This window comes from Mus caroli, unplaced genomic scaffold, assembly GCF_978045245.1.
Source record: "Mus caroli unplaced genomic scaffold, Mus_caroli_1 scaffold_2, whole genome shotgun sequence".
Taxonomy (NCBI): domain Eukaryota; kingdom Metazoa; phylum Chordata; class Mammalia; order Rodentia; family Muridae; genus Mus; species Mus caroli.
The window spans coordinates 24723664-24867842 of NW_028227257.1; the positions used below are offsets into that span (position 1 = coordinate 24723664).

The 144179-nt window shown below is 42.2% G+C and overlaps 3 protein-coding genes and 1 pseudogene across 9 annotated transcripts; 3 read left to right on the forward strand and 1 right to left on the reverse strand.

Moving 5' to 3' along the window:
* Positions 1 to 1612: 1612 nt before the first annotated feature.
* LOC110310021 (large ribosomal subunit protein uL5 pseudogene) lies at positions 1613 to 2088 on the forward strand (annotated as a pseudogene).
* A 4022-nt stretch (positions 2089 to 6110) lies between these two features.
* On the forward strand, positions 6111 to 27320 carry Eif2s2 (eukaryotic translation initiation factor 2 subunit beta). Its single transcript, XM_021182705.3, has 9 exons — positions 6111 to 6284; positions 11124 to 11301; positions 11665 to 11768; positions 15021 to 15156; positions 20806 to 20906; positions 21600 to 21748; positions 22779 to 22835; positions 26047 to 26132; positions 26771 to 27320. Exons 1-9 carry the CDS (start codon positions 6270 to 6272, stop codon positions 26944 to 26946), a joined length of 1002 nt encoding a protein of 333 aa, XP_021038364.1. The 5' UTR covers positions 6111 to 6269; the 3' UTR covers positions 26947 to 27320.
* Positions 27321 to 28692: 1372 nt separating this feature from the next.
* On the reverse strand, positions 28693 to 115375 carry Raly (RALY heterogeneous nuclear ribonucleoprotein). Of its 7 annotated transcripts, XM_029470187.2 has the most exons (11): positions 108890 to 109102; positions 81963 to 82048; positions 78891 to 78973; positions 42333 to 42597; positions 40248 to 40320; positions 40040 to 40087; positions 37964 to 38130; positions 36311 to 36424; positions 35926 to 36161; positions 34084 to 34132; positions 28693 to 33165 (listed from the first exon to the last, which is right to left on the reverse strand). In XM_029470187.2, exons 4-10 carry the CDS (start codon positions 42586 to 42588, stop codon positions 34088 to 34090), a joined length of 939 nt encoding a protein of 312 aa, XP_029326047.1. In that variant the 5' UTR covers positions 42589 to 42597; positions 78891 to 78973; positions 81963 to 82048; positions 108890 to 109102; the 3' UTR covers positions 28693 to 33165; positions 34084 to 34087. The 7 variants fall into 7 exon arrangements, with proteins under 7 accessions (XP_029326047.1, XP_085689246.1, XP_029326048.1 ...); XM_085833120.1 differs by lacking the exons at positions 81963 to 82048; positions 108890 to 109102 and adding an exon at positions 115357 to 115375; XM_029470188.2 differs by lacking the exons at positions 81963 to 82048; positions 108890 to 109102 and adding an exon at positions 109207 to 109319.
* Positions 115376 to 131049: 15674 nt separating this feature from the next.
* Positions 131050 to 131830, forward strand: LOC110290403 (large ribosomal subunit protein eL8-like). The gene is made up of 2 exons (XM_085828992.1): positions 131050 to 131469; positions 131666 to 131830. Exons 1-2 carry the CDS (start codon positions 131050 to 131052, stop codon positions 131828 to 131830), a joined length of 585 nt encoding a protein of 194 aa, XP_085685118.1.
* The last annotated feature ends 12349 nt before the right edge of the window (positions 131831 to 144179 follow it).

The window sequence follows — 144179 nt, forward strand, 5'->3', positions numbered from 1 at the left end:
AAGGCTACACAGAGAAACTCTCTTGAAGAAACGAAACCCAAAAAGATAACCCCACCACCCATGACTTCTTGAAAGGATCCTCACTCTGATTTTATCTTCTGTTTAGATCAACTCAAAGATAAATTTCATCCTGGAGTTACAAGATGTATTCCATTAATATTTCAGTGGCTGTCCTCCCTTCCTCACCAACATTAACTTTTAAAGGCTCCATCAATAAAGTACACACAGAATGGGGTAAATAGGCCTACATGTCTACATGCAGTAAAATCGTTACTTTAGGTTATCCATGAGTTAAACATCACCCATAAGGTGTGTGGCCTTGCTTACTAAACAAAAAGACGGGGATCCATGAGATCTTATTTAATTTGTATCACATCATTTTTATTATTATTATTATTATTATTATTATTATCATTATCATTAATTGGGGCCCCAGTGTGGCAGTGTGCTTGCTCTCAGAGGACAACTCTTTGGAGTCAGTTCCAGGACTGACCTCAGGTGATCAGTTTGACCAGTGTCTTAGTCACTCACTGTTCTATTGCTGTGAAGAGACACCACGACCAAGGCAACCATTACAAGAGAAAGCATTTAACGGAGGCTTGCTTACAGTTTCAAAGGTTTAGTCCACTACCATCATGGCAGGGACCACGGCAGCATTTAGGCAGGTGCTGGAGCAGATGGTGAGAGGAGTGGGGATCGGGGTCGGGAGGGGGAAGAGAAAGAGAGAGAGAGAGAGAGAGAGAGAGAGAGAGAGAGAGAGAGAGAGAGAGAGAGAGAGGAAAGGAAGGAACTGTACCATCTAACATGGCCTTTTGAAACCCAGACCCACCCCAGGACACATTTCTTCCAACAAGGCCACAACTCCTAATTCTTGTAAAGAGTAGTTGGTTGGTTCCACGCTGAAAAAAATTTTTTTTCACAGATGTGATTATTTGTTAGGTTTACCAACATCTTCCAAATAAGGAGTAGAGGGACAAGAAGACCTTATGAGGACTACTACCACACTTAAGAGTTTCTGTTGCTAATGTGAAAAAACCATGACCAAAGTAAGCAACCTGAGGAGGAAAGGGCTTATTTGCCTGATATTTCCATGTCTTAGTCTGTCTGGAAGTCAGGACAGGAACTCAAACAGTGCAGGAACCTGGAGGCAGGAGCTGATGCAGTGGCCATAGAGGACTGCTACTTACTGGCTTGTTCCTTGTGGCTTGCTCAGCCTGCTTTCTTATAGAACCCAGGACCACCAGCCCAGAGATGACACCACCCACAGTGGGCTGGGCCCTCCCCCATCAATCACAAATTTAGAAAAATGCCCTACAGCCCAATCTTATGGAGGCATTTTCTCAATTGGGGTACCTTCCTCTCAGATGACTGTAGCCTGGGTCAAGTTGATATAAAATTACACAGATATAAAATTACAAACAAGTTGACCCCTTGTCAACTTGATACACAAAACTTTTTAAGACATAACCTTTCCCTTTTGGGGGAGGGTTTAGCTCCAAGATCTCAGATTAATAAACATCACAAATGTAAAACATATTTCCAACTTAGAAGTATCGCAGTCTTTACCAGTTCAAACACTTTAAAAGTTCAGTTCTGTTTCCTATTCTCTATCATGGCACAAGATCAAGGTGAAAGGAGAACCCCATGTGGGAATTTCACATCCACAAGCTCTGCCTCAATATGGGGGAGAGCAGAGATAGACTGACCTGGCAGCCAAGGTGTTGGAGCAGTTCACAGGCCAGACCCCTGTGTTTTCCAAAGCTAGATACATCAGGTCCTTTGGCATCTGGAGAAATGAAGAGATTGCCGTTCACTGCACAGTCCGTGGAGCCAAGGCAGAAGAAATTCTCAGATACTGGAAACTTTGGTTTTTGGATTCAAGAACACATTGACCTGAGTATCAAATATGACCCGAGCATTGACATATACGGACTGGACTTCTATGTGGTGCTGGGTAGGCCAGGTTTCAGCATCGCAGGTAAGAAGCGCAGAACAGGCTACACTGGGGCCAAACACAAAATCAGCAAAGAGGAGGCCATGTGCTGGCTCCAGCAGAGGTATGATGGGATCAACCTTCCTGGCAAATAAATTTTATCCAAAAGGCCAATAAAATTTTCTCAGAACAAACAAACAAAAAAGTCAGTTCTTGTGAAAATCCAAAGATATATATATATTTTTTTAAAGATGTATTTATTTATTTATTATGTATATAGTGTTCTGCCTACATGTATTCCCTGCACACCAGAAGACAGGGCACCAGATCTCATTATAGATGGTTGTGAGCCACCATGTGGTTGCTGGGAATTGAACTCAGGATCTCTGGAAGAGCAGCTAGTGCTCTTAACCTCTGAGCTATCTATCTCTCTCCCAAAGATATATTTTTAAATCCAAAAATCTCTTTTAAAACTTCAAAGTCTTGGAGCTGGCAAGATGGCTTAGCAGGTAAGAGTACTGACTGCTCTCCGAAGGTCCTGAGTTCAAAATCCCAGCAACCACATGGTGGCTCACAACCACCCGTAATGAGATCTGATGCCCTCTTCTGGTGTGTCTGAAGATAGCTACAGTGTACTTATGTATATAATAAATAAATCTTTGGTCTGGAGCGAGCAGCGACTGAGTGAGCAGAGTTGATCAAAGTGAGCAGAGGTCCTAAAATCCAATTCCCAACAACCACATGAAGGCTCACAACCATCTGCACAGCTACAGTGTAGATTTCTACATATTAGTCCATCATTGAAGGACGTCAGGACAGCTACTCAAACAGAGCAGGAACGTGGAGTCAAATGATGCAGAGATCATGAAGGAGTGCTGCTTCCTGGCTTGCTCCTTGTAGTTTGTTCAGCCTGCTTTCTTAGAGACCCAGGACCACCAGTCCAGGGATAGCACCAGCCACAGTGGGCTGGGCTGGGCCCTCCCTCATCAATCACTAATTAAGAAAATGCCATCCAGGCTTGCCTACACCCCGTTCTTATGGTGGAATTTCCTCAATTGGAGTTCCCTTCTCTCAGATGATTCTAGCCTGGGTTAAATTGACAAAGAACTAGAAAGCATGACTGACACCCTAGTGCGTTCACTAGAGTCAACTATCTTTGCTAGCATGAACTGGATTATGAAATGGTGATTTCCCGTGAATTCCCTTTCTCCATTTCTGTCACTTTCCCTTTTATTTCTACGTTATTTTCCCATTTGTTCAGTCTTCATCTTCTGAATGAACAGGCTTTGCTGAAACTCCATCCACAGCTTCATTCTCTCCTCTTCAAGACCTCTCCACTCAGCAAGTTGAGGACTAGCCAGGGATATTTGTTATATCTCAATAACCTAGGAAGAGAAAAGATGTGTCTATCATTGGTTCTCCACCAGGGGTGATGTTTATCCCAGCCCCCCTCCCGACCCCACCCCCTGAGACATCAGGTAATATCATGACTGGAGGGAGTGTGCTACTGGCATCTTTGAATATTGACCAGGTACTGAATAGCCTCCATGCAGGGAACATCAACCTATACCAGAGTTGTCTTGTCCAAATGCCAATAGTGTTGCTGGTAAGAGATCCTGCTATGCATAGATGCTAGTAGCTACAGAAGACTGTGGTTTGGTGGCAGCAATTCAGATTCTCAAGGTAAAAGAATAGCCACCAGTATCAAATTGTCAGGGGTTCACTTTTTCTGTTGTCTGTATTTAACTGTGGATACACTTTCAATGCTCTACAAGCAGTTTCTTCATCTGGACAATGGGGCTAATAAACTATCTCTCTCGCTCAATTGTAAGTTCTTTGGAGGCAAGGGTGTGCTCTGCCTAGATTAGGGACAGGTATGCAGCAGGAAGTATTTCTAAATATTTGTGGGTTAACTCAGTTGTCTTCAGGCCTAAAGCAGAGAACATACTAAGGATTACGGAGCATAAGGAGAAGAACAGCCTCGGGTAGTGGGCAGCTGTGCTGATGTTTTCATCTAGTGTGTGCCGAACTAAGTGATTTCATAGAACATTGTTTAAATTTAATTAATTTTTAGGGCGAGCCAAGATTCTAACACAAGTTTATACTTACTGTACAGCAAAAGGATCAGTAAGAAGGCACTAAAGCCATCTTTTGTTTTTGTTTTTGTTTCTGAGACAGCATTTCTTTATGTAGCCCTGGCTGTCTTGGAACTCACTATGTATACTGCGAGGGCCTCAAACTCAGAGAGCCACTACTGCCTGGTTTGTTTGTTTCTTTGTTTTGTTATTGTTGTTTAAGACAAGATCTCACCCCATCCTCTGGAATCCATATTCTGGCCCACAACTCTGGCTGCTTTCCTAGAGGTCACTCCAGCACCAGGGACCCCAGACAGAAACTTAGCATAACTGTCATCAGAGAGGCCTCATTCAGCAACTTATGGAAACAGATGCAGAGACCCACAGGCAAACCTTAGGCAGAGCCTGGGGAATCCTGTGGAAGAGGGGGAGGAAGGATTGTAGGAGCCAGAATAGTCAAGGACACCACAAGAAACCCTACAGAATCAATTAACTTGGGCCTCTAGGGACCACAGAGACTGAACTACTAACCAGGGAGCCTGCCACAGAACTGACCTAGTCCCTCTACACATATGTTATAGTTGTGTAGTTTGGTCTTCATGTGGGACTCCTAACAGCAGGAACAGGATTTTCTCTGACTCTGTTGCCTGCCTCTGGGATCCTTTCCCAGAGGCTAGGTGGGCTGCCTCACCTAGCCTTAATAGGATAAGATGCCTCTAGTCTTACTGCAACGAGTTATGCCAGGGCAGGTTGATATCAATGGGAGGCCTCCCCTTTCTGAAGAGAAAAAGAGGATGAGTGAATAGGGGATAGGGGTTGGGAGGAGAAGAAACTGTGGTCAAGACGTAAAGTATATTAATCAATTAATTGATTAATTTAAAAAGATAAAATCATATAGTCCAGGCTGGTTATGAAATTCTGATATTCATGCCTCTACTTCTCAAGAGCTAGGATGGTAAGTGCTACCACACCCAGCTCAGACAGACCATTTTGTAATTCCAGTAGATCAGAACAAATACAAACTCAGTAATCAGGTATGAATACAAAAATAAATCAAGAAGAACGTTTTGCCAACTACAAAAATCACTAAATACTTTCCCCATCTCTTCTAACATGAGGGTTTTTCCCACTAATCATAGATTAATCTTCACTTGATTCTTTTTTATGCAAGAAGCATTATAAACTCTCATCTCCTGATAGTATCTACTTACTTGAGCAGTCCCTTCAGTCACCTGAGTGGATCACCTGACACCCCAGCTGAGCATTCTTTCAAACAGTGGGGCTTTGCAGTTCCCTGTGGTTACAAACACAGGTGTTTTGTTGTTGTTGTTTTGTTTTTTAACTACAAGCGCATACTCCGAGGCCTTCCTAAGTGGCAGCTGTCTCTTCCCAGGGAAAATGGAGTCATGTACCATATAAGGAAGCTTTAGTCAAAAAAGGACACATAATTAATAGTCCCAGATGATTATATCGCCTAGGACGTTGTAGTGTCTTTCCTTATATGGTATGAAGTTCGTCAACAAGTTAATTACCTACTCTACACATTTCTCAACATAGCCTTTTTATTGAGCTAGTTATGACTATTTCGAAGCTTCCTGACAGACTGTAGCTTGCTGGGCTGTTTCTCCTCAGAGGACGACTTCGTTCCTCGGTCTAACTATGGAAAACCAGGGAAGAAACTTCTGAAGTAAAAAGCTAGAAGGTTAAACTTCTCACGAAGTGAAACGCCCTTACCGAGGTGCATTCCTCGAATACTAGACCGCTTCTAGGGGGAAAGCGTGAACTCAGCCCCACGGGTTCATAGTAGGGTTTCCACTAACTTAAACCTGAAAAATGGCCCCAAATTCACTTTACAAGCAACACAGCACTTTCCGAACCACTTAGGTAACCAGCAGCACAAGAACCCGAACATCCTGACAAGTTAAAAACAGTCGTGCACGCCCTCGAAACTCCCGAAGCACAAGCGCCGGTCTTTTCTAGCCAAACTACAAGTCCCAGTATGCCCGGCGCCGGGGAGTCGCCTAGTAACTCGCGCCACGAGAAGCACGTAAGGTTGGCTTTACTGTACGCCTGCGCTTTGGCGAGCTCTGCGCAGGCGCACTTCCAACGTTTGAGAGGAGGGCGGGGTGTCGCTCCCTTTCGCTGATGCAAGAGCCTAGCGCGGTGCTGTGAGAGGTATCGGTAGGAGCTACGCTGACTCCGGGCCGTGAAGCCGACTGGTCTGACTTTTCATCCCTGCCGAACCCGCTCGAACCACAGCCATGTCCGGGGACGAGGTGAGAGGCTGAGCTGGAGTTAGGGCTCAGGACTGAGGCAGGAAGCCGAACCCACACCCGTGTGAGAAGCCGGGCCTGCGGCCTAGCTGTAGCCGGCCGCCATGTGGAGCAGCCCGGCCTAGGCGTCCCAGAGCTGTGGAGCCGGCGAGGACTCTGGATCCTCAGACTTGGTCTCCCTCGGCTCTCCTCAGGGCGGCGGCGGCGGCGAGGCCTGTCTCCCACGGTGATCGGCGTTTCGGGATGGAGAGCGTGTTGAGCCGTCCTCTCGGAAAGGGGTTGAATGCCGAGTTAGTTTGCCCGGCCGCCCCGGCATTCCTTTCCCCACACACATCGCCGCCTCGGCTCTCACGGCTGAGGGGTCAGGGTGCCCTGCGAGGCCCCTCTCGGTTCCGGTGGAGCACCGAGGTTAAAACTTTGTAGGCTGCCTTTTCCGGGCGGATATCTCGCTGCCGTTTCCCGCTCGAGGCCTTATTTCTTAAGACAGGAATCCAAAGAGCCAGAGGAGAAGATATTTTAAGTCTCAGGAAGTGACCACCTTTCGAGAAAAGTTTTCGGGCCCGAGTCCCAAAGTTTCCTTTACAGGCGAGGTGAGCAGGAAGGTCCGGCTGCGAAACTGACTGGGTTTGGATCTCAGTAGAATTTTTCAAGCCCCGTCCCCCGTTTTATTGTGCCTTTTTTTTTTTTTTAATCTTTTTGGGTTTTGCCTTTTCCAGATTTATCCTAGTTCACATAGCATTAAATGACTTTAAAGAAAAAAGAGTGGTCTTGTCTGAGATATTGCTTAACATTGGGCCTAGAAGCCTAATCTTAACCCCAAGGATGTACTTTACGTAGAATTTGTGACTTACTTGACTTACTGGCCTAGGGGAGGGGTAAGAGGAATAGTTGAAGGCTCTGTGCAGAGTTGGCTTTTGAATGGGCTCTAGAAATGATCAGAATTTTCTTAACCAACGAGAAAACTGATCACAAGGCGTTTGTGGTCAAGAAGGGAAAAAGTGCATAGAAAGTAAAGTATTCACTAGTTTGGTTGAAGTAGATGCTGGTTGGTTTACGGAGGACTTAGGAAACTACATTAAGGAATTAGAGATTTGTTTCATGGGAACTACTTCTAGTTTAAGTTGGTTTCCAGGGTTCAGTAAAATAAGATCCTGTAAGTCCATTTTAGAGATGAGCAAATTGGAGCTTAGAGTTGTACAGTGCCTCTAATAAAATTCCAAGTGGCTGAGCTAGTAATAGAATCCCAGCTCTGTGCAGTATGCCTTCATCTAAATGACTCGGAGGCTCTTTCAAACTCACTAAACTCTGGAAGAGATAGATGTTTCTTGCTTGAAAGACACGTTAGACATTGCTCTTTGCTACTGCATTATGTGTTAGAAAAGTTCAGAAAGTGTTTAGCCCTTATTTCTACTCACGTTCCAGACTTAAAAATAACTACCTATATACTGTTGTGGTGTTCTGTGGTAAAGTGCTTATGGGTAGTAAGAGGTAATAGATAAACCTGTAGTAACCAAACTTCATAACTTAAAAATAACTACCTGTATATTGTTATATTGTTCTGTCTATTGCTTCTGTGGTAAAGTATGGTGTAGGAAGAAGTAATAGTGATGTGGGGGCATGGAAAGATTGTTTTTTGGTAATGACACCTTGATGTCTTTTGGTTAAAATTTATTTCTGGAGGATGAACAGGATTTTGTCAAGCAGAGATGGTGGACCCAGCATTCAGACCAGCAGAGTCTCTTGAAAGCCTAAAGTATGTAACTTGGCCCTTAGACCTGTCAGTGTAACTACATTTTATAAATGGAAAATGAGGACCCAAGTTGGTTAGGCCATGTTTAAGTTGAATGGGACTAGAACCTTTTCAGGTGGAATTTACTAGTAAAAGGAGATATGAAAATGGATTATGATTTTGATTAACCTAGTGCTGTTGACTAGGGAAGTGTTACCAGGTAAAGCCCTTATGATTGCTAGCTTAGATGGATTAACTAAAAACCTGTACTTGAAGTGACTTGTAAACTTCAAGGGACATTCCAGATTGGGTTATTTGACTGGTAGGCAGAATAGAATAAGGCTATTTTTAAAAATAGGTTTTTAAAATGGTTTATTGAACTAAAGTACATATTCCTTTTTAAACTTGGTAATTAAACTCCAGACTCGCTACAACCTTTTAACCTAATAAAACCATTACCTATAGAAACGTGGCTGCTCCTTGGTGGGGAAGAAAAGGTTCCCTAATGTGCAGGCATTCAGAAATGTTTAGACTAGTTTAAAGTTTTATTGTTTTGAGAAATGTTACTCCATAACCAGCGGATCCAAATTTGCCATCAAGTTAAGATTTTTCCCCTCAAAAGTATGCCAGTATCGAGTTTGAGGACAACATAGTAAAACATCCCTGCCCCCCCCCCCCCCCAACACACACAGTAAAGACAAGACTGAGGATGGCTTATTCTTAGTGTGCTAAGCATCACCAAAACTGAAGTTAAAAACAAATTAAATGTTTTGTTGTTGTTGGTTTTTGAGACAGGGTTTCTCTGTGTAGTCCTGGCTGTCCTGGAACTCTGTAGATGAGACTGGCCTTGAACTCAGATACACCTGCCTCTGCCTCCAAGTGCTGGGATTAAAGGTGTGTGCCCCCAAGTGAGGCTTGATATGAAACTTTTTTAAAAAATCATTTTATTTCATGTGAATTGTACATTTGCATTTTGCTACGATATATGTCTTTGTAAGGGTGTCAGATTTCCTGGAACAGTTGTGAGGTGCCTTGTGGGTGCCGGGGATTGAACCTGGATCCTCCGAAAGAGCAGCCAGTGCTCTTATTGTTGATCAATCTCTCCAGCCTCAATATGAAACTTTTTAAGCCAAGGTCTTAATGTATATCGCAAGCTGGCAAGTGTGGTCTTGTGATTTGGGGAGTTCTGCTTTGAATGCTGACTTAGGATTTCTGGTTTCCTTATGCAGCTATTTTACAGGGATGTGTGAACAAAAATAAGTATTAATATGTTAAACATGTGTTAAGTATTCTAGGAACATAATTACAATGTGGCATAAGATTTCTGAGTGATTACTACTAGCCTTTACTAGGCTGCAGTCTACTTACTATAGACCTAAGTTAGAATTTTCTTGAGGGGTAAAAGGTAACTGAAGCTATCATCTGATCATTTTAGGATTTCCCCCTTCTTTGATCTGTCTTGATAAGGTATGATGGTGAAAAAGTTAGTTGAGCCAGGTGTAATAGTGTGTCCCTATAATCCTAGCACTTGGCTTAGGAGATCAAGACCAGCCACAAAAGCAAACTCAGAAAAAGCCACTAGTAAATCAGGGAAACTTAGACTTGAAAAAAATGAGTGGATTGTAAGCTTTACCAGAATCAAAGTTTCAATGCCTGGAATTTCATTTGCCCTTATGCCAAGTCTTCTTCCTACAGTATAGCTGTGTTCTTGAACTCTTTATAACAGATTACAGCATTCCTTCCAGGTGGGATTACCTCAGGCCCTGTAGTAAGTCAGCACTGGACTTGCTTTTGGTATTGGTGCTATATGAAAATTTCCATAATGCCTTGAACAGACTTGTCTGCTATGACAATTTACTTTACTACAAACTATAGCTTGGTTTCAGTCTTTTGATAGACATAAAGGAATTACAGTTATTAGAATCAATTTGGGAATTTCTTAAAAAACAGTTTTGTTATGTCTGGAAAATCAAGTCACTCCTTAGTTGAGGAATTTTCAATGACAGGATCATTGTTAGTTATAACTACAATCAGATAGTTGATTCTCACAGTAACTCTGTCATGGTTGGTGTCAGTTATCTCCATTGTACAGATGAAGATGTACGGATGAAGCATAGGATAACCCACATGAGTTAGAGTCAGGATTGGACTCAAGGTAATTATGCTCCAATGTGCTTTCGATCACTACACAATGAACAAAATGATAGCTTAAACATGATAGGAAAAAAATACTTTGGACTTGAATCCAGTTCTGTTTGACTAAAGATTTTGCTTTCTTCACTAGCAGGAGTATGCCCTATATGTTCAAATTATTTCAAGGGATCAGTATAAACAGTCTACAGGTTAGAAATTAATTTTTTACTTGTTCTACAATAGATTTAGATGAAAGTGGCTTGTGAACACTTCACATTCCACAACAAAAAACATTGAAGGATTCCTTAGAAAAATTTCTTACAGTAAGGGTTGCTGATAGGTTTCCATAAAAGTTAAGGTTGATGTGAATTTCAGCATAAATTTTTAATTTTTTTTAGACTATTTTGTTTACTGTTTTGATAGTTCCATACATGTAGACAATATATCTTGATTTTGTATTTACCTCTAACTTCTCCAAACACTCAACAGATGAAAATTTTAAAAACCAATTCTTAGATTGTCTGGTGTTAGCATCTATCAATCTTAAATAAAATGTTTATCATCTGCCTAGACATTGTTGGTCCTCACCCATAAATGAGGGATGCAACATAGGTTGTTGCTAAAGTCCTTTTAATAAATTTCACAATTTGTTCAGGTCTAAATTTGTTCATGAAAATAAAAATGAAGTTATTGTAGCTTACAAATTAAAAGACGTTTGTGAGGTTCTCCCCGTGTTTAATAATGTAAAGGGAGTTAGGTGGGCTTTCTGTAAATTCTGTTCTGTTTTTTATTGTGTGTATTGCATGTGAAAGGGAGCCTGCAAAGTGTGGGACGTCTCCGCAGCCCCACTTTTTGGCATTTTAATGTATCCTGTTCTTTTAGGAATATGCTTTTTGAGAATAAAGGATATTTGGAATGGGCGCTTCATTAGGAATTATCACTTGGTAATAAATTGTTATCACTTGTTTTTAAATTAACAGATGATTTTTGATCCTACTATGAGCAAAAAGAAAAAGAAGAAGAAGAAGCCTTTTATGTTAGATGAAGAAGGTGATGCCCAGACAGAAGAAACCCAGCCCTCAGAGACAAAAGAAGTGGAGCCAGAACCAACTGAAGAAAAAGACGTGGACGCTGATGAAGAAGACAGTAGGAAAAAAGGTGAATAGTTGTGACTGTCACAGTTGTTGTGGAAGCCTTAGCTCCTCCACTGGGTTGGTAGACCTGGAGCCAGACATTGAGGGATAGAAGGCTGGGTGGGACAGGGAAGTAGACAAAGTGAAGATAGAGTTGAATAGTCTTAGAGATTGTGTCAGGGAATGCTCTCTGACATTACATGAGTTTCGTGTTCCTAACCAGATCCTTCTAAAAAGCTTGAGTTGGCTTGTCAGTTTCTTCAAAACTGTAACTGATGGTTGTGGTAGGACTACCATAGGAGCACTTGAGAAAGGAGCTGGCATAACTCAACTTGGTGCTTGCCTTTTGTTAATTGTTAATAACTGGAAACCTTTAATCTATTTTTAGATGCTTCTGATGACTTAGATGACTTGAACTTCTTTAATCAAAAGAAAAAGAAGAAAAAGACCAAAAAGATATTTGACATTGATGAAGCTGAAGAAGCTATAAAGGTAGTATTGTTTTCTTATTGAAGGTAAAATTGGGATTCTGGTAAGGTTGTCGATAGCTGTTTTCCTCCTCATCTCATCTTTTGGTAGTTTTGCTTTTGTTGTTTAGCACTTAGCTACTACTATTAAGGTAGTTTTCTTAGGAATGTATTTGACTACATGGTATAAAATATATAGTTGGAAGAATTTAGGTTTTATATATTGTATTATATCATTACAATGGAGTCAGATAATGTCCATTGTCTTTAACCATACCAAAATTGTTTGGCTAAAGGCATCTTAGTTAAGATGTCTCTATGACCGAGAAATCTTGAACAAATATTACAAATATTACTATAGCTTCTTGTTAAACTTTCAGTAGCAGCAAAGAACAGCTCTCAGTATGGTAGTTGGTAGCTGATGACAGTAACTCCATAGGAAAATTAGACTTCTCTGGCCAGTTCTGTGGAGAGTGCTCTGATTGGATTCGTTTCCAATACAGATATCTGAAAATTCCTTGAGTAAAATGTAGATAGGTGGTAGGAAGGTGAATAGGAGGGTGGATTGGTGAACAGAGAGGCTGAAAGACTATTCTTCCTTGACTGAGAGCTACCATTTTAAACATGGGGCCAGGGAGATCACTCAGTGGCTAAAGTGTCTGCTGGGCAATTAGGTCTTTAAGGATGATGTAAAAGCCTGCCTGGCAGTATGCACCCGTAACCCTGACACTAGGCAGGGGGAAACAGGTAGATTTCCTGACTCACTTACTGTTAATCCAAACAGGCAATAAAAATAACATGGAGAAGTAATTGAGGAAAATATCCAGAAGTCAACCTCAGGCCTCTACTCACAAACATAGGCAAATGTATATTAACTCACACATACACCACGCACAGGGAGACCCTATGCAGAAGTCAGTCTTAGCAAAGCCCACACACACATTTATAAAATGAGCATATAGTAGTTTTGTGTGTATGTGTGTCTTGTGTATAATCACAAATATATATTCATAGTGAAAAAAGCATAAACAACCACATACTGAGGAACCTATTTTTTTTACTATGTACTGAAGTTTTTCTTTGGTAGTTAATTTGCTCAAACCTAAGTGAAGTATATTTTAAATGTAGTTGGTAATTTACTCAGTAATCTATTTAACAAGGTATTATATTTAACATATACACCTGCATGTCAGAAAAGGGCATCAGATCCTGTTACAGATGGTTGTGAGCCACCATGTGGTTGCTGGGAATTGAACTCAGGACCTCTGGAAAAGCAGCCAACACTCCTAACCTCTAGCCAGCTCTCTAGTCCCTGATTGATTCCCCCCCCACCCACCCCCCCAGTAGCTTTTGTCCTGAGAAGTTACCATGAGTTCTACTTCTATTAAATGCTGTTTTACTTTTTTCTCTGCTTCTGGGATTCTAGCTAATACTGGATATTAATGTCTTTAATGTGGCACCAAAACTACATAGCTAGATTTAAGATCTTATGTTTTAGTTTCACTAATTCCATCTATTTAGATTTACCTGCTTAGATCTGTGAAACTACTATAGTCATTATCAGCAGTTGTTCAGGATGTAGGCACACAAATAATGTAATAATTGTGATCATGTTGGTACTTGGGTTACTGAGCAGGATAAGTTGATGAGAAACTAGAAGCCAAGGAACGTAGGCAGGGCCTTTGTTCTTTTATGGCGTTTATGGGTCCTCTTTAGGACTTAATGTGCCTTTTTCATATTCAAGCCTACAGCGAGTAACCTTGGAGTCAGGCTGTGCCTTGTTCACCCAGTCATCACATGACCCTGATTCCCCAGGAATTCTGTCTTTCTTTCCTTTCATGGTATCATTTATTGAACTGGTGCCCAGCAACTTCTTTACAGTTTGCTGTGAGCTGATGTAATAAGTATAATAAAAACAATTTGATTTTTACATCTGGTTCCCCATGTTCAACTCCTGAAAACCTCCTAAGTCTTCAAAGACTCATGTTTTGCTCTGGAGAAATCTGGTATCCAGATAGTTTCTTAGGATGAGTGGTTAGTCACTAGGAAAATCAAACCATAACTAAGATTTGGAACTTTAAATTGCCCCTGCTACCTCTGAAAATGGACAATGTGGAAACTGAGTTCTCCCACCCGTAAGTGATGAAGTTCCAAGAGCTTCCAGGTTGGTAGCCTCACAGAAGTGCTGATAGGGTAGCGTGTTTATATACTAGGCTTTTCTTGACTCTTCCTCAGCTCCTTACTCCCCATAGCTTGTCCTATGCATTGTTTCCATTTGGCTGTTTTTCAGTTAATCTTACAAAAAACTGATAATAATAAGTAACACTTTGCTGAGTTTTAGCAAATTACTGAATATGGGTGGAAGGTCTTTACATTTGTAGGTTAGCAAAAGTGTAGGTGACACTAGTGACCTACATTTAATGAGAGCCCTAAACTATGAAGTCAAAATTTTAATTTAAACATGGGATATCTGAGTAATTACTCCAGGAAGTTAGCATTCCATTACAAATGAATAAGATGGTATCTAATTTGTATTAGAGAGTTGGAGAATTGTGCAAAAAATAACCATGTATTTGGTGTCGGTAGGAAAATCCTTCCGTTGACCCTATTTAGAAACTTAAAGGGGATGGAGAGGAGTTGAGGGGTGGTATCAGCATAAACAAGTATACTGCAAATGCAATAATGAAGAAGGTTTATTAAGGTATAATTGACTTAGCATTTAACTCATCCATTGAAAGTAAATGGCTTTAGCATATTCAGAGTTCTATAACTCATCAATTCAGAACACTTACATCCTTATGAAAACAAAGCCCATGATCATTGTCACTCTCCAGTTCTTCCCACTACATGCCAGCCTCAGACCTCAGCTCTGCTAGATCTGCCTCTGTAGGTTTACCTGTTCAGAACATTTAAGTGGAGAAACTTAAAGTACTCTTGAATCCTGTTCCTGCTGAATATGGTAAGTTAAAAGGTTTAAGAATATTAGTTTCTCAAGTGACTCAGGTAGTACCTAGTTTAGGATACAGATAACAATATCTTAAAACTGTAATAAAAAGGAAGGCAGAAGAAAGGTAAACAGTCCTAAAATTTATCTTGAGGAATTCACAATTTACATATTTGACAGAGTCTGAGGAAATTTGGCTTACCCGAGAGAGACATTTCTCATCTACAATTTTAGATATGTGAATATGTGAAAAATATTCTAAAATGATACTTGTCTATGGCGTTAAAAATAGTTCTAGTACCACAGTATTGAGACTTCTTTTCAATTTCTTAGGATGTTAAGATTGAGAGTGATGCTCAAGAGCCAGCCGAGCCAGAGGATGACCTTGATATTATGCTTGGCAACAAGAAGAAGAAAAAGAAGAATGTGAAATTCCCAGAAGAAGATGAAATACTAGAAAAAGATGAAGGTAATGTTGGGAATTCAGCACTTTGATTTTAAGTTACATAATCCTTTAATTTGAGTCTCCTTGGCTAGGTTAAGGAGCTTTTTAAAAAATATTTGTCATGCCTTTTATTTCCACTTTGTAATAATGAAATATATTCTATTATCTATCCTATCTTGGTGAGTCCAAAGTCCTTTACCTAAATTATTTTTTATAATAACTTGCATTACCAACCTAAAAATATCTTTCTAGATTTTTAAAAACATTTTCTTAAGTCCTAAACAACTGAAGCTTAATTGTGAAACTATAACCATCTAGTCTCTAATCCCATCAGAGACCTTAGAAGGATAAACAGGAAGTGCAGAGCAAGCAGCTCCCAAAGCTGTAGAAATGACAGAGGTTGCTGGCTACCTGGAGAGTCATCCAAGGTTTCTCTGTGTCATTCAAATATTATCTTTGGCATTCTGGCCTCGAATGTCAGACAGACTTTTTTATGAAGCAGGAATTATGAAGGACTGCCTACCTTGTCTTGGCAAAGTTCAGCAGTCAGTTTGTGTCTAGTTTGGGCAGCATACTGTCAGCAGTTGAGGTAAGGGCAGTTTTTGCCCAGTGGCTAGCTTGCCACATTGGAAGCAAACCCCATAAAGAGATTCTTCGATGCTCGTCATCTTTGAAGTAGAATGCTGCCGGGAGCAGATGTCTCATTGTCACAAAAAGCCTTATGTTAATAAAAAAATCTTTAAATCCATATTCTGTAGATCTCTGAGGTTTTTGAAGACAATCTCTTTATAGTATATCTAAATAGGCAAACATTGCTTGTTTCTAGCTATTCCTAACTGTTTAACCTAGGAAACATTTCTGTATGTAATTAACTAGTATCTAACATGACCATAAGTTTAGTTGACTATTAACTTGGATTTCCTAGTTATCCTAAGCATTTTAATAGCAACTTTTTTTAATGATTTATTTGTTTTATGAGTACACTGTTGCTGTCTTCAGACACACCAGAAGAGGGCATCAGATCCCATTACAGATGGTGTGAGCCACCATGAGGTTGCTGGGAATTGAATTCAGGACCTCTGGAAGAGCAGTCAGTGCTCTTAACCACTGAGCCATCTCTCCAGGCCTGTTAGTAGCAGTCTTTAAGCACTGGAACTTTACATTGGATTTTAAAACCAGTTGTATAGATACAATACTCTATACAAGAATTGAAACATATAGACACAATTTTGTAGCAAAAATAATCTTAAAATTGTAACAGTATACAAAATCCTGACCAATGTAAAATATTTGACTCTTTTGTTTAAAAAGATTCAATAACCTACTGTTTTATCTTCTTTTATCCTTTTTTTTTTTATTCTTTCTCCCCCATTTTCCCCTAAATTAAATAGGAAAGAAAGAGGAGAAAAAGAGATCCCTGAATCTAACCTCTACTTTGTCTTCCTCTCTGATCAAGACCATTAACTACTTATAACTAACGCCCCCTTAAGTGGTGACAAACATCTGTCACCTATCAAATTACTAAAACCATACACTCAAGTTGTGGGGAGTGGGGTATCCTCTTAAAATTGCTTTCTGCTGTCTAGAGGCAACAGCATCTTTTGGGGGCCCATAGGAAAATTGGGATATTAGTTAAGTCCTAGGAAAGCTAGATGTAATATTTGTCATCTAGTATCTGTGTGGTGGGAAAATGCAGGGCTTAACTGGGCAGACTAGCTAGCCATATAGAAGTTTTTCTGGATGCAGATTTTTTGAGGAAACATCATGTGAGGTAGGATCATTTAGACTACTTGTCTTTGGTGTTTTGTCCTTTTGCACTGCAAACATAAATTTTTAAAAGTAGTATACATTGCTGCATTAACACATGTATGAAATGTGCTGTGTGTACAATTCAGCTAAAGATGATTCTTTGCTCTGTGTCTAGAACAGGAAAAAGGCATCAAACAGTGTTTGATCTGCATATTCAAAGTTTAATATAAGTTTTCATCCATGCTGTTTGAAGGGATGCCATGATAAGTCTTGAGGACACTGTAGCCAACAAGATTTATTGGTCATGTCTCAGCTGGTCTCAGAGCTGTTCCCATGTAGGGGGGGATCAACATTCATGTTACCTGGTTTCTTGGTTTCTTCCTTCAGGGCTCCAGCCTAGATTTTCAGGAGGTCTCCCTGGTCAAATCTAATTTTTATTAATTTTGATAGAATCCATAGCTTTTCTTTTCCTGTTGAAACAAACATTTCTTAAGGCAACGTATTTCCTACCTTCCATTCTGAATTAAGACATCCTTAAAACAAATGAACTGATTTATTTCAGCAGTTTTTTCTATAATCCAATGTCTTTCAGCAGCTGTTTTTTGCTTAGTAGCATTTAAAAAATTGAAAGTTAATAGAGTATTATGTAATCCATTTCTGGGTGTCTCTGTTTGCTCTTTCTTTTTATTAAGTGTCTCCTTTAGAGAGTTGGATTTTTTTTTTAGTTGTTTGTCCTGTGGGGTTGTGTGTGTACCTTTACTATGCCTTATATTGTAATAGGCAAAATATTGCTTCATTTTACTAGAGATGTTTGCTGGACCATTGTCAATCTTAATTTGTATAGGCATGCCCACAATACCCATAATTTCTAATGAGTATCTAATTACAGAATCAGCCTTTTCAGAGCTAAAAGCAGTTACTTACTGAAATCCTGAATATATGTTTATAGTATGCTGTATATACTTTAATTTTCCAACCTCTGTAAAATGAAACATATCCATTTGCCAGATTTCATTTCTTTGGGTCCCTTTGCTGTTAACGTGCTTTTTCTTAGGAAATTCTGAAGCTTCTAGCACATTGCCTACATTGCTGATGAGTTTCATCATTGCCTTGTGTCAGACAGCCTGGTAGACCCATATGGGATCTGATGTGTGTTACATAGAATGGATGATTTCTACTTCTACTTACTTGTAGTTGAATAATCAGTGGAGTTAATTTTGAATTATACTGAATAAGTAGTTCAGTGGTTTCTATATGAAAAAGAACTCTGACTATTGAGAGTCAGTAACTATATTGAGAGAGTCCGGAAAATCTAATAAAATAAGGATGGCATATAGCTTTGATTTTTGGAACTAAATCATATAGATTTTGAATTATTTATATTTCTTGATTTATAACCCGCCTTTCCTGATTTATTTGCATCAGGATAGAATGTAGGGGATCCAGAAATCGGTGTCCCTTTTATTATGCAAGGGAGAATCCAATTATTTCTTTTTAAAAATTGAAATTGCTGGCTTTGGGCTATTTGTTGTTAATCTCTCCCAAAAAATTACTGCAAGCTCTTTGTCGATATTCATTTTCACCCAGAATGAGGCATTTTCAGCATTAGTCTTCTCTCTGCCTAAATATCCCTGTGGGGGAATGAGTAGAAGGAATTTCTTTTCTACCAGAGACAATTCTCTTTCAGCCTCAGCTGATAATTTTCTTGGACTATTTAAGTCCTTGTTACCTTGTAAAGTTTGAAATAAATTACTTAGCTCTTGAATAGTTAATCCAATTGTGGGCCTTAACCAATTAATTTCTCCCAACAATTTTTAAAAATCATTAGGAGTTCTTAATTGATCTCTCCTGATTTGTACTTTCTGTGTTCAGATTTTTTTGTAGATCTGTCTTACATCTTAGATAATTAGTAGAATCTCCTTCTTGTATTCTTTTCAGGAATAGTTTGCAGTCTCCAGCAAGGCAAAATTTTCTTTACTTCATCAAACATTTTTTCTAGGGTATCTGCATTTTAGTTAGCCAGTCATCCATATAATGATAAATTGTATACTGAGGAAACTGTTTATGAGTTACTTTTAATGGCTGTTGTACAAAATACGGACATAAAGTTGGACTGTGTAACATTCCTTGTACTAAGACCCTCCAGTGTATCTTTAATAGCTCGAGAGTTATTATAAGTAGGTATTGAGAAAGTAAATCTTTATCTATCATGCTCATGCCAAGGGATTTTAGAAAAGCAATCTTTTAAGTCGGTCACTATAATAGGCTGTGCCTTAGGTAACAAGGAAAGCAATGGGATTCAGGGATGTAAAGAGCCCATTGGCTGAATGATTTTATTCATTGCTCTCAGATCTGTTACCATCCTCCATTTTCCAGATTTCTTTTTAATGACAAATTAGGAGAATTCCAAGGGCTGGCAGACTCTTCTGTATGTTGGCCCTCCAGTTGCTCTTGGACTAGCTGTTCTAGTGCCTGTAACTTTTCTTTTGTCATAACCATTGTTCTTCCCAGTTTGCCACATGGTAGGGCAGCTGGTGATGTACTAGCAATGGCACCCACATATAGAGTCAGCCTCTGCTGTGTCGTGCGTAATGGACAGCCTGGACAGTCTAAAGAACAGTTGTAAACTTTTTATAGGCCTTTTTTATTAGGATCTTCTCTTTTACAGCCTGTCTCTAAAGTTGCAGGGTGCTAATCTGTGCTTCCTACTGTTAAAATAGATCTCTTCCCATAGATTTATGGCTGTATTAGCCATTTTCTGTTTGGCCTTCTGGTCCTGTGCATTTAATCCATTTTAGACTTTGTTTTAACTGAGATAATGTCCCAATTCCTAGGAACTATGCTGATGCCCTTTGGTTCCAGGAGTCTTGTGATAATATAGTTACATCTGTTCCTGTCTCCACTAGCCCTTTGATTCAGTTCATCTACATGTAATTTTAACTTTGTTTTTTTAATTATTTATAGTAGTTTGCCAAAATATTTGTTTTTGGTATCTTTAGAATCTCTAGTTTGTCAATAGGAGTTCCTTTATCTTTCTTAAATATTTTAAGTTTTGAGCAGCCCTGTCATGTCAGGCTTTGATTTTTCTAGTTTTTTAGAATTGTCTTTCCTTGGTGGACAGGAAATTAATGGCTCTTGGTGGGGGTTGGGGTGTGTGTGTCAGGCTTAATTTTCTGACATTAAGGAATTGCCTCAAATATCTTTGGATGACCTACATTCATGAGACTCATGTCTGTACCCTCCACATCTGCATTTCACAGGAAACTTTCTTTCTGAATTATTATTATAGAGGGCTTTCTCCTTAGAATCTGTTTCTCTACAGTCCTTTAAGGAATGATTGTAGTGGCAAACACTTCACAGCCATTTTGAGTTTTTATATCTTCTGTAATTGCTTGTCCAACCACAACTGAATTGTGAGCATTAGATCCTATGTCTTCATAGGGGAAGATTTAACGTATGATAATATTATTTATAAAAATCATTCTGATCCAGACAGGAAAATGAGTTTTAAATGTTTACAATTTTTAGTATTTATAGTTTTATATATTATAGGGGTTTTTTAAAAATAATTTTTAGCATAAACAAATGGGTTTTTATAGATTCAAAAGTTTCTTGTGGGTTTGAAAAGTCGGACTCTTCTTTAAGTATTTGATGCTTTATTTTGTCTTCTTTTTGTCAAGAAACATTTCACATATTACCATGGCTGTCTCACTAAAGGTCTTTGTGTGAGGTTGTAATGTTCCTGTCTATAAAGGAACGAGGACTTCTCTGTGTCTCTTTGTACTCGATGCTACTGAGCTATCACTGTGAAAGAGAAGAGCAGTACCTGAAGCTATCGTCCTCTAGACCTGTCGTTGCCACCCCCCCCCCTTTTGTTAGATCAAAACCCACTGCTCATTCTTTCTTTCTTTTTTTAATCTGTAGCTTTAGAAGATGAAGACAGCAAAAAAGATGATGGCATTTCATTCAGTAACCAAACTGGGCCTGCTTGGGCAGGCTCAGAAAGAGACTACACATATGAGGAGGTGAGACAAGAAGAAAAAAATTTTTTTTTCTCTTATTCATTTAAGAACAGAGAAAAGCAGGGTATAAGTCTCCTGCATTGGAAGAGACACTGAAATACAGAATGGTGGAGTCCAGTAGGCCATGCAGCCAGTGCATGACAATTTGTGATACTCTCTCTTGGGGCAGTCTACTCAAAGTGTAGCTGTCATGATAGTATTCAGCAGAAGGTATGGAGCCCTCTGAATTAGTGGGGCTTTGGTGACAGTGACAAATTTGTGGTCAGGGTCAGATGTAGTACTTTCCCATAAAAATCAGTAGAATGGGCTGGGGCTGGGGCTTATTGAGCATCTGTAAAGACCCAGATCTTGGTTAATAGTTTCTGTCTTCAAGAAGTTCCTAGAAGCAGGGCGTGGTGGTGCATGCCTTTAACCCCAGCACTTGGGAGGCAGAGCCAGGCAGATTTCTGAGTTTGAGGCCAGCCTGGTCTACAAAGTGAGTTCCAGAACAGCCAGGACTACACAGAGAAACCCTGTCTCGAAAAAAAAAAAAAAAACAATTAAAAAAAAAAAAAAAAGAAGTTCCTAGAACATAACAGAAATTCATGTGTACATTTAATAAAAGTAAATCTGCTTCATTAAAGCAGAGTCTCTCAAATAGAAACTTTATTCTTGTTATTACTAAGAATGTGCTTAAATTCCACCCTTTCCTTAAAGTTGCTGAACCGAGTGTTCAACATCATGAGAGAAAAGAATCCAGATATGGTTGCTGGAGAGAAGAGGAAATTTGTTATGAAACCTCCACAGGTCGTCCGAGTAGGAACCAAGAAAACTTCTTTTGTCAATTTTACAGATATCTGTAAACTGTAAGTTCGCTAGTGGGAACACTTCATTCCAATAAATACCAGATAGACTTGTGGGGTATTAGGAATGTTAAATGTCTTTACTGTAGTATTTTTCTGTGCAAATGTAGGTCATAGATTGAGGAAAGTCAGTTTATGTTTGTCTGTTCTCAGCTCATTTTATCTCATCCAAAGATGAGGAAAGTAGGTTAGTGCTGCCTGATGAGTAGATCCTGGGGGCTGGAGAGATGACTCCGTGGCAGTATGATGCATAGGCAGGCAAGGTGCCCACACACATTCTGGGTTGAGGATGGGATGGGTCCTGAGCACAGAGTCAAGAGTGAGAAGACTACTTTTCATTACTTTCAGCATTATTCAAAATATTTTTCTTTGATGCTGATGACAGCAATAGTGTATGCTTACTACAAATTAGAAAAGAAGACACAGTAGAGAAAAGTAAAAGTTATATGTAAATCTGAGTAGGTAGAGAAAATCAAATCTTGTTATGCTTTTAGTGTTTTGTTTTGCTTTCATGCTTTTAGGTATGATGCACTTGCTAGGTGTATTTACAATACATCTTGGTAGGTGTATTTACAAATAGCATGTGAAATAGCATATACCGTTTGGTGGTGATTTTTAATTTTTTGAAATGTGTATGGGTGTTCTGTGTGCATGCTGTGTACCACAACGTATGCCTGGTAATGAGGAGGCCAGAAGAGAGAACCAGAATGACAGATAACTGAATTTCATGCCTTATAAGTGCTGGGATTCAAACCTGGTTCATCCACTGGAAGAGCAACCAGTGTTCTTAACTACTGAGCAGGCTATTCAGCCTCTTTGTTTTTGGAACATGCGCCCACTACTCTAGGCTGGCTTTAAAAATCATCCTGCCTCATGGGTACTGGGAGACTAGCCAGGGCTGCACAGATCCTTCTTTCTGTGTGTGAGTTGTGTACTGAGTGAGTAATCACGTGAAATGACAAACAGTGTGGGATGTTTGTTTGTTTTTTAGGATTTCCATGAAAGATTTTTAAGTATTTGACTTTCTCTTTAGATTACATCGTCAACCCAAGCATCTCCTTGCATTTTTATTGGCAGAATTGGGTACAAGGTAAGAAACTGTATGTAAAAGAGTACTTAGTATTCAACACTTCAAAAGAACAATTTGTGTAATTTGAACATGCTGGGTGGGGGGGGAGCATCATGAGTCCCTGGGGAACTTTCAGGTCAGATGGGAAAGGGGAGAGTTTGGTGCCTTAGGGATGGAGAAGGGAGCTGGCAGTGATCCGCCTGAGCAGGCCTTTGGCATTGGGAATGAGCACTGCAGGCACTGCTATGTTTAGTCACTATTTGAAATTCTTGGGTCCTTTTATAGGAAATAAATAACAGGAACTCAATTCTTGTCGGGTCAGCTTTTCCTCTATAACTGGTAGAGTCTATTGATGAAGCAGAGCTTAAAAGGTGATGAGTGCCATAGGAGAGACCATTTAAAACCAGGGTCTGAGCCAGGCAGTGGTGGTATAGCTTTAGTCCCAGTATAAATGTATAGTCAGATATCTGAGTTCAAGGCCAGTCTGGTCTTCAAAATAAGTTCCAGGATAGCAAAGGGTACAGAGAGACCCAGTCTTGAAAAACCAAAAATAAATAAAACTAGGGTCTGAGATTAACTAGCACTCTCCATCTGTGGAGCTCAGCTATTGGAGACACTGAGCTAGTTAATTATTGTCAGGGAGCCAAACAGATGTCTTTTTACCAGTGTCTCTTTAAATAATGTAGATTTGGGTTGCACCAATGGCATATAACATTGATTGCCTGATAGTGCAAGGCACATGCCAAGTTCTGTTTGATGTAGATGCTATTTCATACAGTTCTATGAAGCAGAAAATAATATTTCTTTGGTTGTTTGACAGCCAACTGGTTTGGTAAGACTTTGTAGGTCACATACTAGCAGTACAGACAGACTGCAAACTCAAGTCTGCCTGCGTCTTGACTGGACCTTTAGCTCAGAATGCCCTGTGTCTCAGCTGCAGTACATAGATAATCACAATGTTCTGTGGTCTGTGCTTTGCCTACTGTCCTGAAGCTCAAGTTGGATTTTGTTCTTGGCTGTGATATTAAGTAATCTGCTTGAACATGGATGATGGTGTTAACAGAGTTGTGGCTTTTATTTATTGCACTTATTGTTTATATTAAATATAAATAAGAAGGGAAGGAAAGGTAGCTATGTTTTTATGCTTCTCAGAATAAGCTGGACTTATACTCTATATATAGCTATTATATATTCTATTATATAGCTGGATATATTCTAACATGTGACAGTGAACTTTATGGTCAGTGGTTAAACTTTTCTGAGTTGTTGGGAAGATCCCTTTTTCTTTTTGTTTTGTTTTCTTCTTTTTGATAGTGAAAAATGCACTACATTGGTATTAGGGTATCAAGGGTTACAATTTTGGTATGTGATTTTTCTCCCTTGAAGAAAATCACTGTTCCTGAAGAAGTTTGATTTATGTTACGATAGGAACAAATAGTAAATTTAACTCTGCTAGACTTAATTATATTTTACTTTCTGATTTGTTTTTAACAAGCAGTAGTTTCTAACAAGGATCTTTCTCAAGTGTTTGTTAGCTGCTTCCAGTTAATTCAGTTTATCGTTGACAACTTGTAGTACTGGATTTCAGTTGTATATTTTTTCGTAACAGCTTTCTTACATACAACTCACAATTTTAGTATAATCATATGTTACTGAATCAAACTGTGTAGTACTTTGATTTTTTTTTAAATTTATTTATTTTTATTTATATGACTACACTGTAGCTGTCTTCAGACACACCAGAAGAGGGCATCAGATCCCAGATGGTTGTGAGCCACCAAGTGGTTGCTGGGAATCAGTACTCTTAACCACTGAGCCATCTCTCCAGCCCTAGTACTTTGATTTTTAATTTACTTTGTGATAGGGTCTATATAGAGTTGGACAGGCTGGTCCTGAACTCCTAGGCACTCATGCCTCAGGCATTCATATTGATAATCCTCTTGCCTAAGCTACCTGATAACTAGGATTAACTGGTTCACACCACTGTATGTGGCTTAGATTTTATATATATTGATGTTTTCAGACAGGGTCTCAATGTGTACCCTAGGCTTGACTTAAACCCATGGTGGTCCTTCCTGTTTCTGCTTCTTACATGCTGAGAGTACCACCATGCTTGGTTTCAGAATTTTAAAAATAACATACAGCCTTTTTATGTTTATACCTCCTGCAGATTTGCAGTTGTGCATTCAGTAGAAGTTTTTCTTTGTTGTTTGAACAAGCAATCAAACTCAATTAAGGAATCTGTTTTGGACATAAAGTCAGCTACAAATCAATCCAGTTGTTACTAGAGATAGCTGAAGTCGGATTAAATGTTAAGGAATATGTGTAAGTCATTAAATTAAAGAGATTATTGAGGATCCCAGCAATAGTGGTACACACCTTTAACCTGAACTCATGAGGCAGGGTAGGTGGGTCTCCTGGGTTTGAGGCCAGCCTGGTCTACAGAGAGTTGCAGGACAGCCAGACTACATAAAGAAACCCTATCTCAAAAAGAAAAAATTAATTTGAGGGGTTTGGAGAGTTGACTCCACAGTTAAGAACAGATAGGTTTCTGACTCTCATGTTGGGTGGCTTACAACCACCTACAATATAATTCCAGTTCCAGGACCTCTGGCTTGTACAGGAACCAGCACTCACATGCACATACCCCTACACAGTCATACACATATACACATAATTAAGAATAAAATGTTGGGCTGGTGAGATGGCTCAGTGGGTAAGAGCACCCGACTGCTCTTCCGAAGGTCCAGAGTTCAAATCCCAGCAACCACATGGTGGCTCACAACCATCCGCAACGAGATCCGGTGCCCTCTTCTGGAGTGTCTGAAGACAGCTACAGTGTACTTACATATAATAAATAAATAAATAAATAAATAAATAAATAAATAAATAAATAAATAAATAAATAAAATGTTTGCAGAAGATAAACTCTAAAAAAAATTTGGGGGTGGGGGACCAAGTACAGAGGTGTGTATACCTGTAATGTTAGCACCTGAAAGGCTGAGGCAGGAGGATTCGTTCAGGGCCAGCCTGGGACACATAAATTCCTGTCTAAAAAGAAAAAAGAAAAAGAAAAGACATAAAATTTGAGAAACCAGATAATATAAAACATCAACCCTAGAAATTATCCTATGCTAATGAGTGTATTTTAAGTTCTTAAGCATGAAGGTGCTGGAATTTGGCTTGGGAAAGCAAGCAAAAATAATGGGGATATTTTTGTTTTCTTTCATAGTGGTTCTATAGATGGTAATAACCAACTTGTAATCAAAGGAAGATTCCAACAGAAACAAATAGAAAATGTCTTGAGAAGATACATCAGTAAGTATATAATTTAATTTTATCATATTTTAAAATGTTCGCTGTAGGCTTTTGAGGGAAACCATTTGTAATGGATGTGGGGAAATAAGTCTTAAAAAGATGGGAAATGGGGCAGGGCATGGTGGCATATACCTTTTTAGTCCCAGCACTCAAGAACCAGAAGCAAGTGGATCTCTTGAGTCTACATAGTGAGGTCTAGCGCAGCCAGGGCTACAGAGACCCTGTTTTGTTGTTGTTTTGCTTTTTAAAAAAATAAGGTAGGAAATAATGAGCAGGAGGCAGAAAGCTGAGTTCATGCGACCTGTGCTGGCTGATTCCGGTACTAAAGACCAAGTCAGAGGAACATGCCTCTTATTAATATGGCTTGGCCTATCAGCCCCGTTTAAAAATTGGCATATCTTTCTTGCTCTCACATAAGGCAAAAGTGGATCATTCATAAATGGATCCAACAATAGGCATCTGGCAAACTTCCTTTTTACTTGGGCATCTGAAGTCCTATTAACCTGTTTTTACTGCCAATGGCATTATACAAGACAGCTTAGTTTTTATTTTCTTACCCCTAGAGTATTAGCTAGGGTTCCCTATCTGGATGGGATAAACTGTGTCTAGCAGATAATGCTGTGTTGCTTTTCTTGCAGAGGAATATGTCACTTGTCACACATGTCGGTCACCGGACACAATCCTACAGAAGGACACCCGACTCTATTTCTTACAATGTGAAACTTGTCATTCTCGATGCTCTGTTGCCAGTATCAAAACTGGCTTCCAGGCTGTCACAGGCAAGCGAGCACAGCTCCGTGCCAAAGCTAACTAATTTGCTAATCACCACTGATTTTTCCAAAATGTGTTGGAGATTTGGCTGGACAGGTTACCATCAGAGTGGATGTACCATTGAGTTAAAAACAAGATAGAAAAACTGCCAAGTTCTTTGGCAAGTGATTGTTCTGAAATCCTTTCAAGATACTGATATTCAAGCTGTTGACATACTCGTTGCCTACTTTAACAACTGTCAGAGAAACGTGATGGGGTAAGGAGGTACTTTTTAAAATCGTTCATAGACTTCTGTAAAATGCAAGATAAATTAAAGTTATTATAACAGTAATTCTTTCAAGTCGATCTGTCCTTCAGTTTTCTTTTCTACAATAAAGTGCTCGTTAAATTTGGTTAAAAACAAAACCTCAAACTTGATTCCTGGGCTGTGGCAAGTTTTCTTTGTCCTCAAAACTCAAAATTGGCAGATACTGGAGCTGGGCAGCCATTTTTCCTTTTAGTGTCTCTTGAAGCTACATGGCTAGATTTGTCTTCCCTTGAAAGAGTGGTTGGAACATAAGGAATGGGGCATGGGGCAGCGACCTGCTTTTAATGTCTAGAAAATGGTTTGGAGGGTTTAGTTTCCTTTTGTGAGGCTTACTGCTACTTCTTCCTAGCCAATGCCTCGTTCTCTCACGTGACGGCAGCTGAAAGTGCCGGGTGCTAGATTCCTCCTCTTTGGAATTTTGTTAGGCGAGTTAGTCCTCTTTTTGAGGAAGCATATAGTACAGACGTCTTCTTAGGGTCTCAACGGTAGCACTTAAGGAAGCTTCTCCAGCCTGTGTTCTAGGTCAGTAAAAGTCCCTCCTCTGAAATGCTTTTCTGTACTAAACTAACTTGAATGTGACCTAGAAACCAAGAGACATTGCTTCATGTGTGGTCTTGTTTCTCCAGCTCTGCAAGGTATTCTTTATTGGGCCCCAGGAGGGTCAATCTTGTGGGTCTGTGCTGTAATCTGCCTTACTTGCACCCACCAGGATAAGGACATAAACGGTGCTCAACTTTTCTGCCACCAGACTGTTAACTTTGCTAAATGGCTCAAGAACAGTCAGTTAGCCCTGCTGTCTTGACTATGTTGTTTTTAATCACTGTGACCTCTGAATTTTCAAGTATAGGCCAAATGAGCCAAGTAACTTGGCTGTGAAAGGCAGAAGGAACCATCTCTCAAGCAGGTAGGTCAAGAGATGGGCCATATATATACTGGTTGACCTGCCATCACCACTACTCACTGCCATGTGAATAGAACTGTTTATGACTGCAATTTCTTTTTTCCTTTTTTTTTTTTTTTTTTTTTTTGTACCTCTGCCCATGATCCCCAATGTTGGCTATAACTGCGTGAATAAAGCAAGGATCAGTGCCTCCTGTGTAACTAGTGCTCCATTGCTTGTGTGTGTTGTGTTCTGTACAATTATTTTCTTGGTGGGACCACTCGGGATGCCATGGTAGTTTCACTCTTTAGTATGTGCTGCTGACTTCAATCACAATTTTCAACTTCATAATGGTGACCTTTACGTGATTTCTAAAGAGCAAAGCTGGGTGTGGTAGGGCACAGTTGTAAACGCCCAGCACTTGGGAGGCATAGTCAGTAGCATTAAGACTTTGTAGCCAACCTGCATCAACAAAGTAAGTACGAAAGAGACTGATGTATTTGCAACATTCCCAATGCTCTCTTTTGTCTTTTAGGGATTGCATGTATATGGTATACATACATAAAGACAGACAGGTAAAACAAAACACTCGTACACATAAAAACATGAAAACCTTTTTAATCTAATGTGAAAGGGGGCCTAGGCATGCATAGCCTGTGACCAGCAACCCAGTCAAAGATGTAAATATGGTACAACAGAATTATAAGTTTATTTTAAAACATGACATTTTATATTTCATGCAACATGGGGTTCACAGCTACCCTTTTGTTGGAATGTCAGTGAGTGGAACATGCCTGAAACCTAAGGCAGCAGGATTAATGGTTGCCCATATTACCATGGAAAAATTAGGGAGGAGTGGAGAAGAATGTAGAGGGACAGGCATTAAAGGGAGTTAAGCAAAGAACACTGGGAATGCAGAGGAAGGCCCAAGAGACTAAAAAAAATCAGCAACAGAATTTTCAGTCATGAAGGCTTCAAGTAGAGTTACATTATAACTCTCAAGTGACATGATCTTAGGCAATTGTCAGTTCCCAGTATATATTAACAGGATGCGCATTTCCGATAAGCAAGTAAGCAGTACCTGTGAAGAATTTAGCAGACTACCCATGAAATCTCCATCCTCCCCTCTCTCAGTACACACATTCTATAGAACCCAGTGCAAAAGCTGAGTATAAACAAAAGTGAGGCATGTGTGGAGGCACATGTCTGTAATCTCAGCACTCAGGAGGCTGAGACAGGCCTTAACAAATCTGAAAACTCAGGTCTGTCCCACACCCAGAATCTATTTTCTATCATATCATACCTTGTAGTCAAAAACTAGGCAGAAGTAGTTCTGTATAGATGGTAGCTAGAACTGGAGATGTTCAATAAGATGTCCAGCAGAGCAGGTTTGCAAACATCAGTAAGAACCCAGGTCCACCTTTGATGAGCTGGAGTCCTAAACTGGGAAGGCCTTTCCCAGAAGGGAACATTCAGTTCCTAAAGAGCAGGCAACTAGTACAGAAACATTTACTGAAATGACCAGGACAGCAGCTAAATCAAGAGGCCATTTCCCAAAACAGTAAAGAAAGAAGGTCAGCAAAATGGAAGTACTGTCCTACAGTCCCATGCTGATGAGACTATTTCTGTTGCCACTCATTGGTACTTGTCAGCCATGAATGGCTGAAAAAGACCTCCTATGGCAGTCTTGAGAATTTAAGTTTGATTTGTTCAGATGGGAAATAATAGATAAAATTGGTAACATAGAAGATCTGTGTACAATCTCCCAAGCTTAAAGCTAGTGAGACAACTAGGCAAATGTTCAAGATAAGCAGACATCTCTTGAACCCCACAGACAAATCACCTTTTAAAGCCCCCGCCCCCAAAGACTTAAGCAAATTGTCTCAAGTAATAAATGGAACAAGCTATAAGAGTATTTGGATACTCTCAAGGTTGTCTAGTTACAAATTCTTCAGAAATGGGGATGGAATGATAATGACTTAGCATTGGCTGCTATTCCAGAGAACCCAGGATTGGTTCCCAGCACCCTTGTGGTAGCTCAAAACCATCTGTAGCTCCTCCATTTTCAGGGGATCCAGTACCCTCTGTAGGCACTAGGCACAGAAGTATTGTAGATATTAATGCAGGCAAAACACTCATACACATAAAATTTAAATCTTACTGGGTTTTGCAGTTAAAATATTATATTTTGTAAATTGTTCATATTTAAAGAAAAAATTTTAAGGTTTTTACAAATATGTAAGTGTTCTTATTTTTATGGAACTATAACAAAATTGTATAAATGCTTAGTAAAAATCTGTTCCTTTCTTAATAGTTAAAATTAGAAATAACAAGCCGGGCGTGGTGGCGCATGCCTTTAATCCCAGCACTCAGGAGGCAGAGGCAGGAGGATTTCTGAGTTCCAGGACAGCCAGGGTTATACAGAGAAAACCCTGTCTCAAAAAAACAACTCTGGGGTTTCCATGAAGGATATTCATAGAATGCCTGGCTTAAAGGGCTTTTGGCTGTAACAATGAATAAAAGCTCTTAATGCCCACTGGGGCTATGATCTTAAAATATCTCAGGTAAATTCTGATGTTTGCCTTGGTCTGGAGTGTTTGATGTCACATCTGTCATCAAAACCTGTATGAAACTTTAACATGGTAACTCACTTGTTCAAAATAGTACTGCTGGTCTCTTATAGGGTTAGCACTCTCTAATTTAACCCTGCCTTCCAGGTTGGGTGTAGATGATCAGACCTTGAGTTTTTATACTTGCTAGGTGGATGCTGTCCTACACCCTCAACCTAACCCATATTCCTGCGATCCTGGATGGCACATCTATCTAACTGAATAAGGAGAGCATGTAGATTAGTTAACACTTTCTGGGCTACTTGTGGCTTTTTGATCTGCTTAGTTCAGATGGTCTGGTCTATGGGGACCCTGGATAAGGAACATACTCTAAATTCTTGGTATACGTTCTCCTGGTAGTCAGCCTTCTGCACTGTACCCTCTCAAGTTAAATGTCTACAGTCATCTGCAGAACCTTGTCTTTCTTTAGCTCATGTGACAGACACATGATCGTAACGGGACTATAAACTTAAGATGTGTTAATTGCCAGTATGCCCAAAATGGCAGTGATGGAGTAGAACAAATGGCCCACGTTTACCAAAAGGGGAAAAGCCTTTTCGACTCTATAGGGATATTTGTATTTTATAGAAAAGGGGGTCTAGACAGAATGAAAAATAAAGCCTAGTAGGATAGCTAGCAACAACAAAAGACAAGCCTACCTTGTTAGGAAGTGACATAAAGTTCCAAGAAGCTGAAGAGAGGACAAATTCTAATAAACGAAAAGTCCATCATTCTAAGGCAGCAGAGAAAGTGGAGAATTCTTGAATCCTTTGAGCCAAAAACCAGACTAAGAAGCTGAACGAAGAGGAGGCTGTGGCCAACTGCTGGGTGACAGATGGGCTATGACTGCTTGGCGCCAGCTCAGCACCTGCACAGTTACCTTATTTTAACCTTATTTACTGTTTGTCTTTGTTTATTGAAACAGAGTCTCTTATAATTGTAGGCTAGCCTCAAACTTGTTATATAACCAAGGTGACCTTGAACTTTGGGTTCTCCTGCCTCTATCTAACCAGTTCTGGGATTACAGTTCCATGCTACTTGAGCAGCTTAAAAAAACAAACAAGCAAAACCCTGTTACATTACCATTTTGGAAGAAATAAAGCTATTTCTTGCTGCAAGCAATTTAGATTCTAGAGTTGCATCAAAGGTCTAAAAATGACAGGTACATTTATAGGTTGTTGTTGAAACAAGGTCTCATGTAGTCCTGACCAGTTATGAACTAACTGATCCTTCTCCTTCTCTCTCTCTTAGTGCTGGGATTATAGGCATTTGCTATCAAACTTAACTTTAATCATTTTAGCAAAGGAATACTGGTGCTAATGGATCAGTATTGGACAAGAAAGTGTTCCCTGGAGAAGAGAAGTTAGTGGAGAATAAGTGTTCAATATAGCAGCTTTCTGGTGGGCAGGAGCCAGGAGACCTGTACCAGATTGGCCTGTGCTGCATTTTCCTGACTGATGATTGATGTGGGAGGATCCATCCCAGTGTGGGCAACTATAAGAAAGCAGGCTGGGGCTGGTGAGATGGCTCAGTGGGTAAGAGCACCCGACTGCTCTTCCAAAGGTCCAGGGTTCAAATCCCAGCAACCACATGGTGGCTAACAACCATCCGTAACGAGATCTGGCGCCCTCTTCTGGAGTGTCTGAAGACAGCTACAGTGTACTTACATATAATAAATAAATAAATCTTAAAAAAAAAAAAAAAAAAAAAAAGGAAAGAAAGCAGGCTGAGCAAGCCATGAGGAGCAAACCTTTAAGCAGCACTCCTCCATGGCCTTCATCATCAGTTCTTGCCTCCAGGTTCCTACCCTGACTTTCCTTAGTAATAGACTGCTTCCTGGAAGTAGAAGATAAAATTATCCTGTTCTTCCCAAGTTGCTTTTGGTCATAGTGTTTTATCATAGAAATACAGTGAGAAGACTCAGTAGGTAAAGTTGTTTCCTGTGCAAGCCTGACAATCTCCAAAGCCCACCTAAGGGTGAAAAGAGCAAACTGTCTCCACAGAGCTGTCCTTTGACCTCTACAGATAGTGTGGCACACACATGTCTACCACCTATTACCATGTAACACATGTAAACAAAATAAACAAGCAAACCATTCCACCTCAGAGCATATTTGGATCCAATCTCTTTATTGTCAGGTTCCCCCCACCCTTCCCACCCTCCCCCCTTTACTTTCAAACCTATAGAAAAACCCCAAGCCTGGGAATGTCCTGGGGAAGAAGAGCAGAGTGTTTCTGCCCCTTGGCCCAGGCAGTGCAGACAGGAAGAATGCATGGGGTTAAGGGTAGGCCAGTAACTCCACTTGCAAAGGATGTAGCACTCACTGGCTAGGATGCATGGGGAGAGGAGTTACTGCTGCCAGCTTTCCTCTGGTACCCGCTATAGACTGGCATCCAGAGATGGGTGCCTGACTTGAGGCCTGAGACAGTGATGCCCTTCTGCTGGTGGCCAATGCTCCTGTTAAGCTGAAAAAGAAAGAAAGGAAACACTAAGGCTGAGCGGAAGAAACCCTTTGATCACAGGATAAGGAATAGGGTATTTTATATACTGTCTGCCCAACTTTCTGACCATATATTAATCAATCATGGGAAAGACAACTCCTGCCCTGCGCCTCTCTCTATCTCCCCCATCTAAGCCTCAATACATAACATGAACTAGCTCCACAATGTATAATAAACAGCTTTTTAGGTAAAAATAAATTCATTAAGTTCCAAGAGGAAAGACTTGCATGGAGAATTTCCTGAACTCATCTGTATGCTCTTACTGGTAGTGATCCTTATTACAAATGCATGATCACTGAGACACCTCTCCAGTTACTATCTTGGAATTTCATGGGATATACTGATATTTCATTGTACTTTTCAATGTCTGCATTTCTACTTCCGATACATACAATGCTAATCTTGCAGAGTAGAAGGCAATCAGATAAGCAACAGCTGTTATACAGGAATGCTACAGGATCAAGTTGAACCCCTTACTCTAGCCCAGAAGATATTAACTAGTCATCCCCTCTGAAGATGAGTGACACCTTCGCCTGCTCTTCAGGGCTAGTCTACAGAATTTGTCCTTACTGCATCCTGAAGACTGTCACAACGCTCTGCTCACATAATGGCTGTCTGCTCTCCCCCTGTGGAATGCTTCTCCCGTAGTAATACACAGATTAAGCTGCACAACGCTTCTTCCACCACCCCCAGCCTGCGGTTTCCTCTATAGTCACTCGGTTCACAAGGGAACCTTTTCTAGGTGGTCCTGATATGCATAGGCACAGGCTGCATGTGAGGACCTTCAATTGTGGCATAGTATGGCCCTCTAAACCCACGTCAGGGAAGTTGCAGCCTCTACTTTACTCTTTTCCTGTGTTTGCTAGCACCCCTGCCCCATACCTGCTTACTGCAAGGCTCCATCTTCTGCATCTGTGTCCTGGCTGTGCTCCTGAGAGGAACAAGACAAACACAAATCACTCACTGCAGGTTCCCAAGTTCTGTCCTGAGCCATCTGTTCAGGAAGGTTCTATGGCTCAGAGTGCTACCTGGAGGACAGAAAGGTGGTCCAGCTAAAGGAAATCAGCCAATAAAACTGGCTTAGAAACCCGAGAGGGTCATTTGAAGATCCTACAGGAAAAGGGGAGAGACCAGTCATGGGGTGGAATTTGCTGGTGTAAGAGGAACACATTAATAGGCACGGAAAGAGTGTGCATTACAGTAAAGTGAAAGTCATACTGGATCAGCAGGCTACCCAACATTGGGGTACTTTTAAAGACCTCTTTAGAGCTTTTACAGAGAATAAGATGAAATACTAGGCTAGGTGTTTCTTGTTTTTTATTTTGTTTTTAATTGGCTAGAAGTCTTTTTTTTTTAATTAGATATTTACATTTACATTTCAAATGCTATCCCGAAAGTCCCCTATACCCTCCCCGCGCCCTGCTCCCCAACCCACCCACTCCTGCTTCCTGGCCCTGGCATTGCCCTGTACTGGGGCATATGATCTTCGAAAGACCAAGGGCCTCTCCTTCCAATGATGGCCGACTAGGCCATCTTCTGCTACATATGCAGCTAGAGACACAAGCTCTGGGAGTACTGGTTAGTTCATATTGTTGTTCCTCCTATAGGGTTGCAGACTCCTTCAGCTCCTTGGGTTCTTTCTCTAGCTCCTGTTTTGTTTTTAAAATAGTGTGAAATAGAGTTTATTTGAGACAGGGAGTGAGAGACGGTGTGTGTGTGTGTGTGTGTGTGTGTGTGTGTCAAGGCTGACCAGGAACATGTGGAGGTGGGAAGGGGTGAGGGGAGAGAGGAAGAAAGGGGTCAGAGAGAAAAGAGAGTCAGGGAGAAGGGACAGAGGAGAGTGAGAGAAGTGACAGAGCTAGGCTAGGTTTTAAAAAATAAACGAGAAACAGCTGGCTATAAGTAGTATTTATGCCATCACAGCTAAAGCCAATCGTCATCCTGGACCCCAGCAGTGATTAAAAGGAAAAGCCCCAGTGAAGTTGTGGATCATTACAGGCATTGCTTTACTTGCTGTAAGGTCCTGAGCAAGAGACCTGGTAACTTCAGCTTCTTCACAGGGTAAATGTGGCCATTCTAATCTAATGAGTAGTTCAGGACTGTTATTATTAAGGTTAAATTACAAAGTATAGGCTGGCAAGATGGCTCAGCGGGTAAGAGCACTGACTGCTCTTCCGAAGGTCCTGAGTTCAAATTCCAGAAACCACATGGTGGCTCACAACCACCTGTAATGAGATCTGATGCCCTCTTCTGGTGAAGACAGCTACAGTGTACTTGGATATAAATAAATAAATAAATCTTTAAAAGCAAAAACAAAAACCCAAAGTGTAACAGTCAACTTAGGAGTTTGCTCCTTTAAACAAGATAGCTTGTTAGAAAAGCTTGAAAGGCAATAGCTTTTAGAAAACTAGGATGTAAAATTAAATCCCCATTTTCCCTCGGCTTCCCTGAGAAGCTATGCGCTGTGTACTTTCTAGGCCCAATTCTCCTCCTCTTCAACACACCCAGAGCTGACAAAAGATTTGGGCCCTAGCTTTGCCAAGCTCTGCCCCAGTCTTCAGTGGGGCTTCAGAGCAGCAACTCAAACAGTGAACTACACACTGCTCATTCTTCCCTACTCCTCATAGGACTGAGGCTCTAGAAAGCAGAAAGGAGGGAGCTCACACGGAGCAGCCATTTTGACAGCCCAGCCCTTCCAGGTCATACACGTAGCCAGACCCTTACCAGCTCCTCCTCGCTATGTGTTAGCAGTCCCTCCTCATCACCATCATCTCGAGTTTGGACTTCTCCTTGGGGTGTGCCTGCCTCAGAAGCCGTGTCTTCTTGGGGCGCTGGTGGCCGGCTGCTGCTGCAGCTCCCGCTGCCACCGCCGCTGCTGCCACCACCAACATTGCTACTGCCGCCTCCACCACTGCTGCTGCCTCCTCCACCACTGCTGCTGTCACCCTTCTTCTTGCCATCTTGAAGGATAAAAGAAGTGGGAAAGGGACAAACTTCAGCTGGGGCAGCCCGCTCAGCACACCTCGGTGAGAGCTGTCCACTCCACAGCAGGATCTCACAGCCCCTAACCCTTGGGCACTGTCTTCCCCAGGCTGCCCTCAAAGCTGACCTGGGTTGGCCTTCTGTTCCTCAGCAATCTGTTCCAAGCGACCCAACAGGGCATCGATGTTGGACTTGATCTGTGTCAGCTCTGTTTTGATGGTCTGTAGCTCACTGCTCTTTACTGAGAATAGAGAGGAGACAGGATTATCACTTAGGGACGTGATGCAGACAAACCCCAGCCTCATTCTGTCAACTAGAGTGGCTATTATTTTTCTGGTTCTTTTCTGCCCAGGAAAAGGTCTCTTCTTCAGAGAATTGAGAGGCCATCCATACAATGCCAAGCCCATACATATGAACCTGGCCACTTGAGACCTCTCAATCCTATGGGGACTACAGATGACTAGGAATGTAAGTGGTAGATGTTCCTATAAACACCTACGTAATGGCATGTGTCTTAGCTGTGTTATATAGGGTGGGGTCTGTTTTTAAAGGTACAGGAGGTCTTTTGCAATTAGATTTCCTGGATGTCTGAATGAAATATACAGAGACCAGAATAAAACTGCCCTTACTTTCTCCTTACTAGATAAAAAAAATATTGCTATTTCTTCAGTGGGTCTCACACCACAGCACTTGACTTTTTCAGAAGGACTCAGTTGTGTAAGAGCAGTAACTTCAACTGTGGATTTGTTCCTTTATTTTATTTTTAATTTATTTCTGTATTTTTTAAATGCCAGTGTGCCCTGTATGTGCACTTGTACTCAAAAATAGAGCATCTGATCCCTTTATAGTTGGTCATAATCCATCATGTGGTTGCTGGGAATTAAACTCAGAACCTCTGGAAGAGTAGCCAGTGTTCTTTTCTGCTAAGCCATCTCACCAGCCCTGAGCCTTTATTTTTTTCAATGTTAAGAAAGTATGCTTTACTGGGGGCTTGGGGGTGGAGGGAGTTTGCTGGTCTTTAATCCCAGTAATCAGGAGGCAGAGGCAGGCAGATCTCTGTGAGTTCAAGGCCAGCCTGATCTACAGAGTGAGTTCCAGGATAGCCAGGGATACAGAGAGAAACCAGGTTTCAAAAATAAAACAAATGAACAAATAAAACAACAACAATAAGCGTGATTCTAGGGCCTGGAGAGGTGATTCAGTGGCTAAGAGCACTGGCTGCCCTTATAGAGGACCTGAGTTTCCCAAGTTACCCGTAACTCCAGTCAGGGGGAGACTTGTCACCTGCTTCTTGCCTCCCAGGCACTGCATATAAATGGTGCAGAGACATATATGCAGGCAAAACATCCATATGCATAAAATAAAACATTAAAAAAAATAAATTGTTAAAAATGGAATTCTATCATTTTAGTGGTGGTAAAAGCCAAACCATCTAGCTCAGGGGTTCTCGACTCCTGATGCTGCAAGTGACCCCCAACCATAAAATTACTTTATTGCTACCTTATGCCTGTAATTTTGCTACTTTTATGAACTGTAATGTGAATATCTGCTATGCAGGATATGCAACCCTAAAAGGAGTCAACAATTCACAGGTTGAGAACCACTGATCTAGAAAGATTAAAACATGTCATCACAATGTAGTTGTGCACATCTTTAATCCCAGAACTCAGGAGACAAAGGCAAAAGAATCTTTATAAGTTTTAGGTAGTCTCGCTTACATCGTGAGTTCCAGGCCAGCTAGAGATACACAGATAAAAATAAAAAACTAGATGTTACCCACACTTGATTTTGGCTGAGCCAGTAGTGACAGCTGTGGAGCGGGCAAAGAGCTTGACAGGTATCGTAGTTTTGACACGGCGAACCAAAGGGACTGTAACACGGGGTCGCTTCACTGGAACTGCCCTGGGCACAGGCACTGGAGAAAGGCGGCCTCGATAATCAAACAGCCTGTGAAGGTAAATAGACCAGAGGCTGCAGCATGGCCTGTGACTACCAGTAGGCACTAGAACACTAGCTTTACCTGTGTAGCCTGTGAGGGCCAGGGAGGAATCGTCTTCCAAGAAGCCCTGGTGTGAGAAGGGCTTTCTTGAGCCTGAAGGCTGATGAAATCCTTACTATTTCCACCTGACTCCCAGCCAAGCCAAGAGAAGCAGTGTAGGAACAAACAGCTCAGTGTCAGAAAGGAGCCTGTCCTGAAGTCACTGAGGCCTGCCCTCTACTCACAATTGCCACCCATCAGTTTGTAAATCTCACAACAGCATGAGCTTCCATCCTTTGAACCTTGGTTTTCCCAACTACTTAGTGAGGATGGCTATTCACAGTCTACCTGTGTGTACAGTAAGGGTAGAACATGAGAACCTGGTTAAAAACACCTGAGAAGGTATAACAAGTGAAATCCAGGACACCGGGGAACTGATTACCCAACAGAGAAGCCCAGGACTCTAGACTCTAAGGCCTTTCTTTCCTGTGGACCACTTCAGCACACTTTTTCTTCAGATACAGGCCAAGAACTTAACAGCATTTCAAGGGTGGGCATATAAATTAGATCCAAAGCTTCCAGACTGTGTGTTCTCACGCTAGTATCATCAAAACCTGGCCCTCTCCAGAAGGGCTACTTTTTCTGAATACAAGACAGAAACTTAGAAGACTAAGCAGGGAGCTCTCCCACCACATCTGCTATTACCACGGTTCTGAAGGGAACCACAGCCTTGGTCAGGAACTATTTTCTGAATTAGTCATGGTAGCTGCCATCAGTATAAAACTCAGAAAGTCCCATTTTTTGGTGTTCTCTTCGAAGAGTCCTGCAACTGGTGGCAGATGGTGATCAGTCTCTGGGAATGAATGCAATACCTGATCCTGCATTTGACCTGACCCACAAGAGGAGGTGATGACTCTGGCCTTGGTCAGAAATCACAGAACCATAGAATCCCAGAGACACAGGAGCCCTGAGAGATCACTTGGTGTAAGCCTGTCTTACTGACTAGTAGAATGGGAATTTGCCAAACAGGATAATCCATTCACTGGCAGAGTTTAGATTAGCATGCAATCTCCTGCCTTCTGGGTTCTAGCACTTTCCACTGTAAAATAATTTACATTATTTACTGAAAACACTCACAGCAGAGAAAATGGTTCAGAAAGGTTCTTTTCCCTAGGCTGTCTGAGGGAGAAAGAAGGAAGAAGAGGTCTGACTCAATCTTTACTACAACTTCTAGTCAAGACCGGGTCAGGGGCTGGTGTTGTGATTAGTCTTGTCATCTCTGTACTCAACAGGCAGATGCAGGAGGATAATGAGTTTGAAAACTGTTCTCAACAAACAAACGTGTCTGGGGCTACATTAAGCCCATAGCTTCAAGGTAAGACTGGGGCTAGAAGACAGACGACAACCTATCAGGGACTAATTCAGGCCTCCAGTGATGATGGCCTCTCAGTAATAAGTAAGGGTCAGAATAAACTATCTGTAGGCTTTCTTTTTGGCTGGGCAATCAATTACAGAGGCTCAGACTAAATAAGGGGCTCAAGAACTACCTGTGAAGGCACTGTGCTAGGTTTTGTATTCCAATTGCCCTGTGTGTCCATCTCTTAGGTATACACTCCCCGACTCTACAGAACTAGGAGGTGGCAAGGCAGTCAAAGTGTGAGACTTTGGTGTGATGTAAGAGCTCTGGTTTGAGCACTTACAGAATGAGACCCTAGTCCTAGCTCTGTCACTGATCTGTGAAGCAACCTTGAAGCAAAGACCCATTCACACTTCTATGCTTCAGTTCCCAATTGGAGACTTTGTAAGCTATATCATCAGACTCTCAAGACCCTTCCAGTTTGGCTGTTTAATACCTGAACATGCCCCTTCCCTGCTCACCTGGCACAGAAGTAGTCTTGGTAGTAATCATAGTCAAAGCTGTGGCCACTGGGAAAACAAAGGGAGATGGCTACTCAGCCTACTTCTCCACAGGTCCTCATCTCCAAAAGTCGTCCTAAATTCTAAGCTCAGCACACTGTCACTATCAGCATTTACTCCCTCTGTGAAGAGGGACCACCCGTGCATGCAAACAGACATAGAGCCCCACCTGTAGATGGCAGTTGCTGCTCTCTTTAGCCCCTTGGGTCTGTTAGGCTTGGGCTCTCCAGCCATGTTGATGTCTGTGTGAGAGGAGAAACAGAGTCGGAATGCTGATGTGGCAGTGGTATGTCCACACATCATCATCATGCCTCCATGTGTTTACACAGTGCACACATGGAACTGAGGTAGCCAAAGATCTTCATACATTTAATATTCAAACATCAGAAGAACACCCAGACATCACATGTATATACCTGGCTGCATATTCATATACATTCTGACACATACGTAAGTCTTCACATACCATATATGCCATATAAATACAAGTTTTCAATTAGGTTAATATAAATTAGGTATATGTGAACACATACACACATTCATATATACATATCCAGGTAAGAAAGTCATATACATAGATAACATCTGTACTCAATATAGTCAGACTGCCTACAGACAATGAAGCCAATGAATATTCATGGGTATTACACTGAACATCTCTATACCTAGGATAGTACTTAGCCTATAAGATCAAGAAATATTCAGAAAAAAATATATACACACACACACACACACAAGCACATTTGCTTCCACACTCACAAATATTCTCACACATACTAAACTTCTTTGTGCAAAAGTGTATATGCTCACATATTCTCTATACATTCAATCACTTCACATATATCATGTTCACTAGTACATATAGATATCCCTTCTAAAACACAAGAAAATCTGTGAGTATGTGTGGGCACAGACACAGACACAGACACACACAGACACACAAAGACACACACACACACTGTACAGTAGATACCAACACAGTTATTTCATGGGTATGTGATGAATAATGGCAAGAGTAGGTATCTTCCCTTTAGTCTTTGTATTCATAGCTTTCAGAAAGGGTTCTAATCCACATCTTCTGTAGACTGGGTTAATAAGCCATACTAACTCATTTTGTTCCCTTTCTATGGAGAATCTAGATTTTAACTGGAACCATAGAGCTTGTTATTAAGAGACTACAAGACAAGATCAGTGAGTACACTGCTCAGCCCACATCTGAGAAGCTGCTTCTTGCAATACCCAGGAATTAACACGGAGACCCACAACTGGACAGTGTGAGACTTTGGAGCACTCAGTTCTAAATGGGATCAAATCACTCCCCTCAAGGCACAGGGATCTACGCAGAAGAGAAGGTCTAAAAGATTGTAAGAGTCAGAGGTGATAGATGACTCCAGACAAACAGGGTCTTCTAGACACAACAGGACTAACTGCACATATGAACCCACAGAGACTGGCAGCACACATGGACCTACATAGGTTCCAGCCCAACTGGGCTGTAGCACTAAGGGGTTAAGTGGAAAAGGTTCCTTACCCAACCCAAGAAGCTATGTGTAATTGGTATCTCTTGGCAAAAGGAAAAGTCAGTGACCTATCAACCACACACCAGGACAGGCCCCACGTCCTGGAGCAACTGGCCAACACAAAAATAAATCTGTTTGTTTGTGAGGAGGGAACTTTTGATTTTTATTTGGCATTTTTGTCTATTTGACTTTTTTGTTTTTATTCATTTCTTTCTTTTTTAAGAGAAAGGAAAAGAAAACCAAAGTTGGATGGATAGGTAGATCTAGGACGAGTTGGGGAAGGGAAAAATACTCAAAAGATATTGTATGAAAAAAAAAAATTTTAAGTTAAAATAAAGAGGGGGGGAGCCAGTGGGAAACGTTATCTGTCTAGTCAGCCTGATCCTTGAATCCACATAAAAGTGGAGAGAACCAACTCCATAAAGTTGTCCTCTGGCCTCCATACAGGATCACAGTTCACACACACATATGCACATGTGTACGCACACTCACTTGTTCTTTTGAGGCAGGGTCCCTTGTGTAGCCTTGGCTCATCCTGAACTCAGAGAGATATCCACTTGCCCTCCCTAGTGCTGGGATTAAAGGCGTGTGCTATCATGCCCAGAAGCACAACTAAAAAGGGGGCGGTGAGGCACTGAGAAAGCAAGTTTATATTTTAAAATATAATTTCTATCTGTTGAAAATTTAAAGTCTCGGTAGCAGCTACTCAGAGGACAGAAAGACATTGAGCTTACCCAGGGTCTGTCCAGCCAGCACCCGCCCATTCTCTCCCAGCACAGCTGCCCGGGCATGGCGCTCATTGGCATACTGGACAAAAGCATAGCCTTTGTGCACAGAGCAACCAGCCACACGGCCATACTTGGAAAAGATGGTCTCCACATCCGACTTCTTCACCACAGCTGTGTTTAGATTTCCGATGAAGACCCGAGAGTTGATGGACTTAGGGTCATTCTTGTTGGTTACATTGCTGGTCTGAATCTTCAAGGACATGGTGTCCACCTGAAAAGAGAATGAATGTCAATGTGAAACTGGGTTCCCAGGCTAGGCTCAGTTCCGTTCATGGCCCACATCTTTACTAACCTGGATTGCTCCTTGCCTTGCTACACAGTCTCATCCCTATGTGTACTGGCTATTTTTGTGTCAACTTGACACAGCTGGAGTTATCACAGAGAAAGGAGCTTCAGTTGAGGAAATGCCTCCATGAGATCCAACTGTAAGGCATTTTCTCAATTAGTGATCAAGGGGGAAAGGCCCCTTGTGGGTGGGACCATCCCTGGGCTGGTAGTCTTGGGTTCTATAAGAGAGTAGGCTGAGCAAGCCAGGGGAGGCAAGCCAGTAAAGAACATCCCTCCATGGCCTCTGCATCAGCTCCTGCTTTCTGACCTGCTTGAGTTCCAGTCCTGACTTCCTTTGGTGATGAACAGTAGTATGGAAGTGTAAGCCGAATAAACCCTTTCCTCCCCAACTTGCTTCTTGGTCATGTTTGTACAGGAATAGAAACCCTGACTAAAACACTATGGCACCCATCCCTCCCCGTTCATACATCTTGTTTTCTTGTTACTTTACCAAGAGTTGACAATGGCTGCTAATCTTATACTAGGTGCTTTATAACATTCCTTCATTTGGTACTCCCATAATACCACGTGGGAAAAACCAACATTGGAAGATTGTAAGGCTGAGACTCACCAGTCCACTTGATACCAATTTATTTTAACCACATACTTTAAAAATATTTATCTCAAATGTTACCCCACTGTAAAGTTAATTTTAATAACTTTCTACAGCTTTTTGTTTTGTTCCGTCAATGTAGAACTGTAGCAAAGAGGATACATGAAAATTTTAAGAGATGCTTGCTAGGAAACAATTCCCTATTATGAAAAATTGTACCTCATCTTACGAACCTAGCCAGAGAAGTCTTCACTGTGCCAGCTATTCTGCAAAAGGTGTGCTTACAGAGGCTTTACCAAGTACTCACTGCCGGCTAAGGGTAGCATATAATACTGAATAAGCCCAAGAACTCATGGGTGAATATAGTTTACTACAGACTCTAGTTTAAAAAAACAAAAACCAAAACCTGGTAGAATTATTAACTTGCTAATAAGAGGTACTTAGACATGTTTAAAACTCATTTCTGTCGACTTCATCACTCTGCTTCCTAGAAGTAAAGCCAATTTAAATACTTAGGATAGCGTGTTTATCTCAGGATGGTCTTTAATAATTTATTGGTTATCCACATTATACTGATTCGAAATCTGTTAGGTTTAGAGACGAGTTAGCAACTTGCTCTTTTGTGGGTATATAGATGTAGGTCATGTAGGTCAGCAGACAAACTTTGGTACCACTCCTCTGTCTACCTGTCTATTGCTTTGTCTTGTAGGACTGTTTTTCACTGTTCTAACGTCACTAAATAGGCCAACCTGCCTGGCCAGCAAGCCTAACTCTGCTTCCTCCAGCACTGGAATTACAATGCATGTCTTAATACCTGACTTTTTAAAATATATGCCCTTAGCCACAATGAAGCACGATTTTAATCCCAGCACTCAGAAGAGGTAGATGAGTTCAAGGACAACCTGGCCCACATATTGAATTCAGGTCAGCCTGGAAAATCCTGTCTTTAAAAAAAAAAAGAAGTCCGAGACTCCAGGCCCTTACTGACCCTCCCTACAAGTACTCTTCAGTCTCTACATTCTCAGAGTCAAGCTATTTAACTCACAAGGCCCCTCTGCAGTGTAGTTACACCTTGGCATAGCCCCAGGAGAAAGAGAAGAAGGAGATGTTAATTCCAGTTTGCAGTTTGGACTTGGCATTTGTACCTACTGGCTGTGTTCTGCCTACTGATGCAGGTTCGTACAATTCCAGTACCATCTAACCAAGCAAAATATGTTTAAATAAATAAATAAATAAATAAAACCTTTCATCAGCCTGCCTGTTTATTATACTTAATATATATAATATACATATATATTACATATATGTATATTATATATATATATATTTTTTAAGGGGGTGTCAGAATTAGGTAAGAATGCAAGCTGAAGAAAACTGTTATCTTTCCAATGTCTTCTCTGTATGCTACTTTGTAGACAACCTGCCTTCAAGTTGGCTGGTTCTCACCAGCTGGTGGCACTGTTTTCAAATAAATCACAGGCTGAACCATGGCATCTGATAAGGAAAAGAAACTGCTCCCAGATCTGAGTTCATGATAAACTCAATGGACTGACAGGAGTCAGATGTGTACTATCAAAGCAAGGGGCTCAGAGCTTATCTTGCCGCTACTAACGAAGAGCTGGTGTGATCTTTAGAACTTGGAAGAGACAGGCTCTTGTTAATAAGTTTACTGTTATACCACAATCACCACCATTTATAAAGCAGTGAGGGACACAAAGAAGATTCATTTGATTACCATGAGCACACACCACATTCTGCACAAGCAACAGGAAATGCTGAACAATCCCTATTTTTCAGTTACAACAGTCCTATCGGATACTGAGTCATTCAAAGGTTCCTTGTCCATCCACAAATATAAAGCAACTTTTATAAGGGACCTGTGTGACACTAGAAGACTGATCCTGCTCAAAACTATCAAGTTTTAGCCAGAGAGATGCCACTTTGGAAGGAGAGAGCCATCCAGGCCCAGGGTATGGACTGAGAAAGGAGAGGGAGAGATGATAGTTTAGATATAATGGCAGTAGCTTTGCAATTTATCTGATAGGGACAGGTTAGTTACGGGTCTCCTCAAACTGTTAGGAACCTCTAACACACTGAGGAAGCATTCACTGGTTTGCTGGAGAACAGTCCTTCAGGATTGGCTCTGTCAACCATCTCTTTCCTCATCTGAATTGGGACAATAAATATAAAAACTTTGCAAACTGTGGAGGCTTTTACAAGATCAAATATTAGTACAACTGTATGTCTGTCAATTCTACCAATACCACCACCAATGAGACCATTCTAGAGTTGTGATCAGAATAGAACACATTCTTAGGACACCAAGAAGAGTCAACCATGTCACCCTGTTCTCATCTCTAGAGATGACACAGGAAGTAGCATGTGACTGCAAAGTAGAACATGCTCTGGTATCCAAACCCCAAACTTCCAGTCTGTATCCTCCCAGTTGATTTTTAAGTCTTGTATGATGCTGTGGCATGCAGGCTGCATGTTACTCTGTAGATTTCCTACACCCAAGAGGTCAAATGTCTAGAGAGTTGAACAGTTCAATGGTACTACATATTACCTAGCTTCCAGGCCTAGTTTTCCAAATGTCCACCTCACAAACCAACCATCCCCAGCTTAAAAAACACCCCTATTTTATGCTTTCCCCCCACTTTATCTCCTTTCCGCTTTTTGGGGGGGGGGGGGGGGAGACAGGGTTTCTCTGTATAGCCCTGGCTGTCCTGGAACTCACTCTGTAGACCAGGCTGGCCTGGAACTCAGAAATCCACCTGCCTCTGCCTTCCAAGTGCTGGGATTAAAGGCGTGCGCCACCACTGCCCAGCTCCTTTCCGCTTTTTAAAAAGACAAAGTAGCATGCCTTCAACTTGCTATATAGCCCAGAATGACCTCATCACAAGTACTGGACTACCACATCTAGCCTCTTTCTGGGAATCCTAAAATATCAATATAGTTTTCGACAAACAACTACCTAACTTGATAGTCAAGGGGACTTGACATTCTACAATCAAGACTAATCTGCTGTAAACTGACTGCCTCTAGATTTAAAGCTGCCCACGACTGGACCTGTGCCTTGTTCATCTGCAAGGAGGAGTTGCTACTCTTGGTCTTGTTGCACCAATGCTGCTTAGTTTTAGCCAGTCCACGTGGGTTAGTTCTGGTTCTGTTCTCCTCCCTTTGCCCTTGCTGACCCTAGGACAGCAAGCAGTGAGTAGCTGTCAGTGATATGGGACTATCTCTGGTGAAAGCCAAGCATCAGACGGATCAGTATCTAAGGACTCCTTAGTCCAGAGGTCCTGGTTACCAGGCAGCCATGGATGACAGAACATCTATTAATCTCATTAAACTCATCAGGCCCCCACTCATTAACACTGCTCAAATGATCGTTACTGGCCAGACAGGCCTAATTTCCCAAGTAGTACTGACAATCTCCACTCCCAAGAGAAACCCCAGCTCTCAGTTACCCAAACACAGAAGCACAGGCTGAACTGGCTGCAGACACACGAGGCTCTACTTTGGCTTGTCTGTTCGTGTGACCCAAACAAATCATGCCATTTCCACAAACAATAACAGCCTTATTCTGAAAGCAGAAAGCATCTCCCTAATTATCTTTTCAGACCTGCATTGTGATCAAATAGGCTAATCGATGTGAAAGTGCTCCGCTGCATCTGTAACAAACTGTTCAAAAGATAAGCATTATACCATTTCTATTACTGCCCAATTTCTGTACCTCATATTCAACAACCATTTTTGAGTGTTCCCCATGCTGACCTTGCTGAGGAAAAAAAATAATACTCTTCTTTGTTTGTCAGGAAGCCCTCCTGCACCAAGTATGGTGGCTCATGCCTTTAATCTCAGCAGTAGCTGAGGCCAGAGTAGTTTACACAGTGAGTACCAGGCCAGCCAGGGCTACATAGTGAGATCCTGTCTCAAAAACTAAAAAAAAAAAAAGTCTTTTTTCTGGGAACCTAGTTTTTGATTGTTAGTTTTGTTTTTCCTCAAAACAAAGACAAAATAAAATGAAATAGCAAGACCAACATAAACTTTTGAGTTAGGTAGGATTGAGTTCCAAAACTAGTCCTGTCAACTTGTAAGCTTGGCCATGTCCCTCACACTTATTAGGCTTCAAAATCCTCAATGGTGAAGCTATTCTTCTATGGCCAGAGAGAGTACCCAGGAAGCCAGTGAGATGGCCCAGCTGGTAAAGACACATGCCACCAAGCCAGAAGACCTGTGCTTGTTATATCTGTAGGACATTTACAGGAGAGGAAGAGAACCATTTCTGACCTGCTGTTCTCTGACGTCCACATGTGCACCCACAGACTGACTGACTACATACATATATACATACATACATACATACATACATACATACATGGAATTTTTAAAGAAATTTAAGTCAGAGGTTGGAAAGATGGCTCAATAGTTAAGAACACTGGCTGCTCTTCCGGAGGACCAGGATTCACTTCCCAGCATGCACATGGCCACTCCCACCTGTCTATAACTAGTTCTAGGGTTTCTAGTGCCCTTCCACAGACATACATGCAGGTAAAATCACCAATGAACATAAAATAAAAATTATATATTTTTTAAAAGTTTAAGTATAAAATATTAAGTCAGGCCTGGTGATACACATCTTTAATTTTCAGCACTCTAGAAGCAGAAGCAGGCAGAACTATGTGAGTTAAAGGTAAGCCCAGTGTGACAGCCATTCCTGGTTGTCAACCTGACTGAATCTAGATAAAGCCCAAGCAGCTGGGCACTGAGGAATTTCTCTTCTGTTTTTGTTCTTTCTTCTCCTCCTTCCCCCCCCCCCTCCCAGGGGATGGGATAATGGTTCAAGACAGGGTATCTCTGTGTAGCCCTGGCTGTCCTGGACTTGCTTTGTAGACCAGGCTGGGCTCGAACTCAGAGATCAGTCTGTCTGCCTCTACCTCCCAAGTTTTAAGATTAAAGGCATGCAATACCACACCTGGCCTGGGGATTTTTCTTAATTAAATCATCTTAACTGGGAAGACCCACTTCTAATCTGAATCTCTGAGGTGGGAAAATACACCTTTCACCCAGATCTTCTGAGATTAGAAGATCCACCTTTAATCTGGGTCACACCTTCTGCTGGCAGCCTACATAAAGGACATGGAAGAAAGTCCACTCTCTTTGCCTGCTCTCACTTCTGCTAGCAAGTCCATTCCTTCACTGCATCAAATCCTACCTCTGGGATTCCAGTGTATACTGAGGACCAGCTGAGACATCCTGCCTCACAGACTGAACAACTACTAGATTCATGGGACCTTCTGTTCAAGACAGCCATTGTTGGATTAGCTGGACAACACCCTTTAAGTCATTCTTATAAATACCCTTTCTGTAAAATATAGAGAAATTCATTCTGTAAGTTCTATTCCTCTACAGAACCCAAATATACTTAGTCTATACAGCAAGTTCCAGGACAGTCAGGTCTAAGTTAAGAGACCCTGTCTCAAAATACTATCTAAGTAAATAATAAAAGAAATTTTAAAAAGGAAATAAAAATTAAGTAGTAAGCAGTCTAATGTCAAGTGCTGGTAGGTGTTAAGAAAAAGAATGCTGCCATGTGGTGGTGATGCCTTTAATCCCAGCACTCCAGAAAGCAGGCAGATCTCTTGAGTTCCAGTTCAGACAAGTCTACAGAGGACGTTACACAACAGCCAGGTTACACAGAGAAACCGTTTCAAGTAATAACAACAAAAAGAGGAAAGGAAAAGGAATGAAGGGGGTGGGAGGAATGTTATGGTTTGGATAAATAGTTCTAAAGGTCCGTGTGCTGAATGAAGTCTGATTCTCCAAATAGAAGCACTATTTTTAATGACTGGACTGAGGATGCTAGCCAGTTTATCAAGACTTAACTCCCATGATGAGCTCATGGCCATACAAGCTGTGTGTGTGTGTGTGTGTGTGTGTGTGTGTGTGTGTGTGTGTGTGTTGGGGTTGCCGGGGGAGGGAGGAGAGAAGGGCAGCACCTAGCTGGAAGATCGAAGTCACTGAAAGCATGTCTTCGAAGCATGTATCTCTTGTTCTTTTCTGTGTCTCTGCTTCTGGCTACCTTAGGAGGAAGAGTGTTGTTTTACCATGCCCTCTCTACCATGGCATTCTGCTTGACCACAGACCCAGAAACAAAGAACTAAACATTGATCGAAACCTCCGAAACTTGTGAACCAAACCAAATTCTCACTTCTTTAACTGAACAGAAAGTCTACACTGTTATCCCATCTTAGTATCTAGTATCTACAAACTTCAACAGTGTTTTATCAAACCATCATGGCAAAAGAAGGGATTCCAGGCTTTGCCTTGGCCACCCTCCACTGCCCCAGAAGTAGCCTAAGCACAGCAGTATGGGTAATCTGAAAAGGGAAGGAACATGGGAGAAAGGATCTACCAAAAGGGAGACTGTCTAAGATGAATTACCACTGGGTGGTAGCAAGAAACTGTAAGAAAAATATACAGAATTATGTCTTTCAAACGTATCCTTTCTCACCTGCTTCTCTTCATCTGCAGACTTAAAGAAGCTTCCCTAGTCGATTTCTGCTGGATGTTTTGAGAACCTGACATGATGTTTTGCCTGGTTATCTATCCTTTATCTTATCTATGTACCTAATATTTGCTATTTACTCTTTTATTTTGGATTGCTATATACTTAGTTCACTTGTTCAAAACCAAAAGTATGACTATCATAAGTCATTCTCTGAGACACAAAAACATTAGATTTTAGTGTCAATGTAACCAGACAAGTTAGTGCTACTCAAGCCAGAGATGGCACAAATACAAGTGAGACCAGAGTCAGTCCTTTCAATCTTGACCAAAACAGCCCCAATGGTGAGCTGAGCATAGAGTTGGTCAGTTTCTGATCCTTTAGGCAAATTCACCAGCTTCCTTAGAGCAAACTCACAAGCCCAAGAGCCAATCAGCACTTTGCTGTGAAACTGCAATTTAGCCCCCTCCCCCTTTCATGCCTCCCAAAGCTGGCTCCTCTCACCGTGATAATGTGGCAAGATTAGTCACTGCTTGCTGTTGCTTGATTATAGCTATTCTTTGCTGTAAATGAAGTTTAAAACTCATCAAAGGGTTTGTCAGCTATGACTTACGAGGCTTTCTCCTGCAGAGAAGTCAGGCAATGACAAATGCCCCTCTAGTTCTGTTATCCATTATAAGTTGGAAGGTGCCATGTTCCAATTACTGAAGCCCCCACTACAGCTCATGGAAAACCTTCCTCTAGGCTATAGCCATTACTCAGGCCTGGCAGGGCTAGCCTAAATCCAAGCCTCCTTGAGTAAGAGTGGACAAGAGTACTTTTCCTGACTTTTGGGCCAGTCCCTTCCACAATATAATACCTTATATTAACCCTCGTGGTTTAGATACATTTCATAGAACCATGTTTGTTATCTCAAAATAGTCAGGTTAGAGACTGCCTAAGACAAACACACATTGAGGAAATAAGATCATTTATATAGTCAGGTGAATGATATAAAATGTGATCCTTCAGGGGAAAGCCAGAAGATCAAGTATGTGGGATGTTCAGATAAAACAGGCTTAAAGATCCTATAGAGAGCCTCTATTATAAACAGTGGCCACAGTATTTAACATCCACTTTATGTCAACCCTTGTCATGCTAGAAGTTAAGGAATGTAAAATGATAAAATATGGCCCCTTTCTCATGAAAAAGAAACGAGAAAATTAAGATCCTGATAAAGGTACTTGTTTAAGGTCAATACTAAGTTAGGTCAGTAATACAATTAGAACTCTAGCTCTGGTGACACACATAAAAAGTAGAGGGACTAAGAGTTCCTGTGTACATTCTATGCAGAAAATGGCACAGCTCTCTCCAGATTCCTAATCACTGACTGCCCGCCCTATAACCTATCCTAAGTCTCAGAAAACCGAGGGTGATAGCAGGCCTTGCTTCAGAGTGGTAAGGAAGACTAAGTAATGTGCACACAAGGCATTAGTAGGCACATATTTTAAGTAACCAAAATATTTACCACCACATCATCTATAAAGCAACTCTGTCTGAGATAGGTATTGATAATTTAATAAACATGAGTGAAGAGCTTTTCTACTTTGTCATACGTATCAACTAAGTCTGTATTTCTCAAAAGTATTCATGAAGAATGTTTTTTTTTAATTCTAATAAGTACTGATACAAGGAAATGTCAAACAACCAAAGTTTGTAAGTATTTATTATCAATTTTCATACTTAAGAGTGACCTAGCAATAACAGATGAACTACAATTTAAAGAATGGCTTTAGGCTCTGCCCTATCAAATTCTATGAAAACAAAGTGGGGAAAGGGGGAGAAAAAAATTAATTTCATTTCTTTCAAGTCATTTAGCTTGATTTTTTAGACTTTGATGCCAAGAGTACTTTATAAAAACTGCCATTATCTTCCTTTTCTATCTAGGAGTGAGGAAAATAGGCAGGCTAAGGATATGTTCTATTAGAGGTAATATATCTTGGTTATCTACTGTGTAGGCCATGTATAAGGGAAGACAATTTAGGTTTAACAAGGACCAGAATGGTTGCTCTGGTGCCAGAGGCCTGAGGAGAGGACATATTCTAGAAGAATGATATTTATGGCTTGGCTCTCTGTGTACCAAAAGAATAAGGAAACCAGACAAGATTGAAAGGCCATGTCCTAGCTTTAATTTATGTACGTACGTAAATTGTGTATGTGTGTGTGTGTGTGTGTATGCATGCGTGCACACACCTGTGTATGATGTGTGCTCACTCAAGTGTGCACATGTGGAGGGCAGCAGTCAAGTTAGGATGTTTTTATTGCTTTCCACCTTATTTAAGACCGAACCTGGAGCTCATATTTGTTAGAATGCCTTCCGGATCTGCCTATCTCTGGAACCTGCCCACGCACCAGGGTTGAAAACATGTAATGTCACTGCCTGGCTTTTTAGGTGGACATTGGAGATCCAAACTCAAGACACTGTGTTTGCATAATATGGTGGTTTGAGTAGGAATGGCCCCATAAACTAATGTGTGTGAATGCATGGTTCACAAGAAGTGGCACTATTAGGAGGTACGGCTTTGTTGGAGTAGGTGTGACTTGCTGGGAGAAGTAGGTCACTGTGTGAGCAGGCTTTGAGGTTGGAGACAGGTCACTTCCTGCTGCCTATCAGGATATAGAACTCAGCTCCTACTCCAGCACCATGTCTACTCGCATGTTGTCATGTTTCATGCCATGACAATAGTGAATAAACCTCTGAGATTGTAAGCCAGCCCAATTAGATAGTTTCCTTTGTAAGAGCTGCAATGGTCATAGTGTCTTTCACAGCTCTAAAACAAGAGAAATAAAAATAAGTACTTTAATCACTCAAGTAGGTTTCTAACCCTTTTTATTGTGTTCTGCCTTGTATCATGGCTGTTTGTAAGACTATCAAAGTCATTTTCCAAAGCTACTATACACCTAAGACTGTGTAGAGAATATGGCTTGATATAAGTTAACTTTAAATACACGACCTGGGCTGGAGATGGCTTAGCAGTTAAGAGCACTGGCACTCTTCCAGAAGACCCAGGTTCAACTTCCAGCACCCACAAAGCAGATAACAACTGTGACTCCAGTTACGATTCAGTGCTCTCTTCTGGCCTCCATGAGCACTGTAAATATGTGATACAAAGACACACACATGCAAAACAGTCAAATACATAAAATAAAATTGTTTAAAATATATATTTTTTAAAGACAAATTAAGTCAGCCATAGTTGCTGATGTCTTTAACTCAAGCACTGTAGGAAGAATATCTCGCTAAGTTTGGGGCAAGCCTGGTCTACATAATGGGTTCCAGTACAACCATTTGTCCATAGTTTTAATAAACATCATTCTTTAGAATGACTGCTTTAATAACTAAATGGATTTATAACAGTCTAGGGCTGGTGGTCACTACAGCTTTCCCAACTTCTCATTATCATAAATAGTATCATCTGAGGGAAAGCTTATTCTATATACTGATATTTTCTTGGGATAGATTCCCAGGAGAAGAATTACTGGCTATATATATGAACATTTTTACAGCTCTTGAGATATACTGCCTAATTGCTTTCCCAAATGGCTGTACCAATTTATAGTGCTATCTTGAGTGATTGCCACTTTCATGGCCAATACAGGATCATGTATTACTGTGCTTGTATATGAAGTGTGAATTAGTAGAGGAAAACAAATCCATGTGAAAATGAATAGTCTTCTGATTTTGTTTACTATTTCTTATTTCATAGAGTTTTAAACACTACAAGGAAATAATTATAGCTCCTTAGGTAAAGGAACAACAAAAAGATTTCATTGCTGATTTATCAAGAAAGCATTTATTGGGGCAGAAGAGATGGCACAGGGGTTAAGAGAATTCTGCAGAGAATGCAGGTTTGATTCCCAGCACCCATATCAACAGCTCACAACCACTAACTCTCCAGTTCCAGTGTATCCTATACTGTGTGTGCCCCCTTAGTGGAAGCATCAGAAATTCTAATCTTATTAAGAGGGACAAAATAAAGTCAGTCCACATGCAGGGGAAGCAGAAACAACAAAAGCGATAGATACAGAAGCTTAACTTGTAACTTGAAAATAATAATATGTAGAAAGTTTGGGATATGTAAGGATTCATGCTGCAGAAGATGACACCAGAGAAACTAGATGACAGCTCATCAGGACAACTTTGTGGCCAGCAAAGAGTGAAAGCTAGTATTTATTCTATGTGATAAGCCACAGTGCTCTGTAAGAAGGCACACAGTAAGGGCTCTTGAGACTCAATCAACCCCTAGGCAGAGTATCCTGTCTCATGCTGGCTTTTCTTATTTTTATTACATGTTAATTTCTTTAGAATAGGGGAAGGACAAGCATACCCACAGAAGTACAACTTGCTGAAGTTGGTTCTCTCCTTCCACTATGTGAGATCTAAGAACTGAACCACAGGTTAGTTTTAGGCTTAGCAGCAAGTAACTTTACCCACTAAGCCATCTGGTCAGCCCAGATTTCTTACTTCTAAAACGTTAAGATTATAAGATCTTCCTCATATGTAGGTCACTGGGAAAATTTACTGAAAGTTAAGCATTTGGGGAATGTTCTAAAAAAGACATTTCTATTGCTCCCATTTACTAGGTGGCTCAAAATTGCACAGTATTAGCGTTAAATGAGGTATAAGAGCCTGCATGTGGGGCTGGAGAGATGGCTCAGTGGGTAAGAGCACCAACTGCTCTTCTGAAGGTCCTGAGTTCAAATCCCAGCAACCACATGGTGGCTCACAAGCACCCACAATGAGATCTGACACCCTCTTCTGGTGCACCTGAACTCAGCTACAGTGTGCTTATGTATAATAATAAATAAATTAAAAAAAAAAAAAGGAGGGGGGCTGAATGAACACGCACGCGCGCGCGCACACACGCACACGCACACACACACACAGACACACATGAATGAACAAACAAACAGGAATGGAACCAATTTCAGATGTGATGAAAGCTGAGGTCAAATGAATTTCCCAATTACAAATACTTTAATGTGACTGATATCTTCGATTAAAACTTTTCAGGTAAAAGTTTGTTTCCTATCACTTAGATCCTTGAGATTCTGAAATAAAATCTGCTGCATGTCTATATTTACACATCTGCCTCCCTGTACTAAAAAAAAAAAAAGATACGATTACATCAATGACTGCAACCCTGGCCTCCAACACTATTACCCTAAAACCAGTGGGTATCTGTTAAAATTAATGCAAACAAATAGGTGTAAGAATCCTACCAAGGGGCTGGAGAGATGGCTCAGTGGTTAAGACCCCTGACTACTCTTCCAAAGGTCCTGAGTTCAATTCCTAGCAACCTCATTATGGTTCACAGCTATCTTTAATGAGATTCAATACCCTTTTCTGGTGTGTCTGAAGACAAACCGCAAAGCAACAGTGTACTCACATACACAAAATAAATAAATCTTTAAAAAAAAAAAAAAAAAAGACTCCTACCAAAGCTGGGCATAGATAGTAGTATGTATCTTTAATCCTAGCAATCAAGGAATCCTACCCAAGTCCTGCTACAGTGAGTGATTCTTCACAGTTGCTGATAGAAATTTCTTAATGTTAATATATAGCTGCAGTTCTTGAGATTTGCACAAGTACTTTACCCCTCAGTAGGGAAAAAGGAGAGACGAGGCAGTGACAAGAGAAAATAGAGCAAGAGGCTACTGTGAACAAGGAGAGGCTGAGGATCCTGCCAGACTTCTAGATCTGGGCTTTCTGTGATAAGGACAATGCACAAGGTTTTCACCAAGCAGGGAATAGCAAAAGCCAGAAAACACTATCTCTGCGAGCAATCTACACAAAGAAGGAGACCCACTCTATATACTGCCTGGTGATCTTCAATATGGCCAACCGTACTTCATGGTGTCCCACTATGCTGAAACAAACACAAGGCAATGTTTAAAAGACATAAAGTTCACTCCTGAGACTATAGTGGTTTTTCAATTGGTAACTATTTTTTGAACATTAACCACACATCAAGCTCATACTAAGCAATTGTGAATTAACAGTACACCTATAAATGATGACTTCTCAGTTTCCCACCTTAATATCCTGTAACAAGGGAAAAAATAACTTCAATGTCATAGGACGTTTTAAAATATTAGATCGGCTTTGAAGCCATGCAATGGTGGCATTGCACACCTTTAATCCCAGCACTCGGTATGCAGAGACAGATGGATCTCTGTGAGTTTGAGGCCAGTCTGGTCTACAATTGAGTTCCACAGCCACAAAGAGACCCTGTCTTGAAAAACAAACCAAACTAACGTAACTAACTGATAATAGGCTTTGGAGCTTTAGACCTGACTCTGTGGTTAAGAGCATTGACTTCCCTTTCAAAGAACCCAGGTTAAATTCCCAGCAATCATATAGCAGCTCCCAACTGTCTGTAACTTCAATTCTAGAGAAGCCTACAACCTCACACAAACAATGTGCAGGAAAACCAATAAAAAACAAAATCGAAAGAAATAAAGAAAGAAAGGAAAAGAGAGAGCGGGGGAGGGGGACAGGCAGGCTTGCTTTTAAGCCCGTCTCTTCTTTGGAGAGTCAATATAAATATAAAGGAGGCATTTTTTTTAAAAACTAAATTCCATCTAGAAGGCTTAGAAAAAATATAAGGGCAGCTCCCACCAATTTCCAACACAACCTCTTCTTCCAGGGGCTGGATTTTAAAAAAAAAACAAAAAACAAAAACAAAATATAGAAGGCCACAGTAATATATGTCTTTAATACAGTACTTCATAGGCAGAGGCAGGTAGATCTCTATGAATTTGGGGCCAGCCTGGTTTACACAGTGAGTTTCAGGGCGGCCAGGGCTACACAGAGAAACCATTATGTGTTTGGTGGGACTCCCAAAGCACATCCATACCCTACGAATTTCATGATGGAGATGGTGACAACAGAGGAGAAAATTGGCAGATTCTCTTCAAATTAGTGGTGTTATGATTACTAATACCAGAGTGGTCCTCATTGAGAGCTACATGGTGGGAGCCCAAGATCCCTAGGATGCCACCTTAACTTATAGGAAGAACTAAATGTGCCCAAGTCCTTTACCCTCAGTAGGGCAGAGGGAGAGGCCAGACAGTGATGAGAAAAAACAGCCTTGTTGGTTAGCTGCACTCTGCAAACACTAAGCTAATTTACCTGACCAGGACTCTGGTCCTTCAACTGTTTGGAAACATTAGGTGGCCATTAAATCTGTTGTTTACTCATTTTCCTGCTCACTGAAACAAATGCAGCAAAACAAAAAGCTTGATGCTCTCTGGTTAGTGTTTGCAGAAATGTCTCTAATTTCAAGATCTGCTGGTTAGAAAAGGAAGAATGATGCAGCACAAATAATGCTGTGGTCCACAAGGGAGTTGCCCCTGACCCTGAGCTTTATATAAATAGTGGTTCTGATGGCTCTGTTGTAAATCTTTCTCACCTGATCATAAGACTAAAAGAACAAGACAACATCATTGTTGCAGTAATCCTTCAATGGAGAATAATGCCCCTTAACATACTAGCAAAAAGGATTAAATATCAAAAAATATTAATACTTTTCCTCATCCACTTCCTGTCGGTTTCTTCAACCATTCCCCTCTTTAACTTCCCTCCCACCACTAGTCACTATATCCCAGCTAACAACTCCAGGAGGCACTTCATGCTATACTATAGGCCGTACCTGCCAAAAAACCAGGTAGGCTGCCCGCAGACCTCCTCTTCTCTCTCTGTTGCCCAACACTGAACCCCCAGTCTCATCCCTAGCACTGCAATACAACACCAGCTGCAGCCTTTCTTCCAGCCTGCCCACATATGGATCTTCCACAGACCTTCCCTAACTTCCCTCCCCCAATCTGTTGCTTCCTCCCAGACCGCAACTCCAGCAGGCAACCCCTGCTAACCCAAAATGCCACTCCTCCCAGGGCAACAAGTAGGCTGAAGGCAGACCCACACCTCACCTAGGATCCAGTCTCATCCCCAGGAAACTGGCTGTGGTTTCCCCTTCCTCTAGGACCTCATCATCAACAGATCACAAGGACCTTTTTCTCTAACCTTCCTTCCCCCAATTTATCCCAGTATCCCAGCCTCCCAACACCAGCAGGCATTCCCTGTGAACACACCAACTAAATAGGCTAGGAAAACAGGCCATCACACTCTCCAAATTCCAAAGAAACAAAGAAAAAGAAAAAAAACAAAAACAAAAAACAAAAAACTAAGGAACAAAACACCCACCTAACAGTAATCATCCCAACCCCAGATGTTAAGATACCAACATAAAAACACACTAACAGCCAAGGCAGTATGTCTCCTCTGGAGCCCAGCTATCCTACAACAGCAGGCCCTGAATATTCCAACATAGTTGAAGCACAAGAAAAGGTCCTAAAAATAGCCTTTTTGAACATGATAGGGGTTCTTAAAGAAGAAGTGAATAAATCCTTTAAATAAATCCAGGCAAACACAAACAACGTAAGGAAGTAAATATAACTGTTCAAGGCCTGAAACTGGAAACAGTAAAGAAAACCCAAACTGAAGGAATTCTGAAATTGAAAAATTTAGAATTCAAACAGGAATGATGATGCAAGCTTCACCAACAGAACACAAGGACAGAAGAGAGACTCTTAGGCACTGAAGATACTTTAGAAGAAATGGTTACATCAGTCAAAGTAAATGTCAGATCTTAACTGGACAAAAAAAAATAAAAATAAAATCCAGAAAATTTGAGGCACTATAAAAAGACCAAACCTAAGAATAATAGGTATAAAGGAAGGAGAAGAAACCCAGCTCAAAGGTCCAGAGATTGTTTTCAACAAAACCATAAAAGGAGATGCCTATACAGGTACAAGAAGCATACAGAACATGAAATAGATTGGACTAAAACAGAATGTCTCCTCAGCACATAGTAATCAAAACACTAAATGTACAGAAAATAGAATATTAAAGGCTGTAAGAAAAACAAGGCCCAATAACATAAAGACAGACCTATTAGAATTACACCCCAGAAGGGCAGAAGTGCTGCAGATTCTGAGAAACCACAGATGCCAGCCCAACTACTTTACCTAGCAAAATTTTCCATCACCATGAGTTGAGAAAATAGGATATTCCATGATAAAGTCAAATTTAAATGGTATCTATCTACAAATCCAGCCCTACAGAGATTGCTAGAAGGAAAAACTCAAACCTAAGGTGGCTGCAGCTATACCAAAGAAAACACAGGAAACAATCTCACACCAGCAAAAATCAAAAGGAAAACACATACACATACACACACACACACACACACACTCATTCATATACCATCACCAACAATGGAAAATAACATCAACATTGGTCATTGATATCTCACAATTCCCCCAATAAAAAGATAAAAACAAAATGAATGTGAAAAACAGAATCCATCCTGTTGCTGTACCCAAGAAACACACCTCAACATCAAGGATAGACATTACCTCAGGGTAATGAGTTAGAAAAAGATAGTCCAAGCAAATGGACCTAAGAAGCAAGCTGCTGTAGCCATTTTAATAGCTAACAAAATAGACTCCAAGCCAAAACTAATCAAAAGAGAGAGGGGAGAACACTGTACACACAAAGGAAAAATCCACCAAGATGACATGTCAATTTTTACCATCTATGACTCAAACACAAGGACACCCAAGTTTGTAACATTACCACAGCTTAAATCACATACTGAACCTCACACACTTATAGTGAAGACTTCAATATTCCATTCTTACCAATGGACAGGTCATCAAGACAAAAACAGAAAATACTGGATCTAAAAGATGTTATAAAACAAACAGACCTAACAGATATTTACAGAACAATTCACACACACACACACACACACACACACACACTCACACACACTCACACACACACACACACACACACACTCACACACACACTCACACACACACACACTCACACACACACTCACACACACACACTCACACACACACACACACACTCACACACACACACACACACACACACTCACACACACACACACACACACTCACCTCTACCTTCTTCTCTGCACCTCATAGAACTTTCTCCAAAATTGGCCACCTACTTGGGACACAAATATATGAGAGCAGAAATAACTCCATGTATCCTATCAGATCACCATAAATTAAAGCTGGATATCAACAACTGAAATGAGAGAAAGCTTACAAACTCATGAAAACTAAACAACTCTCTGCTGAATGAAAAACAAGTTAATACAAAACTAAAGAAATTAAAGACTGTCTAAAATGTGATGAAAATGACTGCACGGCATACCCAAACTTATGGGACACGGGACACGATAAAATCAGTGCAAGAGGAACTTCATAGCGGTAGTGCGTACATAAAGAAATTGGAGTGACCTCACACTAGCAACTTAACAGCTCATTTGAAAGCTCTAAAACAAAAGAAGTAAGCACACCCCAGGAGTAGACAGCAAGAAATAAACTGAAAGCTGGAATCAACAAAATAAAAACAGAATACAAAGAGCCAATGAAACAACGGCTTTATAAGAAAAATCAACAAGGGGGAAGAGAGTAAATCCAAATGAATAAATTCAGAAACAAAATGGGAGAGATACCAACAGACACCAAGGAAACCCAGAGAATCATTAAGGACATACTTGTTAAAATCTGTACTCTACCAAATTAGGAAACCTAAAAGAATAACCTTCCTTATAGGTACTACCTACCAAAGTTAAATTTAACTATGAGATAAACAATTTAAATACGCTTATACCTCTAGTGAAATAGAAGCAGTCATTAACAAGTCTTTAAAAAAAAAAAAAAAAGGCGCCGAAAACCAGATAGTTTTAAGGCAGAATTTTATCAGACTTTAGAGTTAACACCATTGCTCTTCAAATTAATCCACAAAATAGAAACAGAAGGAACACTGCCTATTTGATTTTATGAGGCCACAATTACAATCCCATAAAGACTCAACAAACCCAAAGAGATTTACAGACCAATTTTCCTTATGAACACTGATTTAAAAAATTCAATAAAATACTTGCAAACCAAATCTAAGAACACATAGAAAAGATCATCTACATGTACCATGATCAGGTAGGCTTCATCCCAGAGATGGTTCAATGTGTGAAAATTAGTAAATGTAACCCATCATATAAACAAACAGAAAGAAAAGAACATGATTACGTGCAGAAAAGGCCTTTGACAAAAATCCAACATGCCTTTATAAGTGCTGACACTTATAAAGAAACTGCTGAAGAAACTGCTGACACAAGAGGCATAACTAAACATCACAAAGGCATTTTACAGCAAACCCACAGCCAACAACTTAAATGCAGAGAAACTCAAAGCAAGTCCAAGAAAATCAAGAAAAAGATGAAGTTGTCCACACTTCCCAAAGCTATTCAATATACTATTTCAAATCGTAGCTAGAGCAATAAGACAACTAAAGGAAGGAGATCCGGGGGATACAAACTGGAAAGGAAGAAGTTATCTGCAGATGGTATGATAGTATACATAAGTGTCCCTAAAACTTGCACCAGGGAACTCCTACAGCTGATAAACACTTCCAGCAAAGTGGCTGGATACAAGTCTTCCTGTATACAAATGACAGTTGGACTGACAAGGGAAATGCCACCTTTCACAATAGCTTCTAATATAAAACATCTTTGGGTAACTCTAACCAAGCAAGTCAAAGACTTATATGATAAAAACTTCAAGCCTTTTTCAATAAAAGAAACTTAAGAAGTTATATGAAAAGATCTCCCATGCTCATAGATTGCTATGATTAACACAGTAAAAATGGCCATCTTACCAACAGCAATCTACAGGTTTAATGTAATCCCCATCAAAAATCCAACACAATTCTTTTCAGATCTTGAAAGGACAATTCTTAGCTTCATATAGAAACAAAAAATTCAGGATAGCTAAAACAATCCTGAACATTCAAAGAACTGCTGGAGGTTCCACCATCCCCTGTTTTAAGCTGTACTACAGAGCTATAGTAATAAAAGACACCTGGTATTGGAAAAAAATTGACACAATGGAATCAAATTGAAGACCCAGACATAAATCTATATAAATATGGACAGTTAATTTTTGATAAAGAAGCCAGAAATACACACTGGGAAAAAAGGCAGTATTTTCATCTGTGTTGATCAAACTGCCTATCTTCATGTAGAAGAATGCAAAAAAAAAAATCCTTATTTATTATCAACTTGCACAAAACTCAAGTCCAAGTTGATCAAAGAGTTCAACATATAAGCAGATAAACTGACCCTGACAGATGAGAAAGTAGGGAACAGCTTTGAAGGAACTGGCACAGAAGACTATTTTCTGAACAGAACACTAATTAATACTGCAGGAACTATAGGATCAATTAAATGGGACTTCATGAAACTGAAAAGCTTCTATAAGGCAAAGATCACCACCAATCAAAGTGGTAGCCTACAAAATGAGAAAAGAATTTTACCAACTCCAGATCCAATGGAGGACTAACATACAATATATATAAAGAACTCAAGAAACTAGATATCAAAAAACAAATAATACTATTTAAAAATGGGGTATAGATCTAAACAGAAAACTCTCAATAGGGGAATCTCAAATGGCTAAGAAACTAAGAAATGTTCAATATCCTTACCAAATCAAAACTTCTTTGAGATTCTATCTTACACCTGTCAGAACAGCTAAGATCAACACAAGTGACAGCTCATGCTAGTGAGGATAGGGAACAAGGGAAACACTCCACCATTGTTGGTGGGAGTGCAAACTTGTATGATCACTTTGGAAAACAATATGGAAGTTTCTCAGAAAACTGGGAATCGATCTACCTCAAGACCCAGCTATACCACTCCTGGGTATATACCCAAAGCACACTACATCCTACTACAAGGACACTTGGCTCAACATGTTTACTGCAGCTTTAGTCATAATAGCCAGAAACTGGCAACAACCTAGACATCCCTCCACAGAATAGATAAAGAAAATGTGGTATATCTACATAAGAGTATTATTCAGCTGTTTTTAAAAAATTGACACAAATGGATATAGCTAGAAAAAAAATCTCCCTGAGTGAGGTAACCCAGACCCAGAAAGACAAATACAGTATATATTAATATAATATACATATACACACACATATATATATTCACTTATAAGTGGTTATTAGCAGTTAAGTAAATGATAACTGAGCTACAATTTGTAGACCTAGAGAGGTTAGGTAAAGAAGAGGGGTCTAGGGGCACACAAAGATCTCCCTGAGAAGAGAAAATAGATGTTACAGGTGGAGGGGAGATCAAGTGGAGTGGGGAGATGGAATGATGGGAGAGCGTGGAGAGAGATGGCTGGAATTGGGGAACATTTGGGGGTGAGGGGTAGTAGTGTGGAAACTCCCTGACTCTATAAAAGTGATCCTAATGAGGACTCCTAGTAATGGGAAATACAAGTCTCAACTGACTGACTATCTCTTATAGCCAGGCAAGGCTTCCAGTGACTGAACGGGGTTGAATTCAATTGAGTTGTTGGCCAAGGGGAAAATCCCCAAACAACTCAGGCTGTTAATGTTAAGACAATGGGTTACTCTCCAAAAATGCAGTGAGAGCCCATTGTTGAGGTTAACATCCACAGAACTCACTGAACATGGAAAAGTCAAGCCAGTGCCTACATGTAAACTTAACACCTAGTGTCTTCAGTGGGGGAAGGTACTCTAAGCTACTGAAAGGAAGTGTGAACCCCAACTCACCTACAAAATCTCTGGCCTACAATCTATCCCTGCCTGCAAACTATGCTAGGGCAATAGTGGCACAAAACTTGTGGTAGTTGCCAACCAATGTCTGATTTGACTTAAGACCTACTCCTCAAGAAGAAACCAATTCCTGACACTGCTTAGGTAACCAAGAACCAGAGACTGCATAGTCCAGAGACCTAGAGTAGAACAAAACACTGCGTGCCCCCACAAAGCAATAAAATGATGGATGCCTACTAATATTCTTCTATACTCAAAAGACCAGTGCCTTAGCCAGTCATCATCATAGAGACTTCCACCAAAGCAGATGGAAACAGATGCAGACCCATAGGAAGACATTCTTTAAAGAGAGTCTAAACTGGAAATCTCCATCAAATTTCTCCCCTCAGAGCTGAGGAAATCCCATAGAATAGGAAGCAGAAAGATTTTAAGAGTCAGAGGGATGGAGAATACTAAGAGAACAAGGGCCTCTGAATCAACTATGCAAGGCACAAATGAGCTCAGAGAGACTGAAGCAGCAAGCATGGGGCCTACACGGGCCTACAAGTCCTCTGCGTATATAACTATTAACTTATTTTTAAGGGAATGTTGACTGATTGCGTTGTTGCGTCTAACTCTGATATGAGTCTCGGCTTCACCTTACTATTTGGTTGTTATCTTAGAAGCCTGTGGGTAGAAAGGGTCTAATAGGGAAGAGTGGAGGGAGAAGCTATAGTCAGAATATATTGTGTAAGAAAAGTGGGGTTGTTTTGCTGTTGTTGTGTTTTTGGAAAAAAAGAATACAACATGTTTAAAACACCAAAATAGAAGCAGGAGGATGACCATGAATTCAAGGCCATCCTTGAATGAGACCATGTCTCTGAAACAAAAATAAAAGGAAACAAAAAACAAACTGTAAAGGGTTAATGGGAATGTACTGCTCTTCTTCCAAAAGACCCTCTTGTGGCTTTTAAGGCACTTACACACACACACACACACACACACACACACACACACACACACACACACACACACGTTACTGCACAGGTGTACATACAAAATTAAAAACAAATCAGATAAATCTTTGGAGAAAGGAAAAAAAGAAAACACTGAGCTAAAAACAATTATTGAGTTCCTATTATATCTACAGGGTGCCAGCATATGGCACCCATAAGTACACACTTTCCTCATGTGACACAGAAAGGAACAGGTTCAAGAGGCTCAGAGTCACAAGGCTGTAACCATTTATCTCCCAAATCTTATTTCTATTTGGGCTCTGCCATTAAGATCATTAAATGGTCACTAACCTTCCCTACACTCTCATAAATGTCAAGCTGAAACAGAAAATCTTTGCACTACTTGTCTCAGAGCCACTCTATAGCTCAAAGGCGGATAAAAAGTCAGAATATTAGAAAATTTCTGAAATGATAAATAAATATTGTTATCTTTACTTTCTTTTTTCTAAATTTGACATTCTTTTTTTTTTTTTTTTTGTTTTTTTTTTTGTTTTCCAAGACAGGGTTTCTCTGTGTAGCCCTGGCTGTCCTGGAGCTCACTTAGTAGACCAGGCTGGCCTCGAACTCATAAATTTGACATTCTTGCAGGGCTTCCCAGTCATGAGCCCATTAATACTTATTAAAATTTGACAGGATTTTAGATAATCAAGAAACATTAGTTTCTCTCGGTATTGATTACTCTTGAAGTTGTTTAGTAGTCACACTGAACAGCCAATCTCAGAAAGTCGGGAGTGAAAGCAGGTGAGTGAATGGAAGCCTGGCAAGAGGCTGATGCTGGCTGTGGGACCGATTCCTTAACCTCCTCCTGAGGATGTCTGGGAAGTAGGTTTAAAGTGTCGTTTGGGACAGCAGTTCAGGATCAGGGTCAGCTCAGGGTAACTATATGGCACTAGGAGAAGAGACAGGAGATGGAAGTGGGAGACTAGACAGGGGAAATAGACTGAAATACTTTTGCTTTGTTCTGAGATAGAGAATAGTTTAGAAGGGCATAGTTTAAAAAAAAAATTGAACACAACAGCAGCTGGTTATAGAGCTTTCAACATATCCTCTAGCTCTACCTGAGATCATACCCTCATGATCCAAAATGCTGAGATGGCCATCTGTTCTCCCATGCTTTTGGCAACTAAAGCCAAAACTATAGCAAAGCATGCTTGAATCCAGGCCCTGGCTGTGTTCTTAATGAAGAAACTATACCTAATCTCGGTTCTGCAATATAGAAGACAGTAGCACTGGTCGCGAGCCTTAACATTTCCCTATGTACTTCTCTAGAGAACAAATTCCTTATCATAGTAGTTATCCCTTTTTCTTTTGTCTTTCTCTCTGTGCATGTGTTCATGTGGGTATGAATGAATGTATGTATGTATACAAGTGGGTGTACACAGGTGAGCGTGGAAACCGGAAGTCGGTATCAGATGTCATTCTTCAGTAGCTGTCCACCTTGTTTCCTTTTTCAAACAGGGCATCTCATTGGCCTGGAGCTCACCAAGTTGGCCAATGAGTCAAAAGGATCTGCCTGTCTCTTACTTCCCTGGCACCGGGGTTTTAGGAGCATGACACCATATTCAGCTTTTATTTACTTATTTACTTACTTTTTTGAGATAGTCTCACTATGTGGCTTTGACTAACCTGGAGCTGTTATGTAGACCAGTCTGGCCTTGATTTCATAGAGATCTGCCACTCCCCACATTAAAAAAGGCATGATACCATATCCATCACGCTTCCCTCTCCCTCTCCCCCAACCCCACCTCCTCTCTTAGGTTGTGAATACAGGGTTTTCTGTGTAGCCCTGGCAATGCTAAAACTCACTCTACAGATCTGGCTGGCCTCAAATGGTGAGCTTTTCTTAACATTGGTTTTGGGAACTGAACTTGGGGTCCAAATGCTTACATGGCAAACACTTTACCAACTGAGTTATTTACTCAGACCACGTGTGGTCCTGCTAATCTCTAATACTGGGAAGCCTCTATGACTTCCCTCTTCTACCTGCCCCCCAGCCCCGTGCTTGCTTTATCACAGAATACTGGCACACAGAATGTGTGTTATTGTATTTTAGCAGCTGGAGAGATGGCTCAGTGGTTAAAAGACTAGTTGCTCTTCCAGAAGACCTGAGTTCAATTCTCAGCACCTATTCGGCAGCTCCCCCAACTGTCTAAAATTCCAATCCTAAGAAATCCAACTCTGTTGTTGGTCTCCTCAAGCACCATACAAGCAAAATGCCCACGTGCATAACAATAAGCAAAATAAATGTTATGTTTTATAACTGAATGACATTCTGAATCTAAATATTTAAAATGGGTTCTAGGTATATTCTTGATTCAAAGTCAGGCAATGTGCCTGGAATTTCACCACTAAGGTACTTGGTGATCTAAGAGCAAGTTCGAGTCATTCTTTGGACCCTCTGTAAATGAGCCATCACTTATGATCTAGAAGGTCCTTTTAATGTTGAAGGTGAGATTTAGACTCATAAAGTCCCAGGGATGATATTCTTCTCAAACCACCGGTATATTCCAAGGAATATAGGAGGTACAGCCAACACCACATAAAGCACATAGGACTCTGTCTGCTGTCAGCAGCATCGTAGTAGACTGTTGGTTTACTTAGTTCCTTCTGATAAACCGTCAAGAATAAACTGAAGGTAAGCAGCAGAGTATTTTAATGAGTCCAGGGCCTAATGAATCTTTTTCTTCCTATGTCAATTAGAATTTCAAAGCCAGGATCTCCAAGGACCAATTTATAGGGAACAGAGAGAAAGCCTTTCTTTCACCAGCAGCCGAGCCACCTGCCCTGCCCTTGTTATCTGTTAGATAATGTCCTGCTTACTCATGTAAGTCATTGCTGTGACAGAGCCTGACCTGGGGGGCTCTTCCCCCCCACCACCAAGATCTCTAGGGACTTAAATTGAGAAACAAAATGAGACCCAGAATTTCTTACGTAAGGGTGGTTAGAGAAGAGCTGACTTTACTGCCATCTCCTAGTCTTCCAAGAGGCAACACACAGAGATCAGCTTGCCTTAGCCTTTACTCAGTCAAGTTGTGTATAATGTTATAGTGTTTACCAAAAGTATTTAACCCCAATCTGTTACTTTATCTGTAACAAATGACAAACCAAGAAAGTCAAGTAAGGGAGGAAAAATGAATTTTGGTGTACGTTTTCAGTCCATGGCTAACTAGTTCCATTGCTACAAATGAGGCTGCTCCCCTTATGGCCCCCAGGAAGCATTAAGACAGACAAAAGGGGCAGACACACTGTTCAAAATCATGTCTTCAGTGACCGACAGCTTCCAACCAGACCTACTTCCTAAAAGCCCATTTAGTATAAACCTATCAGTGGATTTAACTCACAGAAGAAGTCATTACCTTCATGGTCTAAACACCGAATAGTGCTAACCAGCTAGGGAACCAAACCTTCAATTCACTGTGGAGGCAGGGAATGACCCACTATCACATCTTCATGTCTGAAAACTGTAACAATCTCAGAAGCCGTTACCAACAGTACTATTACCAGACATGAAAACTGATGTTCTTGAGAGGCAAAGAATTAACCTAGGAACAAAATTAGGAAGTTAACAGGTAGGGATCAGAACTTATATAATTCTGAATTTCTACCAAACTACACCAACCTTGTTTAAAACAAGACACCTGCAGATGATGTCCAAAGCATCAGAGATGGCCTCCAAGCAGCCTCAGCAACACTCGAACACTTGGCCAATTTGCTATCTCTTACGCAAGTACATGGAAAAGTGTGCATGTAACCCAAATCCTGCCCTAGACATCTCTTATTCAGTTGATTTGTGTGGTATTTCCAGTTGTGGATCTAACAGCTCAGCTTCCATGCACCTAGATAATCATTTCCTGTCCTGTTCTCTCCAAGTGGAACAATGCCAGCTGGGTTCCTACTGTTCAATCATCAGAAAATATATTGTGATGTACGAAGAAATAATCAAATCAAGTTTCCAAATGGCTGTGAGGTTGAATTTCAGGACACTGATGGGAAAAGCAGAAGTCAAGACATCTAATTTATATTGCAAAAGGAAGGAGAAGAATCAGAGCGACAACTGTACAATAGACAGATACAAGCAAAATCCTAACCTGGCTTCTATATGACTCATCTCTTGTGTGTTTATTATATTACAACACTGTTTGTAACTCCAACTTCAGGGGACCCAACACTCTCACACAAACATACCTGCAGGCAAAACACCAATGCACATAAAATAAAGATAATTTTTTTTTTAAAGTGGTAGCATTCTGGTGAGGAAGAATCTACCTGTGTTTAAAAAAACAAAAATTTGGGCAAGTAAGATAGCTGCAAGTGCCAAATTTGGGTTTCATCTCTAGAACCCATAAAAAGATTGAAGGAGAGAGCCCATTCCATGAAGCTGACCTCTGACCTCAACACACATCATGGCACAAACATACATACACTTTAGAACCTGACATACTCGTTGTATTATGAATTAAATTATGCACTGGCAGGAACATATATCCATAAGCCTACCCACCTCACAGGAACAAGATGCCAGAAGAGAAGAGAACCCTGATACCCAGCCCAGGTACAGATCAATCAAGTGTTACTGGTGCCACTTTGGCAACAACACAGTAACTAACATAAAGCCACACCTAGTTCAAAGAGCCTGGAGTAAGAGTTGTGGCTCCTGTCACCTATATACAGTGTTAATTTTAGGCAAAATCCTTTGCTGGGGCTCAGGTTTCACAACTGTAAAATGTGAATGCTGGTTAAGGTCTTTGTTGTTTTCCCAATAGTGTCCAGAACTCGGGCTTAAAGCAAATGCCTCAGGGACGGTCTTTTGGAAAGTTGGGGAGATAAACTACTGTGCTACTGCAAAGCTACAACAAAGAAAGCAGCTCTGCTGGGCTTTTTCTATAAATGGCTGTTTTGTAAATGTGTAATTGTATGATAAGGACCTTTGACTCTTAATATCCTAAAATTCCATGATCTTATGACAAATGGTAGTGAAAAATAAGAGACAAAAATATGCCCATCCTTTTTACTCCATTCCTGTAAGTATAGCATAACATGGGGTCCCATTAAGAAGTCTGTAGCAATTGGTACAACAAGAGTTCAAGGCCAGGCTCAGCTTTCTATGGAGTAGGAAGTCTAGACATGAAACTCCATCTTGTTTTTAGAAAGGAAAAAGGAGGGGAGGGAAGAGGACAGAAGGAAAGGGAGCAGGCAAGCAAACAAGCAAGCAACAGGAGCCCCTACCAGTAAAGTATGGATGAGTATGAAGTAGAACATGAAAACACAGGAGGTCTCAGAAAGCATAGAGACTAGGGGCTATTATAATAATAAGGTCCTGCCTCTTCTGAGACTAAACAGTGGATGGCCCAAACCTGGGGACAGAGCCCTCTCAGAGAAAGCTTAAACTCACTGGCTTCATGGTGACTAAGGATTGGGATGATGTCATTCAATAGCAGAGCCTTTCTTCACAGTACAGGCCTCTGGCGATTGACCACTCTGTAAACTCCAAGTGAAAACAGGTTTGAGGACCTGCCGAGATCCAAAACAATCTTATTCCAAAGTCCATTGCAGGTCTCAACCCCCCTCCCCCCCAAGGAGGCTCACTGAGCTTGATACTAAGCTTGATATACACAGACTCCCTTTTCCTTTCCCTGCTCTTCAGTGGTAGGCACACAAGGAGGACTTATATGCCTGGAATATTCCCCTCTCTCAACTTGGAAAATGACAGGTACATGTTTTACTAGACACTCTTTCATGTCAAAGATGGTCTTTTGATTCCTGGCTCTCTGAACCCGAATCTGGGTTCTGGATACAGCAGTTTGAGACAAGGTATAGCAGAGACCTGAGAAAATGACTAAGACATGAAGACAGTTCCAATTCTCAGCTACCCTATGCCCATCCTTTGTTGAGCACTTTTAAATACGCTACTCTTCCAGAAATGATGTGACCAGAGGACACTGAGGTAGCAAGGTTGTCGGGAAAGAGCTCAGTCTCTGAAGTCAGGAGGTCAGAGTTCAAAACGGAGCTGTTTTAGAAAGGATGTCTAAAACATTATTTTCTTCACTATAAAGCCTTAGCTTCCCCGGCTCTGGAAATATTGCTAATTTAATGAGTTACAAAGATTGGTTAGACAATCTATTTAAAATACCGACCACACACATACAGTAGACATATATTAAATACGACTCAAGAGGGAGAGGGAGTGGCACAGGAAAGCAGTAGGAAGTAAGAACAAAATAAAGTTACATATATATACATATATATATGTATATATATATGCTATGATGAAACCTGTTACTCATACTAAGCTAAAAAGTTAATAATAAAAGAAGACTAGAAAGATGGCTCAGTGGGTAAGTGTCTTAAGTTCAATCTCCAAGATCTGCATGATTAAAAAGAAAGAACCAACTCCCCAAAGTATTCTGACTTCCCTTTGTACTGTGACATGTAAGCAACTGTACTGGCTGGGTTTGTATGTCAACTTGACACAAGCTGGAGTCATCAGAGAGAAAGGAGCCTCCCTTGAGGAAATGCCTCCATGAGATCCAACTGTAAGGCATTTTCTCAATTAGTGAATAAGGAGGAGGGCCCATTGTGGGTGGTGCCATCTCTGGGCTGGTAGTCTTGGTTCTATAAGAAAGCAAGCTAAGCAAGCCAGGGGAAGCAAGCCAGTAAGTAACATCCCTCCATGGCCTCTGCATCAGCTCCTGCTTCCTGTTTGACTTCCAGTCCTAACTTCCTTTGGAGATGAACAGCAATGCGGAAATGTAAGCTACATAAACCCTTTCCTCCCCAACTGCTTCTTGGTCATGATGTTTGTGCAGGAATAGAAACCCTAAGACGGCAACTTTGAGTCTTTTCTATCAAATACTATAAAACTCGGGTTTATGACAAGGAATTCAAGTCTTTTTGTCTCTCCTACCTTGTGAGACTTCATGCGAATGTTTTAATCCCATTCCCCATTAAAAGCATTATTTACATAAAGGTCCTGCTATATTTTTGGACTAAAGTGGTTAATTCCTCCTCCCCCTTTATTTCCTTTATACTTTTAAAAGTAGCCAATCTTTTTTTCAAATTTATTATGTGAGTATACTGTAGCTGTACAGATGTTTGTGAGCCTTCATGTGGTTGTTGGGAATTGAATTTTTAGGTCCTCTGCTGCTCAACCCCACTCAATCTGGTCGGCCCCTCTGGCTCCAGTCAAGGCTGCCAGCCCAGGCCCGAAGACTTACTTATTATTATACATAAGTATACATAAGTATACTGTAGCTGACTCAGATGCAGAAGAGGGCGTCAGATCTCATTACGGGTAGTTGTGAGCCACCATGTGGTTGCTGGGATTTGAACTCAGGACCTTCAGAAGAGCAGTCAGTGCTCTTACCCGCTGAGCCATCTCGCCAGCCCAAAAGTAGCCAATCTTAAGACTATAGGAGGCTGAACCCTAGGCTATGGAGAAAAGACACAGACCCTACCAGTGTCAGAATAGAAATCAAGTACACTTCCCATCTCTGTGTGCTTGCTTCTCTGCTTCTGTGAACAGTACACCCTCATGACGAAGAATAAAGCTTTGCCTTGCTCAGACTTTTATTGGAGCAATGGTCTCTTTCTTTGCAAACTTATTTCTAATAGCATGCATGCATCTATGCACATGAATTAGTTTTAAAATTCTTAAGTGGGAAAGGGCAAATTAGCAAAAGAAAACAATTATTTGATTTCTTTTTAATTGAATCATTGAAAATAATGATTCTGATTCCCATGATGACAGGTGGAGAGGACTCTGGGACAAACCCCAGCCAGCAGGTCAGAGGGTGGCACCATGGGAATGGGCTAATTAGACAATCTGCTGTGCTAGTCTAAGATCATCTGGATCTTGTACCACCAGCCAAAATAAACCAAACAGGAGTGTCTTTAAAGCACTTTTTTTCTAAAACAAGTACAGCTTATGTTATTGACACACACCACAGGAGACTTAAGAAGGCTGTTGATGAAGATGTTAGGAGAGCTGACATTTCTGTTCCAATCTTTGCTACAACATATATATGAATGCAAATGACCTTGGCTCTAGAGAATGAGACAGAAGAGATTTAGAATTTGGTCTGAGCAAGTGACTTACTTCACTTCTTGATCCTTAGTTTTTTCTTTCTTTATCTCAGTATTATTCCTCTACACGTCTACTCTATTATCAATATCCCCTCTTTCAGATAACAATATGGTTCTGAAAGATTAAGCTAATACTGACAGGAACTAGAATTCCGGTGAGTCTTTCTAGCCTATTCTACTGCATTATCTGTTATATGAAAATGGGCTGGATTAGAGAAAACAAGGCATTTCTATAGCTGGGAGAGGAAAAAAAAACCCAAAACAACATGTAAAGTGAATAAGTAAAAACAGACAGACAGACAAAAATAACAAAAGTTGGTTTCAAGAAGATTCTAAATATTCTAGAGCAAGACAAAGCCATTTTTTTTAATGTATACAGTTATTTTGCCCGAATGTAATGTCTATGCACCACTTATGCATCTAGTACCAGTGGAGGAGACCAAAGAGGGCCCGACACCTCTAAAAAGCATCCAGTGTCATCTCTTCAGCCCCTAAAGCACAGCTCTTGAAAACCCCTTCATGAGGCTGGGAAGATGATTCCATGGTCAGCAGCATTTGGTCACATCAGGCAGCTCACAACCAACTATAGCTCCAGCTCCAGGGAATCTCTTCTGGCCTCCAAGGGTTCCCACGAGGCATACACACACATACACATAAATTAAAAAAACAAAACCTTCTCACAAACAAAATCTCAACCAAGGGCAAAGGCCAGAATAGAAATACAACTTAGAACAAGGGAGGGGACCCTCAAGCTTCCCACCTTTGTTCCTTTTATAGTTGAGGAAACTGGGTTAGGAGTGAACTGCTTTTCTAAAGGTGGGCAGACTTAAGTTCAGAGCCTGAGTCACCGCTTTTTAAATCTAAGTATTTAAAACACAATTTGAGGATTTGTTTCGGTTACTGGCAGGTGGACACCACCTAACAGATACTAGGTCTCTTCCCTTCTTACTCTCTCTGCTCCCTTTTTCTTTTCTCTACCTATCGAGGAGCAACAACTTTTTTGGTTTCACACTGCACCAGTGTCAAGGAACAGAGAGAGCAGTTTACCTCAGGGCACACAGGAAGCAGAGAAAGGGGAATACAGCCCCAGGAATATACAGTCCAAAGATGAACCTCAGTAACCTGCTTCCTCCAGTAATCCATTAGCATCACAATAACCACAAGAAGATCTAACTTTGCAGATTAGGAAAACTGAAGTTAATCATACAGGAAATAAAGGTCAGAGCAAAGACTCAAATCTCAGTATAAATCTGGTTACTTTCTTTAAGCTCATGTTTCAAGTTTTGAAGAATATACTCAAAAACGAGAAACACTAACTCCAACAATTATGTCTTTAGCCTTTTGACTCTCCCTATGCATGCACTTTGTAAGGTAGCCCTTGAGAGGTTCAGCTAACGGTAGAAATGGAAGGGAATGGTGATAAAGGTAGAAGAATGGAAACTCAGAGAAGACAAAAATGCCAGGCCAAAAAGAAAAAAGGAAAAGGAAAGAAAGCAAGCTCAGAGGCTTTGCTTGCTCTCCCAGCCTCCTCTGAGGCAGCCAGAATCATGGCCCTGCACCACCAGGCCCAGCTCTTCCATCTCCGCTTTTGTGTTAATAGGGTCTTTTGTAATAGGTTTGCCCATTACCTTCACCTAAACCCCATTAGATAGATAAGTTCCCCATACTGTCTCTTGACAAATGATCTAAAATCAAAAACGAAACAAACAAACAAACAAAAACAAAACCTGTCTATCACAGTACTGAGTCTTGAACCTAAGATGGAGTGGCCTTGTGCCTTCTATCATTCACTCATTTTCTTTTTAAGAAACAATCTCTGGAAGTGTTCAGGCTGAGCTTTCATTTCTATTGCTAGAGCAGGTGCTGAACTTTTGGTCCTCGAGCTTCAGCCTCCAAAGTAACTGGGACTGTAGACCTGTGCCACCACACCTCGCTTTATCTCATAATCCTAGCACCACAGCTAACAACAGACTTTGGTTTCCTTAACTGTAGTTTCCAATTTCCTAACTTAGATCCTGATTTCTTGGCGGTATTCTTACGCTCAGAACTCCCTGTCACCACCAATGTTCCTAGCAGTGTCTCTTAATTGATCTGACCTACTGGGCCTCCTTACTTAACTATCTTCTCTGCCCACTGTTTCAGTGGGGGGAAAAAAATCTTTAACTTTAATGGAACTAAAGGGGGGGGGGACGCAGAAATCCACCACACATATACACATAGTAATAAAGAAATACAATTTAAAAACAATCTAAGCCTTAAGATAATCAATGATCTAGTCATAATAAAACCTCTCAATAAACCTGGGTAGGGGCAGTGTTTACAAAGGAATTTTCTTAGCTTAGTAAGTCACCCACAAACAGATGTTAATGGGTTTAGACTGTGTGCTACATCATAAATAAATGAGATCTAGAACGAGGTAAAGCTCTCATCAGTTCTCTGCACACCACACTACTAGAAAGAAGCACTAGCTGGTATGGCGGTCAGAGGGATTTAAAAAAAAACCAAAAACCAGACATTCTTCTGCCTATTTTATTCAAAACATTCTCATGTCCTCTTCTTTAAGACAAGTTCTCCACAGTCTAATGTACCCCTGCTTATTTCCTCTCTAGACACTAAAGACTGCCTTTGGTTTCTTCAAACACAGCCCACTCCTGTTTCAGGACTTCTGACTTGCTGAACTGAACTTTTTTCCCTTAAGATTTATTTATTTATTTAATGTATATGAGTACACTGTCACAATCTTCAGATACATCAAAAGAAGGCATCGGATCCCATTACAGATGGTTGTGAGCCATCATGTGGTTGCTGGGAATTGAGCTCAGGACCTCTGGAAGAGCAGTCAGTGCTCTTAACCACTGAGCCATCATCTCTCCAGCCCTGAACTGAACTCTTGTGCCTAGAATGTTATTTCAAAATATACAGATCTCGGGCTGGTGAGATGGCTCACCAGGTAAGAGCACCCGACTGCTCTTCCAAAGGTCCTTAGTTCAAATCCCAGCAACCACATGGTGGCTCACAACCATCCTTAACAAGATCTGACTCCCTCTTCTGGTGTGTCTGAAGACAGCTACAGTGTACTTACATGTAATAAATTAAAAATATATATATATATATACAGACCTCAATGCTTCAGCTTCTGCACCAACCTTATTGTTTTATACAGACCTTCTTTAATCATCGTCCCCCATATCCTACGTTATTTTTCTTCATATTTATTCATTTTTCTGCTTTCTTCTTCTAGAATGTAAACCACAGGATCAAACTATTTTATTCACTGCTAAAACACAAAACCAGAAACCATGCACCATACATAGAAAACACCAAAAAATACTAGGTAAATGAATAAAAAGTGTCTTTCAAAAAAAATCATATAGTAAAATGAATAAAAGGGAGCGCTATGGTCCAAAAAGCTGAAAAGAACAACAGTTTAGAAGCCCAAACCCAAGCAGAACAGAAAAGGTTTGGGTCTCTGCAGCCAGATCCCATTGTATTCCGAGCTTAGCTCTTCCAAGGAATGCCTTCATGCCCTCTCTAAGTCTGAGGAATTTATAAAACAAGAATATCAACAGAAACCTCTCAAATTGCTATGAAAATGAAACAAATTTATATAGATTTAGAATGTGCCTAGTAATATATCCCATAAACAACTAACGAGTTTTCTGATAAACTAAAACCACAGAACTTACCTAATTTCTCTAAGTTCCACCCCATCTTAGTGAAGCACACGGATGTTTGTAGGGCTGTTAGCCACCTTTGTATTCAATGCCTTCCAGTCTATTATTTTAAATTTATTATCATTTTTTTAAATTCTTTTTACTACTGTCAGCTTCCAGCTCTACCTCTAGCTGTTAATTAGTGTAGCATAGCTCCTCTTGCTGCTTTTAATTTTATCTGAAGGAATTTAAAAGCAAGATTGCTAAACTTTAATAACATGTTAAAAACAAGAATAAATTTTTAAGCACTGTGCAAGGACTTGGGGATGATGTTCTGCTTCAGTTTTTCAGCTGACGCTGGGAAGCTGTTAAATAAGCTAGTATACATATGCTTATATACTACACTTATTTACATGGAATCATTCACTTTCACACAAGGTTTCTCTGTGTAGCCCTGGCTGTCCCGGAACTCACTCTGTAGACCAGGCTGGCCTCAAACTCAGAGATCAGCCTGCCTCTGTCTTTTGACTGCTAGCTCAAAGGCATGAGCCACCACCAACTGGCTCAACAATTCATATTTTTAAGTGAAGTGAAATGTTTTCACAGGACAATAAGTTCTAAGATTGGCACACAAGCCATGGAAAGATCAAAATTGGTAGAACTTTAGATCACCAAGACAAAAGGTGTTAGTAAAAACCTGAAGATTCAGAGTGGGAAGAAAAACTAGAACTTGCCAACACTAAATTCAAGAGTACCATGTGGGCATTATATTCCTCTGTGCCCTCTCAAGTAGACAGAGGTAAAATACAAAATTACCTAAATCAATGGGGGGCCGGGGGGGGGGGGGATACTGTCTAATGGAAAAACTGGAATGACCAGTAAGGTATACAACTTCAACACAAGTATGCTTTTTCACTAACAGCTGGGGTGAGAGTAGGTGGCTCTCCTACTTTAAGATCTACACTACAGCAGAGGCCTCACAGCCTGGGCACCTGAGTGCATTTAAACCTAATCCTACAGAACACATGATGCAAACTATAGCTGCCAGTGTTGCAGTTCTGTCATCTGAGCCCTGAAATCCATTTTCCCTATGATAAAATATTGTTCTGGGTAGGTCCTACAGAAGAAGGGGGACAGAAAGATAGGAGGAAGCTGGAAAGTTGGCTCAGCAGTTAAGAGCACTGACTGCTCTTCTGGAGATCCTGAGTTCAAATCCCAGCAGCCACATGGTGGCTCACAACCATCTGTAATGGGATCTGATGCCCTTTTCTGGTGTGTCTGAAAACAGCTACAGTGTACTTACATATAGTAGATAGATAGATAGATAGATAGATAGATAGATAGATAGATAGATAGACAGAGAGACAGACAGACAGGGGGAAGGTTTACAACAGAAATTCCCTAAGGAAAAGGATTTGGGGAATAGAGTGGCAAGCAGGTCTCATTTTGTCTCATTCCTGCTACTTACTGCTTCACAAAACTTAGATTTTTCCATTTGATTCTCTACATTATCACTGAATGGTTGCACACACAAAAGACAGATGGCAGGGGTTTGGGGATTTAACTTGGTAGCAGAGTGCTTGCTAAGTAAGCACAAAGCCTTGGGTTCAGTCCTCAGCACCAAACAAAAACAAAAACAACAAAAAAATAGTGGCCTGGGGGAACAGGGAGATACAACATTTTACTAACTGGACACAAGTTAAGAGATAATATTAAAAACTCAGGTCTAGCAATGTCAACTCAGCTGTCTAGGTCCCTAACTCCTGTCAGTCCAACTTCTAACATCCCTTCGGTTCCAGTCATAGATGGGTCACTTCCTGCATGAGTTGTTCCTATCTTGTACTTTTTGATCCCGTATTATAAATTCTACTGCTCACAACAGACCCCAATTCCTCTCCATACAGTATACTGGGCTCCTCAAATAACTTGAATTTCTGAGGAGGGCTGTCTTCTTAAATTTATAAACAAACAAGTAAGCAGCAGAATTCCATGGAAACTGGCAAGCAGCTCACGGAAAAATCTGACCCATCACAATGGTATTCACGGTGACTGATTCTAAGGTCAGCTTTATAGGTTCCTAGATTATTTGCACTGTCTGAATCTCAATTTCTTCATCTATAAAATGGAGTTGAGACCTAGCATAGTCTCAATGTGGTGACTTCCCTTCCTCTCTGATTACCCAATGCCCACTTCACACAGCTCTACTCAATCACTTTATCCTTACCACCTCTCAATGTCACATTCTACAGGACAGAGAAGACTTAAAGATTTCCTGATGCTAACATGGGGGTCACAGAAGAAACTGAAGTCAAGAAGATCCCCAACGGCTCTGAGAACACGTCAACAGAATTCATGAGAGGATACACATAGCTTCTAGATCCTGATACATACTCTTTCTCACAGCACTGGCAAGAGCAACAAGGAAAGAAGCCTTATTTCTGACAAAAGATCCCACACATTCTTAATGGCAACTGCAAGAAAGTGACCTCAATCCTCCTCCTAGGCCAGCAGGCCACCTAGGCTCATATCCAAACCTCTAAAATAATCCAACACCTAAAAATAATAGCCACCATAAGATATCAGTACAAAGGCTGAAAGGAACTTCTAAACTAATCATAGCCCAATGTTGCCCAGACTGCCCGGTTACCCTCACTCACCAGTACCAAGAATGAGTTTAGCCAGCTAGTTTGTCCTTTGAGTTACAGGGTCAGCAGCAGCTGTCTCTAGAAACAGGGCTCACCTGTAACAGGAAAAATAAAATAAAAATAAAAAAAGAGGTCTATCAAGGGTCTTACCCTCATACACTTTGAACCCTGGTTCAATACTGAATATATGATTTTCAGACCATGTTAAGTGTGAAGAAGAAAATTTAAACACAGTCATGAAATAAAAAACAAGGAGTAAGAGTAGAACCTATTTCAGATAAAATGGCCAGGGAAAGCCTTTCAAAGGATACCATGAGATCAGTGTGGTGAGAAACCATGGACTTTCTTTTTAAAAGAACAGCAGTAAGGACTCATTATATAAATCTTATTTGTTTTTTGAGACAAGGACCTCATGTAGCTCAGGCTGGCCTTCAACTCACCAGGTAACCAAGAATGGCCCTCAACTCTTGAGCCTCCTCCTTCCATTTCCCAAACTGAGGTTACAAACATGCACCACACCCAACCCTCGGTTTTTTTTTTTTTTTTTTTTGCTTGTTTGCAAAACCAGAGCTGGTGCTGTGAGTCTACTGTTACAGAAAAAGTTCACAAAGATATTAATGACTTTTCTGTAGCCATTTTCTATGACAAAAGCCACCTCAGGAGGCTGGAGAGATGGTTCAGCACTTGCTGCTTTCGCACAGGTTCAGCATTTAGTTCCCATAAAGCAGCTCACAGCCATCAGTAGTAACTCCAGTTCCAGGTGACCCCAATGCCCTCTTCTGACCTCTGCAATCACAAAGCACACACCTGACATGCAGACAGACAGACAGAGATACACATAAAATAAAAATATCTCTTTTTAAAAAGAAACATGCCGAGTGGTGGTACAGCACACAACTTTAATCACAGCAAGTAGACCTCTGTGAGTTCAAGGCCAGCTTGATCTACAGAACTAGTTCCAGGACAGCCAAGGCTGTTAAACAGTGAAACTCTGTTTCAAATCTACCACCACAACCAAAAAATAAAATAAAAATAAAAAAAGGAGGGGGTGGGGGGGAATACAGGGGACTGGAGAGATGGCTCAGAGGTTAAGAGCACTGGTTCTTGCAGAGGATCAAGGTTCAATTCCTAATACCCACATGGTGACAGACAATAATCCTTAACTCCAGTCTATAAAGCCCTCTTCTGACCTAAGCACACACACACACAGTGCACGACATGCATGCAAGCAAAACATTCTCACACATAAAATAAGTAAATCTTGGGGAGGGGGAGCGAGTTGAGGGGGAGAAGGTAAATGGATGGACGGACAGACAGGGGATACAGAACTGGCAGAATGGTTCAATGGATAAAGGCACTTTATGAGTTCAATCCACAGGACCCCAAAAACAGGACTCACCAATTGAGCAACACCAAGAGGGTTGTCCTCTGACCAACACACACACTTGTACACACACAATTAAATTAATAAGAAAATATTAGAAATAAGGAGAGACAGAGTCCGCCATGGAGAGGGACGAGAGAGAGCATAACAGCACATTGGTCAGGAAGCAGAGGACAGACAGGAAACAGGCACAAGGTCTTCCCATAGTAACCTACTTCCTCTAGGGAGGCTCCATCTCCAAAAGTATACACACCCTTCCAAAATAGCACAACCAGCTACGGAACAAAGAATTCATACACATGAACTTACAGGTGACATTTTACTTTCAAACCACAATATGAGGCTTTTACCATACTGGACCACAATCTTTTTTCCCCACTACTTATTTATGTGGGTGTGGAGGTATCCTACACATGAGCATGCTATGGTACATATGTGGAGGTCAGAGGACAATTTGCAGGTGTCAGTTCTTTCCTCCCACTATGTGGGCACCAGGTATTAAACTCAGGTTATCACACTTGGCAGTTAAGTTCCTTTACCCAATGAATCATCTTACTGCTCCCCCCACCTTTAATTAAAGATTGATTTTATTTGAGAGACAGAGAGATGGTTCAGTGGTTAAGAGTACTTGCTATTCTTCTAGAGGACCCATTTGGTTCCTAACACCCACATCAGACATTTCATAAACAGTTGTCAAGTGTGGCTCCGGCTCTCTTCTGGCCTCTGTGGGAACCTGCCACACATAGGGTATTCACTTACACAAACTGCCAGACACACATGATCAAAAATAAGAAAAATCTTAACACGGACACACAAAAATAAGAATCATGAAGGATTATGATGTATTTTTATTTATGTGTTTCTGTGTGGGTTTATATGAATGAATGTCAAATATGTTCAGGCACCATGGAGGCCAGAGAGTATCCGATCCCCTGGAGCAGCTGCTAGAAGCAGTTGTGAGCCACTGGATATGGATGTTAGGGACCTCACTGTGTTACTCTGACTAGAAGAGCAGCAAGTGCTCTCAGTCACTTAATCACTAAGCCAATTCTCCAGTCCCAAAATTACATTCTAGAGGTTGAGGCTATTAACAAGTAGGCTTGCCCTGAAATGAAATATCTGACTTATACACTGATATGGAGACCTTTCTGAGAACCAGCATTTACTGGGACCTGGGTATATATCCTGTCTTAATTTCTGGGAAGCACATTACTATGGCCCAATTAACTGCAAGTTAGACTGAAGAGAATTGCCCTTCCCTTAGACTATGTTATTATTTTAGAATATTCCATCTAAAAACAGGAAACAGATTTACAAAAGTATAAGGAAACCAGGAATCTATACTTAGAAGCAAAAGAAAATAAATCAGGAATATAAAATAATGGGAACAACAGAAGCTGAACAGTAAAGATGAGGTAATCAAACAAAAGGCTCAGTGAGTTAAAAAGGGAATACTTTAAGGGGTAGAAGACTATAAATTTAAGAATCAATCATTTTCTGTATTAGTAAACAAATGCTTAAATAGTATATCTTTATAGAACTCTTAGTTGTTTACAGTAAATGACTCCCAAAAGCTACCTCAACGGTGGTACTCAAGTGGTATCTTCCTCAGGGAAGGGAAAGAAAAAAAAAAGACTGGGTTTCCTTGGCCTTTGGAGTAGCAACTAAGACAGGAGAGAGCAGCCACAGAAGATACTCACTAGCTCCAAACTCCCTCCAGCAATGCTCGCCAGCAGAGGGCCTCCTCCAACCCACATTGCTACAATCAGTGCTTCTGGGCTTCCAACTGCTCACACACAGAGAATCAAAGATTAGCACTCAGCAAACAGCCAATGTCCATAGCCAAACTTGCATATGTATTTACTAGTTCTGTTCCAGCTGTCTCTAACCTCCCACTTTCAAAGCTGTCTCAACCTTTCTATGAATCTTGCTTTTCTTTTTTTTTTTTTTTTTTTTTTTTTTTTGGTTTTTCGAGACAGGGTTTCTCTGTGTAGCCCTGGCTGTCCTGGCACTCACTTTGTAGACCAGGCTGGCCTCGAACTCAGAAATCCGCCTGCCTCTGCCTCCCGAGTGCTGGGATTAAAGGCGTGTGCCACCACGCCCGGCTGAATCTTGCTTTTCTTATTAGCCTTGAAACAACTACAGTCTTGTAGTTCTTACAAGACTCCTCCCACTCACAAAGATATCTTACCTTGACTAAAAAAAAATTAATCAAAATGTTGTGTTGCTTCAAGACCTCATAACATAAATATGTAGCCAGATCACAAAGTGTTCCAGCAAAATTCTACCCTATTCCCTAATAAGGCAGGTGTCAGAGAGCCTGGCACATTACAGAAACCCTGGTGGGTAGCAGGCAATTTAAGGACAGACAATAAGAACATAATATATACCACAAAAATTGAAATTCAATCCAGGCAGTCTCCAGCCTGCCTGGAGGAATGTCCGAAGAATACAACAGATGTGCAAATTCTTGTCTTTGCATATTCTGGGAACTGAAAGCATTTCTCCTTTCTCAGCCGAAGCTGTCTCCAGTTTTCCCCTCCTCCTTCCCTAAGAACCAACCCGCAGAAATTATCAAGGGAGGCACAAGTAATTACTGTTTTCTTTTCTCCATGCTAATGAGACAGTTGGATAGTTCCCCTTCCCCCTCTAGAGCTAGGAGAATCTAAGGCTTTATAATCAGAAATCAACACACCAAAGCACATGCCAAACAGTGGTCTGTACAGTTGAGACTATACAGAAGATGGCTTTCCTATCCCTGATGAGAGCTGCACTGAAAGACTGTCCCACCTGATGGAGGTCAGACCAGAGCTAGTAGGGCATCCGTCTAAAACCAGAGCAAAGTCAATGGCAACACCACACTGAGCCTCCGTATTGCCAACCAGTGTGCTTTTCACATTATCCAGACTTCCCGCAATATACAATCAGTATGGAGTTCCCTCAGTGCTGAAGCTGGGACTGTTGGTTTCAAGTTCATGTCAGTTTTGAGCCAGCAAGAACAACTACCCACTCTGGAAGCAGTTTTGCTGAACTCTAGGAACTGCTGGATCTAACTCCCGGGATTGGTTCCACTCCAGTAACTGAGTTCTGCCTATTCCTAGACTCTAGCTATGAAGAATAGCTACAGATTGCTGCAATCTTCACAGTCAAAGGTGGTGGTGAATTTCAAGCACAGGAAGGTGCTGGCATAAACTAATAGTCTACATTGAAAGGGGGAGGGAAACTGAGGAAAAGGTTAAAAGGAAAAAGGATGTGATTTGTCACTGGCCCCTTGAAAAGAAATCCCAAGTCTCCCAAAGTGCCCATCTGTATACTTTTATAAGAACCAAAGATATAAAATGAATTGGGTGATGTCAAACTGAAGGCAGGAGGGAGTCTGGAATCCACCAGATCTTCCCCACCATGATGGACTGTAACCTAAAACCATGAGCCAAAATATACCCATACTTCCTTAAGTTACTTTCTGTCAGCTATTTGGTGACAGCAACAAAAAAAAAAGCACGGGGAGGGGTGGGAGCCGCTGGTGATAGCTGGAGAGATGTCTCAGCAGTTAAGATATTTTCCAGAGGACCAGAGTTTCAGTTCCCAATACCCAAAATGAGCAGCTCATAGCCACCCATTACCACGACTCCAAGAGATCCAACACCCTCTTCTAGCCTCTGTAGGTACTCACATGCATATGTACGTGCAGATACATAGACATACACACATAAATAATAAAAAAAAATCTTTAAAAAAAAACCAGCACCCCAAAATAGGACCACTGCTGCATTAAACCTGACTCATGTGGTTTGCAGGAGTTTGGGAAAGATTTGCAGTAGGCATATGGAAAAAGAACTGAAGACTAAAAAAGAACTAGAATGGTATAAATGGAGTTTACTGGGTCATTGTGGAGAGCCATCCTAAAGAGAGTGCCAAAGACTGGAAAGACAAAAAAAAATGCAAATAGGAAAGACTGGAAGCCTAGCAGAACGGTCAGTAGACATAGCATTTGCTTGTTATACAAGCCTGATAACTCAAGTTCAAGTCCCCAGAACCCACACAAAAGTTGAAATAGGAACCAACTGCACAAAGCTGACTTTCACCTCCACACTTGCACCATGAACATTGTGTGTCCCCCCTACCATTGTTCATTCAATTAATAAATATATGTGCTTTACTATTTTAAATTTTTTATTTTGATTTACAAATTCAGGGTAGATACAACTGCAGGAACAGGAGGCAATAGTCACACTACATAATCAGGTGGCAAGGTTGAGATGGATACTTGCTTTTTCCTTATTTAGTCTGGGTCCCTACCCTATGAAACAATGCTATCTACCCACATCCTTCCTTGCTGATGTCCTTCTGAAAACACCTTCATAAACACCCAGAGCCTCTAAATCCCAAACTGACAATGAAGATTTTAACTATCAGTATCAGGAATGAACTAGAAACCATTAATGCTTCGTTCTAGTAAAGCACCTGACTGCACTCTGTCAAGTCCTAGAAACATGAGCATGTGAATTCAAAGGGACTAGACTGATTTGGTAGAAGATATTTCATGACACTGATACACTCAGGCTATAGTATGGTTACTGCTTGTTACATTTACCTAGGTTTACAGTGAGAGAAATCAAGTAAAGCAGAAAGATAGAAAAGGAGAAAAGGAGCTTGAATCTGGTCAAAGTGGGGGAAGGGTAGATGTGGGCAACGTGACTGTAAATTGTTGAAAATATTAGCACTGCTAAAGAGAAACCTTATGCTCTGCACTGGAACAATAAACAAGGACACAGCCTATTGAAAAGTCCAGACAATCCTGCTCCACAGTGTCTGTCACTTAGGAAGATGGTTTCTGCCCGTCAAGAACAGAAGCAGCAGTCGTAATCCAAGAGGACCAAGTTACATCTCAAGCTGGAAGAACGTGCTGCCACCTACTGGTGCTGGTTTACAAATACGCAAACTGCAAACTCAAGTCAAGCAGAACACAAATCATTACCCAACATTAAACATAGAGTTGCAAGGTTTGGTGTTTGTCCTACGAAGTTTTAGTCTTACTTTGGGCCTAATCGTTGCTTGCATATCCTTGAAATCTATACCTTTAATATGGAAATACTTTGTTCCCTTTGTGACACTGTATACTGGAAGTATATAACTTTGCTTTTACAACTACAAATATGTGTTTCTCATGGCTCAGGTGAGACTTTGGACTTACAAGGTTTTTTGAAGTTATACAGAATACATTTTTTCATTTTTAAATGTAAAAAAAAAAATCCTCACCTTGATCCTCCTCAACTTATGTAACTGTTTTGGCAGCTGAAACCGTCAGCAGGTGAAGACTAACTCAAAAGAGGGTCACTAATGTGGGCCTTAAGATTTGGTTATTTACTCTCTTACTCTTACAGTCATGCCTTTCTATGATGGGAGTATACCTTGAAATGTTAGCAAAATAGACTTTTCCTACCTAGAACTGCTCCTTTTTCAGGTGAGCTTTTGTACTATGATAAAACATTCTGATTAAAAGCAACCCAGGAGAGGGAAGGACTTAATGTGGTTATACTTTCAGGTCACAATTCATTGAGGTATTCAGGGCCAGAACCATAGAGAAACATTGTTTGCTGCGTCATATTTAACTAACATTCTTATTCAGGACCAGGTCACCTAATGATGGTGTGCTCGTCGTGGGCTGATCCTTACTGTATCAATTAGTAATGCAATGCAATCTACCACAAACATGCCTACACGCCAAAGTGACAGGCAGTTCTCCAACTGAGGCTCTCCTGTCAGATGCCTACTTTGACAACTGATGCTAACGTTACAAATGTCAATTAGTGCCTATATTAGTTTCTGATTAGGAATAAATCCAGCCTTTGGTTTTTGGCAATTAAAGGGTACAAACAACTTCAATCTGGCTACAACAAATGTCAGAAGTAATGAAGAAAAAGGGTATGGGGCATTTTGGAATTATTATGAACCCTTCCCCTATACGTCCAGACATTTTCAGTCACCAAACCCTCTCTCTACCTAACTTCTTTTAAGACAGGGTTTCACTCTGTAGCCCTGACTGGCCTGGAACAACTCAAAAAGATCCACCTTCCTCTGCCTCCCAAGTGCTGGATTAAATGTTGGACTAACACCACATCCCAACATCCCTAACTCAAACCATTTTCTAGGACATATGTCTTTCCAACTGAAGGATCTTCAAACTTAAAAATTCCGTAAGATGGGCTGGAGAGATGACTCAGTGGTTAAAAGAGCACTAACTGCTCTTCCAGAGGTCCTGAGTTCAATTCCCAGCAACCACATGGTGGCTCACAGCCATCTATAATGGGATTGCATGACCTCTTCTGGTGTGTCTGAAAGAGTGACAGTGTGTACTCATATAAAATCAATAAATAAACCTTTAATAAAAACAAATTTCGATAAGAAAGAATCAGCCTGATGATAAGGCTTACTACATTATATCCGCAGTCATCTGAGCCTTTAGGCAGTTAGATGGCTGGCCCAAGGTTACCAGCTAGCTAAAGCACATCAGCATCTTCCCATTTATCAAATGTCTTTCTAACTATGATGCTGATATTCCAACAAACTTAAGAGACATATAGGACAAGTTTTATCTGTTAAATCATGTTAACTTCTTTTAATATTGCCAATCTATTTCAGGCTAAAGTTCTAACATTTTCTTCTTACAAAATCTATATAAATAACTAACTCAAATATCAGCCAACCTTATCTCTTACCTTTCCTTTTTTTTTTTTTTTTTTTTTTGACACAGTTTGTGTAGCTCTGGCTGTGCTGAAACTCATTCAGTAGAGTAGGCTAGCCTCAAATTCAGAGATCCATCTGCCTCTCTGCCTCTCTCACAAGTCACCAGTGCCTGGCTCAGCCAGCCTTTTCTGTGTAGTGCTGGATAGCTAAAATTTTAGGTTTTGTGGGGTATAGCAGAAATCCCTGTAATATTCAGCATATCACTGTAATGCAAAAGCAATCACAGATAAACAAGTTCTTTGGGTATATAACTGTTTAACAGCCCATGATCATAGCTTACTGACATTTATTCTAATAATAGTCTACTGCCTCCAATTACTTCTACCAGAGAACACATCATATAGACTGCTATTTGAGCTCTGTATCTTTTCAATGGATTCAATTCTTCTTGCCTACTGAGTAAAGTTTAAGCTCTACCCTCATCATCTACCACATTCTTTCCCTGTACACTACTCCAATCACAAATGACAGTCATCACATAATAGCTCCTAACTTTGGCCAAACTATTTCCTAATACCTAGAGTGCCTTTCTCCATTCCCCTGCTATTCCCTATTCAAGAATAAATGAAAAGAGCTGTGGTAAACCTTTGTGGATGATCAGTGGAAAGTTAATTTTCACACTTTTCTTGACCAGCCTCTTCTCCAGATAAATCTGTCCCGCATATCATCCACATGTTGAGTATTACAATCAACTTTTCATAAGCCTACCTGTCTTAAGTTACTAGGTGCTCTTGAAAGTAGAACCTGTATCTGAAATATCTATGTACCTCATTTCAGTACCTCGTATATTACAGCACTCAAACTTTCTAACACTGAGTAAGGTTTATTCTGCCCTGCATAATTTTTTCATATACAAACAGCTCAGCTCTTCTTTACCTGTCATTGCCTCACCACAATTTTACTGTTCTCAGGAACAGGGACTATATCTTATTCAACTATATCTCTAACTATTAGCATAAAAAGTAGCAGCCAGTGTCTATTTAACAGGCTTCTCTGATTCTAGACTTCCTGACTCAGTAGTATCAATTGTTTCTTTAGTTGGCTTAATAGGTTTTGTCCTCGTCCTCACCCTAAAATGAGCCTCACCTTTTCTGAGGCTAGACAGGTTAACTAATTAAGACGACACACCCATTGATATTTTACAAAGTTAGAGAAATTGGAACTATGTGAAGAGACTTGTTTTCAGATTCTTGTTACTAACCTCAAATTATGACTGTTCTTTGTTTGTTCTGAAGTAGGACTTGATTAGCTTTGAATTCCTGATGATCTTCTTGCCATCAGCCTCCAGAGGGTAAGATTCACAGGCTCACCACCACAGGTGCTAAACCACCACAGGTCTACACCAGCCATAAACTTAGCCTAGAGCAAGATCTAACCCTAGATCAACAGTCTTCTAACTAGTGCCATTTCTTTGGTCTTCAAAGCAGAGAATTTCACTCAAAACCTTAAGCCCAATTTCAACTTAAGAAAAAACAAAAACAGATATATATGTATGGTAACAATCATCTTGATCACCATCTCAGGGCACACAACCAGAGGTTATGTCCACGGTAAGCCTGGAGCCCACCACTGCAGCTACCCTAGCTTGGTAAATCTGTGGAACCAAAGACTAAGCTGCTGATGAGAAAAAGCAAAAGAATTTTGTCTAAGCTCAGAACAGAACATTTCATCTGGGTAACTGAGCCTGCCACAGGCCTGGGGTTCCTACTATATCTGCCATTTCAGGATTACAGCTGTCAAGTTTTAATTAGGGTAATTAGAGTTAAAAATGTAATTTCATTTCAGAGGTATTTTGAACAGATTCCATTAATTTCTTTTATAAAAAGCACAGAGAGGAGGGGCTGACTATATGGAATGAACGGAATTCTGCCAGAAAAAACAATCAATTTGCCCAGGCCTAAATTTTCAAATCACTGCCAAGAACTCAGCACCTCTGGCAGGCTTGGCCCAAAAGACTGCTGGGTTTTCAGCTTTCCTTCCTCCTTCCCACTACAGAATTCTAGAAACTTCAATTGGTACCTGCTAATAAATCTAACTGTTCCTCTACCTGGAGATGCCTTACATCACTGTCACCCAATAGCTAACAACTGAAATGTGGCAAAGGGCAAGGGCTCATCTGATCTGCTCTATGTTAAGAACTGCTCCAAGGTCCACTCCACCCTGGGTTCTTGAACACATCTTTATGCTTTTGTCTGTGCTGGCCCCTTGGTCTGGGGTGCCTTTCCCTACTTTAACTCTTACTTTCCCTTCAAATCACAGGTAAAGCCTGTAGTGCACACCTTTAATACCAGCATCCAGGAGGCAGAGGCAAGCAGATCTCTGTGATCAGAGTTCAAAGCCAGCCTGGTATACAAAGAGTTCAAAAAAGAAAACAAACAAACAAACAAACATACAGGGAAGAGCCAAGTATGGTAGGTAGCATACCCTTGTAATTCCAGGACTCAGGAATTACAGCAAAAGGATTAAGAGTTTGAGGTCAGCCTGGACTACATGAGACAACCTCCAAAAAATAAAAAAGTACATACAATCTACTATGGTTAGGATCCTTCCCTGAATGATGCTAGATTATGAAGTTATCTAGGATTTTTAGTACTACCAAAAGTTCTAATATATAGGCAACAATCTTCAAATATTTATTAAATGACCAACAATAGGAAGAATTGGGTCTGACACAACACAGGCAGCTAAACAAGTTAAGCCTTCAGGTTCTCAACATTTAGAAATATCCAGGAAGAGTCCTTTTCTCCTCCTTCAACAGGCCATCACTCTGAAGGCCCTACCAACGATCCCAAAAGACTTCACTTCTATTAGAGCCTGCTCATTCCTTAGAGACCTTAAAAAGGAAACAAGAGGGGCTGGTGAGATGGCTCAGTGGGTAAGAGCACCCGACTGCTCTTCCGAAGGTCCAGAGTTCAAATCCCAGCAACCACATGGTGGCTCACAACCATCCGTAACGGAGATCTGGCGCCCTCTTCTGGAGTGTCTGAAGACAGCTACAGTGTACTTACATATAATAAATAAATAAATCTTAAAAAAAAAAAAAAAAAGGAAACAAGAAAATAAAAACAAGCAGGGCAGTGGTAACACACACCTTTAATCCCAGCACTTGGGAAGCAGAGGCAAGTGGATTTCTGAGTTCAAAGCCAGCCTGGTCTACAGAGTGAGTTCCAGGACAGCCAGGGTTACACAGAGAAACCCTGTCTCGGGGGAAAAAAAAAAAAAAGAACTCACCCACTATTTAACATTTAGTAAGTATTAAATGTGACTTTGCCATCTGAAGTAGTCTATAACTAGCAAGGAAAACATAACCAAGGAAGATACAAGTTCACCAACCTTTTTACAATGTATTCAGAGCAGCACTGCCTGCTACTGGTCCCAGAAGAGGACTACACTTTCAGAACTACTGTGCTAACAAGTATTAACTAGATACATTTCCTTGTAATCAGAGTCTCCCCAGCTCTGGCTACAAGCCCATATAGATCAATTTCTAATTAGGAGCCACTGCAACATTTCTGACAGGTCAGGCTTTTAGACAGCCTCTTTTGGCCTTTGGCCAAATGTCCTGAAATGCCCTGTCCATAGGACATTCTTGTGAGGTAAAAGATTCCACACTATTTCAGTGAAACAGAAAAAAATCCAAACTAAACTCCTTATAAAGCAGTCAGATTTGGTGCCACATGCATTTAATCCCAGCACTTGGGAAGCAGAGGCATGTGAGTTTAAAGCTGGTCTGATCTACACAGTGCAGTAGTTCTCAACATTCCTAATACTGTGACCTAATACAGTTCCTATGGTTGTAGTGATTTCCAGCCATAAAACCTTTATTGCTTCATAACTTTAATTTTGCTACTGTTATGAATTGTGATGTAAATAACTGAAATGCAGAATCTCTGATAGGTGACCCCTGAACCACTCACTGCTCTAATCTAACCTTCTCTTCTACTCTATTTCCAAAAGATCTGCCATAAATGGGTCAAACAATCAACAATCCACTTACTAATCTGTCAGCAGGCATTTCTTTTCAAAAATAGTTTTTAAAATTAAAACGTCTACTAGATCCAGGCCAGCCATGACTGCAAATAAGACACCGTCTCAAGGGGAATTTTTTTTAAATGTTAAAAAGTCTGCTTGGAAGACAGACAAGCTCAAGGAAGAGAACACCTTGGGCTAAGGAGCATATGGTAGATGCTACTGCATTAAGTGTGGGATTTTGGGGCAGACATGTCAGTGACTGTGCAGAGGGGAGTATAGCCTTCAAAAAGAGAATGATCTGTCCTACACTATCAAGTCTCTTAGCTTCATTCTTTCTGTAATAGAACTCAAAATTTTAAAAATCTTAACTGGATTTTTCAGCCTCAGCTCCATATAGAAACAGCATGCTGACAGTATAGACATTCTGCTCAGAAGCCCTGACTAGGTTAAACAAAAACTAAATAGAATTAAAACTCAGACTGACACCTGTCCCAGTTCAACCCAATGAGAACCACATGAATCTACATAAGCCTATTTCATGGTTTTTGTTTATCTTTTCTATAAATTTTAACACTTCAATGGAGAAAACAGAGACATATTGAGTATGGCTTTGTCTCTTGTTTTGGGCCAAAACCATAAGTAAGTTTTTCTTGTACATATTTTATATCATTTTTCTCTTTATGGAGGCAAGTGCCAAACCCAGAGCCAGGCCTCTGGCTAAGGGCTCCAATAACAGCCTACCATTTCTGACCCCATTACCTATTTAGCCATGTCATTTCCAGACAATAGTGTACTTCATAGGTCACTCACATGTATCTCCAATCCACAAACCTGGCTAACAAAATCCCAGGTTAGCTGCCAACATTCAAAATTAAGTCATACTTTTTAACACTTTAGATTTCTAGGCAGTGTGGTATAAAACACCTTTAATCTCAGCACTCAGGAAGCAGGGGCTGGTGGTAGATCTCTATGAGTTCAAAGCTAGAGCTGTCCTTTAAATTTTAAATTTAAGAGACAACTCATAGAACATCACTTTTAAAAAAAATTTTCCTACTATTCTAATAGTTGTCAAGATCTAGTAACATTAGATACACTGGAAGGTCAAAGGCTTTTTATGATCTATTCTTTCAATCCATTGGAAGGTCAAAAAGCTTTCTATGATCTTTTCATTCTTTGACATTTTCTCATTTAACTTTAAACAAACAAACAAACAAAAAACACATCCGTCTCTTTGGGCAGGTGACAGCTTAGTAACCAGGTGTCTGTTGCCAAGCCTCTCTGTACACAGTAGAAGACACTGTTTCCACTGCCCCATTGCATGCTTGCACCCCCCAAATATACAAGTGTACACACACACACACTTTAAAAATGCATGCCAATTTATTAACCATTCCATACAACTTAGAAACATGGTAGTGTTTGGTTTAGTGGTAAAGTACTTGCCTAGCACAATCAGGCCTTAAGTTAGATCTTCAGCAACATACACACAAATCCCTTTCTATGTAATTTAATATTAAGAGCAAACTGTGGCTGAGCATAGTGGGGCATACCTTTAATCCCAACACCCAACAAATGGATTTCTGTGAGTTCAAGGCCAGCCTGATCAACACAGTAAGTTCTAGGACAGCCAGGGATATGTAGAAAGCCTGTTTCAAAAACCAGAACAAAACAAAACAAACCCCAACACCCCCTCAAGAAAGAATTTTAAGACTGCCAGTTTTTAATTGCAAAAGAAATCAAGTGCACTGACACTCGAGTGTATTGAGATTTTGCATATTTGCCACATGCAAGCATGTGCCTCCATCTGAGAAACTAGCATCACAAGAGCTTAGTTTGAATACCTTTTGAGTTACACACTTACTGGCATCCTCTCAGGCACTCTACATCCTACAATGGCCATGTTACAATAACTTCCAGAAGTGTCTTGCTCAGAAGAGGCCTATTTTTCACACAGAGGAGTGGCTGCTAATTGCAGCCACAAGAAAAAGAATCAAGTAACTCCTAAGTAAAACAGGTTTTATTTTAGTGAGAAGTCATGGCATCAGACCCACCTCCCTTACTATGCATAGCCAGTTTACAAATATTAGGAATAGCAAATCATGGTCAACTTAAACAAAAACAAAGTCTACTAAGTTTGTCCGTTTTAAGTCCTACATTAGGTCAGGACACAGGACCAGGACATAGTGGCATGGAAGGTTCCAAGTAAAATAAAGAGACCTCACTTACACTCAGGAAATTTAACAGCACTATAACTAGCTGAAGTCTCTTTAATGTTACAAGTTCAGTCAGATATACCTAAAATCCCGGCACTTAGTAGGTAGAACAGGTAAGATCAAAAGTTCAGGGTTCAACAGGTGGCCGCAAAATCAAGTTTCCAAGATAAAGGTGGAAGGAAAAAACAAAACAAAAAAGCAACTGGTTCCCACCTTGGCACCAATGAAAAAGCTGGTTAGTGTGGCGTTCACAAACCTGAGGACGAGCGTGCTGCTGTCTAAAGGAGCTCACCCACAGGACGAGCGTGCTGCTGTCTAAAGGAGCTCACCCATATGGAAGCAGTAAGAGGAAACATGAAGGTAAGCGAAGACTGTAAACTCAAGGTTTCTTCCTTCCATGCTGCAGATTTCCCACAGAACACAGGGTCCCAAAAAGCCAAGTGAAAATATACACAGGCAAGGCAATAAAGGCAAATAAAATAAGACAAAGAGGGATCCCTGGTAGAGAGCACTCAAGGTATGAAAAACCCTTCTGAAGAATAGCCCAAGCCTAGTCCCACTCCTGTAACTGGTTTAGGGCCAGGGAGCCATGAAGGGGTGGGAGGCCTGGAGCAAGAGTGGGGTCAAGGCATGTCCAAGCCCTGAAAATCTTGTCCTGAGTGTCCTGCTCCCCCTTTCCTCTTATAAGGTCATGTCCAGCAGCACCCGGAATTCCTGCCTTCAAATGAGGCATCCCCAGCACCCTGGCCTAGGATGTACACTCACCCCCACACCCAGTAAACTGATTAGACAGTTCTCAAATACAAATGACCCGTGAATATCTGGAAAAAGTAGTGACTATTCTTAGCCATCAGAGAAACAAAGTACAAGCTTGAAGGAGGATCTGGGGAGAAACTCCTGCTGGTGAGAATGTAGTCTGGTGCAGCCACTTATACTACAGTGTGGCAGTTCCAAGAAAGAAAAAAGGGGTGGGGGTGGGTGCCTAAAATAGAACTATCATGTGGCCTATATACTGGATGTACACTCAAAGGACTCTAAGTCACATACTACAAAGGTACTTGAACATCCATGTTTATTGCTGCACTACTAAAAATAGCCAGGAAATGGAACCAGCCTAGCCACTGATAGATGGATGTATAAAGAAAATGTACTCCTTATACACAATGAAATTTTATTCAACTACAAAGAAAAGTAAAATCATGGCATTTGCAATAAAATGGCTACAACTGAAAACCATTATGTTTGGAGAAATAAACAAGACTCAAATAACCACATTTTACCTTGTATGTATATTGTAGGGTGTGTGTGGCAGGGGAGAGAGAGAGAGAGGTCTTTCTGTAAGAGACTGGAGAAGAAAGGAACAGGGGAGAAAGCAGAAATGGGAGACTTTAGTGGAAGGATGGGACCAGTAAAAAAAGGGCAGGGAGCATAAAGAAGGGCAGTAGGGAAGTGGGATAAGAACAAACTGCAATATATGTATGAAAGTGAATTAATGAAACCTGTTACTTTGTACACTAACCAAAAATAAATCTCTGTTCACATCTGTCACTCTTATAATGCACACCAGGGTTATCTCAGGGTCTAACTCAAAAAAAAAAAAAAAAAAGAAAGAAAAGCAAAGACAACATGTATTCAGAGCCTAACAAGTAGGATGCCAGTTTTTATCTCTGATCTAGAGAATAAAATACTCTGAAGAGATCTAGAATAGAAAGCAACTGGTTGTCTCCAATGTTAAAAGAACTGTTTTCTCTTAAAAGGGCTGCATCTCCAAAGTTCACAACTAAAATTTTCTTTTATTTGCAAAAGAGCAAAACTGCCTTCATTAGATAACACTGGAGTGAATCGTCCCACATAAATGTTTGCTGCCCATGAAACAAGATGGTACTCCATTATTCTACTGCCTCTGGAGTTTTAAAATATTTCCACAAAAGCAAAAACACCTCTATCCAACAAGAGAAAAAAATCAGTTACCCATGAAATAGTAAGTGAATCCCAGAAAGATTTATTGCTAGAAAAACATTTGGTTTTTATTTAAGAAGTCTCCCAACTATATTTATGATCACAGAACATACCACTACCACCACCACCTCACCACCACTTGCTTACAGGACTCAACAGAAAATACCTTCACAGGGCTGAGGTAGAACTAGAAGAGATTTTGAAGGGGTCAGCACATAACTTATCACCTCTGTGAGCACAAATACATGGTATTAAGAAGTATGGCATCATTACAAAATGGGCACACAATTCACTGCAGCTATTAAAATGAAGACAGATTCAGTACCCAGGTCAGATTTTTTTTTTTTTAACAAATATTCAAACTGACCAGGAGCCTAATATCCCTCTGGTTAATGTCTCTAGTGGAAACTCCAAAACCCCTTGATGCTTAAGAAATGCCCTACAGACACAGAATCAAGAGCTGGGTACTATTTAACATTAGGGAGCAGCCAGGGACATCTTTTTTCCGCAGCCAGGTAATTTAAGGTACATTTTCTAATATTTGCTCATAGAACAAAGAAAAAAGGTTCTAAGACATGATCTACGTTCACGGCAGCCTTCAAAGCGCTTTGGTAAAAAACGCCCAGCAAGGTTCCACTGGCAGAATAAAAGCTAACAAAGAAATGGTCGCTTTCCCCTGAGAAAATAGGGTGAAGTGAGATGGGATCTCGGTGTTTTCCCGTCTCTTCTGCTTTAAGAAAAAACAAACAAGCTCTCTACGTACATGGGAAGAAAATCTCAATTAAAAGCTCCATAGACTGACCTACAGGCAATGATTGATGTAGGAGGGCCCAGCTCACTAGGAGTGATATCACCCCTGTGCAGGTGGTCCTGGATAGATAAGAAAACAGGCTTGAAGGGGTTGAAGAGATGGCTCAGCAGTTAAAAGTACTAGCTGCTCTTCCACAGGTCTTGAGTTCAATTCCCAGCAACCACATGGTGGCTCACAACCACCTGTAATGGGATCCAATACCATCGTCTGAGTGTGTCAGAAGACAGCTATGGTGTATTCATATAGATAAAATAAATAAATAACTCTTTAAAAAAAGAAATAAGGGGGAAAGAAAACAGGTTTGACACTGGAGATAAAGCTCAGTGGTTAAAGGCTGCTCTTCCAAAGTTCAATTCCCAGCAACTACATGGTGGCTTATAACCATCTGCAATGGAATCTGATACCTTTTTCTGGTGTGTCTGAAGACAGGAACAGGGACAGTGTACTCATACATAAAATAAATAAATCTTTAAAAAAGAAACAAAAATGCACTTGTTACTCTTGCAGACATCTGGGCTTAGTTCCCAGCACCCACTTGGTGGCCCACAAACATCTGTAACTCCAGATCCAAGAAACTCTTCACTCTCTTCTGACCTACATGCACACACACAGTGCACATACGTACATACATGCAGACGAAACATTCATACACATCAAATAAGATAATTCTAAAGTTATTTTTTTTTTTTTTTTTTTTTTTTTTGGTTTTTCGAGGCAGGGTTTCTCTTTATAGCTCTGGCTGTCCTGGAGCTCACTTTGTAGACCAGGCTGGCCTCGAACTCAGAAATCCGCCTGCCTCTGCCTCCCGAGTGCTGGGATTAAAGGCGTGCGCCACCACGCCCAGCAAGTTATTTATTTTATAAGAAAAAAAGAGAAAAGAAAGAAGGCCAAGTGAGCCCTGGGTACAAGCCAGGAAATTCCTCTGTGGCCTCTGACTTCCCTGGATGATGGACCAGAAACTGTAAAATGAAATAAACCCTTTCCTCCCCAAGCTGCTTTTGGTCATGATGGTTTATCACAGCATCAGAAACCTAACTAAGATCCCTCCTGCTAGTCATTACCAGGAACATGGATGCTACTCTGGCCATTCATCCGTCTCTCTACTCAAGGTTCACATCATACAAACCATCATCGATCTCTCTTCTAAGGAAAGTAGAAGGGGAAGGATTAATTTACTTTAACTGAAAAAGAAAATATATGAGTGTTGCTTCTAGATAACTCTGGGTAATATAGTCCCGAAACAGAAATACTGGCATTTAATCACTTCTAATCATAGACAGAATATTAGAAATGAGGACAAAGACAAACATTCACTATCCTTATACAAGACAAGACCAACCCAACTCAGATATTTAAGTGATTTCTCCTGATTTTAGACCAGTTCAGACTACTCTTGCTGTCTCAGATAACTACAGCCCAAAGAGATCCCTCCCTATAGAAGCCCTGCCACTTACCTATTCCTTCTGACAATGCCTCATCGATTTACCATTTTACTTTATGTTGTACTTTAATTTTAATACATTACCTCTTTTTCTTTCTTCTTCTTCCTTTTTTTTTTTTTTTTTTTTTTTTTGGTGTGTTTTGGTTTTTTGAGACAGGGGCATTTTTTTTTCTCTGTGTAGCCCTGGCTGTCCTGGAACTCACTCTGTAGACAGTCTGTCTGGTCTCCAACTCAGAAATTCACCTGCCTCTGCCTCCCAAGTGCTGGGATTAAAGGCGTGCACCACCACTACCTAACTGTGTTCTTTTTTTAAAGATTGATTGATTGATTGATTAATTTATTTTATGTATATGTGTACACCATTGCTCTCTTCAGACACTCCAGAAGAGGGCATCAGGCCCCATTGCAGATGGTTGTAAGCCACCATGTGGTTGCTGGGAATTGAACTCAGGACCTCTGGAAGAGAAGTCAGTGAGTGCTCTTAACCTCTAAGCCATCTCTCCAACACCCCCTCATTTTCTGTACACAGTAAGGAAAACAGATATAGAATATTAACCCCCACCTTATGAGAAAATGGAATTTCAGTGAGAAAAATTATTTCTCCAGTTTATTAGTGCCATATAAAAAGAGTAAACCTTCGTGTCCCAAGTTTAGTTGTCAAAGATAGGAAACTACCTCATTCTCAGCATTTTTATCTCCTCCAAAGACATTTATAGGTCACTTAGAACCAGAAAATGCCTTGGTGATCTCCAATTCACTGCCTTCAACATTATCTCTAACCTTCAAGACATGCTTCAACCTTCTTAATATTTTTTAAAAAGTATTTTTAAAGATTTATTTTCTAATTATTTTATTATCGTATTTTATGTGTATTTTACCTGCATGTTTGTTTCTATACCACTTTTGTGCCTGGTGCCCACAGAGCATTGAATTCCCTGAAACTAGAGTTACAGACAGCTGTGACCCACATGTAGATGGTGAGAATCAAACTGGAGTCCTCTGGAAGAACAGCAAATGTTCTTAACCACTGAGCCATCTCTCCAGCCCCATTAATTATGAGAGAGGTGGGGAGGGAGAGGGAGTAAGGTCTAGGAGCTGGTTCTCTCCTTAAACCTTTGCATGATGGTGATGAATTCAGGATGCCAGGTCTATATAGTTACCCACAGAGCCATCTCAAGAACCAACTTATTCTTTTAGACCCCTCAGGCAATGCTAAATTGCTGGAAGAAACCATTGCCATAATCCACCATCCTAAGCAACTTTTCTCCCTTAAGAGATAGGGGTTATGGCCGGGCGTGGTGGCGCACGTCTTTAATCCCATCTCTCGGGAGGCAGAGGCAGGCGGATTTCTGAGTTCAAGGCCAGTCTGGTCTACAAAGTGAGTTCCAGGACAGCTAGTGCTATACAGAGAAACCCTGTCTCGAAAAACCAAAGGCGGGGGGTGGGGGTGGGGGTGTTTAATGGGATCAGGTGTAGAGAGCAAACAGAAAGAAAATTGGGGCTGGAGGGATGGCTCAGCGGTTAAGAGCACTGACTGCTCTTCTGAAGGTCCTGAGTTCAATTCCCAGCAACCACATGGTGGCTCACAACCATCCCTAACAAGAACTGACACCCTCTTCTGGAGTGTCTGAAGACAGCTACAGTGTACTTACATATAATAAATAAATAAATCTTTAAAAAAAAAAAAAAAAGAAAGAAAGAAAGAAAATTGGGGGGAAGGGCAATCTCTAGGACTTGCCAGAGACCTAGGACTGGGGGAGGCCCCAGAGACTCTAGCTGAGAATCCTAGCAGTGAGGGATACGGAGTCTGAAGTGGCCACCTCCTGTAGCCAGGTAGGACTCCCACACAGGACACCAACCCACCCACAAAATCTTTAACCCAAATGTGTCCTGCCCACAAGACGTGCAGGAACAAAGATGGAGCAGAGACAGAGGGAATGGCTAGCCAATGACTGGCCCAAGTTGAGACCCATCCCATGGGTAAGAACCAATCCCTGACAATATTAATGATACTCTGAATGAGAGCTTCACCCATAGCCAATGGAAACAGATACAGAGATCCAAGGCCAAACATTAAATGGAGCTCAGGGAGTCTTGTGGAAGAGCTGGGGAAAAGGACTGATGGACCCAAAGAGGACAGGGACTCCATAACAAGACCAAAGGAGTCAACTAACCTGGACCCTTGGGGGCTCCCAGAGACTGAACCTCCAACCAAAGAGTAAGCATGGGACTTAGGCCCTCTGTACATATGTAGCAGATGCACACAGCTTGGTCTTCATGTGGGTCCCCCTGTCTCTGAAGCTGTGAATCTCATTCCCCTAAAAGAGCTGCCTTGTCTAGCCTCAGTGGGAGAGGATGGGCCTGCTCCTGGAGTGATTTGATGTGCCAAGGTGGAGTGATACCCAGGAGGGGGATACCCAAGAGGGGGCCAGGAGGGGGATACCCAAGAGGGCCCCCCCTTCTCAGAGGAGTAGGGAAGGGGAGCAGCTCTGTGGGGTGGACCAAAAGGAGGGAGGGCTGTGATCAGGATGTAATAATTAATGAAAAAAAGAGTTCTTCACCATTAGAACCTTCTTGTTTCCTCTAATTCTACTTCCATTTTCTAAGACTCCATGCAGCAAAGCAGTCAAAGAAGGCAGTCACAATGACGACCTTTGAGAATCACAATTTAATCACAATTAATAAATTACAAAAACATAACTCAAATAACTGTATTGCAAATAAAAGTCCTATTTTATACCAAAATAATGTAATAATTTAATATGATATTTATTTTTCCTTATTCTTAAATCAAAACTAGACAACACCAAATCTTTCTGGAAGCCAGGCTAAGAACTGATACTAGAACTACAGAAGATGCTAGGCAGATATCTGGACCCTCAACAAGGTCAGTGTTCTCCCCTATCTTAATGTTCTTGACTTTACAGGCTAGGGACTAGGCTCATAAGATATGGACACATTGGATATGAAAGATAAGCAACCTGGCTAGATAATAGGAAGAAAAAAAGGAAAAGGGAAAATACCAAAAACAAATCAATACACTAGAAATCAGAGAATCAAAGCTTCATTATCTAGTGACATTATCCATCAATTATGCTATTTCCCATCTGAATTTACACCTCAGGTATCTGAGCCAGAGAAGAAAAAGGAAGAATGGGATACAAATTGTCACTGTTGTTTTAGTTTTATTTTGAGTATTCACCTAATGTTCTCATCATAATGGCCATGTAGTAGTCAAAGGACAACTTGTAGGAGTTGGCTGTTCTACATGTGGTTCCCAGGAATCAAACTCCAGGTAGTCAGGCTTAGCAGCAAATAAATTTCTTTACCCCATGTGCCATCCATCTAACCATCCCTGATTTGTTTTACTTACCCCCTCAGAATTGAAAAATAACTGTAGATGGGATCACGTCTTGCTTTTTTTTTTTTTTTTTTTTTCCTTTTTTCTTTTTAGTTTTTCGAGACAGGGTTTCTCTGTGAAACCCTGGCTGTCCTGGAACTTACTCTGTAGACCAGGCTGGCCTCGAACTCAGAAATCTGCCTGCCTCTGCCTCCCGAGTGCTGGGATTAAAGGCGTGCGCGACCACACCAGGCTATGTCTTGCTTAATTTTTATGTTCTCTACTAGAAGAACACATAGTAGGTACACAAAATTGCTGCAATAACTAGATGAGCTTAGGAATAGAAAATAAGCTGTTGGAATTTCCAAACATAATCATATTACGTCACCAAGATAGCACAGTACCCCTATTCACGACCCTAACTATAGAAAGGGCTATTTCAATTGGTGTGAAGAGCCAATTTAAGGTGAGACTTTAGGGTTTTAAGAAAAATTAATCTTATGTTCCACTGATTCATGCACAGCCCTCATTATTATACTGGCAGCACCATTTCTTAGGGGTAGCTTACTGCTATTTAGAAGAACAAAGTCCAAAAGCCTGAAAATGATCTGTGGGAACAGCAACATATTCAGTATAGCATGATCAAACCTAACTAACACAAAGAAAATCTAGACTTACAAAAATGAGTTACAGAAATTCTACCGCTAGGATTGCTTTCACTGGCACAAAGAATTTCAAATCAAACTAGACAAACAGATCAAGAGAAACCATGCAAACATTGCCTTTAACTAGGCTTACCAAAATCTTTAATAAACAGAAGATAGCTAAATACCAGATAAACGCCTCCAGAATGAAGAAAACCTGGCCAAAAACATTAAGCTGCTAAACTTGGCTTTTTAAAAGAGAATATTTATTTGGAGTAAAGCAACCATTTTGGCTTGACAAACTGAACTATTCATTTAGATGTCATTTCAAGGGCCCGGTGTCCACAGTAGGGGTACCTATCCCATAAGACTAAAACTGCAAAAATGCCTCCTTGGGAGCCAGGCACACACTGCTAATCCTATCATGGAGAAGGCAGAGAGGCAGGTTGATCTCAAGGCCAGTTCTAGGAGTCTAGGACAATCAGAGCTACAGGGACCCTGACTCAAAAAAAACCACACAAACAAACATGTTTTGGGGTTATTTTTCACACCTATTGTTGTGCTATATTTAAGTGTTTATACTTTTCTTTTATTATGGAATTCTCAGACAGTTTTTCACATATTTAAATGTAATGTTCTATACAGTCTTAGGCTCCCAAGTCTGCCCCAAAGGACTTCAGCTCTAAGATTATAATGGAACTCAGCAGACAATTTGGTAAATTAATCTTAAATTTTTCAGCTATCTCTCTCCACTCTAAAAAGCAATATCCATGTGTTTATATAGTAAAAGATACATTTGATGATCCCAGAATTTAACCCTGAGATATCTGTAATATTTTAAGTAAAACCCCTTTCTTCTCCAGAGACAAATTCCTAAGCCACTTCCATAAAACTGTAGTAGAAATATCACAATTACTCCAGGGCCAGCTAGATGGCTCACGAGTCAGAGTGGTTGCAACGAAGAGTCTGATGCCATGACCAGAACCCAGGATGAAAGGAGAGAAGTGACTTCCAAAAGACCTCCACACTTGAGAGGTAGCCCAGACATTCCCATTAATACAAATGCATCATGCGTACAATAGTGAGTAATAAAATTAAAAGATTATCTAGTCCTATCACCTTGTTTCACAGTCTTAGGTAACTGTAACTTAGATGAGTTCAGCAGCATCAAAAGCCACCAAATGTTATTTTAACCCTAATGCTTGCTCTCTCTCACTAGACAGGGTAAGAGGACTGTGAGATTTGCACTTTCATCAACTCTCGGCATTCCCAGTACATATGCCCTCTAGGAAACCCATGTATTCAGTCACAACCCATCCAGAGCAGGACACAGCAGACAGCTCAAAGCGCTCTCCTAGAGATGGAGAACTAGAAAAAGGGACCACAACTCACTTTCCTCTTTTTCCTCCCAAGAGGTATAGCACATGTATTACTATAAAAGCAATTATGAAATGACAGTTAACTTAACATGGGAGAAAAAGTGCCATGGAAACAATGAGAAAGATACCTCTAATCTTGTTCTGTCACCACTTCCTATCTCTAATCTTTAGGCCTTTATAGAATTTTAGAAACCTCCTAGATTACTTTATGAGGAAAACAGATCAGTGAATGAAAGAGGTCCATTCAAGGCAACACACTTAGAAGCAACAGATAATCCTCCAGCTACTCAGTAACTTCCAACTCAGGACTCCCTGTCCTGGCCATCTGTGTGCTTCACCCTGAATACACATCTCAAATTTTCCTTTTCTACGTAAGAAAAGCAAATTGGCATTTCTGCTATTGTTTTCTCCCCCTAACATAATGCTAAAAATTGAGCACCTGTTTTTACAGGCACTCACATGAAAGCCCTCATTATCTCCTCCCTATCCAACCCCTAATACGTCACAAGCTGTCTAGAAGACATCTTAGGAGACAGTGTCCAGGCAGTGGTGGCGCATGCCTTTAATCCCAGCACTTGAGAGGCAGAGGTAGGAGGATTTCTGAGTCAAGGCCAGCCTGGTCTACAGAGTGAGTTCCAGGACAGCCAGGGCTACACAGGGAAACCCTGTCTCGGAAAACAAAAACAAAAACAAAACAAAAAAAGGGTGTCTTAATTATCTAGTCACAAAATATGACTGCTAGAAGAGAACTTAAGTTATCCAGATGAACAAACCTAAACATTTGCAACCTGATAAATAAAAAGTCTGGAAAACTGGTCTCCAGACCCCTATATCCCTAATTTTAGAAGTCCTCGATACAATCCCATCCTGTCCCCATGCCACTGCTATGCCAAAGCCACTAAGATCTGGGGCTCTTCTAGAAAGGGAGTTCTTTGTACTGTTTCACTTGCTTTGTTTTTCTGTTGCCTAGCTTAGGTGACACTACTTACAGAGCAGCTCAGAGTGTTACAAGATGCTGTCTAGAGAAAATATAAGATTATCCTAGCTTAACAAAAGCAGTCTTTGCAGCTGTACAGGATCTAGATGCCTAGGAACTAGTATTTCCCTTTTCTAAAACTAGTGTTTGCATCACTCACTTCAGCCCAGGGGTTCTCAACCTTCCTAACACTGGGACCCTTTACCACAGTTCTTCATGTTGTGGTGACCCCCCCACACACACCATAAAATTATTTTTGTTGCTACCTCATAGCTGTATTTTGCTACTAAGCACTATATCAGTCTCTAAGACTGTCAGAAATGTTTTCTGATGGTCACTATCTACAGGTTGAAAACCATTGGTTTAGCCAAAGTATTAGCTTCTGAAATCACTAACCCCCACCTCCCTTCACCACCAGCCCCAGCTCTGATTGAAAACTCTTATCTATAAGAGATTTGTAAAAGCAGATATAAGATAATCAACACTGAATGATAAATCCTCACCCTTCCCTGCTTTCCCTTCTGTATTTCCTCTTTGTCCCCAAAGCCCTATCTGTATGACAGGTTAAAATGTGCTTTCCTCCTTATCCTTTTTTCCAACAACCATTGTCTTTATTACTTATCTCACTTTTTCATTCTCACATACTCTATGCTTACTGTCATCTTAAACACCAGAACCTTGAGCCAGTCATACTGAATCTGGCAAACTTGTCTCTACCCTAAGTCGACTCCTCTAGTAGGCTACCAGACATAGCCTTTAAGAAGATGCAGAAAGTCACAGCCCCCTCACCTCAGGATAAGGTCCAATGTTGAGGCAGAGGCTCTGTGAGCTGACTTCTACTCTGCCTACCTCACCAGTCTATCACCACATCCACTCGTTGGAGACTCTACACTTGACCTGGGAACCTTGAGAAATTCATTTAATCCCTCTGAGATTGTTTCTTCGCCTACTTTCCTCTCAGGGAAGAGGTTAACAAATGTTAACTGCCTACAATCATACTTGATACAGTAAATAAGCAGAAGTCTCACCTAACATCATGACCATCTCTAGAATTACAGTTCTTCCCGCCTCTTTCCTGGCTCCTCCAAATTTCATTTCCCAGGCTTTATGTTTAAGCAAAGCCAGATTCTCCAAGAATGCCCTCCTGACCCACCAATGCTGGGTTAAATGCCATCCTTCTATGTTTTCAGGGTCCTGTCCTTGTCACAACACTTCTCATGTGCTTATTTCTTTTGCCTGACTATGTGTGCCCAAATCCTCGAGCCTAGTACCATGCCTAGTAAATGACTCGAAACTGGACTATGAAAGCAGGCATCAACTGTGAAAACTCTTTTAACTCCACATTGAGGCAGATACATCCCAAGTTCCAAGCTAGTCTTAGCTACATAGTAAAACCCTGTCTCAAAAAAAATTTTAATTCAGTAAATGAAAAAGACTTTCCAATAATGATGTGCCCATTGACACAAGTAGTCATCTGGAATGTTACAAGTCTGGTCTAAATAGCCATCCAGCCCTATCAACTATAAACCTCTATCCAAGGGCTGGAGATTGCTCAATGGTTAAGAGCACTGGCTGTTCCTCAGAAATGGGTTCAATTCCCACCACCCATTGGCAGCTCATAACTACCTGCAACTCCAGTTCTAAAAAATATGACATCATCTTCTTGGGCACTGCACACACAGTGCACAGACATATATGCTGACAAAACACCCATACACATAAAATAGAATAAAAATGTAAGCTTCTATTCTAAACTGGAGACCTAGCTCAGTGCTTGACATCTCCTATGTATGAACTCCAGGTTCATTCTCAAGCACCACAAAAAAAAAAAAAAAAGAAAAGGCACTTTATCAAGCATACTATTCAATGAACTCTGACCTTAGAATGCAGGCCAAGTCAGCTATCAGACTTTATGTTTGCTGTCCTACTCCTCGAATCTGGAATTCTACCTACTCCAAAGCCACATTACCATCAGAACAAAATTCCAGCTACTTTCGTAAATATAAAAGTCTCACAAAACACAGAAACAGATGAACCAAAGTGAATTTTGAAAGACTAAATGTGACACCTAACCCCACCCTAACCACAGCAGTGAGGATCCATAAGAATTTCTAAGACTCCAAACAGTCCCTTTTGTGTGCCTTTATGGAGAGAGAGGAACACAAAGGGGGAGCTTGTCACTAAGCTAATCCACTTACTCAGCTGACAAGTTTTGATCCAAGCTGCTGTCACAGCTCTGCTAGTCCTGATCACGACAGCTCCAGCTGCCCAAACCCTAATGGCAAATAAACATGGACAAACAATCAAAGAATATGTCTGGGTTCAAGTTCAAGAACAGAAGGCCTCATCTGAAAATACAGGGGCTAATATAATCCATAACTGGCTTCAGCAATAAAGCTTGAACTACAGAGGGGAGAAGGGGGTTTTGCCAGAGGCACACCAGGCCAGCATTCCTGCTCTGGGGATGTCACTCTACTGCAGATGAGAACTAGTAAATCATCCTGCATTTACCGAACACTAGGAAGTGAAGGAAATGCTAGCTGTGGCAATCACAAAAGGACAAAGATTGAATTATTTCACTTCACTGTGAAAGTCCTAGGGTAATCAAATTTACACCAGAATACAAAATGGTGTTTGCCAGAAGTCTTCAACAAGTAGTGTATGACCAGGAGAATTTCAGTTGGGAAAAGGTAAGATAATTTGGCGATGTCAGCTGTAGAACAATATGACTATACTTAATCCCACAGAATTGCACACTGTAAAACTATTATTACTTAAAACCACAGAATTGCACACTGTAAAACTATTACAATGCCAACTGTTTAAAATCTGATACCACAATTTTTTAAAGCATCTGACTTTCAATGTTACTGTCTGCAGAGTGAATCCAGCTTGGCTCTTTCTCTAAGCCTGTTTCATCTGTAAAGTAGGGACAATAAATACCTGGTTCATAGACTGCTCCAAGGATTAAATGACACGTCCCACTAAAACTCTCCGACCTATAACTAATAAAGGTTAGCTACTATTAGTGCTAAAGCATTCTCACAATTATCTCCTTGTAGTCTCCATAGTACCCTGAGACTTTACACATAAGGAAACAGACTCAAAGGACCCCAACAAGTGGCTCAGCTCTTTTAACAACACCAGCTAAATCCTGTGATCCTAAAGGCAAATGCCCCAATCTTGTCTCCGCCACCTGACACTACAAAGGCATAAATAAAGCCCTGCAAACGACTTCACACTAGATTAGAAACCAGATAATGGTTACAGCAGAGTACCTAAACCATTAGGAAACTAAAACAAAATTGGTAACAAGAAAATACAGACATTGCCTTTTAAACATTGAGGCAGAAACAGCAGCTGAGTTTACACAGGATCTTTTGAGATGTCCAATTTCCTGAGACTCATGATCTTAAGGCCTGAAAAGGTAGCTGATATTCAAGAAATGGCAATGTACAGGAGCTGTAACAACAAAACAGACTAAAAGAAAGGCTACTAGGAATCTAGCAGTCACCAAGGTAGTCCATTAAGATGACAACATTCCCCTTTCCAAGGGTCAGAAAAAAAAGCAAAGAAGCAAAGAAGGGGTGGTTTATGGAGCCATCAACCTCCTATGTTCCACCATTGCTGTATCCTAGACTCTAAAGGGATGGAGGAAACACAGTAGACCTACAGGTCCAAGGAACAAATGCAAACCTGTGAACCTTCTCAAGAACCAGATCCCAGCAGCCAGTATCAAACACACTGCAAAAGGAAAACAGGTGCCAAAGTTAACTTTAGCTCGCTTTAATCCCTCTAGGCCATGTTGGAAGACAAAGAAAAATAACACTATTTGAAGGCAGGGAGTTAAAGATGACTGGAGCTGCCTACATTTCTGACTGACTGATCGCTAGGACTGAGGTTGGGGGGGGATGATGGAGACATGCAATAAACAAAGTAAAGGGTGGACTTCGGTGAGGTCCTTAAGCTAAACACTTCAGAACTATGTTTGAGACTTCAAACATAGACGGATCTCTGGACCCGTCTAAGCACAACACCAGCAAAAACATTTTCTCCTAACCACTTTCCCTCAGAGTTCAGATAGCAACAAAAGGAGATTTTATCTATGGCAGATCAGTCACTGTCTCTCAGTCAATGTCTGAGAGGAGCCTACCTTTCTTACCTATACGGTGTTAAGACTAATTAATGGTAAATCAAAATGCCCTCTGCACAAAGAGATGACACATGCTCCTATCAGGAAATAAGTAGCGGTTACTAACAGCTTTGTACTTCTACAGCGGTTTCATGTCTCTGAACCTTGATTTCTGCTCCTGTGAGTAGGGACAGCTCTGGAAGACCGGTGTGGACATGAGGCGATACATTCACGAAGTTCCTGGGTCAGTCTCCTCAAACGTTACCTGTTGGCATTTAACGCTTCTGCCCTGTACTAACTCCCTCCCTGAATTCACAAACACCCGGAGAGGCTGCGTTCCTTCTTGACCCCATTTCACGCAGGTGAAAACTGAGGCTCGAACTGGAGCAAAGTGGGGGACGCGGCCCCCCAGTTCGAGGGCTGGCCGTTCCCTTCCGCGCTCCACAAGACACCGAGCAAAGGCTAGGCAAGGGTAGCGAGAAAGGCGCTCAGACAGACCCGTGAGGGAAAAGAAAGGACCAGTTTTGCGCGCCTAAGGGAACCCCAAAGAGCTGGACCGACTGGAAAGCCGGAAGAAACCCGGGGCCCCAATCCAGGCCAGAGCCAGGCCCCAGCCCGCCCGAGGCCTCCCCGGCGCAACCTCCGCTCCCTCCCCTCCTCCCCTCGCCGGTCGGGGCGGGGCGCAACACAAAAGACTCCAACTTCCGAGCGGGCACCGGCCCACCCCCAACTCCGGGCCCGGGCCCGGCCGGCCGACCGGAGGCGAGCTGCGAATACCAGGCGCCCAGGGGCGGGCGCGGGTGGCCCCGGGGCAGGCGACCCGGGGCGGCGGGCCGGGGAGGGAGCACAGAGGGAGGGGGCCGAGAGTTACTCCGGCTCCCAGGACTCCCGGGACCGCGGAGAGAAAGAGTTTCTAAAAATAGGCAGCGGCCCGCCCGAGGAGGTGAGGGACGAAAAGGCACACGGAACAGCCCGCCCGCACTCCTCAGGAGCGGCCCGCGGCCCCCACTCACCCGCGCCGAGGTCTGGAGGAAGCCGCGCGGCACCGAAGGGCGACGGCGCGTCTGCTCTCGGAGGGCGGGAGGGAAGAGGCGGCCCTGGCCGCCGCGTGAGGAGCCCGAGCACACGCGCGAGAGTCGCGACCGCTTCCGCCCCCTCGGCTTCCCTCGGCTCCGCGCCCCGCGCCGCTCGCGCGCCCCGCCGCACTGACAGAGGCGCGAGCCCCGCAGCCGCGAGTCCTTCGCTCGGCCGCCACCAATGGGGCGAGCGCGGGGAGGGGGAGTGCTGGACAGGCGTCTGCACTCGGCCTGCCCGCCGCCCCGGCTCCTACCCGGTTCTCCTCTTGGTGCTCCGAGTCGGATCCTGCCACCCGAGCACTCAGTCCCCAGCGCCGCCCTGCACGGGCCGGGCTCTCCAAACGCGTGGGCTCCCTGCACACCCCTCGCGCCGGGCTTTGGAAAGGTCCAGAGCTTCGGCGCGCAGAGGAAGAGGGCGGGGCAGGGGCGGGGTCTAGCGGGGGGGGGAGGGACGGAGGAGGCAGGCGGGGCTGAGGGAAAGGAGTTGGCTTCCACCAGCCGGGTGGTGAAGGCGGAGCGGAGGGGTCCCGAGGGCTTGACGGGCGGGAGGACACGAGGGAGGAGCAGCAGGCTGAGGGCGGAGCCGAGGGGGGGAGAAGAGCGTGCCCAGGGGAGGAGTCTGAGGGGCGGAGCTCGGGCCTACGGAAGCGGAGGCGGTGCTAAGAGGTTGCCGCTGGTCTGCAGGAGGTGGGCCTTGGTAGCACCGCGGGCTGGACAGTCGGAGGTAGACCCTGGGCGGGAGCCGGAAGGAGGAAGATCCTAAGGGAGGAGCGCGGCGCGGGGGTGGCGCTTGATTGGGCGAGGCCTGGAGATGGAGCCCTCTCTGTTAGCTGGAGGCGGTGCGGCAGGGGCCAGAAGCAATTGGAGCGCGGTTATTTCACTTTCTAGGAATTAGAGTGCTACCATTCGCTGCGAAGGCTTGGGGTTGGGCGGAGACGCTTCGATGTCTGGGGTCTCTCTCGTCAAAGGTGGGAAGAAAAAAAAAAAAAAAAAAAAGCCTGATCAAGTAGTTTTGCCCTTATGGGATGAAATGTTTTCTTAATCTGGGTGTTGGTTCTTCCTCCTAAATATTTCTCATGTCAGGATCTCCCATTAGAATCAGTTTTTCAGTCGCCAGTCTCTCCCACTCACATCCCCAATTTGCCTCTCCAGACCATCAGGGGGTCTTCTGAGAGCAAAGAGGACCATCGTCAGCTATAGTCAGAAATCTCCCAGAAAGCTGGAGACGTACTTATTTGTATTCCCCATTCCCTTCAGACCTGTGATTTCATAACCTGTTGGGAATTAGGACAGAGTTTGCTTGCGGCAGGGTCTCTGTAGCCCGGGCCAGCCTTGTACTTGCTCTGTAGCGGAGAATAATCTTGAACTCCTAATCCTCCCTGCTTCTGCCTTCCAACTGCTGGCATCACAGCGAGGCCAGGCCTCTTGAGTCCGGGAATGGGCGATTCAAACAGGTTCTCAGCCTTGGAGAGCAGTCATTCTTACTCACTAAACCATCTCCCCAGCGCCAAGACCAGGAATTCTTTACAGTGTTTCCAGACCTACTCTGGTGATCAATAAACACTTCCATCAATCAGTCCAGCCCCTACCAACCTCCTCTGCTTTTTCTGGTTTTATCCAGCTCCTCACTTCCCTCTCTGTGCAACAGTCTTCCCATATTTGCTCAAATATACCATCTATTATTTGTTGGGTTTTCTTGTCCGTTTGTTTTTTTCAAGACAGGGTTTCTCGGGGTAGCCTTGGCTTTCCTGGAATTCACTCTGTAAACCAGGCTGGCCTCCACCTCATGTGCCACCACCGCTAGACTTTGGATATAGCAATCTATTAACTAACACCTTCTCAGGCAGCCTTTTCACTCATCCCATACTCAGGAGGAGCCTCCTCCTCTGAGAAGCATTCTCTGAACTTGCAGCCCCACTGTCAGGCAAGCCGCCACTGGTGCCCTGCTCCGGTCGTGGCTTCCATTAGAAAAGATTGCAGATGATACTCTGCTGCCACTGGGAATTCTGTGCACATTCTACAAGGTCCTGAATACCTTATCACCCGCTGCCACCCTCTGACACGGTGTAAGCTTTAGTCTGCTATTTTGCTAGTTACTTCTTGACTTTTTTCCTGGTCTTCTAAAATGCCAGCTATACTGCTTCTTGTGGGCCTTTGCTTTTGCCCTCATGTTATTCTAGATATTGCTATGGCTCGCTCCTTGCCATCTAAACAGTTTCTTTTGTGCTTTTTTTCTTTAGCTTTTTTTTTTTTTTTCTTTTAAGTTTTAGGTTTTTGGTTTTGGGTTTGTTGGTTTGTTTAATGTTTTTGTTTGTTTGAGACAGAGTCTCACTCTAGCTATCCTAGAACTCACTATGTAGACCAGGCTGTCCTCAAACTACCAGAGATTTGCCTGCATCAGTCTCCTAAATGTTGGGATTAAAGGTGTATACCTGAGGCTGGAGAGATGGCTCAGCGGTTAAAAGCACCAACTAACTGCCCTTCAGGAGCTCCTGAGTTCAAATCCCAGCAAACACATGGTAGCTTACAACCATCTGTAATGAGATCTGATGCCCTATTCTGGAGTGTCTGAAAACAGCTACAGCGTACTTACATATAATAAACAAATAAATCTATGAGAAAAAAATAAAGGTGTATATCACTATGACCAGCCATCTTCAGGCTTTCTAAAAAGAATTCTTACATGGTCAGGAGTAATGGTCCAGCACATGGGAAACAGAGACAGGGAGATCTTTGGGAGTTTGAGGTTAGCCTAGTCTACATACCAACTTTCAGGCCAGCCAAGATTATACAGTGAAACCCTGTCTTAACTAATTAATCAGTTGTCTTACCTGTCCACATTTTAGATAGCCACCTTTCACTACTGTATTCTTTCTTGTTAGATTCTTCTCCAGAGCAATGTCCCATCTGAAATGTATATATTAGCTGATTGTCTCTCTGCCAAACACACTTTCACTACAGTGTGATGAGTGCAAGGACAGGCTATTGTCTGTTTTGTTCAGTCTTCAATGCATAAAAATAGTAGATCCCTCATTTAATGTCTGTTTTATGGTTGACCATAACAAATCCAACAAAGAAATGTCAAGAAGACTCTCAGTATCGCCTCAGAAGAGTCTCACAAGATGAGAATTTGAAGGGCGATGTTTCTAAGGAAATATGCTGGCAACACTAGCTAACAGTTATGCAGCACTAACGAGTTAGTTACCAGGCAGTGCACTGACTGCTCTTCAAGCTTAATCCCTGTAACAGTCTTATGAAATAAGTACTATTAAAATCCCCATAAGTGAGGAGACAGTCACAAAAGAGGTTAAATTCCCCAAAACCACACAGCTAGAAAATGATTGGAAAAATCCAATTTTAGAGTCTACATGCTAAATGATTGTGCTATGTTTTCTCTAATTTTTTTTTTTTTTGAGACAGTTTTTCTCTGTGTAGCCCTGGCTGTCCTGGAACTCACTCTGTAGACCAGGCTGGCCTCGAACTCAGAAATCTGCCTGCCTCTCTGCCTCCCAAGTGCTGGGATTAAAGGCGTGCGCCACCACTCCCGGTCCCTAATTATTTTTTAAGACTTATGTGTATGGGTGTTTTGCAATCCTGGTGCCTGATTGCCTGATGGGGTCAGAAGAGGGCATCAGATCACCTAGAACTGGAGTCACCGATGGTTGTGAGCCACCTTGTGTGGGACTGGAAAACCAACTCAGGTCCTCTGCAAGAGCAACAAGTGCTTAACGACTGAGCCAGATCTCCAGTCTTCCTAATTATTAAAATCCCAGGGTAAGCCAGGTGTCTTGGTACACACCTTTAATGGGGAACCAGAGGCAGGTGGATCTCTGTGAGTTTGGGGCCAACCTGATCTACAGGTCAAGTTTCAGGACAGTCAGGGACCACAGAGAAACTCTGTCTTGAAAAACAAATAAGGGCTGGAGAGATGGCTCAGTGGTTAAGAGCACTGACTGCTCTTCTGAAGGTCCTGAGTTCAAATCCCAGCAACCACATGGTGGCTCACAACCACCCATGAGATCTGATGCCCCCTTCTGGTGTGTCTGAAGACAGCTACAGTGTACTTACATGTAATAATAAATAAATCTTTAAAAAAAAAAAAAGAAAAAAGAAAAACAAATAAAACCCTAAATAAATAAACATATTTTTTAAACCCCAGGGCAGTTAATCAATAAAAGGGAAAGATAAAGAAGAGAGATTCTGTTTCCTGAAGAGCATAATCTCATATGAGGCCTACAACACTGCAGATGGTTTTTTTTTTTTTGTCTTTGTTTTTGGGTTTTTTTTTTTCCTCAGTTACCATGAGGGACAACAGGAAAAGACAAGATGTTGTAGAAGTTTTGGAGGAAAATGAAACTTAGAAAATATTTCTTGGAGCTGGAGAGATGGTTCAGTGATTAAGAGCACTTACTGCTCTTCTGTAGGTCCTGAGTTCAATTCCCAGCAACCACATGGTGGCTTACAACCATCTGTAATGGAATCTGATGCCCTCTTCTGGTGTGTCTGAAGACAGCTACAGTGTACTCATATACATAAAATAAATAAATCTTTAAAAAATAATTTAAATCTGAAAAACTGTGTCTGAAACCTGATGATACTGTTCAGAAAATTCACTCACTTCTGGATTTTTTTTACTTGGGGTTAGTGATATTGGGGGAAAGGGGGGTGTACAGAAGTTTACATGAGTATCTTCCACAATCTTTCCCCACCTTTAAAAAAAAAAAAAAAAGCACTTTTATTCTGTTTATTTTATTCCCATACTGTAAGGTTTTTGTTTCATCTAGAATGTCTTTTTCTTCCGTGCTTAGGAACACTTTGTGCCAATATGGGCTAATCTGACCCTGAGCTCTGTAAATTCATTGCTGTGTCATCGGGGCTTTGTTCACCAGGACATGCTCAAAGACCAAAGACTCTACATCCAAATGCTCACGTTCAGCATCACTCCGAATCATTAAGCTTGTGCATCAAGAACGCAGCCCCTTTTCAGGCCGTCCCGTCCTGGTAAGCCAGGCGTCTTGGTACGAGCCACAGTGTCTGGCCCTGGCACTCCTCCCAGTATCCCCGTTACACCCACAGAACGGCACACTTTGCTACTTTGACATCTTTCACACTTGATGGCTTTTCAAATGTGCACACCCTTGATGACCTGCTTGGACAGTTTTACGGGTGTTCTTATCATATGCATGATGGCTTGAACTGCTCAGTGTGTGGGATTTTGGTAGTGTTTTCTTGGTTAAGACAGTATGGGGACCATTTCACAGGTCACCTTGGACCACTTACACTGTAAATCTTCCAGGACTAGCCTTCTTTTAAAGATTTACCTTTCTATTTTATTTTTATTTTACGTGTGTGAGTATTTTGCCTGCTTGTATGTCTGTGCACTACATGCATGCAGTGCCCTCAGAGGCTAGAAGAGAGCATCAAATCCCCTTAGAAATAGTGGTTATTAGCCACCTTAAGGGTGCTGGAAATCAAATGAGGATTTTCTGGAAGAGTAGCCAGTGCTCTTAACTGCTAAGTCATCTCTTCAGCGCCCACCCCTCCCCCACCTTATCTCTTCAAATACAGCTTCTCGACCTGGACTCCACCTCCCAACACTGGGATTACAGATGCATGCTGCTGTGCCCATCTTCCTATGTGGTGTGGGAGAGCCAAACCCAGGTCCCTGTGCTTGCAGGGCAAGCACACAAATGACTGAGCCATCTCCTCAGCCCACTTCCAACGTAGACATGAACAAAGACATCTTCCCAGTGGATTTTCTAACTTGACGGTGTAATTTCCTAACTAAAACAGAGGAGAAGAGCCCAACAGAGCCCACAGTTTTTAAAGGGTCTCATTTACAGAAGGCTTCCTTCTCCACACAGGAGGAAATGCAGTATGAAGGTGGGCATGTAAGAGCTACAGGACTCCAGAGAGTGGCATATATTGAGAAAATAAGAATAAAAAGTAGGCTATCTCTAGGAACTGGTTTCTACATTCAACTGAATACAGAGAAGGTTTTTAAAGTGTCAAGGTTGGGAAAACATTTAAAATACATCTTATTCAACTGCCTTTTTAAAATCGTATCAACCCTCCATAGTTAGTCTCTCCCCCATTCCAAGGATGAGGACGTGTGAGATGGCCAGGGTCTTAGAGGTTGTGGGAGGGAAGCAGGACTAAACCCAAAGCCATCTGAGCCCTGTGACACACACTCAGCCCCTTCCTCTTCCCATCATCTGCAGATCCTCCATCAGCCCATCCTCCTGTGTGTGAAAGGGGACATCTCGGTGGCTCCATTGGAAGCTTACAGTCAGAGAAAGAGCAGGAGCATTTCCCCTGAGATGAAGTCCACGGCTCTGGACAGACTAAAGACCAGATTTTTACCACATGTGCCCCAGAGTCACCCCCACCAGTGCATTACTCACTGCTCGGCTCTCTTCCTTCCTCCTCTCCTCAGAAGCCTCCAGTGTCTTCCCATTGCCATGCCAACAGCATGAATCAAAAATTCAAATGCCTGCAGGGGCCAGAAAGCATGTTAGGAGCAGGATAACAAGGAGAGGAGGGTACTGTAGTACTAGAGAGAGCACACAGAGATAGGTGACAGCTAGCCAGCTGTTACAAGGACAAGATTGTCCAAGAGGACCCCTAAATATGGATTTCTTTTCCCATGAGATCTTCCAGTTTCTAAGTATCAGATCATGTTTTTAAAATAAACCTACATAAGCCAAACAAGTTATGTCTGCAGATTAATAATTGTAGGTTGTGGTCTAAAGATTGACAATCTCTTATTGTTTGGTTAAAGTCTGTAACTAAACACCTTTGAGGTTTGTATTAGTTTTCTATTGCTGCAAAATAAACTACCTCAAAACTTAGTGACTTAAAACAGTGATTTGTTACTGTTTTTCCATTTATTTTATGGGTTCATCGGTGTTTGACCTGTGTGTGTGTTCAGCACATGCATGCTGTACCCTGGGAGGGCAAAAGAGAGACTCAGATCTCATTGAGACTGGACTTATAGATTGTTAGCTGAATGTGGGTGCTAGCCCGATTTGCTGTTTCTTATAAATGTATGGACCAATCATCTTCTGCTTCTGTTTCCACCTCACATGCATGCCACTGGCTAAATTGAAATCAGACGCTGCCGGGTCTTGTCATGATTTGAATATCACAGTGATCATCCAGCACCGAAAGGACTACATAAACGTGGGTGGTCATGACACTGCCGACTTAGGGGTGCTGTAAAGATGATATGCAAATCCTTCACTGAAGGAATGTGTGTGCAGTAAGGGCATGCCCAGGGGAGCTTCCCCAGTTCCTGTGGCCTTTATATGCAACAGCTAGAGCATATGTGTCTCAATAACCCAAGACCAAGGCCTTGTGTCTCTTTGTGTCCTTCAACACAGTCACACAGGATGACCCCAAAAGATGCTGTCAAATTGCATTGGCCTGAACTGGAACTCCAAATACCCTAAGAATACTTAGTCTAGCTTTCCCATTGCACAGTGATATGCGGTCCACAGAAAGAGCTCATGCAGACTGAAAGATGCCTGTCAAGAGACTTGCAGAACGGGGCAAGGGTTTCGCACACTGACCCCTAGGACAATGCAGGCTAGTCTGTGTTGAATCCTTGTCACTGGGAATGTCTAAAACTTAAAGACATTTCTCGTTTTAGATGCATCCATTAGCAAGCCTTAGTCAGGAACTTGGCCCTCCCTACTGTTCAATAATTGATGACACTGGAGCCAGAAATCGAAATGAGCCTCTTTATACCTCCAATCCGGCCACTTATGGGCCAAGCTCCTGACGTTCTCTGTCCCCTCTAAAGTGGATACATATAACATTTACCTAGAAAGTTATTTTGAAAACTAGAAATAATGTGTTTATTATCCCCTGTCACAAAGAAGGTGCTTTCAGGTGAGGGCTCATGATTGTCACCAGATGAAAGGCAAGAGCAGAGCTCTGACTTACTAAAGGGAAAATCGCTCCTGAAGCTTGACTCTTGGAGAGCATAAATCCATATTCTTTTCCTAAGTAAATCCTCTGTAATGCAGTAAGGGGGGGGGGAGGAGGAGGGAGAAGAGGTGGGAGAGGAGGAGGGGGAGGAGGAGTGGGGAGGAGGGAGAAGAGGTGGGAGAGGAGGAGGGGAGGAGGAGGAGGAAGAAGAGGTGGGAGAGGAGGGGGAGGAGGGGGAGGAGGAGAAGGAAGAAGAGGTGGGAGAGGAGGAGGGAGAAGAGGTGGGAGAGGAGGAGAGGAAGGAGGAGGGGGAGGAGGAGGAAGAAGAGGAGGAGGTTGCAACTTTTTTTTTTTTTTGAGACAGGGTTTCTCTGTGTAGTCCTGGCTGTCCTGGAACTCACTCTGTAGACCAGGCTGGCCTCTGCCTCCCAAGTGCTGGAATTAAAGGGGTGCACCACTACTGCCTGGCAGGTTGTAACTATTTTTCTCTAAAACTTGCTTTGCTCTCTCATTCCAACCTACTCACCACCGTACTGACTGTGGGCCACAGGCAGGCATGCTGGTATGAGCCCACTAGCTCTGAGCCATCTTGGCTGAGCGTGAAGAAAGTACACATGACAGGATCAGGGCACCCAAGGATAACAAACAGGCTTGCAGCACACAGCCTCCGCCAATGGGGCTGGATACTGGCATCTCATGGCTATAGGGAAAGTTCTCCTATGTCAAGCAAGCCGCGTGTCTCTCATTCCCCACTGGCTGGGCTCTCAGAGCCTTCCCTCTCCTCTCTGCCTTGCCAGTAGGCTCCATGTTCATTTCATATCAAACAGAAGACAGGCTGGCATCTTTAAAGTATGGTCTCCATTAAGGAGGCAGTAAATCATTCCACATCTTCCCTTCTTTGCCAGGGCCTGTAAGAACCCCTAACAGGAGCTGCACCGCCTCCCACACCCGAGTGACCTCCCTCGCCCTGCCCTGCATCCAAGAGTGGCAGCACCCCGATCAGAGGCAGCTGCGTTAATTGAAACGGACATTAAGGGCTTGCTTGCTCAAGCAGAAGCACATTAGAAGGAATATAAACAAGGACGCGCGGCATTCTGTGGCATTTGTAGTAACAAGAAAGCCCATTTCTGAAGCATCTTATTCAAAAAAGGACTGCGTGTCCAGGAAATCGCAGCTATATAGGTCTCCCACTCGCCCCCACCCGCCCCTACTCACCCGCCCCTACCGCCGGTGTTCAGAGAGGCACATACACCACCAGCAACTTTCCAGTCACCTCTGTTTCCTCCCCCACCTTCCAGGTGCTTGTCTGCAGGCCTCACTCGTCATATCCCCATCTGCTTCCCCAAACCTGCTTTTCCATAGTATTTTAAGAGCTCATGACTGGATGTTGGTCCCAGATGGTTTTATTTGATGCCCTTCAGCAATTCTTGACCAGGTGGCCTGAAAACGTCTCAGTTTTGAATCCAATCAGGGGACTCATGGTGCCTGGCTCAGGCCTTGCCAATCCAGAACATTCTGTCCTCCTGCCCACAGCGAATCCCTTTCCACAGGCACACAGGCATGCCAATCCAAGTGATTAAAAACTAGTTAAAACTTAGTCCGCTTCTCTGACAGCCTGATCCTGCCAGGCAGAGCTGCAAAATTTAAATCTGGACTAGGTTCAGAGAAGAACGTTCTGAGAAGAGGGACGTAGACGATCAAATTTCATCTTACGAGGGAAGGCGCCCTCCCTCTAGCCACTGGACATCCTGGAAATGATGTGGTGGACTACCAGTCTGGTAAGCCTCCAGTGCTGCACTGTGGTATCACAGTTGATTTTGTGATGCTGAGGTTCACACCCAGGGCCTTGCACACGTTAGACAGGACCTCTACCGCTGGGTGGCATCTTCAGCCTGTGCTCACATTCTAAGGTGGTCTGCTAAGGATGGGCCCCGGGGGACCTCAGCAAGCAGAAGGGAGGCTGAAGCACAAGTGTTTGCATGTCGAAGCTCGTCCTCTTGGAATTCGGAACCCTGGACAACTGGACAAGAAGTCTAGCTGCCCTGATGGAGGGAGAATCATATGGAGAGAACACACAAAGAGAAGAGTCCTTTAAAACCACATGAAAACTCATAGCAGCTTCCCTGTTGAGCCCAATGCTCAACCAATGCAGCCAAAATAGAGATCATCAGCCAAGTTGTAAAACCACCCATCCGAGCCCAGCCCAGACTAAAAACGCACAAGGCAATCAATAGCTTTTTGATTTTGGTTTTGTTTGTTTGTTGTTTTTGTTTTTTTTAAAGATGTATTTAATTATTATTTGTAAGTACACTGTAGCTGTCTTCAGACACAGCAGAAAAGGGCATCAGATCTCATTACAGATGTTTGTGAGCCACCATGTGGTTGCTGAGATTTGAACTCAAAACCCCTGGAAGAACCGTCAGTGCTCTTAACTGCTGAGCCCTCTCTCCAGCCCTCAAGTCGCTTTTTAAGCCACAAAGTTGCAGGAAGCATGCTTTGTTACTGAGCAGTAAGCCACTTAAACAATAGCCATGTTAGTAATGCCGCCTAGCTCCTCAGCTCTCCCAGTCTTCTTGATTGGGGCTGGAGAGATGGCTCAGTGGTTAAAAGCACCTTCTACTTTTGCAGATGGACCCAGGTTCATTTCTTGGCACCCATATGTCAATCACTCACAGCTGTCTGTAACTCCCATTTTAGGGGATCTGACACCATCTTTTGGCTTCTGTGATCACCTGCACATACATACACAAGAACAAATTTTTTGTTGTTGTTTTGATTTTTTTTTTAAAATTCAAAACCTTCTCTCTCTTGAAAGAATGCTACTGTTAACGCCTTCGCTTCACAGGTGAGGAAGCTGTGGCCAAGCAGGAGCAGAGCTTCCAAATTCCTATGCTTCTAGGCCAGCTCCTTCTGATGTGAGAGCTTCTACCCGGATGAAGACCCTCAGGAACAGCTACCGGGGAGGCTCACTGGGGGAGGCACCGTGACCTAGACTCCAGTTACGAGTTCTGTGGCTGTATAACCATAAACAACTCAGATCACCTTCCGGTTAGAGTCTCAGTCTTCCCAGTGGTCTGGTGAACTCAAAAGCTACTAGACCAGCAGGCACGGGAACAGCTGGCATAGACAAGGGAAATGGTGGGATGAATACTGTTATGGGGATCACATGATCCCTAAAGAGGCAGAGTCACTAACAAGCTCCAGCAAAGGGTCACCAAGTGGAATCTGAGTGCCATGTGACCAGTGTGACCAGGTTAACTCTCTCGCTCTCTCTCTCTCTCTTTTTTTTTTTTTTTTTGAGTTTTTTTCTCCCACTAGAGAAACTGGAAACTTACTAGTTTACAACATGAAATTTTCAAACATTGAAATATTATTCATCTGAATTTTCAAAAGCCACCTCCCTCCTCCTCCTCCTCCTCCTCTTCCTCCTCCTCCTCCTCCTCCTCCTCCTCCTCTTCTTCTTCTTCTTCTTCTTCTTCTTCTTCTTCTTCTTCTTCTTCTTCTTCTTCTTCATTTTTTGTTTGTTTGTCTTAAGAGAGAGGGTTTTTCTGTGTAGCCTGGGCTGTCCTGGAACTCATCTATGAGACCAAGTTGACCTAGAACTCAAGAGATTCCCCTGCCTCTGCCTCCTAGGTGCTGGGATTAAGGCTGTGCCACCACTACCTGGCTGACCATAATTATTTCAAAATGTCCTGCCAGCATTTGTGCCAGTATCAGAAGATCTCCATTCAGCCCTCCCTATCCTACACACATGAGAATGGTCCCAGCAGTGTAACTTCACCCAGGTCACAAGGCCTGCCTACTAGAGACTCCAGGACATAGTTGTCTTCATTCTTCTTTATTATTTTTTTTTATTTTTTATTTTTTAGTTGTCTTCATTCTTTCTCTGGATTCTCACCTCCATTTCTCCTATCCCTGTGACTGTAGGAAAAATATGCAGACCCTCAGATGCATCCAGCTGGTAGCATTCTCCTGGGAGAGAAAGGCAGGAGTGGAAACAAGTTAACACTCTGTAGCCTGATATAAAGGTGACTGGTCCCAACCCAAACATACCTGGGTTGTAATCCCGACGCTATTGTAAACTGTGTGCCTCTGGGCTAGTCCTTCCCCTTCCCAGTCTCAGCTCACTCATCTATAACAAATTCTATTCCTAATCACTTAAGCTTTAGTAGGATTAAGCAGGAAAAGGCATAGGTGACACATACTATAAATTGACTGCCTCCAAATAATCCTGTCTCCCTTGACAAAATCTGGCTCCATTTCCTAGACACTCTAGCAGGTGGGGTTGGCTGTACAGACGAAGTCCAGCTGATGATATACAAATGGAAACTGTTTGGTGTTGCCAGAAAAGTGTTTTGCTTGGGTTTGGTTGCTTGTTTTATTTTGAGGCAGGATCTCGTTGGCTACCCTGAACTTCACCATGTGGACTAGAATGGTCTGGAATTCACTGAGATCTGCCTCCCAGAATTTTGGGATTAAAGATGTGTGCCTGGCTTTGATTTTGGCTCTTAAGCAAGATTCAACTGGTACTCTTTAACCTTTTGCATGACGCCCTCCCTCATCTTCCCTTCATCTCACCTTCCACTCACTTGTTCCGTGTTTCAGTTGGAACACAGATTTGATACCCTGAGGCACAGCGACCATATTGAACAAGAATTGACTCATTGATCCTGACAGAGAAGAAACGTAGGGCTAAGACTCTCTAGAATTCTTGTTACATGAGATAAATGTTCTGTGGTTGTCCTGCTTTTTTGAGTCTTGCTTCTTTCTGTCAAGCACATTTCTGACTCACGCAGCATAATATCTAGTTCATTCTAGTGTTCAGTAAACATTAGCTAGTGTTGCTTTGCCAGCACTACCTTTTATAATCACAACCACCTATGCTATGCAGATTATTGCCCTCAGTTTAGAATCGAGGGAAGTCAGACTGCTCCCCAGGGTGGGTTGAATATGACATAGGTTGTCCTAACAACAGTCATTTACTCAGAGCTGACACAGTTCTAAATGCCTCCCACATCTTACTCTGCCGAGTCCTAGCCGCTCATGAGAAAAAGGTTGCCATTATTCCCAGTCAGATGAGGAAGCTGCGTGTCTGTCAGAGAAGTGAGGTTGTCAACTTACAACCAGTCTCAAATTCAACAGTCTGAGGAGAGCAGGGCTCTGTGTGTGTGTGTGTGTGTGTGTGTGTGTGCACGCAAGTGTATGCGCATGTGCATGGGTGGGAGGTCACAAGAGGGCAGAACAAGATGAGGTTACAAATGGTTATGAGCTACTATGTGTGTGCTGGGTCCAGGTCTTTTGGAAAAGCAGCCAGTGTGCTTAACCCCCAAGTCATCTCTTCAAACATCTTATCACCTTCTGACAATATTTTAAAATTACATTTATTTATTTATTTGAAACAGAGGTTCACTGTGTAGTATAGCTCTGGCTGACTTGAAACTCACTATGCCAACTAGGATGACCTCAAACTCAAGAAGATCTGCCTACTCCGTCTCCCTAGTGGTGCGAGTAAAGACTTATGCCAGCCGGGCGTGGTGGCGCACGCCTTTAATCCCAGCACTCGGGAGGCAGAGGCAGGTGGATTTCTGAGTTCGAGGCCAGCCTGGTCTACAGAGTGAGTTCCAGGACAGCCAGGTCTATACAGAGAAACCCTGTCTCGAAAAAAACCAAAAAAAAAAAAAAAAAAAGAAACTGAAAAGACTTATGCCCAGTAGATTTGTTTGTATGTGTGCTTACACACATGTTTTTGATGGCTCATGCCAGGCATGTGCAGACCAGAGGGAGACCTGCTGGAGTCAGTTCACTCCTTCTATCATGAGGGTCCCAGGACTAGAACTCAGGCTGTCATGCTCAGCAGCAAGTGCCTGTACCCCTGAGCCATCTCACCAGTCCTCCATCCGGCTTTATGTGTACCCTGTCCCTGCCTCTACTCAAGTTGGTGTTTGGGTGTCAGCCAGTCTCCTTGTGGAATCCTTATGCTATCCCAAGAGACAAAGAATGATATATGGACTTCCACATGTGAGTCACCCTCCCCTCTCCATTGGTTCATTGGAACAGCAAGAGCCTATAATACATGGTTTAGAGAGGTGGAATTCACTTGGCACAGACTGACCACTTCAGAGATGATTACCGCAGGTAGGACTCTGCTGAGGGGTATCCCGGGTCATAAGAGCAAGCTTGGTATATACTCAGGGAACCAGAGCAGAGGACTGGAGATGCAATGCTCACAGAGATATCCACCATCGAGTGACAGGTGGTGAATTGGTAGTGGCCTCCATATCCTTTCCCAGTGCATGGGATAACTCTAAGGCAGGTTTTTTTTTTGGTTTGGTTTGGTTTGGTTTGGTTTGGTTTGGTTTGGTTTTTCCAGACAAGTTTCTCTGTCTAGCCCTAGCTATCCTGGAACTCACTCTGTAGACCAGGCTGGCCTCAAACTCAGAGATCTGCCTGCCTCTGCCTCCCAAGTGCTAGGATTAAAGGCATGCACCACCACTGCCCAGTTAAGGCAGGTTTGGTTTTTTTTTTTTTTTTACTGTCTCCTGGAGCCACGCCCCCTCGCCCCCCCCAGCAGAACTGAACCTAGTTTGCCTTTGGGGGAAAATAACCATTTATTAGCAGATTTTCCTTTCTGTCCCACCCCTTACTAAACTGGTTTCTTCAGATTCATCCCAGCAAATAAAACAATTGTTTTCAGTTTGGGGCTTTTTGCTTTTGTTTTGTTTCTTTGTTTTTGACAGGGTCTCCCTGTGTTGCCTAGGTTAGCTTTGAATTCCCAGTCTTCAGCAACCTCCTCCCCTCAGCCTCTCAAGTAAGAGACTATAAACACATGCACTACCATACCTTATATTTTACTCCACTTCTTGTCCTAGGGTATACATCCGAAGTATCCCTTAGACATCATCCGGTATTTTAAAATATCAGATCCATTATATATTCTATCGGGGGCTGATAGACAGATAATAATAACATGATAGAATCAAGACAGATATTGCCTGTCACTCAACAAACCACTTCAAATGTAAATTCATCAAGCATGTGTTAAATGTTTTTAGATTATTTTAAAATATATGAGTAATTATGTGCCAATCTTTTGGTTGATTATTTTTTTGAGGAAAAAGTTCCCTATGTTATCCAGTTGGCCTAAAACTTGGCTCAAGTGATCCCCCTGCCTCAGCATCTCAAGTATGGCCTCTTGACAATCTTGACACCTTTAGCCAGTCGTAAGAAAGTTCCACACTGCTCCTTAAGACATCTGAATGGGTAGAGATGTGACTGGGGGCGTGAAAAAGGAATCCAGACGCTGACAGAAGATTTGATCAGAGGTGTGGCAGAGCCAGGAAAACAGATCAAGGATTCGCATTCAGGGCTGATGTGGCCCAGCCCTCAGATCCAGGGCTGAATTTGCCAAGTCACAAACAGAGACACTGTGAGGCTGGCCAGGAATCAGTTCTCCCAGGAGTTCAAGGTCAGCGGGCACCCGTGTTTCCAAATGTGCTGCCTCAGAGAGCCAGGAAACTGCTGCCTGCCTCGCTATTAGAGTCCAGCCACCCTGACAACATTTAAGGTTAAATCCTACCCACAGCTCTACAAAGACCAAATCTGAAGGGCCATGGAAGAGAGCACGAGATGGGACAGTCTCCTTGATTAGTACTATTTTACAGCAGTGTCACAACCCCCCTCCTCCAACACAATATACACACCAGCCTCCTAAGGTGCTGGCTGGGCAAGGTCTGTGTGTGGTTTGAATGAGAGTGACCCCAGCCGGCTCTCATATTTGAATATCTGGTCCCCACTTGATGGTCATGATTGGGGTTGCTTAGGAGCCTTCCCGGTGGATGTGTGTCACTGGAGTGGGTTTTGAGTTTGCTCTCTCTGCTTCCTGTTATTGTTGGAGATATGAGCTTCCAGCTGTAGCTCCAGTCCGCCATCTCTGCCACCTGCTGAAATATTTTCTCACCATGACAGTGATGGACTCCTTCTATAAGTCATCTTGATTGCAGTGTTTTATCCCCTCAATAGAAAAGTAAGGGACAGGTGTGGTGGTGCAAGCCTTTGATCTCAGCACTCTGGAGACAGAAGCAGGTGAACCTCTGTGAGTTCAAGGCCAGCCTGGCCTACATAGTAAGTTTTAGGACATCCAGGACTACATAGAAAGACCCAGTCTCAAAAAACAAATAGAAAAGAAAAGTAACTGAGACAGTTTTCCATTCACTTCCTGTTCTGGTCTCAGAGGAACACGGGGTCTTGTGATTTCCTGTGATTTTTCCCAGTGTTCCTCACCTGTATTCTGCTAATGATTGGTCCAACCCATAAGCAAGGGCTACTCAGAGGGATTCAGGCCAGTTAATGGCATCTCCTTCTTACACAAGGTGAAAACTTTACCAAAGTGATATGTTCTCTGTCCTGCAGAAGTTACTAGAACCCAAAGGCTGTAACTCTGGAGTCTCCATTGTGCATATTCTTCTCCCTGTGGAGAAGAGAAGAACCTGAAGGAGTTTGGATTTCTGGATCCAGGTATCCCTCGGATCTGTTCTGCCCCACTCATATAGAACAATATACAGGCTACATATAGTCCAATAAATCCCCATCTTGCTCAAACTAATAGCAATTGGCCTCCAGGAGGCCTCCGAGGCAACAGATGGCCACCTGTTCACTGGTGTGGGTGGGACTAGAGAGAAGCATCTTTCTTAATGATGGCTGCCAATAGGTGTCTTCAAGTACTTAAAAATCCTTTATGGACCTCCTAGGAATACATATAACTCCCCAGCTCCCACACATGCAAGTGATAAAAGAAAAACTCTTCAAGGAAAGGTGTTAATGTAAGGCAGCATTCCCCGGGTCAGCTGCCATATTGTCTAACTCCCCTGTCAATCCCATTCCCTAAATCTGTTCTCTTCAACCAAGAGGGTCTTAGGTATTGTTCAGCCTCTTATGCTCTCTCTCCTCTTTTGGGGTCATTTATAAATGAATTTGTTATGTCTTGTAACCTTCTATAACCATAAAAACTAGGACAGAACCATTCTTTATGAGGAATTGCACAATGCACAATTCCTCCCAAACAGAAGCTCTTGTGTGTGTGTGAAAATCCTGAACAGAAAGCACTGAGCTGTTGCTGAGTCCTCTTGGAGCTAGCCCCAGCCTGCTGGGCAGAGGAGGCGGCCCTAACTCTGAGTCAATGTTGCGATGTCTAATTTCTTTATTATTGGGAAGGGATGCTGGTTAATTAGAAAAATGTGCATGAATTTTTCTAAAGCCCTATTCGAGAGGAAACTATTGTGAATATTCATTATTTTGAGGGTTAATTGCATTGTGGTATTTTAGACTAGGAGGGAACATAGGGAAGATTTATAAAGAGGGCTTGAGGTCCCATGTGAATAAAAACCGTTATAAGATAATGATAGGTGATGGATCCTGCTGATGCCGGGAACATGGCCTTCTCTCTGCCTCCTTAGATGGTCCATAACTTCCTTGTCTTGATCCTGAGCTTTGCCATCAGACTTGCTTTGGCTGGTAGAATATTGCCAGATGTGGAAAAGGGATCTAAAAGATGCTGCACTGCTTGGCACATTCTTCTGCAATTCCATCAATTCCAATCCTTAAATAAGCTCAGGTTAACCTGTGACCCCGGGAGGAGAATGGGAAATACAGTAAGCCTAGCCACCCTGCTGACCAGGAGACCCCAAACCCTACAGTGATATTGTTATATGCCAGTGGAGTGTGTTTTATTTTGTTTTAAAGTGTTGTTTATAATGTTTTGTCTGTGTTTGTCTGTGCACCACATGTGTGCAGTTCCCACAAAGGCCAGGAGGGGTCATTGGATGCCCTTAAACTGGTGTTACAGACCACTGTTAGCTGCCATGGAAACCTGGGTCCTCTGCAACAGCAGCCAATGCTCTTAATTGCTGAGCCACCTCTCAAGACCTGAGGGAGTTTGTTTCAATTGTCCGGTGAAATTACTTTAGCAATAACTCATTGACACAAGCTATCTGTAAGATTTCCTTTGACCACCAAAATTGGAAAGGTCCAGAAAAATGTGGGTTATTTTGCTAAAAATATTAAAATCACTGAACCTGGACTCGGTGTCTCATGCCTATACTCCTAGAATTCAAGAGGCTGAGGCAGATTGATCACCATGGACAGCCTGGACTATATAGTGCACTCCAGGGCAACCTGGGATACAGAGTAAGAATAGCCTGGGCTACCCTGTGTCCGAATAAATAAATAAAGTATTGAAGTAAACCATTTGCTCAACTCTTTTAAATTTAATTTGTATCTTATTTATAGATATTGGTGTTTGTCTGTGTACCACTTGTATGCCTGGTTCCTGCAGAACCTAGAAGAGGGCATCACATCCCTTGGAACTAGAGTTACAACTTTTATGGTGAGAACCAAATTTGGGTCCTCTGGAAGAGCAGCCAGCACTCTTAACCACTGATCATATCTCCAGCCCTCAGCTTTTGTTATTGTCAATTAAGATGAAGTCAAGATGAACCCAGTAATGCCCCAGCCTAAGCAGTTACTTTCAGAGTAGAGAAGAGAATAATGCAGTTTCAAGTCTGGAAGCTCACAGGCCCCCTAGGCTGAACCTGGTTGTGGGACTTGTGCCGTGGGTGTACGTGGACTGTGAGCATCCTTCTACGTTCATGCTGGATGAACGGAGAATGTCAGGCTATGACTGACCTTTTCCCAGGCCACTTCTCAAGTAAGCAACATTGAGGGACAAAGGCCAGGCTTGATAGTGCTATTGTGAAAGAAGTAATTCCCCAGACTCTGTTTTCCTCCCCTGTTACTCTGTGCACAGGCCACCTCCATTGTCTCCAAAGGACTTGGGCAACATGGAAAACCCCTGTGAACTTGTGGTTCTGCATCCATCTTCTCTATGAAGAATGCAGTTCCTTGTGACTGGGCTAGGAAGCTATTTTGGCAGTGTCTGTAACAGTCTCTCTGATAAACCTGCATGGAGGATCACCTCCACGAATGTTAACTGTCTCACCCATCAATCAGGATGAAGTTTGCAGACTTCTTCAAAGAAAGGTTTCTGGGAAAACATGGAGGCAACCAGAGGCAAAAAAAAAAAAAGTAAGAAATTCTCAATTGTATACACTAGATCAAAGACTGTAATTTTAAACATGTCAGGCGAATGCACACACAAGCACACACACACCAAAACCAAGAGGTTTCTATTCTTTTTTTTTTAATTTATTTATTTATTACATGAAATACACTGTAGCTGTCTTCAGACCCACCAGAAGAGGGCATCAGATCTCATTACGGGTGGTTGTGAGCCACCATGTGGTTGCTGGGATTTGAACTTCGGACCTTCGGAAGAGCAGTCAGGTGCTCTTACCCACTGAGCCATTTCACCAGCCTGAGATTTCTATTCTTAAGATACAGTCTGACACTAACAATAACTAAACTGTTTTTTCAAAAACAAACTTCTTGGGGGCTGGAGAGATGGCTCAGAGGTTAAGAGCACTGGCTGCTCTTCCAAAGGCCCTGAGTTCAAATCCCAGCAACCACATGGTGGCTCACAACCATCCGTAATGAGATCTGACGCCCTTTTCTGGTGTATCTGAAGACAGCTACAGTGTACTTAGATATAATAAATAAAATCTTTTAAAAAAATAAGTAAAAACAAACTTCTTATTCTTATTTCTTGATCCTTCTGCTTTTTTTCCCACATACATGTCAATTAAATAGTACTTTGAACATCACAGGCACACAGTTGAGGTGTTAGACACTTCTGTGACTTAAAAAACTGCAATGTGGGACTAGGGGTATAAATGTGTTAGACCACTTGTCTAGAATGCATAAGACCTGGGGTCTATAGTACTTTCTAGTACTTAGAAAGATAAAATAAAACAAAAATTATAATGTGAGCAGGGCCTACAGCCGTGGTCACAGCTGGAATCTCAGGTGTGCACTGTGCCTGGCATCACTGCGTGCTTTTGTTTGTTTTCTTTGCTTATCTGTTGAGGAAGGATCTTGCTACTTAAGCCTGGCTGGCCCATACAGTATCTCAACTTGATGGTTGCGGGATTTTTTTTTTCTATTACCAGGGATTGAACCCAGAACCTCATAGAGGCTGGTGAATCATTCTACCACTGAGCTACTACCCCAGTAGTTATACTATACCCTTAACTGGAAGACTTGGTATAGCAAAAATGTTAATCCTCTCAAATCTATAGCTTTTATGCAAGTACTGTCAAATTCCTAGCAAGGCTTTTTTTTTTTTTTTTTTTTTTTTTTAACGTAGTCAAGTGAAAGAGATCTAAATCAGTACTGAGAAGCAGGAAAAATGGGAGGACTTACTCTACATGATATAAAGCCTACTATGATGGCATAGTAATCACAGGATAGAGGCTTGGCACAGAGATCGGTGACACAGAATGAAGAATCCAAAGATAAACTAGCACAAATATACCACACTGGATTTTCTTGGAAAAGGTGCAAAATAATTCAGTGGAAGGAGGACGGCCCTGCAACTCCTTTTTTTAAAGACAGAAGTCGAGGGTGTCCTTCAGCTTCTGATCCTCCTGCCTGCACCTCCCAAGTGCTGGGATTTCATATGTGTGCCACCAGGCCTGCTTTTGAAGGATGGTTTTTTAGACAAATGGTGCTGGAGCAGCAATGAATGATTATGCACGGGGGAAATAAAGAAGAGAGTGCTGAGGGGAAGACGGGAAGAGAAGCGAGGGAAAGGGAAATAACCGCCCCTAACCTTACACATTATAAAAATATTCACTCAAAATCAGATTGTCAAATCGTTCTAAGTCCTGGCCCGCAGAAGTATGGTCGATAAAGGATAGAGCTGATACTTTAGACTCTATTAAAATTAATAACATTTTCTCTGAGCCAGTGAGATGGCTTTGTGGCTAAAGGGGCTTGCTGTGCAAACCTGGTGACCTGAGTTTGATTCCCAGGACCCACATAAAGGTAGAAGGAGAAAACTAACTGTGCAAAGTTATCCTGTGGCCTCCACACATGTGCTATGGCAAACATGCCCACACTCACATCACACACACGTCACACATACACACACATTAATAGAATAATGATAATGAAAACATTTTCTCTGTGAAAGACCCTGTCAAGTGAGAAAAGGTTTGCAACCCGAGCATCTGGAAAGAACCAGAATCTAGATGTGTCAACAACTCTCAGAACTCAACAGCAAAAAATGAACAATGCATTCAGGAAGTGAGGGCAAGCAACAAACTGACATTTGACCAGAGGCTGCAGACAGAAAGTGTGCAAGCACTGCTAAGATGTTCAGAGCCTTATCACCAGGGAGCTGCAAAGCAAAGCCTTAGAGAGATGCTGCTGCACCCATCAGAGTTCCTAAAACAAAAAGCCAGGGCATTAAATGATGATGGGAGTCACGGAAACTGGACCACTCCTACATCAACGCTGAGAATATTGAATGGTCAGGCTACCCAGGAAAAGCTTGGTAGTTAAATAGGTATGTGTGTGTATATGTATGATATGTAGGTATATAGATGTGCATATATGTAGGTGGTTGTGAGGTTATAGGAGATAGAGAAAGGGGATGTTACTGTGTAATAAGAGGTACAGAGTTTCAGTTTTGCAGAATAAAAGTGTTCTGGCTACAAATAATGATGAGGATGGTTGTGTAAAAATGTCAGTGTGCTTAATGCCATTGACTCTGCATTTGAAAGTACTCGGAGGGGTAAATTTTGCTGTGTGTGTTTTGCTACTACTAAATATCCAACTCTGTACAACCCAGCCATTGCATACTTGGGCATTTTTCCTGGAGAAATGAATGCCTATATCCATATGAGAATCGGGACACATGCAGTTTTGTTAACAACAGTTCAAAAGTTATTACGTGTGTGTGTGTGTGTGTGTGTGTATGTGTGTGTGTGTGTATGTGTGTGTGTGTATGTGTTTACTGAGGGCATTCATGAACAAGAGTGTGCTGTGGTGTATGTGGAGGTGAGAGGACAACAGGCAAGATGAGTTCAGGGAATCAAACTCAGGTCACCAGACTCGATAGCAAGTACCTTTATCTACTGAGCCACCTCAAGGGCCCAGTAGCCTAAAACTTCAATGGGTGACTAATTTAAAAAGCTACAGAATAGCCATGCCATGGCAGACAAGTTCTCCATAAAAAGAAATATGCACGCTCTCTCCACCAGACGAGCAAGATGCCAGAAGGAAAGAAGGCCAAGGGGAAGAAGGTGGCCCCAGCCCCCACTGTCGTCAAGAAACAGGAGGCCAAAAAGGTGGTCAATCCTTTGTTTGAGAAAAGGCTCAAGAACTTCAGCACTGGGCAGGACATCCAGCCCAAAAGAGATCTGACACACTTTGTCAAATGGCCCTGCTACATCAACCTGCAGCGGCAAAGAGCCATTCTCTATAAGCAGCTCAGAGTACCTCCTGCCATTAACCAGTTCACCCAGGCCCTGGACAGACAAACAGCTACTCAGCTGCTTAAGCTTGCCCATAAGCAAGAGAAGAAGCAAAGGCTACTGGCCCATGCTGAGAAGAAAGCTGCAGGCAAAGGGGATGTCCCAACTAAGAGACCACCTGTCCTCCGAGCAGGAGTCAATACCATCACCACCTTGGTGGAGAACAAGAAGGCTCAGCTGGTGGTGATTGCCCATGATGTAGATCCCTCTGAGCCGGTGGTTTTCCTGCCTTCCCTGTGTCGAAAGATGGGGGTGCCTACTGCATCATCAAGGGAAAGGCCAGGCTGGGTGTCTGGTCCACAGGAAGACATGCACCACTGTTGCCTTCACACAGGTTAACTTGGAAGACAAGGGCGCTCTGGCTAAGTTGGTGGAATCTATTAGGACCAATTATAACGACAGATATGACGAGATCCGTCACCACTGGGGAGGCAACGTCCTGGGCCCTAAGTCTGTGGCTCGAGTTGCCAAGCTGGAGAAGGCAAAGGCTAAAGAACTTGCTACTAAACTGGGTTAAATGTACACTAAATTTTCTGAACATAAATATAATTACAAAATTAAAAAAAGAAAAAGAAAAAAGAAATATATAAGAACCTGGCTGAACTGCCTGAGAACTCCACTGAGTTAAAAAGTCAATCTGAGCGGCTGGAGAGATGGCTCAGGGGCTGGGCATTTGCTGCATCATCGTGAGGATTAGAGTTCAGATCCCAGCACCCAAGGAACAAGCCAGGCATTTCTGTGCTTGGCTGGAACCCCAGATCCAAGACTGGGCAGAGGAGACAGAGGGTTGCTGCATCTTGATGGTTTCCAGCCTAGCAGGAAAACGAGAGCACCGGGCTCAGAGAGAAATCCTGTTTGAAAGGAGCAGGCAGGAAATGATGGAGGAGGAACCCCCATGTCCTCCCTCTTCCATCCAGCCCTATGTATGCTTACATCTGTGCATAGCTGTGCACCTGCATATAGATCCACCCCACCCCCACACACGTAAGTAATAAATATAAATGAAAAGGGGAAGTCAATCCCAGAGGGTCATGTGCTGCTGCGTTATTCCATCTGTAGAATATTGTTCACATGACAAAATTACAGGGCTGGAGAAGAGAGCTGGGTGTAGGTGGCACACACCTGTCATTTCAGCACTTGGCAGAGGTAGAAGGCTCACAAGTTTGAGGTCAGCCTGGGCTGTGGATTAGAGGTTAGCCAGTGTTATAGTGAGACCCTGTCTTTGAAAACCAAAAGCAAATAAACAAGAGACAGATGGAGGGAAGGGGAGAGGGAGGGGGAGAGGGAGAGCAAAGCCGGGCAGTGGTGGTGTGCATGCCTTTAGTTGGGAAGCAGAGGCACTTGGATCTCTGAGTTTAAGGCCAGCCTGGTCTATGGAACCAGTTCTAGGATAGGCAGGGTTACAAGAAGAAACCCTGTCTCAAATCAAATAAACAAACAATAACAAAAAACTCAAAGAAACAAAAAAAGAAAGAAAGAAATATAGAACATATCAGTAGCTTCCAGGTCATCGAAAGGGAAGAGGAGGTAGGAGAGAGGAGAGGATGTTGACTCTGTCATAAAATGGCAATACACGAGATCCTTGTGAGGGTTGGGGAGGGGGTACTTTAGTGACAGAGCACATGCCTGGCATGTGTAAGCCCCTGAGTACAAGTTTCAGCACCTGCACACACACACACACACACACACACACACACACACACACAGAGCTAACAAAAGGAGGGGGGAGGAAGGAAATTTTTTTCAAGAATGTGGGGTATTTCTATACAAGGAATGCACAGAAACTCTAAGAGAGGGCTGGAGAGATGGCTCAGTGGGTAAGAGCAACGACTGTTCTTCCAAAGGTCCTGAGTTCAAATCCCAGCAACCACATGGTGGCTCACAATCATCCGTAATGAGATCTGACGCCCTCTTCTGGTGCATCTGAAGACAGCTACAGTGTACTTAGATATAATAATTAATAAATCTTAAAAAAAAAGAAGAAAAGAAAAGTCTAAGAGAACACAAAAAAACTAATTAAAGTAATTCTTTGCTGGGCATAATATTGAACGTCTTTAATCCAAGTGTGGAGGCAGAGGCAGGAGTTCAAGGCCAGCCTGATCTACATAGTGAGTTTCAGGACAGCCAAAGCTACATAGTGAAAAAAAATTGTCTTAGTTAGGGTCTTTTTACTGTGAAGAGACATGACCAATACAACTTTTTGTTTGTTTGTTTGGTTGGTTTTTGTGTTTTGAGACAGGGTTTCTCTGTGTAGCCCTGGCTGTCCTGGAACTCACTCTGTAGACCAGGCTGGCCTCGAACTCAGAAATCTACCTGCCTCTGCCTCCCAAGTGCTGGGATTAAAGGTGTGTGCCACCATGCCCGGCCCTGACCAACACAACTCTTATAAAGGACAATATTTAATTGGGGCTGGCTTACAGCTTCAGGGGTTTAGTCCATTATCATCACGAGGGAAGCACAGCAGCCTGCAGGCACACATGGTGTTCGAGAAGGAGCTGAGAGTTCTACATCTCGATCTGAGGGCAGCCAGGAGGAAGCTCGGCTTCCACGGGCCTCCACAGTAACACACTTCCTCTAACAAGGCCACACCTCCTCCAATAAGGCCACACTTCCCATGGACCGATCATATTCAAACCAACACCACAATCAATCAATCAATCATCAATCAATCAATCAAGCGATTTCTTGAAGAGGAGCTAGGGGCTGGGGATATGTCAGTAGAGTGCTTGCTAGCCTGTGCAAAGCCCTGATCTGGATTCCCAGCACTTTGAGGAACCAAGAAGATCATCTCAACAGAGTGTGTTCCAGGCTAGCCTAGGCTACAGGAGACTCTATCTTAAGAAAACAAAAACCACAACAGTAAAAAATGGAGGGCTGAGCCGGGCGTGGTGGCACACGCCTTTAATTCCAGCATTCGGGAGGCAGAGGCAGGCAGATTTCTGAGTTCTAGGCCAGCCTGGTCTACAGAGTGAGTTCCAGGACATCCAGGGCTACACAGAGAAACCCTGTCTTGAAAAAACAAACAAAAAACAAAACAACAACAACAAAAAAACAAACCCAACAACAACAACAAAAAAAAAAAAACAAAAATGGAGGGCTGAAGAGATGGTTCAGTGGTTAAGAGCGCTGACTGCTCTTCCAGATGTCCTGAGTTCAATTCCCAGCAACCACATGGTGGCTCACAACCATCTGTAATGAGATCCGATGCCCTCTTCTGGTGTGGCTGAAGATAGTGACAGTGTACTCATATACATATAATAAATAAATAAATCTTTTAAAAAGATTTATTAGAAGGAGGAGGAGGAGAGGAGGAGGAGGAAGAGGAGGAGGAGGAGAAGAAGAAGAAGAAGAAGAAGAAGAAGAAGAAGAAGAAGAAGAAGAAGAAGAAGAAGAAGAAGAAGAAGAAGAAGAAGAAGAAGGCGAAGAAGGCGAAGAAGGCAACGACAAGTGGGTGAGCCAGTTGTCTTCTCTCCTTCCACATGGGTTTGGATATTTAACTCCAGTGGCACAGCAATGACACATCTCCCCAGTCCTGACCCCACTTTCCTGAGCCAGTAGTTCATGTTATCCAAGCTGGGCAGCAGCCTTGGCCTCTGGAGTAGGTGCACTCACAGGCACGGCCCACCACGGCTGGCTGCAGCTTCTAACTCTGTACACCTAAATTCAAGTTCCTCCTCTTTTCTGGGAGTGTCTGAAGCGGTCCCTTCCCTGGAGGCCGGCACAGCTGCTGGGTCAGGCTTCCCCAAGCACTTCCTCTAACTCCCATTTGATGACTTGCAGTGTTGGCACGCACTCAGATGATCCTTTAATTAACTGTTATAAATATACATGCTACTCCATTTATGATGGGGTTGTGACCCAACAAACCCGTCGTAAAGTCAAAGAATCACCAGTCCGCTGGAATTAGCTGAGTGGCCATTTGTATAACATCATCTTCCCCACTAGCCTGCCAGGTCCAAGAGTGAAAGGTCAGAGCCTGTGTCTGTCATATAAGCTCATTGGCAGAGACAGTAGCTAGGATCCCGGGACTCTCTAAAGAACCTGGGAAGTGTGTGTGTGTGTGTCTGTGTGTGTGTGAAGGGGGGAGGGGGAGGGAGTGTGTGTGTGTGTGTGTGTGTGTGTGTGTGTGAAGGGGGAGGGGGAGGGAGTGTGTGTGTGTGTGTGTGTGTGTGTGTGCAGGTCTGAGGTTAACCTTGGGTATCCTTCCTCAGGGGCTCTTCACCTTGGTTTTGAAATGTTCCTTCACTAGGACCTGGGACTCATCATTATCTAGGCTGGCCAGGCAGTGAGTTCCAGGAATCCTCCAGTCTCCACCTCTTCAGCGCTGGAGTTACAAACATACCACCATGCCCAGGTTTTTGGATGGGAGTTAGTCCTTATGCATGCATGGCTGGGCCTCTACCAAACAAAGATTCTCTCCAGCCCCAGTCAGGGACCCTGAGCACCCAATAGCTCACTCAGAGTGTTCGTCCTGGGCAGAAACCAATTGACTCACAGCTCCCGAAGCTGGGAAATTGAAATGAAGGTGCTGACAGAATGGGTGTCTGAGGAAGGCTGTTTTCTCCTTCCAGGACAGCACCTTGTTGCTGCCACCTGGAGGGACACCTGGAAGAGGCACTCTTGAGCCCTTACAGGACAGACAAGATAGAGAGGATGAGCCTGCTCACTCAAGCTTTTTAAGTGGGACCTCTGGAAGGCCCCAGCAATCCAGCTGTCCTCACTTCCTTCCCCAGCACTGGGTATGTTTTGATTTTTGTTTTGTTTTAAGCATGGACTCTGTGAGAATCCAATTCATGACCTTGTGCTTGCAAGGCGAATGCTTTAACCAGTTGAGCCATCCCCACCCCCAAGCCCTGATCTTGGTGGTCTTTTGGTTTGGTTTGATTTCATTGATTTCTTTTTGTTTGGTTGGTTTTTTTGTTTTGTTTTGTTTTGTTTTAGATGAAGTTTTGCCATGTAAACTCACCATATAAATCAGATTGGCATCAAACTTGTGGCAATCCTCCTGAGAGCTGAGATTACAAGTGTGGGCCACCATGCTTGGCTGTGTGTGGCCTTTTCTACAGAAGTCTTGCTAATATAGACCAGGAGCTCTGGGAGTCTAAGCCAACAGTTGTCAGAGCTAAGCCCCGCTAGTGTGGTCAGAGACCATGGGAGAATCTAGAGTTGCATGTCCACCAATCACTATGTCTAAAGAAACTACAATTAAATAAAAACTCAGGGTCTTCTATCAAGCTAGCCATATTCAAATGTTCAGTAGCCCCTTGTGGCAAGTAGGGCTCTTATACTGGACAGCATAGAATTATAAAATATTTCCGTTATCTCAGAAAGTCCTATTGGATATCACTGGGCTAACGAATAACCCTTACTGCCTCCTTGTTAGGAGATACATAGTCCGTTGAAGCATTACAGAGGGTAACTTTAAGCTCCACCAATCATTTGCTCTGTGACCTTGAACTAGTTACTTCGCTTCTCTTGTGCCTTCAAGGATGATCATACATCCATCTTATCAGGTTGCTATGGGGATTCAATGAGAATACATGTCAAAGCGCTTAGAATTCCACCTTGTCCTCAGTAAGTGTTGTTTTTATTTAAGCCTCAGTTAGATGGATGCTATTATGATTCTCACTTGCAGAGATGCAAACTGAAATCAGAAAGCTGGAAAAACTTAGCCAAAGTCACACAATAATAAAGCGGCCAAGTTGGCTTTGAATTCTAAACCCCATGACTTTGTAGACGACTTGAGGGATGAGCATGGGTCTGCTCCAAGGCCCAGGAAAAGGAACTTGGTTTTGTTCCATAGCTCCCTGGGCCAGGTGGATACCTGGAAACCCTGCTGGGAGCTCGGAGCACTTGACTGACAGACATGGTGTCCCCAACAGCATCCACTTCTACCCTGCTGTCAGCTGGCATCCATCAGAAAACCTCCTCCTCCCCGTCACCCTGGATGAGATTCTGAACCCAGAGCTCTGTGCAAATAGAACATGAATTCTGCTGACAGGGTAATAATAAGGCCCCTAAATCAGCGCCTGAACTTTCTGCTTTACATATATTACTCAGATTACATGTCAGGGATTAATACACATTATAAACCAGCTGTGCCGCTAACATATTTCTCTCAGAATGTCTCTCTCGGGTGCCTCCTAGACCTGCTAGTGGTGTTAATCACAGGGTCTCCCCACCCTGTTTAGGCCTGGGTCAGGCAGCCCAGATAACAGGAGTGCTAGAGAGGGTTACAGGAGAAGGAGAACAGTGGTGGGCCCAAAGCTGGTGTGCCAGCCTTGGATCAGGCCAGTTTGGTTGCGTTCCAAAACCACTCCCATATTTTTTCTGCTGCACAAGCCGTAGGTTTCAAACTGAGATCCAATCGCTTCTTGTCCTGTGGCTCCAATCCAGCGCAGGCTGAGGTCTTCAGTACTTGGCTAGGATCAGGCTCGGAAGTCTGCATTCATAGGGGGCCTCAGAGGCTAAAGGTGGCCTACTCTGACGCCATTCTCTCTTTGTCTCCAATTAACAGAAACCTGATACTGTTTGGGTCTGTCATGTAACGATCTAAAAATATCCCATTCTCATTTCCTTTGTGACTAGGTATTGATGTGGGAAGCAGCTCTGGCCAGTGAGATGGAAAAAGAAATATGCTGGAATTTCTGGGAAACCTTCGTGTCAGAATCACGTCTTATCACATTCTTTTCTCCCTGTCTAGAACATAATCATGATGGTCATAGTTGTAGCTATCCTGCAACCAATAAGGCAAAGTCTTATTGTTAAGAAAAGATGTTAAGAAAAGATGTTAAGAAAAGATGAGGGAAGCCTGAGATCCTGTAGATAAATTTAATCTGTGTCCAAACCCTGTTCTTCATACCTCTGGACATGCAGAAATAAGATGAGTCTGAGGCCTCTCTTTGCTTTTGTGTTTTTTTTTGTTTTTTTTTTTCGAGGCAGGGTTTCTCTGTGTAACCCTGGCTATCCTGGAACTCACTCTATAGACCAGGCTGGCCTCGAACTCAGAAATCTGCCTGCCTCTGCCTCCCAAGTGCTGGTATTAAAGGCGTGTGCCACCATGCCTGGCATCTGAGCCCCTCTTAAGCTGGCAGTTACTGGGGGCTCATTGGCATCCTGAAGCCTTTGCTCCCAGTGCACCTGACATTCACAGAGAAGCAACTGTTGGGGCATGACTGCAGTTCTTACCTCTCTTCTCTGCAGTATGCCTTGGACCCCACTCCTGAGTCGGGGGATGTCTACCACACTCTATGCTGGCTAGGCAGGGGGCTTGGCTATCGCTTCCTGTGCTGATGAAATGGACCCAACCTAACCAGGTTGTTGCCTGACAATTTAAAGTGAACCTAGAGACCCACATGAAGAAACACAAACTGACCTCTGCAGCCTGTTCTGACTTCAGTATGGTGTGTGCATAGCTTTTTGTAAAGCTTTCTATAAAGATCTGAGTTTCTGGCTTTGCTTGAAATAGTGTGCGAAGCCTGGCATCACTGAGATCACAGTCCACTTGGCAGGAAATGGATGTTGCTGAGCAGTGGCTTCCCCCATGAGACAGATGTGGCTCTCATACCCTCTCTAGCTCCCACCTTGTGCCAGTGTGTTTGTATACACGGCTCGCCAGCACTTGTCCCTGATGCTTGCCTGACTCCTGCTGGTATTTGAGTTGATGTTGCCTGTTCTAAGTAGGCTCCATAAGGCCTTTGAATCATGATGATGGTGATGATAATGGTGTGTATAAAGATAATAGAAGCTGTTATTGATGGTTATGAGGAGCCAGGCTGCTTAGCGAGGGCTCCCTCCACCCACAAGTTTCCTTACCCAGTCCTCAAAACAAGATCTCTCCCACTGGACAAATAAGGAGATGAGAGTTCACTGAGGTGCACTAACTTGAATTCCAACCTCACAGTTAGAAAGCTTTTCATATGGGATTTAGATCCATTAGCGTGGATGCCTCCTAATTCAGAGGGCACAGCCTTCCTGTGAATAAAGACTTATCTGTTCAGGTGGAGCAGACATGCAGGATGGTGGACTCAGGGGCATTCAGCCTGGGATAAATGAGATCCTGTCCCCAATACACAGCTGGAAAATAACAGGACAGATACATAGAGGAGACAGGTACAGAGGGAAAACTGAGGAGGGAGGCAGGGATGAGGCCTGACTATAGTCCACATCTAGGGTAGGAAACCTCCTCCAGCTGGGACTCATAAATGCAAGTGATAAGCTGACTTGAATCTAAGCAGAATAGGAAACTACAGAGTTTGAACCTGCTAGGAGGCAAAGGAATTTGAGCCTGGATACTGATGGCAGAAACACAGGGACCCATGACTTAGGGTGCTAGAATCCTCATCAGGCCTCTGTAAGGCTTCCTCAGAGCTGATCTTGAGGAACAGTCACTGTTCCTACTGCCTGGCTTGTCCCTAGAGACAGGGACCACCTCCTCAATATCCCTGTGTCTTTGTGTCTCTGATTCTAAGTCTAGTTAGTGCCTCTGGTTGACAGAGCTTGGGTCATATATCCAAAACCTAGCTGCAAGGGAGGCCAGCACATACACATTCTACATGGGAGCAAGCTCTAATTTCCACCAAGACTGGGAGGAATGTCTCCAGACAAGAGGATGAGATTCGGAACCTGTGTATCAAGGAGGAACAATAATCCCTGAAAATTCACTGGTGCCCTTTTCAAGACACTGGCTCACGTGGTTGCTATTGAGTCTCCTCAGGAAGGAGATGATGCTGGAATGGAGCCATCAAGGCACATGTTAAGGTGTAGGAAGGATTTAGGGAATCCATCAGTGCTGTGAAGCCACCCAAGAGGTTGCAACATTTGAGGGAAGGAGGAAGACTCCAAGGCCAAGACAAAAGGATGCTTATGGGACTATGAAAATAACTAACAAGGAAGAAGAGCCTCTTCCAGGAAATAAACCTCATTTCTCCATTTCACTCCATGTCCTCCTCAGGACAACAGAAAGTCAGAGAGCAAGAATACTAGTGGCATCTCCCATAAAGGTAAGTCCCTAGGCATGGTGCCACCTGGTGCAGAGGCTGAGAGCAGCGATCAAGAGCTAAGCAGATGGGTAGGATCTAATCACTCAAGCACTCCAGATGGGATTGTCCGAGTTGTTCCCGGCCCAGGCATGTGAGTTCTCTTGGTCACCCCCACACCATTGTTCTAGCTTCCTTCTGTTGCTGTGATAAGATGCTTCGAGCAAAATCAACTTAGAGGGTAAAGGGCTTATTTGTCTTACAGTTTTGGATCACAGTCTGTTACTGTGAATGGCAGTCAGAACAAAGCCCCAAGCCTTTGGAGTAAGGAAACCTGGCGGAGCTTTGCTCCTTGGCTTACTCCCAGGCTCGTGTTTAACCAGCTTCCGTGCATATAGCCCAGTCCCACCTGCGGAGGGGACCCGACAGCAGGCTGGGCCCTACTACATCAACCAAAAGTCAAGACATTCCCCCCCATAGACATGCCCATAGGCTAGTCTGAGCTAGGCCATTCTTCAATGGAGAGCCCCCTCTCAGATGACTCAGGGCTGTGTCAAGTTGACAGTTAAACCCCTCACTGGCTCCTTCTCATGAAATCACCTCTTTGTCTTGCCCTCACAGTTTGACCCTCTGACAGACTCCATGTGAAGTTCAAAGCCTGGTCTTTCCAAAGCGCTGGGCCTTTTCTGTGTTCACAAGGATTCCGTGTTTTTGGAATATTTGTCTCTCTCACAGGTTGGTCTATTTGTCCCCTCACAGGCTAATCTGTCAGTCAAACTCCTTACCAGCTTGCCCCAGGTCCTGTGGGGTGAGCCTGGCCCCAATCTTGATTGCCTCATGACTTTTCTTTTTTTGAGACAGGGTTTCTTTGTGTAGCCCTGGCTGTCCTAGAACTCACTTTGTAGATCAGGCTGGCCTGGAACTCAGAAATCCACCTACCTCTGCCTCCCGAGTGCTGGGATTAAAGCGCGTGCGCCACCACACCTGGCTCCCTATGACTTTTTTTTTTTTAAGATTTATTTATTTATATTTTATTATATTGTGAGTACACTGTAGCTGTCTTCAGACACTCCAGAAGAGGGTGTCAGATCTCGTTACAGATGGTTGTGAGCCACCATGTGGTTGCTGGGATTTGAACTCAGGACCTTCGGAAGAGCAGTCAGTGCTCTTAACCACTGAGCCATCTCACCAGCCCCTCCCTACGACTTCTTAACCTGGCTTGAAACTATTCTTGCCTCTTGTTTTCTAGGTCCCACATGGGAGAAGCAGAGTTGTTCCCCATCCTTTAAAGTTCTAAGTGATTCTGGGAAAAAAAAAAAAAGAGCAATGGAATCGTGATGACAGAGTTCAGAGCACCACAGACTGTGTCCCAGCAAACCAAGGCCTACAACCCATCCTCAACAAAACAAACAATATCACATTAACAGTAAAGCTTGGGGGTGGGAAGAGGGATGTATTTCATGGAGCCACAAGAGGAAGAGGGACAAAGAGATCCAGTGATCCCCCAAAAATTCATTTTCAGGGCCCTGAAGTGAATTTAATGTTTAAGTTAAGGTCAGAATTATGGGTCTCTCTGTGTAGCTTCTGATGTCCTGGAACTTTCTATGTAGACCAGGCTGGCCTCGAACTCACAGAGATCCATCCATTTGGGAGCTTCTGCTCCCAAGTGCTGAGATTAAAGGCGTGTGTCACTCTGTTGCCTAGCTCTGTTGCTTTAAATTATGCTGTACGGCTGGGGAGGATCATATGCCCATGTGAGAAGAGGTGTAAGGAGGTCGGAGGAGGGGACCAGATACCCTGGAGCTGTGAAGCAATAGACATGGGCACTGGGAACAGAACTTGGGTCTTCTGAAAAAGCAACAAGCTCTTTTTTTTTTTAAGAATATTTGTTTTATCTTATGTGTATTTGCTATTTTGTGTGAATGAGCATTTTGCTGGCTTGTGTGTGTGTGTGTGTGTGTGCGCACAACATGTATGTCCAGTGCCCATAGAGATTGGAAGATCCTCTAGAACTGGAGTTATGAATGCTTGTGAGTCACCATGTAGGTTTGAACCCCAGTCTTCTGGAAGAATAGCAGTGCTCTTAACTGCTGAGCCATCTCTCCAGCTCACCATACTATTCCTTGAGTCTAAACTGGCCTCAAGACTTGATCTGGCCACCAGAAGGAGGCAGAAGCCACTACTCTGCCAGTCTGTGCCTGAGCCACCAGAAGCTCTGCATGCTTCTGATCTTGGAGCCCTGCTGCTAACTAGAAAGCAAGCCCAGGCTAGTCTGCAGAGCATGAAAGTCCCAGTAATTCCACTTCTAGAAATTTAGAAAGGAAACTCTTGCATGTGTGTCCAGAAAATACATACAAGAATATTTGCTTTTTGCTGCATTGTCTGTCACAGAGGAAAATTTGTAAAAAACATTAACTGTCTACAGACAAGCTTTGCATAGACAAATTTATAAATATTCATGTGATGAACTGCTACATAACAGTTAATATGAATGAACTGTATATATCTGTGTCTACATATATCATCAAAAATAGCTCTCAAGTACACATTATTGCATTAAAAGCCTGTTGTAGAAAATAAAATACGATTCTATTATGTGCATCTTAAAGCCATGCAAGATAGGCATTTATGATACATTACATATAGTAGATGTTTGAAAGGAAGGGTACATACCAAATTCCTGTGGGTTTCTCTATGGAGGTGGGTATGCACAAGAGATTTCACTTTATATCCTATCAGATATTGTTTTTAATCAGAAGGAAACATTGTAAAATGGTAACATTAAGGGTAGAGGGCACAGACATTTATTAGATTATTCTCTGTTCTCGTCTGTATTTAAAACTTTTACCAACTGAGAAAAAAAATCTAATTATACCCATGAGCGCGTTCTGTGATTCGAAACTGTCTCTGTGTGTGGCTGAGTTTCACATCTGTGTCACTGACATTCATAACAGAGCCAGGGCCCTGGGAGGCACATTTTACCGAGCAGGAGTCCCCTGGGGGCTCCCAGCACCTGAGGAAGGACCTGTGGAACTATAGGCCAAGTCACTCAACCTGAGCCCATCTGACAAGAGCCACCAGATGGGGGACATTTGGGTTACATGTGTAATTGCATCAGGCAACAACACTGCACTGAGCTGGTCTCATAAAGTGACTGGTGGAGAAAAAAAAATCAACTGCCGTTCTACTTGCTGAGTTTCCTGGGTGCATGATCAGGCTCGACGTGGATGGTTTTCTCTGAATGGGCCTTAATCCCACATATTTCAAAGAACCTGTCTGGAAATGAACATTTGTTGGTAAGAGGCAGATTTAGCGGGCTGAGGATGTAGCTCTGTGGATAAGGCGCTTGCCTGGCGTGCACAATGCACAAACCTGGCTTAGTGGTATAGGCCTCAGCATTTGAGAGGTGAAGGCCAGAGGATCAGAAGTTCAAGGTCATCTTTAGCTATGTAGCCATTTTAAAGCCAGCCTAATTGGCATTAGACACTGTCTCAAAATACAGGCATACAGAGGGAGTGAAAGAGCACAAGAAAGAGAAAATTTTTAAATCAGCCTTAAGTCTGTTGTGATACCTATAATTCTAGTGCAGGGTAGACTGAGGCAGAAGAATGGTGAGTTCCAGGCTAGCCTGGGCTATATAGCAAGACCCTATTTTTTTTTTTTAAAGACAACTAAAACAAAGAAAAAAAACCAATCAAACAAAAACAAATTTAAAAAACAGCACTAAGAAAAGAAGTTTGGGGTATGTTAGGAATGGAGAAAATTCACACCAAGCAAGATCATTGTTCTCAACAGGTTCCACTCTGTGCACCTGATTCGAAATCCCCTGGGGTCTCTCTTGTTGAGTTTCTCTCCAAAAGCCTCCAGCGTAGGGAATGATGCCACCCA

Coding starts and splice junctions, on each gene's coding strand:
- Raly (XM_085833120.1), bottom strand. CDS start 42,588: ATGTCCTTGAAGATTCAGACCAGCAATGTAACCAACAAGAATGACCCT. Junction 40,088..40,247: donor GCAGCAACTGCCATCTACAG/GTGGGGCTCTAT, acceptor TTGTTTTCCCAG/TGGCCACAGCTTTGACTATG. Junction 38,131..40,039: donor CAAGACTACTTCTGTGCCAG/GTGAGCAGGGAA, acceptor TTACCTTCACAG/GCTGTTTGATTATCGAGGCC.
- LOC110290403 (XM_085828992.1), top strand. CDS start 131,050: ATGCCAGAAGGAAAGAAGGCCAAGGGGAAGAAGGTGGCCCCAGCCCCC. Junction 131,470..131,665: donor TCAATACCATCACCACCTTG/GTGGAGAACAAG, acceptor TTGGAAGACAAG/GGCGCTCTGGCTAAGTTGGT.
- Eif2s2 (XM_021182705.3), top strand. Junction 11,769..15,020: donor AAGCTGAAGAAGCTATAAAG/GTAGTATTGTTT, acceptor TCAATTTCTTAG/GATGTTAAGATTGAGAGTGA. Junction 21,749..22,778: donor TTTACAGATATCTGTAAACT/GTAAGTTCGCTA, acceptor CTTTCTCTTTAG/ATTACATCGTCAACCCAAGC.